General features: G+C 46.2%; 1 protein-coding gene and 1 long non-coding RNA gene across 4 annotated transcripts; one reads left to right on the top strand and one right to left on the bottom strand.

Annotated features, from left to right (window-relative positions):
- Positions 1-2,990: 2,990 nt before the first annotated feature.
- On the bottom strand, positions 2,991-90,049 carry ADAMTS9 (ADAM metallopeptidase with thrombospondin type 1 motif 9). 3 transcript variants are annotated; one of them, XM_050904954.1, is made up of 40 exons: positions 89,827-90,049; positions 89,307-89,695; positions 87,834-87,996; positions 74,276-74,562; positions 73,207-73,290; positions 72,983-73,104; positions 72,531-72,571; positions 72,305-72,410; positions 70,134-70,280; positions 69,122-69,263; positions 68,798-68,905; positions 63,957-64,102; positions 56,961-57,142; positions 56,723-56,859; positions 55,979-56,096; positions 55,621-55,716; positions 52,670-52,836; positions 52,432-52,561; positions 51,713-51,839; positions 49,830-50,040; positions 48,884-49,048; positions 47,556-47,720; positions 46,573-46,692; positions 44,625-44,729; positions 44,312-44,479; positions 43,832-44,116; positions 43,031-43,192; positions 42,256-42,432; positions 28,219-28,386; positions 22,869-23,042; positions 16,730-16,900; positions 15,036-15,230; positions 12,924-13,056; positions 12,584-12,678; positions 12,330-12,424; positions 12,102-12,235; positions 10,500-10,591; positions 8,411-8,515; positions 6,189-6,283; positions 2,991-5,855 (listed from the first exon to the last, which is right to left on the bottom strand). In XM_050904954.1, the coding sequence occupies exons 1-39, from the start codon at positions 89,918-89,920 to the stop codon at positions 6,194-6,196; spliced, it is 5,796 nt and encodes a 1,931-aa protein (XP_050760911.1). In that variant the 5' UTR covers positions 89,921-90,049; the 3' UTR covers positions 2,991-5,855; positions 6,189-6,193. The 3 variants fall into 3 exon arrangements, with proteins under 3 accessions (XP_050760911.1, XP_050760912.1, XP_050760913.1); XM_050904955.1 differs by having other exon boundaries at positions 68,798-68,902; XM_050904956.1 differs by lacking the exons at positions 2,991-5,855; positions 6,189-6,283; positions 8,411-8,515; positions 12,102-12,235 and having other exon boundaries at positions 10,539-10,591.
- LOC127021747 (uncharacterized) lies at positions 89,588-90,947 on the top strand. Its single transcript, XR_007767261.1, has 2 exons — positions 89,588-89,649; positions 90,713-90,947. It is a non-coding gene; the product is annotated as an uncharacterized LOC127021747 (long non-coding RNA).
- The last annotated feature ends 33,649 nt before the right edge of the window (positions 90,948-124,596 follow it).

The following is a 124,596-nucleotide window of genomic DNA, read 5'->3' as shown; positions in this document are numbered from 1 at the left end:
TCTTACACTCCCAGCAGAACTGAGGTTTTCCTGGTGGAAATGGATTGACATGCATGGCCTCAGCCCCTGCACTTCATATCCAGCCACTGCCTTGAAGGACCTGAATCAGCTTCACAAAGCAGAAATATATTTCTGCCTTTCCTCGGCTTAAAATGGTACCTACATCAGATCTCCCTGTACTTACAGTCAACAGATCATGTCTCCAAACACTTCAGAAGTAATATTTCTAACTAGAGAGAGGCAGAAGTAATTTCATGGAAAATTTCACAGGTTTGTTGTTTTTTTCTAACTGGAACAAACAAACCAACACCACCCCCCACCCCCCCAGAAATAAAGTATAAAAAGCATATGAGTTAGGTCAAAACACTATTATCTTCTCATTTTGATTTTTCAAAAACTGTGCCTTATGTTTGGTAATATAAAATAGCTGAAAAATTAAGCCAACTTTGAAGTGGTAACTCAGACTCTTCTGTGAAGGCCAAAAATAACTTCTTAGCATTCTTCATCTTGCTATTGCAAAGAGAGATCAGAAACTTGTCAACTAAATCTGCTTCCGGAAGGCTACAATTCCAATTGCCTGGATTACTCCAGCATAGGCAAAAATATTTGGAAAATACTGGAGTGAGACCAACAGGCATCACTTTTGGCCATCGGCTCCTTCCTCCTGCGCAATGCAAGCTGGAGAGCTGCCTCCAGGAATTTGTACTGCAAAGGGACTCATCCCCTCCCACTAAATGACCGACAGCTACTAAGGTTAGCGACATCTGGATGAACTCGAATGTATTTCTTAAAAAGACTTGATTTGAAGAGTCCTCGATTTGAAGAGTTCAAGCGATGGAAGAACTTACCATGTGGGCTGAGCTGCTTCACTCGTTAATGACTCCTGGGTTGGGTTGAATGTCTGTGCCTCTGCCTGGTAGATGGGAGAACTGTCTCACCTCAGTGCTGTTCCCCCAGCAGAAATGCTTTCTCTAAGTCAGCCCTCCATCGTCTGTTTGGGAAGAGGAGTCATGTTGGAAAGACCCACTAGACCAAGTCTGGAAGCGCCTCAGTGGAAAATTGTCTTTCAAGCCCAGACTGCCCTCCTTGGTCTTTTCTGCCTCTTCCCATTTTTCAATACGATTTTCAAAGCAGGGCTATGGAGGACAAGGTGGTTTTCTAGCAAATGTCCTGATTTCAGACTAGCTTCCTGAGGTGTGTGTTTCCAACAGCCTTCAACAAAATGCATTTTCTTTTACTATAGAGGAAAAAGAGCCCGTTATTGGGGCAGAAGAGAATGTTGAAGAGATGAAGCAATCAATCACCTCTGTCTCTGGAGCAATTAGTCCTGATAGGCTGTACGATGAGGCTGAAGAAGAGCGCTGTAATTTTCATAGAGTAACTGCACCTAAGCATCAAAAGTGTTAAAATGACCCTTTCATTATACGGGGCTGGAAGGTTAAATATGATTCAGGGGCTATGCACAGACCCCCTGTCAGCTTAATTCCACAGCAGCCCAGTGTCCTGGTTTTGGCTGGGATAGAGTTAATTTTCTTCTTAGTAGCTGATACAGTGCTACGTTTTGGATTTAGTGTGAGAATAATGTTGATAACACACTGATGTTTTAGTTGTTGCTAAGTAGCGCTTATCCTAAGCCAAGGACTTTTCAGCTTCCCATGCTCTGCCAGCAAGCAGGTGTGCAAGGAGCTGGGAGGGAGCAGAGCCGGGGCAGCTGACCCGAACTAGCCAAAGGGGTATTCCATACCATGGAACGTCATGCCCAGTATAGAAACAGGGGGGAGCTGGCGGGAGGGACGGATTGCTGCTCAGGCATCGGTCAGCGGGTGGTGAGCAATTGCATTGTGCATCGCTTGTCTTTTTTTGGGTGTTATTTCTTTTTTTTGTTACATTCCTTTTCATTACAATTATTATTATTATTACATTATTATTATTATTCTTAGTTAGTAGTGTTATTTTATTTTACTTTAGTTATTAAACTGCTCTTATCTCAACTCACGAGTTTTCCTTTTTTTTCCTCTTCCCCATCCCACTGGGAGGGGGGAGGGGGAAGCGGCTGCATGGTGCTTAGTTGCTGGCTGGGGTTAAACCACGACACCCAGGTTTGAAGTCTTTGTAATCATTTATTCAGGATAAATGATAGAAAAGAAAGACACCTTTAAGATATTGGTCATTTAAAGTAAGACTCAAGCTTTTGAAATACTGCATGTTCTGTTTTCTGCATCTGACAGTGTTTTAGACAGCACGAGAAAGGTATCCTCTCTCCTTTTGGATTGAAAACATAGAAGCTGAAAAAGACTGGAGCTGCCAGCACTAAGAGATCTGCTCCATTTTCTGAGAAAAAGCATGAGGAACATACAAGGGAGGACAGAAAAATGCAACTTCTTCAGTCTTACCTACAGCCTCTGGGGCAGAGGCGATGTAAGACTCTGGCTGCAGCTTGTGACTTGGTTGCCCTCCTGGGAGCTGGTCCCCACGTTTGCTTCCTTTTAACCCAAATTTCTTCTACCTGAATTTTCTTGTATATTTCTTGTTGATTTTTTTTGCAGATTTCTTTAAATAGCACTGCTAGCGGTGTGGACCAAGTCTAGCATCCCAGCTCATCCTTCAAAAACATCTGCAAAATGAGCTGTTTGGCTCCCTTATCGTCCCATGGCAAGGGATGTCCCTGGTGCGTGGACGGCAGTGCCAGCCGGTCACCAAGCACGTCCGAGTAGCGCACGGGGCACCTCTGAGATGTGCTCATGTATGTTTTGTACCTTGGGGCGCTCCTCTCCTGGACAGAAATTGGGGAGCATCAGTCTATCCGACCGGCAGGACACGAGTGGATGGCCGTGGCCATTCTCCAAGATGGACCCTGGTCCACAGACACCAACAGGGGCTTGGGGCAGGGCTCCATATAAACAACATTAGTACCCCCCCTCGTTCCTTTTGCATGAGACAATCAAACAAGGAACCCAAAGCTTGGAAATAAACACCAGCACAGAAAGGAGTGTTTACCATTCAATGTATTATTCCCTTGTGTACAAAGTATTTTGCCTCTATAATAGCACACAGGTATTGAAATAGGATGGCAAATGCAGAAAGACCATACAGACATGTCTTACGGGTCTTTTCATTTCCTTTTGAGTATAAGCAGAAAGAAAAGAAACACTGTACAGGAAAGTGCTTGCAAAAAAAACCCCAGTTTGTAGAAAAATAATAGCATTAATATAAAAAACCCAGAGTTGTTTCCTGAACAAGAAATGTCTAATGTCTCTGGTCCTCCAAGTCTGTTCCTATTAAATGAAGCCCATTAACGAACCACAGGATCAGTGCTCTATCATTTTTTTCCCTTATAGTTTATTTAATTGTTTTTTTAGGTTTCTCTTGCTCTGTTAATAGCTGCTATGAAACTATACGGTAGAAATGAATGTGTACAGGTCAAAATAATATTTCTTTTTATAAATAGCCATTCACTTCATTAGAGAAAATATAATAAGCCTGTACTTTCGAAGCACCACTGTTTCTTTCTAAAGTTCATAGTGCAATTTTCCCTTTTCCCCTACAGAAGTTATACATAAGCAATTATCATTAAAAAAATCACTATTCCATTACTACTCCTTTCCCCTTTCCCTTTTTCCTCTTTCTCTTTCCCTTTTCCCCTTTCCCTTTCCCTTTTTCCCTTTTCTTTCACCTTTGAAATGGTATTTTTGGCATTTTTCTCAGAAAGGTAGAATTTATTATTGTTATGCATAGACATACAACGTAGGTGAAAAATTAGCCTTTCTAAGGTATGATTGTATCTACTTATGCGCTATTAAGCCAAAAAAACCCCATTATGGGTAAGAGTCTCATTCTTTCCTCTAAGTCTGAATATTAATAAGAGCAGCAGAGGCACACACAGAGTAAGTGTGGAGCACCAGTTCTTTAGCTGCTGGACTGTAACACAGCCCTGCTCGTCTGCGAGATGTCTCCCAGCTGACGTGAAAGTGTCAATCTCCGACTGTCAGGCTGAAAGGTTTCACTCTGAAGGCTGAACACAGCCCGGCGCACACATGGGTTATGAATCCAGGGATCGGATTGTTTATCACTATTGATCCTACTGTTCTGTAACAGACTGATTACACATCCTTGGGGGAGCTCTGCAAAGGACTCGCACAAGATCCCGAGGTTGCGTTTGTTAACTATTTGCATCCAAAATTGAAAGAGTTATCTGAAGTAGCAGATAAGCCTCTTTGGTTTTCCAAACTGCTGGCAATTTTGTGCTGAAAAGCTTCCTTTCCTTGTACTTTGTGCTCCTGGCTGCCCCGACATATAAGGTGAAGGGGCAGCATCTTCCTATCACTAAGTAAAATTGTGGAGAAAGAGATAAGGGACATAGTCATAGACTACAAAAATAATCTGGTCACATCACCCCCGTTCAACGTGCTACGAAGCTCTGCGAAAACGTGGCATGCCACAAGCAGCGGGTTATGTACAGGCGGGAGCCATCGCACAGCCGCGTTTGGCGCCTATGGGAGATGTCTCCTTAATTTATATATAAAAAACAAAAGCCAACGCTAAAGGTCTGGTTGTACATGGGATGGCGGATAGGCAAGGAGCGCAGATGCCTTACCAGGAAGATCTGAAGCAACACAGAAGTAGGCGTAAAGCAGCTTGTTTTTGAAGGGGGGGGCAGAGTTATCTGTAAGTACAGAGTGATCTTGTTGAAACGAGGCAGAGCCGGCGCTGAAGCCTCCCTTTGCAGATGGTCTGTGAGTGAGTAGGAAGCCGGGGAAACGCTGCAGGTGCCTGCAATGGAGTCCCCCGTTCAAGAGGAAGGGGCGGCTTAGCTGGGCATGCTGTCCCCCATCCCCTGCCGCAGACCCTGCGGTCCTCACCGGCCCCGCGGGGAGATAACAAGGCAGGGATGCTTTTAGCTTCACGGTAGGATTTGGTGACAACGTCCGTAAGAAACTGCATCGCTTCTCAGCGCACAGCCCAGGGAAACATATGGCCTGATCAGCCTGTCTGGGATGAGTTAATACCCCGCTTCCAGATGGAGCCAGGAAGCACAGTGGCACATGCAATTAGGAGACAAAGATACGTTTTTTTAAAAAGCGAGTTCACTTCAGAGCCCTATGAAAAAGGGGCTCGAGCTGAAAATCCATCTGCAGGAATTTTCCTAAACCTGGGGTAGATCTTAATTTATTTGAATCGCCTGACAATTTTTCTGCTTTCTTCCCTTTTTCACTGATAAAGGCACCGGATTAACTGAAACTACAGAGCATTAATAAATATCATGTTAGCACCAAACCAGTGCTTTTAGCACTGGCCACAGAGGTCATGTGAAATTCAAAACATACCTAAAAGATAAAGATTGCTAATGCAACTAGCACTGTATTCATTGTCATGTTTTCCTTGAGTGCTGTCGGCCTAATCCCTAAAAATAAAATTTAAGCACATCTTGTCTATTTTCCTTACATAAAGACAGATTGAAATGCCAAAAATACCCCTATGCAGATTGTGTAGCACCGTAGAGGGCCAAAGCAGCCCATAACTGAAGGAAAATTACTGATTGAAAGTAAACAACTGAATACAGTGACAATAAAGTATCACTTGTCATAATGCTACATATAATGTAGAGTACGCAAAATGCAGTGGTTTGACTGCAGGATTTAACAATAAAAAATAAAAATAGTAAAAGCAGCCTTAATATAATGATTTTACGTACAAAAATATTAAATCAAAATAAATAATTCCAAACATAAATATTATACTGTACATTAAGAATATGCGATCTATATACACACATAAACAGATAAAAAAGTGGAAGGCAGAGGTATTGCATCGCTATCCTTCATCCGTCTCATCTCCGCTGGCTGCTCTCAGAGAACCTGGAAAATACAGGCAAGGTGCACATTAGAGTCAGATCATCATCTTCGCCTCTCAAACCTGTAACTACAGACATCAGCACAAGAGCGGAGCCAAAGCGGGTACCAGCGAGGTGGGAAGTGCATTTCCAGTTGACAGTGTTATTCCCATAAGGGTTACTGGGGGAAGCGAGGACTGGGAGCGCGGGATCCCATCGCTCCCCGGATGCTGCCTGGGGTGGGTGGCTGTCACCGATACACTCGATGCCCGAGTGCTTTTGCAAGCGTGGCCTGATCTGCTCCTTCAGGACGTTTTTGGGAAGATTTCCCTTCGCGCAGAAGCAGCTGGGAACTCACCATCGCTATAACACCTGAACATCGAGGCCTGTTCCAGATGATGGAGTACACTTCCCACAGTAACCGCCACATTTTCCTACTACTTTGGTACCATCCTGCAGGCAAAATCAGAAATAACATCTCATGTAAGGGCTCAGGAACTCCACGCTGTGGAAGGGCCAGATCCAGGTTACTCTAGCCAGGGTTTTTAATAGAAAATGTCTTGGAAGGAAAACAAATTATGCCTAAATCAATCTACGAAATCACTGTTATATTTAAATATATGCAAATGTAATTCTCTTTAGTGCTACCAGGTCAGATGGTGAACACAAATAAGAAAGGGTAGTTTTGATTTATTACATTGAAAGATGCCCAAGGAGAAGGCCATTTGGAGGGATATCTCAAGGGTACCTGCTTTCTCCAGTTCGCCCCACAGTGAATAACTGTAATGAGTGGAAAACTTGGCTCACGCAAGAGCAAAACCACATCTAGACAGTAACGGCTCCTCAGCTGCGCCTGAGCACGCGAAGGGCAGAGGAAGGATATTTGCAGGCAATACCAAGAAACATCCATTTGGAAGGGAAAGGCCTGGAGTGGCTCCAGAGACAAGACAAGAGGGAAAGCGATGGGGTGAGGCTATGCCACTTGCTAAGGTGCCGTCCCTCCTCAGCTCTGCATTTCCACAGCCAGAAGAGACAAAGGAAAATGTGGAGTGGTCCTGGGGTTGGCCCAGTCTCCAGGACAGCCCAGCAAGCATGGTGCAACTCTGGTCTTGAGTCAGGAGATTAATACCTCCATCTGGCCTTCCTTAGCCCACCTCCGCAGAGTCTTCCTCCTCTTGGTCATTACAATGGACAGACAGTCCTTGAGGGGAATTCAACCCTCAATTAGCAGAAAATTGGACTTAAGTGCAGAACAAGCTTGCACAAAGCATTTATTTTTAAACAAGCTCCATCCTGCCCTTGACACTATTGATCTGTGATTGCAGCAGGCTGCTATCATCTCTTCTCACTATGCTTTTCTTTCTTCTGCTCCTGCGGGCAATTACACCTTTGGCACAGCGCGTGACAGATGCCACCGAGTGATGGAGGTAAGAGTTGTCTCTTAGACCCCCTGTCCCTTAAAGTTTGTTTTAATTCTGCCAACCGTGATGGTGTCTGCTCTCTGCAACCCCAAAGTCGGCTGCCTGGGCTTCTCCTTTCTGAAGGGGAGAAGAATAGCAAAGCACCTGCCAGAACTAACGTAGGGGGTCTGTGCTGGTCCTCTTCTACCTGCACTGGAGGATGCTTTGCTGCAGCATGGTCGGACCAGTAGCATTTGATTCTCCTTTAAGAGCACCAGCACTGATGAGGCTCATGGGCTCAAGGGGCTCCGCAGGGAGCCAGGGAGACTGAAAGCAGTACAGGAGAGGATATTTTGCAAATTGCTTTTTGTTAAATGATTATGGTGACCTCCTTTGGAGAGTTTTAACAGGGGCAACTGGGATGACTCACATGAAGTAACAGCCAAAAACGCGATCCTGGGTTTCTCCAATTTCAGAACATGACACAGAAGCAACAGTGCGAAGGCACGCAGTGACGGAGGTGTTAACGGGCAGGCAAATTAAGCCGTACAAGTTCAAATTTGGCTGTGGAGTGATTTTGAAGGCCTGCCTGGCTTACCCAGAGGCCTCAGGTCAGCAGAGCCACAGGCGGTCGCAGGGGACGGTGCCCCGGGGTGCAGCGTGCTGTGGGGCAGCCTCAGCCCACCGGAGCTCGGGTGGCTCGAGTCTCTCCCAAGGAGATAAACCCAGACCAGACCAGTGGGAAGGTCCACATCCTCCCCACTTTATTAGCAACGTTTTGGGAACAATTCCTACTCAGGATGCTCGCCTGGCACCCAGACCCTCTCCGGCAGGTCAAGCCCTGCTCTGCAGCCCTGACCCTGCATGCCCCGGTCCTGCCTGCCGTGTGATGCACACTCTGTGCCGGACATCTCAGACAACTAATTAAGGATATGTCTGCCCCACAGCGCTCAGCGTTTTCAGCTTCATGGTTAAGCAGGCTCACTAATTAATTGCAATAACACAGATCAAGTTAAACCCGCTAGGGCCTCCCCCCCCCCCATACAATTACGGGCAACACTTTAATGTCAGATGTTAGGTTTTTGTTAGTCTCTACCTGGAAGATGTTGCCACGGAAGACAACGCAGCAATTAAAAACTTCTCGTGAGCGAGTATAACCATAATTAAAATTACAACTTACTGGGGATTTTTGAATTTCTGATACTGCGTAATTCCCTTGCGAGAGCCACTTTGCTGTTCCTGTTAAGGACAGGCCTGTCCCATAAAGGTCTATGCTGAAGCGACCCTAAAAAACAAGCAGATGAGACTGGTTATCCCGAAACGCTGTGTTTTGGCCTCCCGTGGCTTGCCACAGTGTCACTTTTCTAACAGGATCTTGCCAGCAGTGTTTTCAATTTTTTCCATCGCTCTGATAGCGATTAACACATATTGTACAAATCACAGCATGTCTCAGGTTAGGAATTTCCTTCTCGGTGGTGGCTGCAAGGAAGGAGGCGCTTTATCTTGGTTTTTCACTGCTTTTTCTCGGTTTCACACTGCTTTTTCACGGTTTGCCAGCTGAGGGCATTCTTGGCTTTTCCATGGCAAACTGCAGAGCCTGACGTGCTCCAGCAGCTGATGGGAAAGGTACCCCAGGGAGTGCTGCAGCCGCTCTCACTGCTCCCTCCTCAACTGGAGAGGGCACACTTGTCCTTATTTTCCTTATTTTCCACCGGGCTTTCCCCCCCCCCCCAGACTTCAGTAAAATCAAAACTCTTTCATTTGTTTATTTCTTAAAAACGTCCTTCACTTCATTCTACCCTGTCTCAAAATGCACAAAATGGATGGAAAATTAAGGGCTATACCTGCATCCAACGCACAACCCCCCAGCCTTCCCCTTACCCCCACGGCAGACCTCAGCCCTGCCTGTTTCTGGACCCAAGGAGGGATCCTTCGGACACATCCCCAGGCTGACCCGCAGCCCAGCGTGGCCCTGCGGTACCAGATGGCTGTTAGCTTTGCTCCTTGCACTTGCTGCCTTGGGAATGCCGATTTTCTGTGAGGAGCAAACTGTCTGGGTCAGGTGGATGGATATTAACATTCATGAGCCTTCCGAAGGTAAGAAGTCAATCCCTAAGCCACTGAGCTGTGCAGAAAAGTGTCAGCTCCGAAAGCAGGGAGGGAAGGAGATGGAGAGGTTTGCCCTCTGCTGTCTGTTGCTGCGACTCCCTGCTTAATGCCTTGTGCAAATGTGGTCCACCCAATACCTTGGACTATCCAAACATACCACTTGTCATCCCTCAGCTCCACAGAAACTAGGTGTGCTGGGGACACTGTAGCACAGTGTTAATTAGTCTCCTAAAGACTTTCAAGAAAGCGTATTTCTTCCAAGCGACTGGGCTAGATGTCCTACATCGCCTCCTGAAGCTAGTGAGGATGCAACTTAGCCTGCGCCCAGCTCTGTGCTTTTGTGGCCGGGCACCCCGCGGTGCTGGGACAGGCTGGATTTTCCCTGATGTGCAGGCACTGCCTTCGTTTTGTCACTGTTTTCCCAGCCCCAAAGCGGAGTGAGCGATGGTCCCACCGGGCTGCTGCGAAAATAAACAGCGGGGCATGGGGATGGTGGGACAGTGGCTGGTGGGTACCGTTGCAGTCTCTGACTGATGGAGTCTGTCGGTCCAGCAGCAGAAACCCGACCTGTTCCTGCCCTGCAAATGCCCTCTCCTCCTCGGGCATCTCCCCTCTGAACTGACTTGGCAGGAGTCCTGCTGTCTGTCTGCTGCCTTCTCCATCCAGAGGGGTTATCTCACCCATCTTCTTGCACCCCTGCAAACAGTGGTTTCAGCAGATACGAGACTGCGGAACGCAGAGGCAGGGTCCCAGGGCATCCCGATGGCCTGATTCACTGCTGCTCTCCCTGCCCAGCATTTCCACCAAGCCCTGCCACGGACTGATCCCCCTACCTTCAACTACACGTGCAAAGCCCAGCCCTTCTCCCACAGCTTATTTCTTCTTCCTTTTCTCCTTTACTGCTGACTGAGCACCCGCAGGGGACTGCGGGAGCCCTGGGGAATGTCCCTTCGCCAGTCCCCATGGTCTGACAATAAGCTGACATTTTCCCTTATGGAAAATGGAGAGTGCTTTCTGCACGGACAAAGGGAAAAGTTTCTGACTACCGAGATGAGAATGTGACACTCACTGGTGGTGGGCTGATGCGATCACCAGTAATTAAAAGAGGGCCTGAACAAAACAAATGGCAGCAATTCCTACGAAATGCTGTTGTCAAGTACCTGTGGGCATTTGGCTGCACTGTAGCAGTCCCCAGCAGTGGCATAAGGAACGGGTCGTCCATCATGTGTTCGTGCAAACTGTAAATCAGTCGCTGTGGAGAATAGTTGGTGAATAACATGGAAAGAAAGATGCAGGGAGAGAGACGAAATAAATGTAAACATGTTCTTCGCTAATGTTTAAACTCATTAAAGCCGGTTTCATACATTAATCTTGAGAGTCAAGACCTCATCTGATGGATTTTTAATATTAAATCCCCCATTCAGCCCACATGTGACTCCCTGGCATGTGAGCACTGAATTTAACAGGACGCTCACACACTCAACTTTTACAGCTTGGTTTAAGTACATTGGTGATTTAGGACCTAGGTATAAATAACAACAAACCTCGAACCCATGACTTGGGTTTTATTTCTCTATCAGAAAATTCCCCACTTTCAAGAAGGTCATGGGACCTCCTAAATCTCCCTTTTAAACAAAGGCAAACAACCTGGCTGCCCCAGCCCAGGGGTCGGGGTTTCAAAGGGAATTGGGCTATTTTGCTCTGGAGGGATCTGAAGTAACTGAGACTCATTTAGATGGGGACGTGAGATAGCTCCTGCCTGACAGAGGTAGGTGCCCAGCTCCTTTTGAAATTCAAAGGGAGCTGGTATCAAATTCCCCAAGGGTGGTTCCTTTGAGATCTTTACCTAGGAGCTTTTACAGACTATTAGTAGCTTTTTACAGATTGATAGACTGGGAGGTCTCATGGCTTGAAAATTAAGTGATAAAAACCCCCTATCAGATAAAGAGTCATTTTACAAGGAAGGATTTTGATTTGCTAAAAAATCTCCGCTATTTACTGAGTGAACCCCCAACAATAAGTTGTATTTTTAAAACATTTGTTGGAAACTGATAGCGTCCCTGGAGTCAAAGGGACTGAAACCATAACCCTACGGGATGCTGCAGGCTCTCCGGCGGCGGGATGGCTCCCGGCTCCCACGCAAACTGGTGGGAGTGACAGGGTACCACTTATATTGCACAGCTACAGTCCTGTCCTCTTCCCCTGCAAATCCATGGCCCCAGCTCCATCACTCTCAACACAAGTTATTTCCCCATGGTGTGACTCTGCTGAGAGCCGCCTCTGCCTCCCCACTGCACCGACGCTGGCACCGGCCCGGAGGGAGCAGCATCCCTACCCCAGCCGAGCCCCCTGCACTGCGATCTCCTGACACATCTGTGTGTAAAATGGGGGGCCAGCTCCTCCCTGGTTAAGCTTTCTGCCTGAGTCCAGTCTGAAAATAGGAGACCAAATGAAATAAAATCCTTCAAAAAATACACTGGCCTGCCGGGAGCACGCAAATATTCATTCTGTATAGCAGATGCACCAGCAACTGTCTTAATATTTTCCCGTATTACAGAGAAATAGTATGAGCATCTCTGATGTACTCGAGTTGCAGTCTCTAAGTGTAAAGCAGCAAACAGGTGACCAAGTTTAAAAGCAGCTTATAACAGGAGAGCTCAAGAATATTGCTCACTAGACTGCTACTGCTTGTTTGTAGTTACAGCTATATTTGTGTAAGATAAACATTTTTTTTTTAATGGCAAGGCCCTGTTTTTACTCACTTATTATTTGCATAGTGTTCAGGTCCAGCCTTACTTTGCTGAAGGTGGAAAACCCAGCTGCTGTGTAATCTTTCCTACACTGGCAGTCTTCTCGTCTGCTCCCGTTATATGGACATTCAGTCGGGTTATGCAATCTAAATCAAAAGAAAACCCTTTCTACTCATGACCGGAAAATATTGCCAAGGAAAACAAAAATATTGTGAAGCTCAGGATTAAGAGATTTCTTACCTGTATCCATACACTTCTGAAAAATTCTCTGCATCCCCATTTACAAGGGTCACATACTCCTTTGGGCTGTCAGTCTGCATCCCGGAGCAATACACCTGAGAGAGAGAAGTCAGAATTTTGTCATGTATCATGTGCAAAGGGATCGCTGAGAAAACCGAAGGTAGAAAATCCAAGAGTGGAAGTGAAGAGCACAGGCAGGGTCCTCTTGCACCTTCGGGAAACGCACTAACTATCAATCTGTTGCTGAAATGCACCTTTAATGTCTTTCCTTTGACTTGAAGGAAATATTCGCCATCTTCAGTGACACCTTTGAGATTTTTAACATCTTTGCAACTCCTTGGTAATTCACCTGAAACAAAACAGAAATACTTGTAGTCACTGAGCAACCGTACATCATAATTTCTTTTGTAACACTGTGACGCATCCAAAGCATCAGAACACCTTGTTTATTTTTAAGAGGTTTCCCTGAAGTGCCTTAGTGCTTAGCTGGATGGCTCCCAATGCTTGGAAATACTGCATCTCTCTAGGAGTTTGATGGGAAAAGATGCTGAAGCCACGAGAAAGGCAAAGGAAGGTGCAAATCTGCAGACTTACAGTCATGGATGTTGTGACATGTCCTCCTCTCTTCGGGTTTCAGATCCGCATGGCACAAGCTGCTGACCTGGTCATCGTTTGTCAAACACTGCACCGACCGGTGCATGACTCCAACTCCACAGGTGACGGAGCACTGCAGGACAGAAGACAGAGATTTGTATTTTATCTCAAGTGTTTCTGGGCTCCAGAAGAACAGAGACAGCCCGTTTCCCTCGTATCAAGAGACAGCAGCAAAGGCCCCAATCCTGCAAAGTGTTCAAACACAGGCTTAATTTTAATCAAACAAGTAATCCCTTTTATTATTAATCCCTTCATTATTATCATTGTCACTAATTATTTCAAGAAGACTACTGAACTTCGCTTAGCACTTAAACACTTTACAGGATGAGGCAGTATTGGTTAAAGTGAACCATTCGCTCACGTGAAATCGTTTATTTTGCACACTGGGAAGGTCATACGAGAGAGAAACGTTCACCAGAAGGCCTGAATAGTAGAAATCTTCTCCTGGTGGCTGGGAGACATTGCTTGGGACTGACAGGGGCCTCTGAGCAAACATGACATGGTTTGTTGTTTTCTATCCAAATTGCACCAAAAAACCCATGGCCTCCAAACCCTCTCTCCCCTCGCCCTCTGGAAAAATGGCTAAATCTGTGCAAACACTGGGTCATCCTCAAACAGCCCAAATCAAGGGCAGTCTTAAGGCTGAAATGGCACAAGTTACTGGAGCTACCAAGCAGCAGCTTGTCCGTGCTGGCTGCTGCTGAGCATGGGCGATGGGAGGTGGGAGCATCTTGCTCCCCCTCTGCAACCTGTTCTTTCAGTACTTGAGAAGTGAAAGTCAGCTCTTTCTACAGGTACCAGGTTAGGCTGCCAAGAAAATGATGCTGCTCATCAATTTAGAAATTATTAGTCTAAAGGAGCATACCATGAAGGAGACAGTCTTCAACAGCTCATGGTATTCGCAGCTTGGCGTTTACTCTTTATCAGGTCTAACTCCATAAAACTTAACTAAGGAGCTGAGCAAGACTCTCTTTGTCCATCAAAGGTGATGCTATTTTACATTAAATTCCTTTGAAAATCAGAGATGAGAAGGGTCGTGGCACTTGGTTGTCACTGGAACGTTCAGCAGCCCAAAGCAAGGAGAAAAGTCTTGCTGTCTGAAATGGATAATCTTCACAATGAAGTTGTATTAATGAGTTGGACATTTTGCACTGAAATTGTGGGGGAAAAGACCAATTAATTGAGGCTGAGCTCTTTGCTGTAACCCCTCTGCCCTGACTTGCAGGGAGGATCTGAAGATTCTTATGGGGCAGGAGGAACTTAGGTTTCAAATGGCTCTGCCATTTACTGTGACAGCTTCTACTACATTTTGCTTGACTTGACCCTCATTGCCTTGTAAAGGTTTGACAAATTCTTACGAATGCCTGAGCTGGGTTAATAAATCAAATTTATGGGAAAAACACCACATTTCAAAGAATGTCAGAAGCCCAAAGAAGTGAAATGTTATCACCTTAACTAAAATTTGATCTTGTAGTTCAGGCCCCAGAAGAGGCTCAACACAAATAACTTCAGCAGAAAGGCTAAGTTCTTTCCCCTGCCCTGTCCCAGCATTTGTAAGAAAGAGGGGAAAAAAAAAAAAAGAAAGAAAAATCCTTTTAAAGCTTAAATTACCAGTGTTTTGGCCTATTGGTGGTTTCCACGTCTTGCTCATACACATGGCCAAGTGGGATCAACCCCAGTTGCCAGCTATCCATCGATCCTTCTAGCACAAGTCTTTCAGACCCTTGTTTTCTGGCAATGACCCCACTTTCTGACTAAGCATTCAGCATGACCATCAACACAGCCACAAATTTTGGCTACATCCGAATTTTCATGGAGATCATGACTCTACTTGTAGTTGCTGGGACTTCCCGATACGATGGGGTTCAGTCTGGAGCATGGAGCTCTACACATACCGGGGCAGCCGCTGCACAAGGGCAGTCGTTGCATTAATTTATGCAGCTCTTAAACATTCCCTCGCCAAACCTTCAGACTGTGTCCCTCATGTACAGAAAAATAAGTTGGTTCCAATTCCAATTTTTTTGGTTAAAAAAAGAAGTTTGCCAAACTTACGCTTCCCCAGTTGCCGACGCGCCATGATGCTGAGACGGGGCACTCCCCGAGGTAGCAGGGCTGGATGTTGGGCGGCTGTGTGCCAGGACAGTTGACCGTGTTCTGGTACCCGTACTCATAGTGGTCCTTCCCGGTGTAAATCTCGCTGCAGGACACGAGGCGCTGCCTGTATCCCTTCCCGCACGTGACGGAGCACTGCGGGCAGAGGAAGCGCCTGTTAGCACCGCATGCTTCGGGAAGGTTGCCCAAAACGGGGAGGAAAAGCAGGCTTGCCAGCTTTTAACACGGCAAGCTGCTCTGAGGGATCACTAGTAACTATGTAAGCCAGCCATGAGTATTGTGAGTGGCTACAAGTGGGCTGGTGCCTGACACTGTCTTTGAGTGTCCAGTTCCTCCCTGTGCTGCCCCTACAGCTGCTCCAGAACCCCCTACTCCAGGTTGGCTCCTGGGCACATGTTATCTCTCCCCAAGGTCAAAGAAAGGAGCAGAAGATCCTCGGGAACTCAGAAATGCCTCTATTATTTGGGTTTTCTTTTTTTTCTTTTCTTTTTTTGCCATGGGATGCACAGAGAAAGAAAATGGTCAAGGTTGACCCTGAATTGCAGGTATTTGGCAGCAACTGGAAGAAAGGGAAGGTTTTCCTTGTAATTAGAGGACAAACAGTGCTTCTGCCCTCCTCACCAAAAGGCTGAGCAGGAGCTGGGGAGAGCTGAGCTCTGGCTCTGCGAGCCCTCGCCCACCTCTTTGTCTTCATGGGCCCGAGTGCTCCCGGGGGGTCACAGGCGGTGGGAGCGGGTAGAGGGTGTCTGGGCAAGGGGCAGCCAGGGCTCCAGCCTCACAGGCACCCTAATATTTCTCTTAGGAAACTACCCAGGAGACCAGGCTGCTCAGAGAAATTCTCATCTCTCCACGTTTCTCCCTCTTGCGCTATCTTGGGTGGCTTGTCTCTCCTCCCCCTCAGTCCCGGCATGTTTTCTCTTTTTTCTTTTCTTGTTCTTTCTTTTTAATCAGTGCTGTGTCAGCAGCTGCCTTGTCATTTCCCTCTACTGTTCCTCCAAGTGGAAAGTAATCCTTCACTTGCTGCAGAAGGAAACAGGCTGAGATTAGCCCGGGTCCTCCTGCATGCAGCGCCTGCTGCAAAGAAAACTCATCTATTTTCCTTGCTGAGCCTTTCCTTGAGGGCGAACCTGCTGCCTTCACTCACGCCAGGTCCTCGCTCCTGCCAAAGACAGCACTGAGGAAGGATGTGTCCCCATGGTCACATCCAGGCTCTCCTTTCCCCGAGGATGCTCACCCAGACCCTCGCATGGCTCAGGGGGCCCCTGAGCTCCCCGGGAGGGGATGGGAATAAAACCAAATAAATAAATAAATGAAATCAAATGGCACAAAACCAAAGAGGGTGCCTGCTGAATGCGATGTGCTCGGGAAGAAAATTGCCTCTAGATATTAGCTAGGACTCTGAGCATGCTGGCGTTTAGTCTTTAATATCCTGGTCTTCTCCCACAGCCCTGCTCCTTTCTCTCCAGCAGGGAAATTGCACACAGAAACAAACCAAAAAATAATAATTAAACCACGCAGCACTGCCCTGCCACTGTTGATTTGGGTTGCAATATCTCAGCGAGGCTGGCGGCGAGAGGAGGAGAGCGTGGCCCGGTGCCGAGCGGCGCAGTCCCTGTGCGGGGATGGGGACTCACCTCCGACCACTCCCCGGTGATCCAGACGTACTCGCAGGGCGGCAGCCTGCAGCTCTCGATTTCGGGGGGCCGTTTGCTGGCGTCGCAGTAGCCGCTGTTCTGCAGCTGCTTGTTCTCATCCACGCAGACCACCTTGCGGTACCGAGATGCCTCCCCACATGTCTTCATGCACTGTTTGTAAGAAACAACAGCTCATGCAACCCATGAGGGACTTCAGCAAATTAATCCGCATCTGCAAAGCGAGCGAGCCCTCCTCCCAGCAGCCCGAGTGAGCAGATGGCTCTGTGTCCCATGTTGGCATCTCTCATTGGTATCACTTGCGGGCAAATTTGAGACCAGGGCCCCGCTGTGCCGGGCACTGCAGGAGCATCCAGTGACAAATTGCTCCCATCCTCTGGTGGTACGAAGCCAAATCACAGATGTAAGGAGAGAGGAGAAACCAAGGCAGCAGGTATTGGGATGGGGCAGATGTGGGGTCCAGCTGTCATTGGACCAAGAGATGCAGGTGTGGGCACACCGGGTCAGGAGATGGGGCAAGGGGGAAAGAAAGGGGCCAACCCCCATCATTTCAACCCCTAGTAAATACAGCTGCTTGGAGAACAACAACCCAGCCATCCCCCTTCCAAAATACACACCGTCACACCCTTGGCTGTGGCTGGTGTGGGGGGAGCCCCTTCCCCGGTCCCTGCCAGCGGGCAAGCAGCAGCGCTCTGCCCTGGCACGGCACGGGGGCACATCTCTGCAACCGCTGCAGCAGAGGCAGCCCTATGGGTTTATTCTCTTTTAAACACTGCCCTGCCCGATATTAAGAGCAACCCATGCTAGCTGGGCACAACTGCTCCCTGGGGGCTTCTGGAGACTTTGAGGACTCGGTTCTTTCTCTGGTCATCTTGGAAAAACCAGTCCAGCTGTGAGGCTGCGCTCCTGGGAGTGGGTCTGGGCTCAGAGCGCATCTTACAAAAAACACACATAAAACAAAATAAATCAGCATAAGAGCAGTTTTCTGGATAAAACCCTATTTTCTTGAAGTTATCGCCTGTAATAGACTTCTAACACATTCAACTAACTGGATTAACAAGGAGAAAAATGCATGAAAATAATCATTTTATATAACGTGCAGGAAATGTCTTCCCCTAAGGAAAAGGATAAAACATTCAATCAGACCATCCCTATCTGTACAGAAACACCATTTGAAGTCACCTAGGCTCGGAGGACCATGCCAGGTTAATCTAGTTAGAGTGTCATCCTCTGCACATCATTTCCAGCCTCCCCAAAGCAGCTCCTGCTCTCCTGGCTAGGCTCACAATTAGCAAGGTCTTAGTGGGTTCACCTAATTGCGAAATGCAGGCACTGTCAGGCCCCCCTTTCTGTAATTAGCTGTCAGAACCAAGATTGCAAATCACGTGAGAACTTTGAAGAATCAGATCAATCCATGGCAGCAGCATCAAACTAGGAGAGCCGCAGCGAGTGCAACATCATGTTGGTCGTAAATATTTAGTAACTGAGCAAAGTGGAGGGGGACAGGGAAGGAGAGGCAGCCCCACAAAGCAGCATTTATTCCTAAGGAATAACTTAGGAGCTCTTAGGCAACAGTCAACATTGCAAAATCCACAGTCTGCCAAAAGACCCCAAGGGCTTCATGTGCTTTCAACCTTATTTACTCTCTTGCTTTAAGTCCCTGGAGTGGAAGCTCCTTCTAGGTCTGTGCGGAAACACAGCGATGCTACGGGGGCCGGAGGAATTTGCTGGAGTGTGATTTCCCCAGAGAGCAAACAAACTGTGCTATATTTGCCCTTCTCTGATATCTCCTCATTATATAAGTAAAATCTGAAAGGGGGTTATTGCATGTGAATAAGGCATCACTGGTGCTCCATCGTCACGTAGCTTCCCTGAGCGGCACCTTTCAGGGGCAGCGTGAATCCCAACCTTCCTGCTCCCTCCTAACGAGGGACTCTCCAGCACAGTGGGAGTGGGGCTACGGGATGCTCAAAGCTCCCCTTGTCTCTGGTTTGGTGTACGCCAGCCCAGCACGTGGTCACCAGCACAGCGTGAATCGTTCCAGCCCTCCGCCGCTCACGGCCAAAGGAGGCACCTTGCAAGAAGTGGGAAGAAACAAGGCTGATTTTTTCTCCTCCCCTTAATGTATATTTAAGCCTAAATTTGCAAAGTACATTGGCTCATGCTTAATTTTAGGAGGGTGAACAATCTCTATGCCATTAACGCATCTTGTGACATTGGCCGTGAAGAGCTAAGATATCAAAAGCCCATCCTCATTTAAAATCATTAGTTGCTGATGAGTGATTGACACTCTCAAGCACACGCCAGCCTGCTTTGGGTTTCTCTGCAAATAACGGTTGGATGGCCAAATAAACCTGAGCCAGCTCTGTGCATTTTGTCATCATCAGTAAATTGAAGTTTGATTATTTGTATTTTTAGGGATAGCTGGCAATTAAAATAATCCCACTGAGATATTAAATATGGCTCAAAGACAGTGAGACCATCATAAAATAAATCAAAGAGAAACACTGCAGAGGTTCCAATCAGCCGCCCCAAGGTTATAAATCATTATTCACGTAGAAAGCGGACAGGTCAGCTAGCATGAAAAGGCTATTTTTCCTTTTAATATGGTGATAGATTATGTATGAAATCTCATGTTCATGACTGATCTAAGTCTCACATAAAACAGTGGGGCCAACGTATAACAGCTATTGATAGCAAGAGCTGAAAAACAGGTCAGGCGTTTGACAATATTTGTCTCTTTTGCCTCATTTCCCAAATTCTCAACTATTTTCCTGGCAGTGCAAATTAAGGACCATTTCAAGCACTTCTGCAACTGTTTTAGAAGAGTAACAGTAATAATAATAATAGAAAAACAAACCCAAAGGCATTGCTTTGCGAAAGCATTCATTGTTTTCTTTTTCTTTTTTAAATCGAATTCTGACACAGAGATGAAACAAAACCCCACGCTACGAACACTTCAAACATGCCTTGGGTAACTCTGCAATCCAAATCAGGCAAGGATGGCACAATTTTCCCCCAAATAGCAAATGTCAAAGATTCAAGAATTGCATTGCAGCTTCTGGAGCTGTGCATTGTCCTTCCACAGAGGTTCATATTAAAAAAAACCCCTTCTCTCTCCCAATTTTCCCTTTTTCTTTGTGACCCTGGTCTGAGTTTTACTTTGACATTAGCAAGGCCCTTTCTATTGATTTTTTTTCTCCCTGGTGTGGGCACTAAGAACAGTTAATTAATGGTGATACACCAACAGAGCAATAAACGGTTTCCAATAAGTTCCCTATTCTTTTTCATCGGCAAGACCAACTTTTTTCTAAATAACAACAACAACAAAAAGGAACAATAAAAAAACCCCTCTCGACAGATTCCCTTTAAAGATAAGAAATCAAGAACAGGACAGCGCTGGGATGTTATTTTACATCCCACCTTTTATGTCAATTAGGGTTCATTGCTGTTCCCTGCTCAGAGAATACTAATGCAATCTGTGCCTCTTCGCTATAAATAACATGCAGCCAGTACTTATGGCTGGGGAGAAGGTGCTACTGTTTTTTTTCACCGGGTACATCAGAACAAAATAAGAAGTGCTCAGAAGAAGAACTGCTTGGAGTCAGCCATAGGGCGAGCTCATATTCGGCATCTCCTGCGTGTTTCTACTAATGGTTATTTACGGGTGAGAAAACTTCCAGCCCACCCCCCTAGCAAAGCTCCCCTGGGGAAAAAAAAACCTCCATAACACGTTAAAACTTTCCCCAGTGCAATGGGGAGCCCTGGAAAACTTAGGAAAACATCAGCATCCACCTCCCACCAAGGGCTTGGCAGGGTGGGGGCAGGCAGGGGCCTCTCGCCACTGGTTTGAAAAGTTGCAAAAGTAAGGGAAAGAGGGCAAAAGAATGGAGTAGGAGCCATGGCTTTTCAGGGCTAATTACACCGTTGGGTAAGGACTGCAACTGCATGCTGTTTAGTGACCTACTTTGCCGCCTGTAAATTTATTAGCTGAAGAAATTTAACAGGCTCTGTAAAAGCAAAAGTTCATTGCAAGGAATTTGCTGGAGCCCCCTCAGCCGTTCCTACGTTTCTTTTCCAGGCTGGGATGGTTTCTTTGGGTACCACTGCGTGGTCAGCTCGGCTTTGCCTCTTGCTGCATCCCATCACACCTCGGCTCCCCGGCAAGGTGGGAATGGGCACAGTCCCCTCTGGCCTCTTGTACTCGTGGCTGCATCACGTAGGATTATAAACCCAACTTCCCATCACTGCCGAGACCGAGGAAATGAAGACAAACTTGTTTGTTCCGTCCTCGTCAGGCCGAGGTACTATGGGCAGGGGGATATTAGATAATGTCACGCACCCGGCTGCCTGCAGTCTGGGGTGCTCCGCGCAGTAATGAGCCAAGAACGAGCTCGTGGGGAAGGAAAGATGAGAGGCAAGCAGATGCTACCTTAACCTTGAATTTTTTCTTGCTGCAGCGGACAAGTTGCGCAGCGTCTGCACGCGTGAGATGCTTTTTCTCTCATCAGTAAATTTGCTTTTCCTATCCTCCCCCTTTTTTTCTTTCTTGTTTTTTCTTTTTTTTTAGTGACAGAATAAAGGCAGGCTCTGGAAGTGCCTGCGAACACCAAGACTTTGAGCAGGAAGCCGACGGTGCCTCCCCATCTTTTGTTACCGGAGCAGGAGGCCCTGTTTTGCATTTACACCGTGGCCTCTTCACACTGTCTCGGCAGGGGAAGGGACCTTGACCAATTTTGTCCCCTTTCAAGACCTCCCTGGGCCATGCAGGAGCAATATAAAAGCAGCCTGACTGCCAATGAAAGCCGGGCCCCTGTTTGACTCATATTTCTTCTGCTCCCTAGAGTTGCGCACTGCAGGTGTCAGGGTGACCAGGATCAGGCTCTGATCATGCACCTCCAAAGCCAGTGAGACTTTTGCTGTTCAAAGGGTGCAGGATCGAGCCCTTGCTGCCCTGCCACTGGGGACAGCAATGGTTTTGCAGGGAGGCTGATGCACCTGGTGTGTGTGGGGGGGTCTTCTGCCCCTCTCTATCCCCTGCATCCCCATGGAGGGCCCATGATGGGCAATCCCCTTCTCCCTATGTGACGAGGACATCCTCTCCATAGGAGTGGTAGCCTCTTCTGCGGGCTGTGTGACACAGGAGCTAGCTTCCCAGAGCTGGCTGCTCCATCGCCTTTCCCATTTCTAAGGCTAGCAGTCCCTGCACCGCAGGGAAGAGCCTGGGACAGTGGGATAGGGATGGAGGAGAACTGGGGCAGGACTCTCACTCAGGGATGGCTAAAAATGGAACGAAACCAGAATGAAAATAATCATTTTGGTGCCTGGTCTGAACTCTCTCTGCCAAAACCTGTTGTACACTCGAAGCCTGCCACGGCATCCTGCGGGCACCCCACGGGAGGGCTCCTCCTGGACCCCTTCCTCCTGCCCAGAGTCCCCTTGTCCTCCTGCCCCCCACCAGCCTCGGGCCCACCCATTGCCCGCACCGCAGGTGAGTCGGAGTCGCTCCCTGAACCACCGGAGCAGCAGCTTCATCCCTTGCTCCAGCCTAAGGGGCTGATTTTGCTGGGGACCCATCCCGGTCACTCAGAAAAACAGTGTCTCCTGTGGGAGACCTTATCTCAGCGCTGCTCATGGCTTGGCAACAAGCATGGACCGGGAGCTCAGTGAAAGGAGAGAGCTGTCAGAAGGAGCCAGGGTAAAGCGGCAGGAAAGCGGGAATTACCAATGTTCCCCAGTTCCTCCAAACCCACAGGCACGGGGCTCACCGCCGGAGCAGCGCGGCAGGGCTCAGCCTCCGGGAACAGACCCAAATCCGCCCTACCCAAAACCTGCTCAATATTTGCATAGGTCCCAGCCAAACACAGGGCAGCATGAAGCAATAAATTAACCCTACGGAGGGATTTCTCAGCTCCCCCTTCCAGCCAGCACACACGAGCATTTCCTCTGCTTTTTTTTTTTTTTTTTTTGGCAAGCCCGGGTTGCAACCCCCAAACCCCAGCCCTCCGGCAGCGACCTCTGGCCTCGGCAGCCCCCCGTCTCCAGCATCATCCCGCACCGCACGCTTGAGAGCACAAGTGACGTGACCCCGGGGAAGGGCGAAGGAGGGGACCCCGCTTACCGCTTGCCATTCGCCGGCTGCCCAGCGGTGCGTGGGGCACTCGGGGAGGTGGCAGTCCCGCTGCGGAGGGGGCCGGCCGGCCGGGTCGCATTCTGCCTCCTCGGCTGCCTTTGGGGTGCCGCTGTGGCAGTGCACGGCGCGGCGCTGGACTCCCCGGCCGCAGGACACCGAGCACTGGAGGAAGGGACAAAAGGTGAGTGGCGGTCACGGTAAGTTCCCGGGGTTCGCCCTCTGCTCTGGGCTCAACGGCAGCGATAGCAATGCTCTAACGCCAGCGTTCAAACTTCCAGGTGAGGCTTTTCATCGCATGAGGGGAAATTTTTGCAAGGGCAGAGCAGACAGGCTGAAATCCCTGCTCCGCTGAAGCCACCGGGAATTTTCGCCGTTGGCTTCAGCGGGGTCAGGATTTCCCAGCCAGGATTTTTATTGCAAAACCCTCTGGAAATAGCGGCACTGCTAAAGCATCACAACACGCCAGAGGCGGCGAGGGTCTGCATATTACTTCTCAGGCACTTGGCTCAAAAAAGTAATAGTTCAAAATATATCAAATGCCACAAGTGTCACTGGAGCGGACTTTAATGAAAAGCAAGCTTGAATTATACAGAAGAACGTCTGGAGCAATAGAGAGGGGATTTCTTTCAGCATGCACCTAAACACGCACATAAGCCAGGACATACTGTTAGTTTGTGAAAATACATGTCTTTTTTAAATTAACTGCATTTCACATTTCCTTTATCATACAGCGGGCACATTTCCCCCACACCTAGGCATTGCAAGAAAAGCCTGAATTTCTCTGTTTCTCAGACATCTTCAAATTATTACCTACACTACAATGCTTTTAGCAGCTTGTTTTTTCTTTGCACAACATTTCTTACTGTTGTGACTGCACACTGTAATATGTTTAGCAGTGCTTAATGTCCCTCTGGTATGGATTCTTCCTTGCTAGATCTTAAAGTATACGATACAGATTTGGAATAAAGAGAATTTGCATTTATAGAAGAAAGCATGTAAAAATCAAAGATATGCATTTAAAACACAGCTATTACGACTAGTCATTTGCTGAATTAACAATTAATATAAGCAACCTTATTAATACACCAGGAACTAAGAAAACAAGTTTACAGCCTGTTATTGCAATACCCATAAAAGCGAGCCTTCTTAAGGCAGGGAATTAAGTGGTGCCTAACGGGGAAGCAATTCTCTCTTCTGCAGAGTATTCCTCCGTAATGCTCCGTTTGCTTTACTATCCAAATGCCCCATAAAGCCAAGAGGACCAAAGAAAAGCTGACTGTGAATATTCCCCTGGCTTCAGATATTTGCAGGAGGGTGGGAGTTTTTTTGGGTAACTTTCAAGAGTAGCAGTGAGATTTCTGTCACTGGTGATGCAAACGCTTCCCATATGCTGCGCTGCCTCCCTGTGATTAATGGCGCTGTTTGTCCTATGCATTCCATAGGGGACAGTTAAACTGAACAACGGCCACAAACTTGGAGAAACGTATATATCAGGATGCATACCATGCTCTGAAACGCCTTTTGGTTTGCATTTATCACCCACCTAAAAAGCACGTGCCCGGGTATGTTACGATAAGGGACTGCAAGTCACGCCGTGGCTCTTTCCTGGGGGGGCTGTGCCATGTGTGACACCCGGGCAGAGTGAGTTTGGGGAGAGGGAGGTTGGTCCCTGGCTGTGCAGGGCACCGGGCAAAGCCGTAGACTCATTTCACTGCGTGCCTGGGTGAAAATTTGCCCCTGCGTAAGCCCACGAGGATAAATGCTGCACCCCGACCGAATCAGTGGGAGGACTTGCAGTAGGGGAGCGAGCCCCCCCTAGGATCCCAGGCCAGGGCTGCCGTGTCCCGGACCATCCCTTGGAAGAGATTTGAACCCCCGTCCTGCAAGTGAGCAAGCAAGCAAAGAGCTTTTCCTTGGGCTAATTGCAAGAGTGTACGTAGGGGAGGCTTTTCTTAGCTAAACAGGCTTCCTAAGCGCACTTGGTGGCCAGACACCCAGGGCAGCCACAGCACAGGAGAAAGGAATACCAGCGCAGCCCCGGCCTGAGAAGGTGAAGCTGCAGGTGAGCCCAGCCCTGGGGCCGCAGGAGGGCTGCGGTGGGGCTGACCCAGCCACCCCAGGGTGTTGCTGCGGCCAGAGCACGGAGTCCTGCTGAGGAGGGGGCAACGGCTGCACCCGGCTTGGGCAAAAGTTGGTGAGTTGGGGCCACAGGATTTTTCCCAGCGGATCGAGGCATCTCCTTCTGCGGGATGCTTCGTCCTGCTGCCTGTGCTGCAGCATCAGTATTGCTGTGGCGCTGGCTGGATTTATGGCTGGCTTCAAAATAACACCACTATGCTCTATTATAGAAGCAAGAAAAGGTGGGTTTTAACACCATTTTCATCCTGGCTATTTTAATCCAGAATACTGGTCAGCCAACCTGTGTCTGCCTTGGGGAAATACAGCCGGCTGACACTGCCATAAGACATTCAGTTTGGGGGCAGCCAACTTTTGCTGTACTTATATATTTGCCTATGGGATGCCACGAGCCAGGCAGCCTGTTTGTCCTTTCAATGGAGTCTATACATTTTCCCAGGACTGCTCCTTTCTCCACTGAGAAAGCAAATCACCAAACTGCCGAGTGCCAGCTCGGCTATGGAGAAGCTCTACCTATGTTTTTAGACAGGGCTGGATTTCAGCCTGTAGCTGAAATATGTAAATATCAGACAGCAGAATAAATACTGATATTTTTGCTAAGTGAAAGGTAAATGGCCATAATTGATACCACTTAGGAGATGCAAACACATTAAATCTGACGTTTCCGTGCAGACACAAGCACATTTAAAACTTGGAGAAAAACCCTTTTTTCTTCCCTTCTGATTATTACAGATATATTAAAAATGCTTTGCTGCAGGAAAGTGGATTCATAACAATCTAGAAAAGAATTACCCAGCCTCTGAATACAAAACATCCAGAGAGAAAAAAACCTGGAAGCGGAGCACCAGCTTAGCCAGCTGGCGACTGGGATTCATTTTTAACCATTCCTGTATTTTTTAATCCTGATTTTTTGAATCATTCCTTTTCCCAAAAGGAAAAGAAAAAAAAAAAAACCCTAAAGGCACATGCAACAGGTCCTGTGCATATACGGCGACAAGGAGGATGCACTTTTATGGGAAAACCTCCTCTTATTTCTCACTTATTGCTGGTTTACCCAGGACTTTTGCTGGTTTACCCAGGACAAAAGGCGGCCAGCTCACAGCAGCTCAGCTTTGGGACTATCTTTCAGAGGCAATTAGACCTTCAGAAAGCTTTTTTTGATAGTGTCTAAGTGCAAACTGATCATGGCTCCTATTTTCAACAGTGGCACCGGTGATGGGGAAGGTGACACGGAGTTTCCGTGCCCATTTAGATCCTGATCTACTGGGTATTCAGAATGCCAAACCCCTGCCTGTTTCATAGTCTTAATCAGAAGTTCAGCACCTAAATCCACCTCGGCTCTAAGGCATTAAATCTTTTGCAAAGCCGTGCAAGCCCTGCGCACCCCTCGCAGGGACGGCCACGGCCAGCGCTCCAAACTTCTGACAGCCCCAACTCTTCATCTGTCGCAGGCAAAGAAACGCTGCCAGGACAAGTGAGGATCAGGATGCAAGGAAGCCATGTCAGAGCGTTTCAGGTGGATTTAAAAAGCCCAGTTCGATATTGCAGAATGAGTGTTTCTACCCCTTTATTTTTTCCCCAAGCAAGATGCCGGCTGGCTGAGCACATACAGCATCAGGGACCTGGGCTGAGGAGCTACCCCTGGAAATGCTCTGCCTATTCTTAGCCTTATCATTAGCATACAAATATTCCTTAATTGCCTAGTCACAAGAGATTACCTCAGGCCATAAATCACCTCATCCTCCTGTTAACTTGGGTTTCTTTCTCCACTTGCATAAAATTAACTCCGATCATGCGGTGGAATGTTGGGAATTTTAAAACACTTTTATCAATTAACATTAGTGTATTTTAACGCAATCGACAGACCATTACATTATTATGTTTACAATTATTAGCTGTAAAAAATGGCTTTCGGGAGCAGTCACTTTAAATAAGATGCAAATTGGATATGACAAGACTATCTAATGGCCTCGGGTTTCTTTTCAGTCTAGCTTCCCGTATAAAATTGAGGTTTCGGTCCTGCAGGTAATAAAGGTAATAATATTGACTTAATTTCCAATATGGGAGCAGTACTGTGCATTTCACAGGGCTACGCGGGGCTACCTGGGTGCTCCCAGGCATACCTTGGGTAAAGGACCCAAACCTAAGTAACTGAACATCCATGGTGAATGCACACGTAGCCCTTTACACACATAATGGCAAATACTCCTATCCTATGAATACAAAGGTAAGCATTAAAAAAAAAATACAAGTCTGAAAACAATCATAAAACATCAATGGGTTTATTGTCTTTTTTAATAGTCGACATTAAACAACAGCATGCTGTCCTAGTCCTAACATTTGCATGTGTGCCTGCAGCAATGTTAATGGTTTATCTTTCAGGGAACTTGCATACAGTGAAAACTGGTGTTTTGTACCTTAATTTGGAAGACAGACCACAAGAGAACATGATGTTTTACAAGTTAACAGTTCATTTAGTCTGGGATTTTCAATAATTCTGCTGATTAGCACACTAATGAGGTAGAGGGAAAAGTGAGGTTCAGAGACAAAAATGTGATGCAGCAGATTCAAGGTGATGACAAAGACATTATTTTCAGGAAAACAAGGATTCAATGTATGCTTTCAGCAAACAAGATACTTAATAACTCCAAACACTTTCATATTTCCAGCAGCCTCTGCTCTATGCATCAGTGTCTGACTTTAACAAAGAAAAATCAAGTGATGAGCTTGTTAAGAAACAAAAGGTAGTGAAAAGCATTTTTAATGAACAGCTCTGATTATTCTTTAGGCTTTCCCAGGAAGCTGATAATAAAATTACTTTCAGATTTCTCAACACTAAGGAAGATTTTGCTTGGGATGTGACATATTTAAATAATAATGATATTAAAAACATGAATAAATAGTGGATTCTCTTTAATATTATATACTAATGCCTTTTCTAGCAGAAACTTAAAATATACAGTAAGGAATTTGCTTTCAGATAGACACTAAAAGCAAGTTGCCATGTTTTCAGCTGGTACAAATCAGTGCTGCTCCACTACTGTCCATGAAGCTACACTGTTTTACACCATCTGAGGATCTGGCCCAAAACTTTTACCCTTGAAAAATTCAAGAGGACAGAAGTGATAGGAAAACCACCTTCTAACCAATTTGATGGAAGAACAATATCAAAGGATGCAAAAGAGTATACAACATGTCTCACCTGTCCCCAGTCTCCTGCTTTCCACTTCGGACATCTGCCCCCTCTGCATTTCTTTTGCACGTTAGGCTTAGCAAGGTGCTTGCAGTAGTCTTCTTCTACATGCCTCCCTTCCTTGGACAAACAGTACACATTGCGATGCTTTTGGCCCCTTCCACAGGAGACAGAACACTGTAAATACAAAGTAACAACAGATCAGCTTTCACGCAGGGCCATCTACACGGTTATACATGGGCCATGGCTACCCAGGGCATTTTCTTTTAACTGGAGCAAAAAACACACCCCCAGGTCCCCAGCAGCCTACACAAAGCTTGGGGGGGATATGGAAGGGCAGAATTTAACTGCTGGAAATGCTTCCATTTGCACTTAATATTGCATGATATTCTTGGTCAAAGCCCCCCAGAATGCCAACATCGAAATAGAGAAAGCAGCTGACATTCAGCAGGGATAACAGGCGGGATTCCTGGCATCACTCCACTGGTCTCAAAGGAGCAGAGTCATCTTACAGGGATCAAGGCAGGAGCCCTCAGTATCTATTTAGAAGAACTTGAAAGGAACCATTTCCATTTGCCTTGGTACAAAGAGAGGTCAAATGTTGGTAAATCAGGAGAGTAAAGCTCCATCTACACCTTCACAGAGGGAAATAACTGCATAAAGAACAAGGCAGAAGAGAAGAATGCACTTTCCATGTCCTTGGTATTAAAGCTCATGTTTGTTTTACCAGTGTAGACTGATTACTTTTTTTTTTTTTTTTTACTAAACAGACTGAAACCAGGACATGCTCATCCTTAAGATTTATGCATTCTGAAAACAACTCAGAAGGTGGCAAGAAGGCAGAGCCCGAAGAATCAAAGCAAAAAGCAAATCAGCAGGTATGTTAGCTGTAAGCTTTGTAGTGAAGCAACTAATTTCAACCTCCCTCTGCAGGTTCACTGAGCTTTTTCAAATGTGACCACTTCTGGCATGCAAACCCCAAGCAACTTCACTTTGATTTCAGATTAGTCTCCTCCAAAAGATTTAGGAATCAAAGGGGTCTGGAATCACGACAAGAATTTAATATGACAGTTTCATGTAGAACAAGCCTCTTACTCAGCATGATGCACCCAAGAGACTCAGCTTCAATTTCTTCATTACATGTTATGCAAGTCATTATGTGCTACGTCACAAGCATCCTGGTTTAATCCTTGAGCACAAACACACTGGTTCAACCATCTCTCAATATAAAATGTTCTGCTTTCTTTTCAGAATGCAGCAAACATGCAGAGATGAGGCTTCCTCCTTCGTTTTGGAGCCACTCCATCAGTATATTTCCTAAGAAATAAATTACAGCCCAAGCTCTTCCCAGTCTACGAATACATTTGAAACCTAAAAACCTACAATTTATATAGGTAGCAGCTCTGGAAGACCCATTAGAATAGAAATTGGCATATGCATTGACAGCTGTGATTATTTTAAATTACAGCACTACTTCCAACTCATTCAGCCCCTATTGTGTTAAGAGGTACACAAAGAACCAGCAAGAGAGCAGTAACTTGCTCCGAACTTGAAAAGTTCAGACCAACGTGGAGAGAAATGGATGTAACTCCTAAGATCAGATGTTGCTGCTTAAAAGCTTGCATAAGCGATGTTCTGAAAAAGGCTGTTTTCCTGCTGCAAGACCGTTACAGACTGACGAAAGGTACCTGACGTCCCTTGCGATCGATAGGGTTTAAGGGCCATTAATGATGCTCCTCCGCGAGAGGCGGGGAAGCCAGCCGAGGCAGCGGCAGGGATGGCCGCCTCTGAGTTTTCCTGAGCCCAGCTCCAATTGCAAGGTAGGCCAAAAACCCCGTCGAGCAACATTCAACCTTGCACGGAGAAACAGAGGAAATGCTGCCCCTTGTTCTAAAATAAGACTTTCACGAGTTACCCAGATTCATAAACTTCACTTTTTTCTTTAGTGTCAACAGAAAAAAGATTGAGTTAATGTTATCCTATTTTTATAAGCCTTCAAATTTCATCAGAAGTTCATTTTTTCCTTCTCTCTACATCTCTCCCCAGGCAATCAACGTCAGCAGCAAGAAGGAAATGTCAAATCCTGCCAAACCCAGTTGTAAACTTCTAATACTTTCATCCATTTGCTATCTTTGAACTAAATACCAACACTGATACTTTAGCAAAAATTCAAGTGCCCCTCAGTAAGCGCTCTCCATGCAGGTTAACGCCACTTCACTGTGACAAGCTGAAGAGTAAATTCACAGACTTGATCAGGACTCTCTCTTGCCCCACATCCCGAGCCGGTACAGCCTAGCGCATCTTTTCTCTAATTTAAAAAATACATTGGATCCACTACTTATTCTAAAGGAAGAACAACCACATTGTGCAACAACGCAAGCACGTTTCTGGGGACCTGAAGTTGGTTGATAAATCTTTGATCTCACAAATAATACGGTGCTAGTCATTTCCAAAACTATTATCCCCCTTCTACAAATTGCTTAACTTTGGCATGGAGCCTGATTATGACATTTATCTCGCCATCCCATGATCAAACGATAGAACTGCATGCATACCTTGGTGCACTCAGAGGTTGAGGCATAATTTGCCTAATTTTGTTAATACTTAAATGTAATTTCCAAGATGCTGGAATTAATAATTTCTATATCTGTCTTTAATATAAATCAAAGTTAGGCAGCTGTGCATTTTTAGATCTAAACCACCCATTTGCTTTCATGCACATGTGAGTTATGATCTCATTTGCACGGACAGAAGAGAGAGGTTGAATAATCTAACGTAACCAAGTATCAGAGACTGAAAATTTCCTTTGCAAAGAGTCTACTTCATAACTGCCTTCTAATTCGTCTCAGGTATTTCCAACTTTTATTTGGCACGTAGATTTTAAGCATATGTGAGCCACATGCAGAAAATAATTTAATAGTGGGCTTCATCTCAACGCCATGTGACTTAGGGAAGCAATACACCTAGCTACTGCCATCAGCCTCATCATTTATTTCGGACCCTGGAGAAACTTTGCATTTCATTAGTAGGACTCTTCATTGCTGCAAACGCTGCCGCCCGCTTACAGTATCTATCAATAACAGTGCCATAGCGAGGTAAGCTTTGACATTGCCTTCTTTAAAACATTTGAATAGCACAGATGAAACCATTCCTTTCATATTTCTCTTTCTTTTTCTTGATTTCTTTCCTTTCTTTCCTATCCCCCACCCTCCATAGAAAATACTTCCAAGTACTGGGGATGGACAGGTGGCTCTCTGTGGAATAGCAGCCTCATCCAAGGCTCTTTGCAGTCAACAGAAAGACTTCTACTGGTTTTAATTGCCTCTGGATCCAGCCCTGAAGGTGTAGCCAAGGTATTGTATTGACTTTTTTCACTAACCAGCTTCCTAGAGTCGAGGATCACGTGCACTTGGGCATGCCCATAGTCAACCCGCCTCTGCTTCCACTCAAGTGCGGGAAAACATTGCTCTGAAAGGCTGTTTCCAGCCTGCGATTGAGGCATGGCAGCAAACAGCACCCGTGGGTGAACCCGGGAGGATAGCCAGGCATGGAAGATGGTGCGAAAACAACACATTGTGTTGTTTCTTAAAAAAACCCAAGATGATTGTGGCACATAAAATAATAGAGAAATACTATTTCAAAAAATCAGCTATAGCCATTACACTAAAGACTCTAGTAAACCTTCCTCTTGTTATTATCTTTACTATCTCCTAAAACCACCACAGTCACACCTGGTACATTACATCGAGAATAAGAACAAAAGGACTTTCCTAAGAGCATTAGGATCAAAGCATTTGAGCACAGATCTAAGGGTTTTATGTTTATTGCATGATTAGTTTTGTTAACATGCCAAGAACCAGGGATTGGCATGCTGCTGATTTCTTCAAATAAATATACTGCCTAGTTTAAATAAATGCAAGAAAAACGTTTAAATAAATACGACAAAAATATTTCCATATCAACTGTTTCCAGAAAGGTCAGAACACGATGCTAAATCTCTCCTGCAATGCATCACTCTGCTCCAGTGCAGCGGCAAGCTTGTGTTTGTGTTTCCACAAAAATTTGTTTTCTGTTTCAGAGTTCAGGAATGACGAAGATCATTCTGTTTTACCAAGTACATACAAATTGCTTTAAACTAACCCTTGCTGCATTTCTTATTCTGATATTTTGGAAGATGAGGGTACATCTTGTTCTTTAAGACCTCTCTAAAATAGAAAGGCTGCTACTTGATTCACTGGGCTGGTAGCATGAAAAAAAACAGAATATGTACCCCAAAAGCTCTTAAACATTTGTACAAAATTTCTGGCTGGTTGGGCCCAGGTTCTGACCCTCCTGTGGGAGACCATGACCCGCTCGTCTGCACTGGGACCTTGTGCCGCTGCTAGGCTGAGGGCTGGGAGTGAGGTCGGTCTGGCACCAAAAGGACTCAACAGCCCTGGGCACAAATGAGCAAATCTTGGTGAAAAGAAAGAGGCAGTACAGAGCAGTCAAGAAGAAAGGGAGCTGCTCTGCTTCTCGTTAACTTTGTGCATTGAAGGGGCAGCTCAACACGGGGCAGAAAAGCAAACCACCAGCAAGAACCTGGGGACATTCTCCCCCAAAAGTGAAAAGTTTCCGAAAATGCTGTCAGACCGCTTTTCCAGGCCCCCCGTGCATCAGCCGACGATTTGGGAGGTATTTGAGATAATGAATGCAAGCTGCGGTGATCACCAAATGAATTCCCAAAGATAGGTATGCTCCGATAGCTCACCAAGGGCAGGGCTGGGAAGAATTAGACTAAGAACGGTTTTATCAGATTCTGCCAGGAGCAACTTTTTGGAGGAAATTAAAATCAATCCTTGGAGGTTTAGATTTCCACACGTTAAGGATTATATGGAAAGTAAGCGCTCGTAAGTAAGCCTTCGTTCATCCTTTCCAACAATCTGAGCTGAAACATGTGCTGGATGAAATAAAGCAGAAAAATGACAGAGCCCTACAATGCTTTACACCCCCTTTCCGTGAGGGGCTGCGCTCCTGGATGTCAGCAGACTTCTCCAACTACAAGCAGAGTCCAACCATGCACCCTCATAGTTACATTTCAGCATCCTATTAGCTTACATCAGCTCTTACTATAACTTACACTGCTGCTATCAGATGCTGAAATCACAGCCGTGTGACTTCTGTACCTCTGAAGCCTCTTGAGCACAAAGAACGTCAGAAGACACACCACCAAGGAAAGCCTGGATTGTTCCTCACCAGCTGAACCTTTACTAGAAGTCTTAAAATGCTTGACCCTTTGTGTGCTATCCAGCAACAGAGGCTCTGTGGCATCCAAACTAACTTAATTAGCTTCACAACAGCAAGGTACTTCAGCAGGTAACTCCCTTGGCTTCAGTGAGACAAGCAACAGGCTTAAAATAAGGGTGCAGCTCCATGCTATGGTTTCTCCAGTGGCTGCAGCACTTTAGGAGACATTTAGGAAATATTTGTTGCTGCTTTGAAACCCTGTTCCTTCCACCAATCTGTTTTAGCGCGGTCTCACGCCCGGCTGCATTGGCACGGTGAGAAGTCCGTGCCCATGGGGTGGGAACGTGGCGTGCAGGGCAGGATTCACCCAGCTGGGCTTTCCTTTCCTGCAAAACTGTAGGAGGGAGCCATACCTTAACACACACAGCTGCTGAGAGTGCGTGGTCCTGGTAATTGTAGCTAGTACAAGGCCAGAAAATATATCTGATTTTCGTACGTTTAAGAGGGAAGAGCGGTCTCTACATTCAAAGGAGAGCAGCTGGACCAGAAACCTGAGCAAAAAACACTGAAGCATTGCACTGCAGTTTGAAAGAGGCTTTAGAAATGCTTAATCCATGCTGACTCCCCAGCGAAATGGGAGGATTGAAAGAGAGACATGAATATTAGGGATTTTGGAGCGTGCAGTCCAAGTATGTTTGTAAGCATTGTCTAGAACCCTTTAGAAATGTCCCAAGGAGCCCTCCCAGAGCCGGAGGGCAGCCCTTGGTGTGCACAAGAGCAGGCTTTACCCCAGTGTCCCCGAGGAGCACTCCTTGCCCCGGGCACGGGCGAGAGGGAACATCCATGCTGCCTTGCCCTGGCTCTGCAGTGCACGTAGGGTCTCCATCCTCCAGCTGCCCTGCTCTCAGCTCGGCAGCAGAGGCACCGAGTTTCCCAAGTGATTATTTGCAAAAGGGAGAAATAAAACAATCCACTAAACCTTCACCTTCCCGCTGCCGAACCAAGCTGCAGAGACTGGCGAGTGACCTCAGATGATGTCTCACAACAGGTTAAAAAAAGGAAAAAAAAAAAAGGAAAATTTCTCAAAGAAAAGGGTCCAACTTGATGTGTTGCTGCAGCAGAGGGAAGAAGCTGGTGTGCCTGGAGCCCGCTCCTCCAGCAGCACAGATTGCCCAGAGGAAAGGATGCTCTTGGGCTCTTTAACTCCTGCAAGATTTAAGGCCCTGAGCGCTGAAGTCAATACAATAATTTCCCTGAGCTGGGAAACCTCACGAGATATGTGGGAGAAAAGCAGGTAACTGCAGCAGGAGGAAAAGCCATGCATGTCCTCTTCTACGGCATACCACCTAGTAAGCAGCACCTTTTCCCCCCCTTTCACCCGCCCTGTTGTTACATCCCGTACAAAGACTTCACCAGGTACAGAAATCAGCAGGGCTGTGAACACACAAAGCTGCCTTAAAAGCTGCGTCCCTGGCCTGCTCCACGCTATTTAACTTGAACAACAAACAAGCAAAAAACCCCAAATAGCCACCGCAGGTCTCTCCAGGGAGGGAAGCGTTAGATGGCATTTCCTCAAATTAGGAGGAGATCTGTGAGCTACCCAAGGATGTTGGTATAATGGGATGTGGAAGGCACTGATGAAGCCTATTTTCCATGCTGTGGCACTTTTAAGAGAGTAGCAATTGAAGCAGCAAGCAGCCTAGGCTAACTGACACTTCATATTTTTTATGAACAGTTATATTATAATGCCATTTAGAAGTTCATTCAAGAATAGGATTTCTCCATGTCGGATGGAGTGAAACACGAAGTAAAGAGCTCTCCAAGGAATGTCAGCCCTATTTCACAGGTGTGCATCACACTGGGGGTTTGTAGGAGCACTGGGCTGCTTCTTGCTCCCTGGTTTTATAAAGAAAAATCTTGGCTTAATGCACTAGGGATCAAATACTGTCAGCCTGCATACGGTCTTGGGCATCAGACAGATTTTCATCCATGCTGCTGGCTCACTCGCCTCCCCTGTGAGCTAGTAAAAATTAAAACATGAATAGAGCATTAAGTGCCTTTGGAACAAGACTGACTACATCATTTTTCCTTAATGACTGCACAAATCACTCACCAGGAAAGTTAGAAACACAGTACATGTCTTTGTGCTTAGTGTCACTCATCATCATACGTCCTTGTTTCTAAATGCTACAATCCCTAGGATCTGAGCAACAGCAATTATTGTAGTTTGGGGTATACAGTGTGAATCTGGAATATGGGCAAAAATGCACGCATACTTCTGAATGCCCAGCTCAGGGATCTGCTTGAAGATGCTGAACTTCGCAGCTCATCCTTGAAAGCCTGTTACTGCTGTAACGTGTCCCCTGCAGTCTAATGCATATTTCAACTACTGCACTCAAAGCCAGTGCTTTGGGAGACAAATGTTCCCAGCAATTGCCCTCTTATTTATTGCTCTGTTTCTCCTGTGTGTGTGAGCGTGCGCGTATGTGCTTGTATAGGAGGTCTACAGACTTTACAAAGTCAGGAGCCATGGATGGGCCACCCATGATGCAAAGACTGAAGCCAGTCATCGCTGAACAGCAGTCCCATCACTTCTTGTTCAAGTGCAGGCCAGCTGTGCACAGCCTAGAAAACGACCATCTCATTGAGAAAATGTGTAAGAGGGGAGGTGTAAAAAGGCAACCATGGAGGCACACCAAATGCAGCCAAACGGCCACTGTGCTTCTCTGGGAGGAGAAAGGCAAGTATTTTACAGTAAGTTCGGACAGAAGCGTGGGTTGGACTATGCATGGTAAGAAACATCAGTGAATACTAATGGAGTTACCTGCTCTGAGTGGGAAGGTGCACTGAGGGACTTGGGAAAAGATGCATCACCTGGGGGCTGGGGGGAAGAGAAGAGTTTCAAGATACAAGAAAATAACCTTCCTGAGTCTAACCACTGGTCCAGCTCATGTCTGTCCCGGCAGTGGCAATAGGAGAGGCTACTGAAGGCAAGCAGACGAGACTGGCCATTCTCTGCAGCTCATTACCCTGGTACTTCTTGTCACAAGACATTTGGTCACTGGATTAGGGAGGTTAGACGGGACACTGCTGCCCAGTGCTTTTACTTCTCCATCAGACTAAAAGACCCTAGATTTAACCACCAGGTCAGATCGCAACAGGTACAAAGACTAATGGGTGCCTGCAAGGGAGGAGTGTGGATGGCAACAGCTGAGCATGAAGTTGCAGGAAATCAGTCCCGCGAGGAGTCGACCCAGCAAAGCACTTAAGTGCAGGCTCAGTGTTAAGCACACAGTGCCGCAGGGTGGTCCCTCACCTGCAGCGTAGCAGACGGGCTTCGATGGTTGTTTTCTTGCTCATGGAGCATCAACACTAGCAAATAGGAGAGAGCAGAACCAATAGCAAAAGTGTATCTATATAGTGCTCCTTAGTTCAGGAGAAACAGAAGTAGCAATGAAAGGTGGTGATGATAGGCAAACAACAAAAATGGAAAGGAAAACAAAAATTGGAGATTTCAGAGTAGCAAGAGAGGAATAAAGTGATGTTCCTCTACCAGGCAGCTGGGTACCACTGGCTTCACCCACCTGTAACTGGCTTGGAGCCACCAGCTGTGGCTCTGAGCCTCAGCACAGATAGCGGGCACTGAGCTGAGGAAAGAGCTGCAGGAGCATCCATCACTGCTGCCCCAGAGGAGCAACAGCCTGAAACTCTTCAAACAAAAACACCAACTGCATTTACCCTCTGGGACGAGCTCTGAGAAGAGCACGAGGCAGCGAATAGGTGGATTCCCAGCTATGACCCCAAGATGTGCAGTTTTGGAGGGTGGCTGAAGCTGGGCACTGGTGGTGGGATGCTCTGGATGGGTGTCACACAGCAGGGAGTACAGGAAAGGCCTGAAACGGTTCTGGTTTGCTTTTTTAAACAAAAGCAAAGAGGGCTGCACTGTCAAAGGCCTTTTTCTGACTGGGGAACCAAAGCAGACAACTTCTTGCCTTTCATCAGCACACCAAACTGGCAGTCCCTGGAGTCAGTCGGTCTGAGCGATCCTAGAGGGGAGGCAGCCGGGAACCCAAGAGGGACAGCAGCCTTGGTGGGCCAGCCTAAGCGTACAGTAAACAGCTCTGAGACGGAGCCAGCTTCAGACAGATGGCTGGGGATGTCCATAGGCTACCAAGTTCTCATTTTGGTCTGGATCAGCTTTATTAAATCTTCATTAAGGCACCTATTTCTACCTGTTTTTCTAAAGGCATGCAAGCCACCCAGTGCATCCCTCTCCCTGGGTTATGGGTGCTGGACCATACATGCAGCCTTCCTCTGCTGTGGCAATATTTGTCCTTCCCCCATGGGCTCTCGGGTAGGATTGTTTTTATTAGTTTTCTGATAACACCTGTCACTACAGAGAAATACAGACTTGCTGTCGCAGTCTCAGAGCCTGAACCATCATCATATGAAGGAAGGACAGAAAAAAGCAACGTGAATCACTGAGTGACTGAAGAGTTCAGCGTGCCTATCACTTCATTTTCAAGGATGGCTTTGTTATTGCAAAACATGTGTAAAGAATCATACAGCAGCTCAGTAATGCTGCTGTCACAGCAAATTCATTTTCTGCAGGAGAGAGGAAGAGAACAGCAGTTATATACACTTGCAACCAAATCTGCCCCTGGTTATCACTTCTGCCTTAGCAAGAGCTGACATCCTGCCTGCTAAGAATTTTATCAGAACAACGACATGGAGAATATTGCTGTTGAACAGCCTATATTCAGCCAGCTTCATGGGGAAGGCATTTTGTAAACAACGTGTTGGGGCTTTGACAGAATTAAATACAAATAACCTGAACTTTCCGCTGACACCAATTTTAAGATTAAAACTCCTGAGCGCCAGCTCCCTGACATGGATGTTGGCCAGGCAGTCCTCCCGCTTCCCACCGAATCCAGAGCCCCTTCGCTGCTACCTACGTCCCTGCGTGCAGCCGAAGAGCCCTGCAAAGCCGTCAATGCCACCAGCTTCCAGCTAAGGGGATACAGCAATGTTGTCCTAACCCAAACCTGAATCCGCATCGACAATAAGAGTTTGGAGCTTAGCCAGCTAATATTCTAATTATTTTAAGCTAAGCTTCCATTCTTCATTGTTAGATCAAAAAGCCCTCAAAGACTAAGATACCAGCATTTCTGCCTATTTGATAAAGAGCTGGGAAGCACACACCGCCGTTTTGCAGGCACTAAGAGCTACACAACCATTGCATTAGCAGCTAGAACTTTTGAAACCCAAGAGCGATAAGTACTTGACAAAGCAGCTTACTTTTAAAATTATAATACTTTTTAGAAAAAAACCAAACCAAAAAACAAATCCAAAACCCGCCCACCCATTTTCCACAGGTCAAAGTCAAATGATTACTGTTCCAGTGCAGTGAAGCTCAAATGACTCGCCCAACTGAACCAGGACAGGGTGCTGTGAGATATAATAGTTTTGCCTTATCTGTGCCTATTTCCTAACTTGGAGAGAATGAGAAGCCTACAACAAGTTACTTCAGCATTATTCATAAATTGTATCAGGATACAGTTGGATATTACGGTAAACCCAAAATTTCAGAGATTATTACAAGGAGCAGATCTGCTCCAAGAGAAGTGGGTTCAGCCTCGGGTTTTAAGTGAAGCGATGGGTAATACTCTGCGAACATCTCCCTCGTTCTGGAGAACATGGCGAGATTTCCTCTCGGCATTCGAGAGCGTGTATGGAGATCTGCATTCATACCATAAGGCATTCAGAGGAGAAAACACACTCTCTGTATCCTGGTGACAGTCTCTGCATGTTTTCTAAAGCATTATTTTAATAAAAAGGTCAGGTCTATCACATGGCGTACAATTCTGCAGTGTTTAAATATATGTTCTTAAATAAGCAAGGAAATAAAAGTGTCACCTTCTCTTAAATCCCCTTTGAACATACATTATAATGACAAGGCATCTCACCAGTCTCCTGTTATAAAATTATTGTTTATGTACAGAATCTGTTTATTCATTTAATTATCTCTTTAAAACCTGGATTTAACCAGCCAGATAAAATCACTTGTTTACTGTATAAAATCCCAGTGGAATTTCACCTGAGGACTGTGGGTTGGACTCTTCAGACTCTCTCTGCTTTAATTTGTATGTATTTTATAGTACTAATTTCACTGCAACTTGAGTAAAGCTAAGCCAATCAGATGCTTGCAAGAAATTAGTTATCCAAACGTCAAAATTCATACGCTTTTAACTGTGTTTGTTTAATTATTGAGAATGACAGTTTCTGTTGGGGAACAAAGGAAGTAAAAGAAAAGCGAGTCAAAAGATGGAACATTGCAGTACCATTTCAGAAAACTTAGTAAAAGTTACTAAAACTAAGTATATGATCTTAATTTAGCAAAAGACTCAAGAAATCATTATACAAATTCATTTATGATTACATTCTACTTGTCTTTAATTTTCACTGTTCAACATTAACATTAAACAATGTAAATGTATGCAATATTTATATAAAATTAAATAACAATATTGGAAAAATAAATACACTTTTACATAAATACATAAATCCATACTGCTGAAAAGTTTCAGCTAATACTATACTCTTGTTTCAAAAGTGACAAAAAAATACGGTAGTGACACTCCATCCCAACAGATGAAGTATGTACAGCTACAGAATGATGTTTGCAACCGATGACAGAGCTAAAGCAAATCCAGGTGATACCACACTAAAGGAAAAAAATTTGGAGTTACTACCTACAGTAGTAGCACGAGGTAGACATACACGTGGAGTATTTTGCAGGAGGGACACGAAGCCCTGTTGACCCCATAGATACAATTCAGTCTTCAAACAGCTCTGGGGTCCCCCACGTCAGAGCCAAAGGACACCTCGGTAATAAGACTGAAAAATCAAGTCACTTTGTGGCAACGACTGGGGCTCAGCTCTGCAGCCCCTTCACCTGCGGGAGGCCAGGGGGCTGCGAGCCCCGCAGGCAGCCGGGAGGAGATGCTGCGGGCAGGATAGGATGCCCCTGCCCTCTGCCTGTTTGCCCGACATCCCACCCGCTCCCAGGAGACCGAGCAAGGACAACCCATCAAGGTTAATATGACTTAGTAGAGTCAAGGGAATTTTTCCTGGGTGAAAAAAAAAAAAAACAAAACCAAAAAACAAACCCAAACCAAAATACAGGACTGCACCCTGCATTTCCAACACAGAGGAGCAGACGCAGCCCTGGAACCTGCTCCTGAACAGCTGTGAAGAGGCTGAATGCTGAGCGACACCAAAATGCAACACAACTCTGTCCACACCTTTGGTTCTTGCAAATGGTCCAGCACAGGTAACAAAGGTTGGCAGCAACTCCGAGCCGGTAATTCTGCGGGGAAGCCACCGCACGCGTTGCTAGCTCTGCTTAGCTCACCTCGCTCATTTTTAGCACCGACTATATCAGTGTACAAGTGATACGTTAGCACCTCAAATGAAATATTTCATATCACTGTCCCTTGTACTGGTGAAGCACCGTATAAACACCAGTTCAGCAGTTTTATGGCTATTGCATAACTCACTGAGGTATGATAAAAATATTGAGGAGCGTTACTGAAGGCATCCGTGTTACTGAAAGCACCCGTAGAAACGAGAGTGCTGTTACGTTTTAGCAAGACGACTTTTCAAACCATGACAATTAAGGAAGTCCAATACATTACAAACAGGCCTCTTTTTTTCTTTTCCTATAAAGTGCTTTTGAGTCAGATTAAATTTTTTTTTTTTTTTAAATCTTCTTCAAATGCTTTTATAACAAAATACACAATAAAGGTCGACATTTGTTTGAAGGCCACTCCAAAACCGGCAGGTCGTGGTTTCCAGCGCACCAGAAGCACCCCAGGCCAGCACTCGCCTTGGCGCTCCGGGGCTCCGCGCCGAGCAGAAGGTGCTGCTCTGGGCAGGGAGAATTTCAAAGCTGTGGGACCTAAAATAGCATCCCAGCCCTGTAGTTCAGGGCGACTCTGCCCTCACAAGAGCATCTCTGTAGCAGACTCCTCCAGTGGCAAAGAAGCAACGTAAGACACCTCTGCTCCAAACGCTATTTTGGTATTAGAAAACTCCCAGGGTTTTAAGCCTTCCACCACCTTGCTGATCCCTTGCTGACTTAATGGCATCTAGAGCAGCAGCTGGAGATCAGGCCAGACAATAACTCTCCAGAACCAGAGAGATGCACGAGAACAGCTTATAGGTGCCTTTGCACAGTACATCACACTATTACATATACACAGGAACAGAAATAGAGCGCAGGTGTGAATGCACACGTGTTTCTATATAGCTGCGTGTGGGGGCAGGTAGGGACACGCACACACATCTATACAGCCCTGTACGTGCTTGGGAGTTGATGCAATTTAGTACACATTTTCCCCTGTCATCCTGCTTTTGGCAGAGGACACGCGACTGGTAAACCAGTAGGTGTGCAGTGCAGTATTACCATTAAATATCAGAACAATTTAACTTCAATGGAAATGTACTGCTTAAATGCCAGGTTTAAATCCATATGCAAAGAACTCAGAACCAAGACTCATAATGCACAGCGCTCACACAGTGTAATAACACAGACAAAGGTGGCTACTTAGCAGAAAGTGCCTTTTAAATTAAAGGACTCGAGCTCCCCTAACGTAAGCCCTTCCTGAACAGATGTTATTCTGAATATATTGTCAAGAATCCTCTTTAAGTGCAGTTTTAAGACACGAAGCATTAGCACCTTGGTTTGAAGCAAATTAAATCTGTTGTTACGGGATATCCACAAAACGGTTCACAAAGAGAAAGAGTTTATGGTCGTACCGAGCTCCAAGGACCAGCGCTCCAGGCAGCATCTCTAGGACAGTCCTGCACATTGCACTGCTCTCTGTCCGGTGGCTTGTCAAGGATTTCACAGCTCAGATCCGTAAACCTTTCTCCATTAGGGCGCTGGCACACCACCAGCCGTGTTCTTGTCCCTGCCCCGCATGGCTTCGTGCACTGCAAGTCAGCAGAGGACAGAGCAATCACTGTCTGGGCAGCAAAAATACTGCCGACCGCTCGCTCGAAGCACTAGCACCTCTTGAGACCCACAGTTGTTTCTGTTCCCAACCAACCCACTCCGGCCAAATCCCCCCCAAACGCTGCATGAGCCTCAGATGGGGCATCAGCTGCTTCAGCTTCTCTCTTCCCAAAGCTGTTCATGCTGCTCCGCAATGATACTGCCAGACCCAATGTGATACTGGAGGTTAACGTCTCTAATTGTTCATCTCAGATGAATTTTCAGAAGGGAGCAGTGTTTTTATTAAAGAAAAAAGGCCTTCAGTTAAACTAGACTTCTCTTAAAAAGAAAAAAAAAAAAAATCTCGATTTTTGTAGAATTTGCTTTTGCCTGGAAAGAAAATTTTCCCATGACAAATGGAAAGGAAAACACCACCAAGCAGTTGCTAGGGTTCACTCATTTATCAGAGGCTGCCTTTCATGCTCCAATCTTTCTAATAAATGTCACCGCAATATCCCCCTCTTTTCCCATTTTTCAGCCACCCGCTAATGAAAGCCTTCCCCTGCGCAGGGAGCCCAGGATCAATGGTACACTCACCTCTCCCCAGTTGCCATAAGCCCACTGAGGACAGGGGCCAGATTCGCACGATCTCTGCTCCATGGGTTTGCTTTTCTCATCGCAGTTATTTGCGGTGTATCCGTTTTCATCCTGGCACACCACGACCCGCCGCTGGAACCCCCCCGCACACGTGCTAGAGCACTGAAAGACACAGTTGCCCACAGCTTCGTTGAGTCCAGGAATAATTTTGCATTCCCAGCTCCTTCCCAGTGCCTTGCACCGTGGGAACGCACCGCTAGAAATTTAATACAGCTAACAGGCATTATTAACTTCAAACCCCAGCTATTACTAACAGCAGTGCAATGATTTAGGTGCTGACTAAGCAAAGAAAATAAACATGAGCCTAGTTTTAAGCAGGTGAGTAATCCCCACTGCCTTTAATGCAGTGTTTGACATCCCATTTGTGCTTAATTCCCTTTAGGGATCTCCATGACAAAGCACTGCAAACTGATTGGGGTGAGAGGAGCTGGCATTAAGGCTCTGCTGTGCTTTGGCAACAGCTCTGCGCAGCTGTAAACGTCCGGAGAGATGGCCAAGAAGCAGAGGCTGGCCTTTGCCTCAGGGAAAACGATGCCACCAGCTTTTTGCCTAGAGAGCCTTGGAGGTAGGAGGTGTGAGAGGCTGAGAAGTGATGCCTGCGCCCTACTGCAACACTTGCTCCTGCGAGCAGAGAGCAGAACGCGGGGAGAAGGGTCCCTCTTTTCCCTGCATGATGATGTTAAGAAAAGCCTGGATTAGCCCAGGAAAAAAAAACAGTAATAAGAAAACCAGGGCACTTACAGCACCCCAGGGGCCAATCCTCCACTGATTGCCTCCCGGTATATGTGCACGGTTTCGGTTCGGGCTGCCTCCAGGGTGCAGTTTCAGGCGATGATCCGGATAGAGGAAAGGGTGGATGGGCCTGCCGTAGTCATGGCTGTTTGGATGACAAGGAGACATGGAGCAGTCTTGCTCGGTGGCAGGGAGGTCGTCTGGATCACACTCACTCCTATCCACCAGCTGGTCACTGTAATTGATGCAGATCACTTGTCGCGTTGCCTTACCTTGACCACAAGTCACCGAACACTGCATTACAGTGGGAAAAGGAGACACAGTCACATTTCCAGCTTTGAACATCAGACAGACAGCTATTGCTAATAATGAACAGCAGAAAACCTTAATCTCCTCACTTATAAAAGGGCAAGCGTGACAAGCTAATGAAACACGTTTCCAGGAATGAGGTCTATAAGGGTCTCCTGCAAGAGACAGCGTGATGCTTACAGAGCTCCACTCCAAGGCCTTCCACTGCCCGCACGGCATCACGGTGCACATTTCCGTGGCTGACGGCTTTGGGAGGTGGGAACAAGCTGACTCGTCGGCCACCGAGCCCTGGTCATCCCGACAGCTGACATATCTCATCCGGGTACCCTTCCCACACGTTGCGGAGCACTAGGGAAGAGCAACAAGCACTCCACTAGAAAGTTTCCTGATATATATTATAAGGGCTTTGGAATGAAAAGTTGGTCAAATGCAGTTAAAAATATCACATTGTCTACTGTAAAATAATCCTGAAAGTATTACAACACACGCTTACCGGTGTCCAGGATCCAAATCTCCACTGCGTCCTGTGAATGCCTGATATGGATCTCTTGGCTTCGGGACTATTTGGATGGGGAGGACATGCTGCTATTTCACAGTCCTGTACATGAAATACATGAGGGAAAAGAGGGAAATAGAATTTGCAGACGTTTCAGTTAAATCACCTCCTCTTCAATGTAATTATGAGCAACACACAACGTCTTGAAAATCTGTGACCTGCATGCTTGTGTGTTGGCAGGCTTTCTCCTTGCATCCTCTTGGTGAAGCAGCAAAACTTGGTATCAATACCCCGAGGGCTTCAAGTGCAGAACTCTTAGTGGACTTTTGGCTTATTAGGAACTCTACAATAGGAATCCCCGTAACCATATGCCATGTCCATGCATTAAAACCAGATGTTCTTGAGGCAAAAGATGAAAGTTCATTAGAAGAGTTCTGGTATGAACACATATCTGCAAAGCAGCAACTTTATCTCCCTTCAAAGCTCCCTTCCTTCAGCGCGAGACCTGCAGCCCACTTAATAAAGGTTACGCTGCTGAGCTGATTGCAGCCCTTGGATTCCCTGCAGCCACCAGACCACCTATATCCACGTGCTGATCTTCACCACACACTACGTATGCAAGGTTTTGGGGACAGACATGTCATTCTGCTCAGCCTTGGTACAGTGCCTAACAGGAGGGTTCTGGTCCTGTCTGGACCTCTGGGAGGTCTGGTGACAGAAATGATGAATGGCCATGACTTTACTCCATGAGCCTACGAATAGTCATTGCCAAAAAGGAAATTAATACTCATCGTCACTGCGAGGGAGAGAGCGACTCTTGACAAATGGCATAAATTATTTCCGCATTGCTATGATTTTACTTACACTGGAGATGTGCATGCCAAATGATTGCTGATGACAAGTGGGTTTGTTACCCCTAGACTATAGTGCAATTGATCTCCATACATGGGAAAAACAGCCCTTTCCTAAACGTTGTGGCCTTAGTTAAACTCTGTGAAGTCATGCAGAACTGAAGCCGGGCAGGGCATCTGCACTACAACTCTCCTAGATGACAGATAGATGGAAATGTTCTGTTTTATTCAACTCCTTCAGAGACCCTCGACACATCCTCTGCTTGAAATGGGAATTTACACGTTTGCTTCCAAGTACCAGCGAACACAGCACAGAAAGCCTCTTCAGCAAATTTGCAAAGGGTGTGCAACATTTCTCAACTTATCTGGCCAGGGGGGATGCGTCTGGAATTGTAGCTGGCTTATACACTATATTGTCACATGCAGCAGACAAGAAGCGACGGCCCCTAGCCGTTGTTTGTACCACACAGCAACGGTCCGGCAGCCAAGTGAGCCCAGGCTGCAGCCAGGCATCCCAGACCCCATGCAAGCCAAAGGAGATGTCTGCTGTGTGGAGAGCCCAGCCTCTGAGGCTAGTAAATACTGTCCCATCTTATCTTTCTGGTCTCTGGTTGTTTTCCCATACTCATCTATTGCCGCTTCTTTAGCTCACGAGCTGAGACCAGCTTTAGCTCACAAGCTCTTAGAAACCAGCTTTAGCTCTGAATCTGGACAGCCCCTTGCACATCCCGTCCTACGACTAGAGCTCCACGGATATAAACCATATGCAAAGGTAATCTTTACCCCACGAAGTCTTGATGCCCTCATAACAAGTTGTCCATTGCCTTTTTGGTAATCTGGTGCTTCAGGAGTGTAAGGTTAACCACATGGAGAGGGTTGGGATGGGAACTCCCTGAATACAGCTTCTCTGTCCCACTTCTACCAAAACAGGGTGCTTCACCTTTCCAACAGCCATATAGCAGACCAAGATACTGCTCTGCGTGGGCTGGCATTCAGAGCAAGCCTTTGCTGCAGCAAGACATCCCCTGAAGCTACAGCCTGGATGCCTCCGTACGCACGCTGACAAAAGATGGAGACAGGACAGCAGGATTTACCTGGGTATCTGTTGGCCTGGTTGCAGCATTACACTCATTATCATCCACCACTGACACGTAGGTGCCCACGACACACTTCACCGCTCTCATCTGGTAGCCTTGGCCACAAGTCATCGTGCACTGGGAGAGGACAGATGGGAGAAAGAAGTGCTGGGTCTGAGTAGCTGCTTCGGTTAGAAAGTATTAATCAGCCCAGCCTGTGTTTAGGCACGTAGCATGAGCAGCAAAAATAAAACCCAGCTTCCCTTCTGGTTTCTCTCTACTTCATGCATTTCAGCTTTAAATTAGGTCAAAGTTTTAACTCACTGTGCCCACTAGAGCCTCGCACGCTTCACTTGCTTCCTTGGGAATGAAGGCGCGAGCATTTAAATGATTTACTTTGCTGCACACAGTAAATCATAGTCTGGTAGAACCTGCATCGTATCCTTCTTTACAACTGGTTGTTCAGCCCCACAGTAGCACAAGCAGCTAATGAATAATTTTGCTGATGGGAAATAAGTCTGACTGGGACAACTGGTCTAGGTTTGTTGCTGGTTTTTTAAGTCACGAGCTAACAGCTTTGTAGAAAAGAAGATGCCAGAACACTCTGGGAGAAATGAGCAACTTGTATTTTAGCAGAAAAAAACCCTCACCAACCCAGAAACTGGAAAACATTAAAAGCAGCAAAAGCTATTCAATGGGAGTAGCTTTTCTGTGAAAATTAGGCCATGTATTTACGTGCCTAAATATGGATTTAGGAGCGTAACCTTGGAAACCCCCCCTTTTTTTTTTTTTTTTTGAAAATCACGGCCGATTTAGTATGACACAGATTAAATTTAGCACAAAGGGCAGGTGCTATTATTGCTGCCCATCCACTGAACCCAAGCGAACAGAGGGCTGATCAAATCAATTAACACAGTTATGCCACTGAATTTGGATGAAAGGGTAGCGCCCAGCCTCGGCCACCAGCACCCAGGTCCCACCGCCCGGGAGCCCCACGGTACCTGGCCCCACGGCCCCACTTGCCACGAAGCACACTCTTGCTGCTGGCACGTCTGCACCGACTCCGGCTTCGTTTCGGGATCACAAAACCTGTCGTTTAATTGATCTTCTCCAAATTGGCACCAGGTCTGGCGGTGTTTGTGCCCTTTTCCACAGGTGACCAAGCACTGCGAGGAGTAAAGCGCAAGCTCAGGCGGTGCTGGGGATGCGCTGCCAGCTCAGCGCCTGCTCAGGCGCTGAAAAATAAACCTGGAGACCTGCTGCAACCACCGCTTAAAAACTGGTGCCGAGAGGAGGCTCTTTAGCTAATGATCACGTGCGCTGGAAAACACGCGAGTGTCTTGCAACGAGATGGGATTGCTCTCAGGAGCTGGTCCGGAGCAGAGGCTGGAGCATGGAGAGCACAGCCGGGCTGGGACCCTTCAGCACGGGCAAAGCAAGAGACCACGAAGGCTCTTGACTTCCAGCAGCTGTGAGATGTAGGGCAAAGCCACAGCACTGCCCGACTGGGCTTCAGCTGCGCACAACAGGGTGCCAAAGGCTTGCAAAAAACTTGCTCGGCTCGGAGTGTGCGCAATAAGGGTATCCGCTCCTGCGGGCTGCGAGCGCCTCGTCCGCTGCCGCAGCATGGCTTGGGCTGCCAGCAGCTCGACCCAGAAGACAGCTATTTTGCAGAGAACAATCCCTGTTCCCACTTAATTGCTTCCATCACTTCCTAAAAGAACGTGATTCACAGAAACAAGAGCTATTTGGCCACAGAGGTGACAAGCAGCCTTTGAAGACTGTTCTCCAGCATCCCCGGTCCTGCTGCAGGGAAAAGCCTATCAAGATACGGTTTTGTTGCATTGCAAAGGACACCAGCAGCAGTGGAAGAGGTAATGGTAATAAACAGCAGGGAGAGGGCTGAGCAAGATATTAGTAGGGTGAAATCCTGCCCTCCAGCTACAGCCAGAGCTGTCAGGGCTTGTGAGGACAATCTCAAGGGAAAACCGAGGGCAGAAGGTATTTTTCTTCCCAAAGGTGCAGAGGAACTGTGGAAAAACTGGGGAGAAATTACTGCAGGATTGTAGAGGAATTAACCCCCGTGGCTTTGCAGGGAGGGAAATGGCCACTTGACCAGTGGTGACAAGGCCAGTGACTTTGCTGCCTATCTCAAGCCTCCCTGTGCACAGGCTCAGGGAGACCTTCTGCAGGAGGCACGGTGCCACCACGCCCCGGGGCACAAATAAAACATGAGGGGTGAGCAGGGACAGAGATATCTCTTTGCAGGCACCAGCCCCTCAGCGTGGAGGACCAGCAGGGTGAGCCCACCCTGGTCACCAGCACCTACCTCGGACCAGTCGCCAGTTTTCCACTGGGGGCACAAGAAGTCGCTGCATCGCTGCACCGTCAGCTTCTCCTGCTGACTGCACTTGCTGTCATCCAGGACGTCGTTGTAGGTGTTCACGCACATGGCCCGCCGCCGCCGCGTGCCCCCGCCGCAGCTCTTGGAGCACTGGGAAGGAGAGACACTGAGTAAATGCTTTCTGCCACTCTGTTACGGGTCGAGAGCCCATTTATTGCCTCTCCCTCTTTGCAGTCAGGACTGTGAAGAGACTGCAGAAAACCTCCGGAAGAACAATTTGTACTGTAAGTAACAGGCTGTTACTTTATATATTCCTTTAAAAAGTCAATCTTGCTAAGCTTAATAAAATCTCGTGGCAATGAGTTTCACAAATTCATTTTGGGTTATAACCTCATTATTACTTTTACAAGTGTTGCCTTTCAGTTCTCCCAAATGGCTGTTGCTCGTTCTCATTTTAGGAGAGATTAATTCCCTCTAACCAGCCAGTCCCCCTTCACCGTGCCCTCCCTGGAAAGCCCCAGGCTCGTCATTCTCTTGGTGCCAGGCCTGCGTTCAGGAATCTTCTTGTTCATGGGAAAGCTAAAAAGTGTAAAGGAAACAAATTTCGAAGTCCTCTGCTGATGGTAACATGTCCTCCCCAACTCCTGGCAGCAGTGCTGGCTTTGATGGGAGAAGACAGCCAGCAGGGCTTAGCATAATGAAGACAGACCTTGGGATGCTTAAAAGCATAAGTCAATTGCAGTAGAAAATAAGGAGTACCAGGCTGATTTGCACTACAGTGTCCTCCAGAAAAAGCAATGGAAGCAGAATTGCTGCGGCCAACTTTTATATATATGCTGTTTGCAAACTAAACAGCCTGACATATCCCTGTGCAAGGAGGAGACAGCGTTTGCCATACCACCGAGCACCCATACCACCGAGCACCCCTTACCTCGGTCCAGGCTGAGTACCGCCACCCTCCCACGTTACAGTCTCCAGTGCACTTCTCCCTCGTGCTCGGCTTGGGCTGGCTGTTGCAGAAGCGGTCGTCGACCTTCTCTATCTTCCCCTCCAGCCTGCTGTACTTGGAGCAGTAGATCTCCAGGGTGCGGTACCCCAGCCCGCACTGGGCCGTGCACTCGCTCTTCCTTGCGATGTGCCACCTGAGCCGAGGAGAGCAAACATCAGCTGTGGGGCTCTGGGCCTCTGCAGGTAATGTTCTCAAGGGTGTTTGACATAAATAAGGATTATAAGCTCTTGAACTGGAAGTTTGGGCTCTTTGTAATACTTCCCAATGCTTTATGGCTTCCAAAAATCTGAGGCGATTAATCCTGGCATTGCTCCTTGCAGGGAAGGAACTGTCACCAGGTCCCTTACAGGCAGCAAAGCCACACTGCAACCCCGCGGGACCACGCAAGGTGGCGGGGGGAGTCCGTGGCCAAGCAAGCAGCAGTGCTTTGAAGGCTTTCCACCCCAAGTTCCCCTGCAGGAGTGTCACCTTGGCCTCCAAAAACTAAAAGCTGAAAAATATAGCATCAGAAAATGATCTGCACAGGCTTGAAAGGCACTCCGCACAGCAGGATGCCTGCAAAACAGTTTCAGCTCTGCAAAGCGCGAGTGAATGACTTGCTCCAAGACACAAGAGCCCCAGAGGTGTCAGCGGGGATTAGAGGTGTTCCCACCCTGCTGCCTCCTTCCTGGGATGGGCAGCAAGGGCTGGTGCTGGTGCCCCTCAGGGACCCGCCTGGGGATACACCCCTGCTTCACATCAGCCCCAGCCCCAGCTCTGGCAAGAGGTGCTGGACACGAGGCTTGATCCAGGGGGATGTTGGAGACCCTGGAGTCAACAGGAGCCGATTGCCCGCCACACCTCGCAGGGGTGGCTCCCGGGGAAGGAGGCAGTGACGTCCCTTGGGGGTCCTGGAGACCCCTGGGCTGTTGCAAGCGCCTGCGTGGGGAGCGCAGAGCCTCGCTGCTAAGCGAGAGAGCAAACTTCAGCACAGCTAGGAGAAGAATAAGATCAAGGGGATTTGAAGTCAATAGCTCCTGAATGGTGGGAGCCCTCACATCCCTGCCTGCTTTTCAAACTCCTGCATTTGCCCTTCTCAAGTTTCCAACCTGTTGCAATGGCAACAGCTGTTACCGCGACAACCCGACCTACAGCCCCTATACAGCCCCTATACAGCCCCCCGCTTTAACACAGCCAGAGAAACCCCTCGGGAGACGCAGCCATCTGAATTGCTTCACCAGCAGCCGTTTAATGCCACCATATTTAAGCTCCAGAAAGGAAAACAGATTGCTTTTTAAAGGAAAATGGGTTGTGATGATTTAGGCCATGCTCCATCAATTCCAGCTTGCCAGGAGTTGTCTGGGGACAGCCCCAAACCCACTCTACACTTAAGCCTATTCTTCGCTTTAAGCAAATGATGATAAATCCAAGTCTTAGTTACTCTTTTGCTTTGAGCATATGTTTTTCCCTCTTTGCAGGCTGTTTGTAGGATGGTGCTGAGCATTTCTGATCCAGGCAGATGCGAATTTCAGGCACTGTATTGCACAGGGACATTTTTCAACATTAGGTGAATTTTTTTTTTTTTTATAGTTAGCACTAATTTAATCCAACAAGAGAAACGTGAAAATGTAAAAAAGTGCTTCTCAAAACACAGCTGGTGGACGTCAATCCCTCTTGGTTGACAAAAAGGCAACTGCTAATCCTTTTCTTTTTTTAAATCTCATACAGGCTGGTGAGGAAAAGGAATTATGGTGACAGGTGAAAGGAAAGAGGAGTAAACAATAAATATACGATGTAATGTATATACACAGCTGAGTAGAGTGTACCTTAATTCACATTCTGTGCTACAAGGCTCAGTGATGGGGTCAGGCTGGGGAATTCGATCACATCGCTGGTCCGACACCGTGAGCTGATCCGACTCTCTCGTACACACAGGTTTCCTTTTTCGTTCTCCTACACAGAAAAAAAGGGCACATTGTTTGAGTCATACAGGAAAGCGATCAAATCGGTTATTTCTCTTACTCCTTTTATAGTAGCATTTAAGAGACGTTTAATTATGTTTTTCAATCTCTTTCAGAAACAGGGAGGGGGTTAAGACTCTCTAAGAAGAGCAGAAGGGGTTTAACACAGACGAGAGGGACACAGGCAGAGCTGCAGCATGCCTGCGAGGATGGGCTCTGCTTGTTTCGCAGGATCAGCACTGGCAGGTGGCAATGACTGGATGTCAGACCCAAAACCAGACACCGATGCCTTTTACAGCCTTAGGAAATGCCACAGAATCTCTTCTGCGCTTGAGGTTCCTCACCTGCAAACCAGGTTGCAAGGCTTACATGGCTCAGGGTGGCTGTAAAGGTGCCCTGATCTGAAACCGAGAAGCAGCAGAGCAGTGCTACACCTTGTACGATGTGATCTACTACTAGAGCCCAGGGAAACAATCATGCCCATAATGTGAGAATCTCAAAGAAATCAAACAGAGAGAGATTTGACAGCACTGCCCAGATCCCAGATGAATCCAGGACAAAACTAAGCCTTCCCAAGCACCCACCTTGGCAGAGCTTACTGCAGGGCTGCCACGGGCCGTACGCATTCCAGTAAAACTGCTGAGGTTTGTCCTCAATGGGGATATTAAATGTGTAACGAACGTCAGGATTGTACAAATTGCCCACTGATAAAACCTGAGAGGAAAAAAGATGAAGCGGAGTAAACTAACAGACGTCACTGCCCACTGTTTTCAGTCCAATAATGCTGGGCAGACTTTTCCACACGCACAACATATACTTCACCTGAAGCGTTATTTCTTGCTCAATCCGATCTGTAGAATTAATCCTTTCAATAGCATTATCCGATCCGCTGTATTCGATCACAGCATTCCCAACTTTGATTTCCCTTTTAAACATACTGACGACAAAGTCTCCATTTAATATAAAGTCTCCTTGACTGTTAGATAAGGCTGCATAGGTGCAAAAAACAAGAACTAAAGACGCAGAATTAACTCATACGTACATAATAACGTGGGTCATGCGCTCTCAGTGCTCCTTTTCATTGGGGTGGGAGGAAAAGCCCACTGGCACTCTCAAACAGAAAGGATGTAAAGAGAGCAGCAGAGCTCTTACAGACATTGTGCCTTCTCCTTTCTCCACCGGAGAGACTCATTAAAACGAAGGCTGAATGCCTGAAGTTGTTGCTAAATAGTTCACCCATAACCCAGGGCAGAGAGATACCCAAAAGGCATGCCGGGCCGGCTGCTGTACACAGCACACACAGTCTGTATCCCCTCGTATACCGCAGAAATAATCCTGCCCAAATCTTTTTGTTAGCCGTGCGGATAGGGTGGCTTCCCTGTTGTTTCCAGGTGTGTTCTTAGGCTAAATGTATGCACCCTAATTGCCCAAACGTCATTTTCTAGTAGATAATTACAGGGAGTTTGGTCAGTATCTCCCCCACTCTCTCCCTCTCCCTCCTCCCCTCGTACTTTTTATTATTCCAAATCTTAAGGTATGTGAAAGCACTGAAGGCTTAAAGCCTAAATGCTTTATAAAAGGAACAGTTTCCTGAAAACAGCAGTCTGCTGCACAACTTCACACTAATGCGATTATGTAGCTAATTTCCTAAGTTAGTTTCCCCACCATTTCACCCATCACAGCTACATTACTACAAAGCCTCTGTACTGAAAAATCTAAACTTAACACCAAAACACCAAAGGGAAGGTTTTTACATTGAATGAGGAGAGATAATGAAGCAAAACACTGCTTGGTAGCAGACATAGATGGAGAAAAACTCACAAAGCAGACGCTATACTCAACCAAATTCCACACTTTGGAGGCTTTAATGTCATCAGGCAGTAGTAAAACTCATTAAAGGATTCCTTCCCATTTACTGTATCTCCTACAACAGTAGGTACACGTCTTTGACTTGATGACAACATCAAATTCCTCCTAAATTGTTAAGCAACTACAAGGTTCACAGTACCGAGGGCCCAAGATTTCACACTCGGTGAGCTGCAAAATAAGTGGACGCATGCACGCTTCTCATTTGCTTCTAGTCAGGCCTAATGTGAATAGATGCTTTCCCAGCAATATTAAAGCAACATTAAAGAAGATTTGACTTCATTGCTTCCCAAGAAGATTAAAGACCCTCCAAGAAGAGCTGAGAAGTTCTTTGGGGCTCCTTCTGGGGTGAACCAGTTTGAATAGGCACAACACGGGGAGGATTGTTTTTCTAGAAAAGTGGAATAATGAAACGTACCTCCCTCCCCCAGGACGGAAAACTATCACACCTCAGTAAGGTTTTCTTGGTACTGATGTGCATTCATGCTGCACTATCTCATTTCATTGCTGCGAATGTGCAGAAACGATGCGACGCGGCTGTAAGTGAACGGCTGCGTGCGTGCAGGGACAGACAGCCTTGCATGACCCCAGTCTGGGAATGAGGACAGGGAGGACCCGCTCAGCTTTTTGCCTGAATGAAGGGTCCAGCCACATGGATGGCGTTTCAGAGCGACAGCCAAAGCTGTCAGCACCATTTCCCTTTGGCGCACGATAGTCTCCTCTACTCGTTTCTCAAATGAATTCCTTTACCTTCAACAGGCTAGAAACCACCAGCCTTGTCCCATTTTTAACATACCCAGTTACAGCGAGGACTTGGGCTAAGCCCCATATTTTGCAAAAACGCTCAACAACTCAGGGATTTTGCGAGATAAAACGAGATGAAGTGCCCTGCTCAGAGATGTAAATACGGGACCCCACGCTACCGGAGCGCAGCTGGCAGTGCCAGCACAGGGCGTGCAAAAGAGGAGGAACAGAGCCGGGAGAGCAGCCATCTCCCTGGGACTGCAAGGGGCCACAGCCTGAGTCCCTGCTCCATCAGCGGCTCGAACAGACTCTGGAGGGACCCAAACAGGACTTAATGGTAAAACCAGCCTTCAACTGGCAGGTGTAACATCAGTCATAATGTGCGTTTGTGTTATCTCCGCTATAGAACCCAAACAGAACTCTCTATGGGGTGAATTACTGATCAGCATGGTGGAAAAGAGACACATGGCCATGCTAAAAGCATACGTGCCTGCAGCAGGCTGGTCTAACGCAGCACCACAAGCATTTTCATCTGCCTCTAGAGACATACCCGCAGATAAGAGAAAACAGTGACTATGAATGTCCAACAGCCAAAGGCCAAGTTATTGTTAGGTTTAAATCAAACCAACATCTTTGGTGCAGGGTATTTCTTCACAGTTACATATCACTGTCAGGCAGGGACAAGAAGGGCTCAGTCTAAGTGAAATCAGAATTATTATTCTCAGAGGAATAGAAAATATTTTCTCTTTGGATTTGTTTGTACACACGTCTTTCAGGGTACGGCATATTTACTCTCCCACCAAGGCACAGTGACAGCAGAGATGTGTTAAGTTGCAACGAGGAGACTCCAGCAGAACTCAGAAGCCTGTTTGGTTCCCAGCTTTGTGCCTCAGCTCCCACCCACAGCCCAGGCTCGGCAGGTAAGAATACTTCTTATCATCTGTGAACCTCCCAAACTTTGCATCAAGGATGGCATGAACAAAAAGAAGGAACAAGATAAGGCGGAATGTTTGGTAGACATATGACATAAATTCTCAATAAGAAAACATCTCCCTTAAATGAATTCTTCATCCTCCCTAGCAGAGAGCAGCCAGTAGATATATCACCACAATCAGACAATAAAGCAGATTTCTGGACTGAAACAAGGACTGCAACTAACTCACCCAGGTAGTTGTCATCCTCTGGTTTCCCTGAGTAACTGTGCTGACGCACATCAATATTAGTTGCACCAGCTGGGATGCGGACCACAACATTATAGCCTAGAAAAGATTTAACCAAGTCAAGGCTATTACACAGACATTTCATTTGCTTTTTACGGGGGGAAGGGAAATGAGCAAAATTACCTCACATTACACAAGCCGATACTTTTCATTTAGGGATAACATAAATAGTTATAAAATGGAATATGCTATAGCTAGAAGGATTTTGCATTTTACATCAGTGTTTTTGTAGATTAAGTGTGGTAATGGCTTTTATAGACCCGCATTTTTCACTCTAAAGTTTTTAGCAACAGATTCTTACCATAATGCACCGTGTTAAATGTGCCTGCAACAGTTTTGCATGAAGAATTATCCCCACCACAAACACCACATTTATCTCTTCTTGCTTTTGAATTCAGCACATGATCGCATCCAGCTTGCTTTAAGAGAAAAATTGGAAAAACTAGATAGAGCAAATACAGACTAGAACAGCATTTACAAACCTCCCAATTAAGGCACACAAAAGCTGTGCATGCAAAAGGCTGCCATGAGACAAATTGTTTTGCTTCCCCACATTTTTCTGCTGATTTACAGTGTGGCCATCCCACACCATTTTCAAACAAAAGGCTTTTTTTACACAGCAAGAATCAGAACTGCCGTTTGTATCAGGCGATGCTTTCGCTAGAGAAAACTTCTTGCATCAATTGTTCCCATAGAGGAAAGTGTGAAAAAGAATTATGAATGGAAATGTAAAGCGCTCTGGGGTCTGACTGGGAAGAACCAGGGCAGAGCACAGAAGAAAGCATCATTTGGATTCAGGCTTGGATCTCCACAGCCCTCAGTAACTTAGGGCAGACGTACAGACATCCTCCATGCACAGCTCTTCTGCAAATCTGGAGGTTGGCACAAGCTTCAGACCAGCCGGGGCTCGCGGAGCCTGCGGATGCTGCCGGCAGCCCCCGAGCAAAGAGAGCACGCCAACAACTAGGTGAAGCAAGGTGCAGAAGTGCCATCCTGCCATGCAAAACTGCAGTCACGCTCGCTAAAGAGAAGGGAAAATACTTACCCGGCAAAGGCCCTGCACGCAGATGTCATTCGTGTCGGGGCCGCAGGGCGTCCCGTCGATGACGCGATCTCGCAGTTGGTAATACGCTGTGTTTCCTGCCACTCGGCAGAACAACTTGCACCGATCCTTCATCAGGACTGGAGACGGGAGGGAGGAAAACCAGAAGCACGTTATCCGAATGCCATCACCCCGACGCGGTGATGCAGGAGGCAGGACCTGCATCCCCCCTGCCACTTACTGCCGCTGTATTTGGGAACCCAGCGCACGTTCGTGGGCAGCCCGTTGATGTTAAAGTGCTTCCCATCGAAGTCGGCGCACTGCTCGTCCCGGAAATCCTTCTTCAGCTTCGAGCATGGTTCCGTGTTGCAGGATTTAAACTTCATGCGACGACCCACGCAGTATTTCCCACCGTTTTTAGGCCTGCAGAAACAAGAAAGAGAAGCCGGCTGGGATCGGGCTGGAAACGAGATGCAATTGCAGTTCTGCAACCTGTTCAGCACAGTTGGTATTTGCAACACCATTTTGATGGCTCTGTCTACATCTATGCATGTCTTTAATTAATATCCCAGGCTGATTATGCAGGCGTCTAATAAAAAAAGACCACATATGCGATGCTAAAAAGGGATGAAAAAGGGAATATTTGCTCTCTGATGAATGCAGCGGTAGTGAGAGAAGCCAGAAAGGAAGAGCAACATCTTCCTCCCACCTGAGGATTTAGTTTCACACTGAGGGATCCCATACAGGACCATCCCTCCACAACCCCATCAGTCCTATGGATTCGGTGACTGAGAGTTTGCATCTGATCTAATGGGTTGCAAATAACTAAATGTCACAGCAGAAAGGAGAAAGAGCTTCCCTGCAGAGGCTGAAAGGCCAGGCAGCATTAGTCCTTCAGGATTTCTAGCCCAAAATGGTAGAAATGGTAATGCTAGACACTTTTAAACAACTTTATCTCCATGTATTCCAGAAAGCACCAAAGATGGCCAATAAATACTTTACCCCCATTTTATAGTAGGATGACTCTGGTATAAACTGGGGAGAGTGATATCATCCAAGTCACATAAAAGCCAGCGGATAAGCCTAGGAGAAACTGTCATTTTGAATTTCCTGACTCCTAGATTCAGGGCTGTAGTCAAAAAACTATTTTTGTCCTCGTATGTAGACGGAGCCTTTGCCAGATAACAGCTCACTTCGGGGACCAAAAAAGCCTCTCCCGCTCCGGCCGCTGTCAGCAGCGGTGCAGGAGCGAGCTGCACATGGATGGCATCAGAGCAGCCCAGCAGAAGGAACTTTTCTGGTGAGGACCCATTTTTAGCTATGGTAATGCTGCGAGGAAAGTACCCTTGGATACAAGCTATCCTATTTACTGTCTGTTCAAAGGACATTTCTTCTAGGAACTTGGGTAAGATATCATATGCCCACCTATGTGCAGCCTTCTATGTATATAATGAATTGTAATAATAAAATAAAAAAGGATGCACCATGCTTTAAATGTTCCAAAAAATCCCCACTGTCTCTGCTGCTCTCTCCTGAAACTTCAGATGAAATTGGGAGGGCATGGTGCAGGCTTCTACAGGCTACCACCATTAATATGCATAATAAAAACTGCAGTATCACCCAAGCAGCTTTGCTTTTCCCTGATGTTACAGAAGGAAAGATACTGCAATCTGGATGAAATGTTGCCAGGGTCAACTTGGGCAAAGCTGTAATTATCCAAAAAGGAAAAATTATACCAACTAAGACATGCACTCAAGGGAGATGAAGTTAACAGGCATCTCAGCCATCAGCATGGGAAAGCCTCCACCAGCTGAGGTTAGCCCCAGCCCCAGCCTCTCCTTTTAACAGACCGTTTCAGAGCAGTCAGTGGTGGGCAAGAGCACCCTCAGTGGCCAGAGCCACCGTGTCCTGACCACGTTGTGCTGGGGCACGTGTACAGAGGCAGAGAGTGGCCCTCCAAGCTCAGGACAACGTCTGTGCCCAGCTCCAGCCTCTGCTGCAAAATAACTGCTAAAACTACATCTTCTACCCAACCCCTGAACAAAACAAGCGCCTGCGCTAGCAAGAAGTGCAGATCAGAAAAGCAACTCGCCGGGTGCTGAAGCCCTGGCACCCACACCTCCTGCCTTTCAGGGCTTTTCTTCAGGATCGGCTCTGCCTCGCCCTGCGACCAGATGCCCATCGGTGCCCCAGGGATGCTGGCAGAGCACGTCTTCCTTTTGAGCCTCCTCGGGAAGGAAGCTGGTTTGCACACTTGGAGACCCTCCAAAACACAAACCAACGAGTGATAAACGGGAACCAGCCCTGCCCTTAGCATGGAGCTGCCTATCGTAAGCTCTCCACATTGCACGCAGCAGCGTCTCCTCACATAACAGAGACAGAAACCCCCTACACATGTACGAGGGTCTCTACACACAGCGAGTCAACACGGTCATACAGCTGAACACAATTTTTTTAGCATCTCTGCATATCAACCACCTAGGAAGCCCAGCAGTGCCTTTTCTCCCACAAATAACAGTTCTTCACTCTTATGTTTGAAAATTATTTATGACTCAAGTAGCAGAGTCCCTGTGGAATAAATGGGGAGACAGAGGCACAGAGCAGCTCGCGCTTGCGAAAAGATTACCTGCAAAGCGGGGAAGGGCAGGCAGACTTCCCACCACCCCATCAGCACCACTCTAGGGATGCTCACAGGTTTGGCAGAAGGAGTTGCCTCCTCCAGCAGCCGCAGGTGAGATGCAGAACACCACCAGCTACACACATGGGATTTTTCCTGCCAGCATCCTCTCCTTGCTGAGACACGCGCTGCCGTGGTGCAGACCCCCCAAGTCCTATCCTAAACGCGAGGGGTATGATTTGTCTTTAGGCACAGCCCAGAGCAATAGCTGGTAATATCAGCTCTACCTGCTCCGAGGGCAGCTCTCACATGCCATCTGGAAACTAAATGTGTGTCACTTGCAAAGGTTTCTGGTGCTTGCAATTAAGCGAGTACCAGTGAGAAAAAGCCCAAGCAACCGCACAGCGCCCAGTGCAGATTCCTCTTTACAGACTGATTTTACACCAGTTTCTAGCGGAGCAAGTCTAAACTCAGTTTCTGCCGATTTAGACTCTTCTCCTTGGTATGACAAGCAACTTGCAATAATTTAACTGATTACACTTGGGACCGCTCCAGAGCTAACCCAGCGCAGCAGCCCCTGCGGACACATCCCGGACTCCTCCTGCTTCGCAGGCACAACGGTGATTGCTGCGGGTTTCCCACCGCCGGAGCCCGTCCCGTGGACTATTCCCACGCAGGCACATTATCTACCTCCAGCTACAAAGGGACATCTCGACCATCTCGCTACACAGCACATGGGGAAACTTCTTAGCTGTGGCAGCAGCGCACTCCAGACCTCGGTGAGTCTGAATCATTCATGAGGGAGTTAACAGGATTCATCATTTTCACTTCGAAAGCATTTATACCACAGCAGGACTGTTACAGTTTGACGAAGGCTCTAAATTAAGCAAACCTCTAACAGGGCATTTCTTTAAAAAAATTGCCATTACAACATTTTTATGGTAACCACATTGCTTCCAATACACATCAATTTCATTAAAATGAGACTTTTAAATATTAAGTTAGTTAAGAAGAACATGCAGGAGCCTTTTTTTTTTAAAGAGTATGCCTAACAACATCCAAAGATCCCAAGCTACTGTATAGTTTCCTTTTCTCTAGACATGACCTGTGAGATTGAGATAACATTGAACACATGGACACACCACAAACTGAAGGACGCTAAAACCTGCCATAGCATTGCAAACTGTCAGCTTCCTAACTGTGGCAGTAAATCTCCCCGCAGCCAGTGTTTGGGGCTGAAGTACACTCACACTTCTGATATTTCAAAGCAGCCCCAAACCACCCTGACAGTTTTAGGGTGTTTTTAAACCAACATCGCTTTTCACAGAGTCTGAGTAAGCAGAAAGAGCTGACCCTGAAAAATAAGTCAGCCTCATATAACATTGATTTTCAGCGTTACAAAGAAATATGGGCTACTTCCCACTACGTAATATTTTTATAGATAATCATCAACAATGTACCACAGAGATGGAGGGAAAGCAGTACATGCATAGAAACCTCCTTGTTCTGCCTCAATTTCCCTTCTCTCTGAATCATCTATTTGATCAACTAACAGCCGGTGTGGACCCACTTTCAATCTAGCTTCGTTCCCCTTACAAGCTCCTGCAGACATCCCGGCTTCGCTGCATTCCTCCCAGCACACCAGAAACTCTCAGGACACAGCAGACAGGCCTGGGGAACAGTGACGTCTTATTCCCACTCCCACCCCAATAGGTCTTAAATACGCAATGCTTAATGCATCATCTGCAATTACTAACCTTCAACATTTTCACTTGCAGACCTTGAGGCAGCACCCAACTCTCAGCAGTCCTGGAGCACCAGGTACAGGCACCTCGCCAAGAAGCGCTGTTTTGGGGGTGCTTTGCACGTGCTCAGCCCCACGGGCAGCAGCTCTGCTTGGGGGCACTCAGGCTGCCACAACGAAAGGCCTCTGGCGCATTAACTGTGGGGCACGTGTGTTCATCTGCACATCTGCCTATGTGCCTGTGCTCATGCAGTGACTGCAGAAAAACCTGTGAAGCTCTAGTGTGCACAGATCAGTTTGAGATCTTCTTTGCAGCATCCCGGGAAGCCCTGGGACCAGGAATCGGTACGTGTACTGCCAGTGGCCAGCACAGTTATCTATAGATGTGTTTACATGTCAACTCAAACAGCTTTCAGCACAGGTGGATACTTTTGTGATGGACTAAAATGCAGACGTGATACAACGCGCTTCCAGAGATAACGCTCTCCCATCCAGAAAGCCGTTTCTGAAAACAGCGCTCCTGGTATTGACATCTTATGAAATATGCCTTTTCCCCATAATTCTGCAGCTATGCCTTGCTTTGAAAACCAGGGCTTGCACCACAGAGCTTCTACGTGACGCACCGCAGCCGTGGGCTTTGTCTGTACCAGCCAGCCTCAAATTCCCAAGGGGGCAATCTTGGTGGGAAGGGTCTGGCCTGGTTAGCTAATACATTCCTTCAGTGTATGTCAAAACACAGTCTGCTGCCGTTTCAGAGGCTTACAGCTCTTCCTACAGCCCTCCAAGATACTCGTCCACATAGGTGTCAGAGCACGTTACAAACAGAGGCAGGAGCTGCAGCCTTATTTTTTGTACCATGGCAGGGGGGGTCATTTCCGATGTCAGACTTAACACAATATTTTATTGGTATGCAAGATCCCACCCCAGATCCATGTGCACAGAAAAAGCTTTAAAAAGCTAAACCATCTTTGAATATAAAACACTTACTGAAAACTATTTCAGACCTTACTCAAGGTATCTGGGGTGGTTTTGCTGCCTTCTACGACAGAGGAGAAACTCTGTATATTTTTGAAGTACTTTGAAAAGCAGGAGAGGCAGAAGAGTACCCAGCGGTGTCTCGTCCACTTGCCTTGTCTCAGCAGCCCCACGATAATGGGGACGCAGATGGTGGGAGCCCACGCTATGATGTCAAATTACAGGGATAAAACAACAGAGTCAGTGTAAAGCTCTGTGGACGGTGCTAGGACAGACGACTCCTCGCGGAGACTTCACGAGGGGTTGGAGGAGAGGCCAGTGCCAGCTACATGGCTTTCGAAAGGGGCCTGGAAAATAACCACTATTAATGATAAGCGCAGGGGATTTCACAGGCAGCTTGGTGCCGAGCGTATTTAGGTGCTTTTGCAAATCCCAGCCAAAGCAATACGACTCACGAAATACCAAGATACAAAACACAAGCTATAAGAGAAGATGGAATTTAAAATCCTTTGACAAGCCTTTAGGATAAAGGAGATTTTCTATCACAAAAAGCTATCAGTCCAAACAGATGCCTCTCCAGAAGATGGGAATACTTCTCACTGACAGCATCCAAAGGTTTGTCAGCATAGCTATTTTTGCGTGTGGAAAGATATTTTATTTTTGTGTCTCCATGGCTACTGGAAGACCATACAGTGTGTGCTGACTCAGCACAGCGAGACGAGAACTCCTTTGCGCTTGTGTTTCTCAGCATCATTTTAATCAACATGCTGGTGTCCGACTCCCTTAGCCTCAACCCCTCTCTTCTCTTTCGACACTTGCCCAGCCGTGCTGAGCCAGCCTCTCCTGTCACTTCACCACTGGTGTTGCAGGTACAAGCTCTCCCTTCTCCCATTAGCAGTGATGAAACTGCAACTGGCACATCACTAACGGCAATTTCCTTGGCAATAAGCCGTCCAACACCAATGATGAGAAAGTGGAACGAGCCTGCTCAACCTTTTTAAGACCTCTTGGTCCAACCAGCTCTGCAGACCCCTCTCCTCTCTGTGTCTCAGTCCCAAATGAGAGCCCAGAAAGCATCCTGCCCACCCCTTCTTGCTCTCATGGGCTGAAAGGCGGCAGTTAAACAGAAACCAGCACAGTTCACAATTTATGTAAACAGGCTGTTTTCATACCAGTTGCTCAACCTATTACTAATATTTCACCAGCCACACATTTGTCTCCTTGAAGCCCACGGCAAAATTCCCTGCCATTTCAAAGGGTGCAGGATTTTGCATTCCAGGCTGACGGCAAACATTTTTGAGTGCCACTTTTTAATGGGGCACAGATTTCTGCTGAGGTTTGGCTAGTCTGCACCAGCTGACATGTAACTGTATAAAGGATCAGCTGCAAAACCAGCCAAAAGCTGCAAAACCAGCCAAAGCAGGAGTAAAATGGTAGGAAACTGTATAAAGGATCTGGCCTGTAGGAACAGTTGCAAAAGCAGCCAAAGCAGGGGTAAAATGGTGAAAAATGGATAAAACCACAGCTCCTTCCCTTCTCCCTCCTTTCTGATCCACAGCTTTGGAGGAAGAAAAACACCTTTGGAAGTTGGACCCCAGCTGTGCCTTCCCAGGAAAACAGGAGGCAACAAACCCATGCAGATATTAGCTTTTGCCTTCTCTCTCTGTTGAAGGGATCCCTTTTTAGTGTACTTTACCCACAAACCAAACCTGTGACCGGCTCCTCCTGGGTTCCCATGCTGCCTCATCCGTGCCAGGCAAAGCCACCCGTCCCCAGGGCACAGCCACTCATCCCCAGGGCACATGTGGGCTGGGAACAGCTGAAGGGGATTTCAGCCCATTTGGGCAACCCAGCTGCTTTTCCCCATTTCACCCACCGGTGCTTCCCCTCCGTGCACTTACTCGGGCCTGTTGCACTCTCGTATTGCCGTCTTTATGCCGCCGCCGCAGGTTCTCGAGCAGGTCCCGAAAGGGCTCCACGTCCCCCACGCTCCGTCTATCACTGGTGCCTCTCGCTCTTTGGGCACGCACATCCCAAATCGGCAGTGCTGCGTGCGAAGGAGAGAGATGGGAAAGGTGGGTTTGCATTGCTTTCGCATTACGAGCCGACCACCAGTGACCAGCCCGAGCTCTGACACCCATGCTTATTTATTTCTCAACCACTCCTTGCAAAATGCAGCAAAGATTTTGCAATCAAATAAAATTGAACTTCTTTACTTTTTATCTGTCACACCTCATATTTTTTTCTCTCTGCACCCTTAAATGGAGAAGCGAAGGCAAGGTGCTGAGTCCACAGGAGTGATTTATGGGAAGAAGACTGAGGACAACAGCAACCACCAAATATTCCCTGTTTACTGGTGCCGAACAGCACGGCAATGTTCGCAGCACTGACTTTCCAAAAAGCTGCTTATTTGATTTCCTGGAGAGCAGCAGGAACCGCACCGTGTTGGGGAGGAGACATGCAATGGGGAAAAACACCAGGGAAAACTCAAACCTCCCCACAGCTGTAGAAAGCGGGAAAGGAAACTTCCAAATCCAAAGGGCAAATAAAATAGAAAAATGAATTCCTCAATCCACAGTATTTTTTTTCACTCAGCCATAACACGGGGCTTGCCAAGGTCTGGCCTACACTTTTGTTTTCCAGCTATAACTCGTTTTCTTTTGTTTGGAAAACTGGCCTAAATTATCTTGGCAAGCCCCCACCCCCCATTTTTACAGTATAAACTGTGTCCCTTTGGGGTATGTTTGCTAGTTCGACCACACAGACTTCTGGAGAGGTGAGATCTAGGGGAGAGCCGCCTTCTGGCCCCACCAGAGTGGATGGAAAAGTGTCCCCAAGACCCGTGAGAGCAGGGCTTCCCTCCCACTGAACACTGCTCACTAAAGCAGATTTAAACCCAGAGACATGCTCATCTGCTGGTGGATGCCTAAATCTTTGCAATTATAGGAAGCCCAAACATTGCTGATTGCTCACAGATTAGAAGAGGTTACAGACTTAAAGAAGAAAACATGTAGTGCATCATTAAAATATTCTCTTGCAATATTTCTCTGCACCAGATGCTGTTCAAGCAGGGAAACACCTGATGATCTTTATGGGAATGGGGTTGAATTTACTGATATACCACATTTTTCCAGCCCTTTCACTAATAGTGGAACAAGGCTGTGTCAAAACACACCATGAGCTCATCTCCCTTTTTTAGCCATCCTTATGAACCACCTTAGGGAAAGCTATCTAGGAAACCAGAGCAAAATCAAGCTGTCATGGGGATTGTGCATCCAGCCCATAGGACACTGGCTCTGCAGCACGTTTAACACCTTTTGCCCACGATGGCTGGCTTGTCGCATTGTTTTGCTGATGAAGAAAGCTGATCTCAGGTGCATTTGCCTATGGGCATGGTTTGCAGGACGGCTGAACAACTCGTAGCTTGGGCCCTAAATGTGACGTTTGCTCAGAGATGAGCATGGTCTCTACGCTGCAATGTGCCCTAGATTTGCTTTCATCTGAAGATTTGATTCCCCAGATAGAAACTGGCTGAAAAATATCTGCTATAGGAAAGGACAGGAATAAAATAAGCTGAAATGCCTGTTTCTTTGCTGCAGGACAAACCCTTACGATGCACAACTCTTCCTGGCATTTAGAGGGTTGAAAAACTGCAGGATGGGGACCCCTACGCCAGACCTGTACAGGGACAAAGATGTCCGACAGCTATCATCAATGTACAAAAATACATGACGCCAATCCAACAGTGCTGTCCCAGTGGAGAACTTCTCGCAGCAATGTTGATGCTCACAGCTAAATATATAACCACAGTCATGCTTGGCACCACTGACCCAGAGAAGACGACTGAATAGCTAACTAGTGAATGTACAGAGCTAACAGACCGTGACATGACCTATATGTCTCCCATCTGATGGTTGAGAATTAACCAGGAAATCACCTACATCCCTTGATTTTATTAAAAATTGGGGGTTTGGAGTTGATGGTAAATTGAAGGAGGAAAAAAAGAGCAGCTGTTTTAAATAAACAGCAAGATTATCTTATGGAAACGCAATGGTGTTTCTTGGAACCACACTGTGAATAGTCTGGCTGTGCAACCTTTGTGCCTTTTGTATTTTAAAAATAATTTCTGTGTTGAGTTACAACAGAAAAACTAAAAAGACTGCCAGGGTTCTCTTTCCTATGAGCTTACAGATCAGAGAATGAAGAGAATAAAAGAGTTTTTGTCTGGAGCAAATTCAAAATAACTTAGACACACAGTTGAGCAGGAGAGCAATGGCAGGGACGGGAGACACAACAGACTTTCCTTTCCTTTGTCTTGCCACTGGAGTCCCAGATAATTCACCAAATCCAGCTCCCATCCTTGGGCTGACTTTGGCTGAATAGATTAGCAGGGGGCAGACAAGTGCTGTGAAGCTTCATGCATGCATAACATATACGCTACCTGCTGCCATACGGCAGGAGACAGAAATGATTACTATTCGTCTACTCTTCTTTTACCATTCTTTAAACAACCCTGAAAACCACAAGAGATAGAGGTCCAAGTTTACGACCCTTTTTATTTTCTTTCAGTAATTTATTTCCACCCAACAATGCACTGGTGCTGTGAAACACTGTAAACCATCACGACTGGTGCTCACCCAGCAAAGGCCAAACTCTGGGCTGGGCTTATTACTTGATTTAGCGGTATCAGATTCAGTGTCCTCACATGCAAAATATGCATAAGCTAATACTCCCATGTTGTTTTAATGTCCTTGATTTAAGAACAAATTTAGAGCCCAGTTAAATCTACATCCCAGTAGTTCTAGCTAGATTTTTTTTTAGCTATTCAGGCTCCCTCATCTCCAAGGATATCTCCATAAAAAATGGCATGGTATTTTCTCCATCTGCCAACCCATATATCACGGGCTTTAAACATGCAGACTTGAGGCAAGGCATTAGCCAACAAGCAGCAGTTTGATGGGGCTCCTGGCCACAGCAGAGTGCCAAAATAGTGATTTATTCCAATGAAAAGTACTCCAAACTCGCACCTCAGCATTTTACAAGCCCAGGTAAACACTGAGGAGGAGAGAGTTTATGATGATACAAACCTTAAGCTTGAATTAGACCAACACACAGATACAAGAATTACTCCGTAAAGCCTTTTTGTGAGAATACATTCAAATGCCTGAACACGAGCGGACTGCATTAGCTTTTCTTAAGAGCCCATCTGCTCTCAGCTGAGAAGTTCAGGTCACACTTGTCTAATTTGTCTAAACTTGTCAAATTGTCTAAATTTGTGGACTGAAATGTTTTTGCTTACAGGGTCTTTATTAAGAGCCATGCAGCTGGACACTGCCTCTTGCATGACATGGGGTAACTCCGAGGAGGTGCTAATCTGCTCAATTGCAGTTGTTTGCACATCACTCTGGTCATATCCAAGGGTAACTGCAGGTTTGTTGGAACAAAATTGCAGCCCAGATTTTTGGAATTTCAAGAAAATAGTTATTTCTGAGCTTCCAGCAGTGAGCAGACCCCAAGCTCACCAACGGAGAAGTTGAAGACACAAGGCCTCAAGTCACAGGGACTCCACAGATGCCTAAGCTTTATCCTGAGTCTCAAAACAGGGGGGATTTTACATAAAAACATTCAATATTGGTGCACCACTGGCTCCAAGGAGTAGCACAGGAATAGGATTTCCAACCACATCTCTAATGCACATTCTCAACAATAAAAACAAACGTGTTGACTGCAGTTTTCCCTGAGAAAGGAAGGCAAATTGATACATTATGCCCATTGTCTTGAAGGAAATCAGTCAAGCATCGTTGAACAATTGACTTTTCAGACACATGCAACAAAAGATTAATTACCAAGGAGATCCACAGCCTGTATGGAAAATTATATCTAAAATAGCATCCAGATATTTTTATTAAAATACATTTGAAAGACTATGAATTAAAATGTTGACTCTTTCTAAAGAAAACTTTAACTGTTGATCATTAATAGCCAGAAAAGCAAATTTTTAAGCTATACCTTGTAGAATAACATCACACTTTTTTTACTAGACCCAGATGGAGAATATTTTTGTTCAGATACAAATGATGAAAACGAATATTTTTGTTCAGATACAAATGATGAAAACTAGTTACCATTTTTCTTCAAAAGCTTCAGTATCTCAATAAAAGAAAAAGAAAAATCCTCTCAACTATTTTTCTCCAGATCTGGACAACTAAAAACTAAATACTTATTCTAGAAACTACAATGTTAGCTGGAAACTAACACTGCACATGGCAATCGAAAGTTTCTATGAATTACTGCCAAAAATGTTCCATACAGAAAATGTCAACCAGTTCTGTATTTTACTCTGAAGTTGTCAAGATGAGAAGCCAGTTGGCAAGTTTATGTTACACAAAATTACCAATTGCTCACATCACATAGGAAATTTCTAATAACAGCCTGGGGAACCTTTGCAAAAGTTTTGCTCAAGAGTTCACTCAAGGGCGTTAACTTAAAAAAGATAAGCACTCCAGAAGGAATACCTGCTTTAAACAACATTATGCCAAGCAGTTGATTTTAATGACATTATCTGGGGTAGAGTTGACTCATGCACACTAAGCTTAAAACACACAGAGATGCTTTGGGCTTCCACCTTTGCGGTCAGAAGCTGTGCCCCCTGGCCATTGGGACAGGATGATTTTGACTGATATGCTTAGCCTGAGCCCTAGGAAACATAGCTACGAGGCACGAACCACCAGGTATTACAGACCTTTCCAGGCTCACATTCTGTCCCATCAGCCCAAGGCGTGTGTTGGGTACGACATCCCTTGTGTGCGCCATCGATGTTAATACACCAAAGCCGCCGACACTGCATCTGCTTAAGTTATTGAAAAGATCAAAATATTAAATAAATACGTGCCACATGCCTTACTAGATAGATGATCCTTTGCGAAATTATCCCCCTAGGGCTTATCATTAACTCACAAGCTTGACAGTAATTTGATGGCTTGTGAGCCTCCCATTCATCCAACCCCAGGAGGCCTTATTTTGCTCTGGCAACACCAGGAAAACCAAGGTGTGGAATTTCACTTACCATATACGGGCACACTTGAGATCCAGGTCCAAAAATTAACTCACATTGTTTGTTGACGTCATAAATCAGCCCTGGGAGCTGCTGAGGCAACGTGTAAGTTCTTGATGAAGGTTCATCAAGCAAACACTCCCCATAACCAGTGCTACAACACAAATCAGAAAAATGGTGTTAAACAGGAGGCGATGAGACTAGAACCCATTGGTGTTTACCTGAATTAGCCTTAGGGCAGATGCACACCACATTTGCCATAGTTAACAAGCACTACAACAGCTACTACAGACTCAAGCACAGGAGCACAAGAGGGTGCATTACCCATTCACCACCACCCCCGTGCTGTGCTAACGACCATCCACCACAGTGCAGTCAGCTACCCTGGCAAAAGCATTTCTGAGTGTGCACGACCTGCATTTAGCTGCTGAGCAAGCGCTGGTACATATTTAGAAAGAAAATCGTTGATTAGCAGAAGAACTGCCTGAGGGACCGAGCTCCTGGATTTGCCAGAACACCATCGTGGCTCTCGTTCTGTTCCCCATCACAACACATGGGAAGGCATCACAGCAAAATGGGCGATCACTGTGCATCAAACTGACCCGCGGGCTCCTGGAGCAGTGTTCCCACCATGGACTAGTGCCAGGGCTTTATCTTGACCTGTGGAGCAGAAAGGCAGATTCAATCTGCCTCCTAAAACACGGCTCCATATCTGGGCCACAGGGCGTGGAAAACTCACTCTTCAGGTTCGAGGAGAACACACATTCCTTAAAAGCAATATCCATGGGGAAAGACTTTTTCTTCCCCATACAGAGGCCGGTCCTTGCCAGCTTATCATGAGGCTGAACTGGCAGGGACTGGATGCCAGGGGTCTATTCCTGCTCTACGTAAAGGATGTGTGCACACACAAATCCCTCTGATTTCCTCCAAAGGCTGCACACTAGGACTTCAGATTAACTGATGAACCCCATGGGACACATGCACATGTAAAAATAGCCTAAAACATGCATATGCAAGGCCTTACTCCAGAAATTCAGTGATGTATTTCCTACTGCATTTTGACCACATCCAGGGATTGGTGTAGAAGTTCAGCGTTGGCGCCATGACATGCTGTTGATTTTTACCTCCGTCTTCTTTGCACTTATGATTGTCATCGTGTGGCATGTTAAATCTAAGAGAAAAACCGCAGTGAAAAGTACAGTCAGTTAAGTGGCAAATGTCAAGTATTTAGCATAGCAAGAGCAACAGTGTGAACTAAATGTAAGCAAACCCAAGAATTTTTCCTAGATATGCTACTGACAGATATTACAGAATAAAAGTATGAATATGCACATATTCATAAGTGTCAACAAGCATTGCTCAATGCTCAATCGCTCAAATGGGCTTCCTAGCACTTGTCTGCAAAAAGCTACGCAATACCCCGGTAAGCTCTCCACACCGCGACTGCATATATTTAGCCAGACAAGTCCTTGAGGGAGCCTGGAGTAAGATGCAATTTCAACTGCAGTTTCCTTTTCAGCTGACAGTTGCAGTCCTGCAGGCGGGCTGGAGTTTGGCCCCACCTTCCTAAAAATGGCAAGTTCTCTGGAATTGAGCCAAAGAGCCAAGAGTTGATCTGGGAGAATAAGTTTCTGAAGCAGATGAATGACTTGAGCCCACTGACCACCGCTGCCTGAAGTCCCTCGCGTACATAGGCAGCACCCTATGGTGGCTGCAAAATGTTTTCTAATGCAGTTTAATACCTTGGGCTATGCTGATCCCTCAATGCTGTTGCCTAAATAGGGTTGCACCGGGGATAGACTTGGCTCCTATACTTTACATGGCAGGTTTACAAAATGCCGTCAAGCATCAATATCAGCAGAAACCCATGCGAAGTTTGCCACATATGACAAATTGAAGAATGCGGCAAATACGCTAACAGAGACAGAATGGCTTAAAGCGCTTTGCTGTTTGAAGTGGAGAAGGGGAAATGACCTGGCGTGATCCTGCGTTCGAAGGCTGGGGAGTTTATATCCCATTAAGATTACCTCCAATGAACCACCTTTTCACTCTGCTCCCTGTAAAAGAGCAAAGAGGCATTTTCTGCTCGGGAGCGCCGCTAATGCCTCCGGCAGCTCTGGGGGCAGCATTATCGAAGGAATTAGGCACAGGTTAGGTGTGGGGAACACCAAACCTTCGGGGACTTTCTGTCAGGAAATCTCATTTAAACAAATACTACTGTGGTTAAAAATAGATCATCTCAGCCAGCTCTTCGTGAAGAAAAAGGGAGTTTAAAACAATGAGAGATCTGTTCCCAAGTACTCATCCCTCCCATATCTACAGACCGCCACTGCAAACCTGGCATGAGGTGGTTTGGGACTGAACCAGCTGCCTAAGAGTTGTAGCTGGGGGGTAAAGGACTACGTGATCTGAGATGATTTTTCTCACCACCACTCTCAAAAAAAGTCAAAATCAGTTAAAAGAAATTTCCACTGGAGAAGGTTCATCTTGAATGACAGCATCCCTTCTGCGGATGTGCAGCAGCATGAGATTTTCCCTCGTGACATAGTTCAGGAGGTGGGTCAGGCTCACTTACAGATCCCGATCGCCTGCCAGACGCCCTGGGTAAATTCCTCCCTTCACACACAGTTGCTGCGCTGCCTTCAGTAGCACCACGCATGGCGGTGGGACGAGCTGTGGCAGGCTGAGGACCTGCTCTTGGAGGAGACTTCAGTCCCAAAGGCCAGGTGAGACGTGCCCATGCCCCTCGCCCTGGTCCTTCCCAAGGCACCCAGCACCTCCCAGCTGCAGCCAAAATCCTGGCTAGTCCCAGTTGCCTGGCCAGGACATCATTCATGGCTGCTGGGGCAGATTCTGCTGACATCCGCATGTAGATGTGAGAAGATGCAATAATAAGGGACATTTTATTAGCTCTCCTCCCTTGCTTAGTGCTGCTTGGGGTACCCTGTCACTCATCCTCCCCAAAATGTGGGTCTGCTGGTTTTGCTGGTCTCAGATAGGCTCTGGAGCACCCCACCACCTCCCAGAGTCACACCACAGCTTAATCCTCCTCAGTGGTGCATCTTCTACCCAAGTATATTTATCTCCTCTCACATAATTAGGCTCAGCAGGTACGAAGTCCTAGCCTGGCTGGCAAGCCCTAGCTAACATAAATCTTGGGCTATTTAAATGTAAATGTATTTACATAAAACATACACATGGCCAAGTTCATGTGCTATTGTGAAAGCAGTGCTCAGTCCGTTATCTTCACTAATTGAACAGCTCCTGTATGGGTCACAGACTGTGCCCAGCTCTGCCAGACCTAGGAGAGAACAAAGAGGTTTACAATAGAAAAAGAAACGTCACCCACGGTTCAGCACAGGCAACTAACATTGTCACTACAAAAAAAGTTATTAAAAGACAAAGAAAAGGTTTTCCTTACCCAGGGTATCACATTTGTCGTGCGCTCTACAAATATCCTGTCTGAAAGCAGAGCAGACCTGACACATTAATTTTCAATGCAGCAGTGAGTTAAGGTACAAGCACAATAATAACAACATTCAAAAGCAATTCTGGGTCCTTCAATGGACCTTCTCATGCTGGTTTGCCACATTGTCCAGTCAGAGTCTGAACCAACTCCCTACCACAGTCAAGAGTTTCTCATCTTATGTTGAACCCATGGGCAGACCTTGGACAGTCCTGAACCTCTCAAAGTCATCTAGCGCTATGGTGGACACATTATCCCAACTCTGCTCACAGTTACACCGCTCCCACAATTGCAAATGTCGTTACACCCACATCAAAAACCGAACATTTCCCACAGCTGGATGTATTACATGCTCACAGCCTCTGACACATGACTGGCTACAGTTTTCATGAGAATATTCACTATACCTGGTAACAAGCACGGCTGTGTCATGTTGAAGGTGACTTCCTTCAGGGTGGTTCTGGGATTGCTGCCATTGGCAAAAGTTTTTTAATGTTGTCTGGGCATTGTAAGATATTGCAGGACCATCCTAATAAGCAACAGACAGAAAGCACGTATTTTAATTATTCATCGCAATGCTCACTACAAATGCCACTGTCAAACAGAAGGTGAAGAAAATCACTTCCATTACCTGTTCATTATGTATCACGACCAATTTCACAATAACAATATTAATTAAATTTCCAATGCTTGGGTCTTTGTAGATAGAAGCCACCTGTTTCAAAAAGAAATATTCAGAATTATTGCTAACATTCAAAGAAACAAACAATTAAGACAACACACGCATGTTTTCCATTTTGCAACTGTTTTTCTCCTGAGCTGCTCTTCTGCCCCACTCAGTGCTCTGATGCTACTTGGGAGAGACCTCCTGCCAGAAGCGCAATTTTAGAATGAAACAAACCTGCTGGTATCGCAGAAACCCAACATTTCCTTTTGCTTTAGCACACATTTCACCAAATTACAGGATCATTCTGCTCTGAGATACAATGACCACCAACCAAGACTGTCAAAAGCAACTTATTCTCTCAAGCGCCTCATTTTGACGTGGACAGTTTTAGACCACTTGTTCACTGTACTTCTACCCCTGAATAGGATGAAAATCCCTCCAGTGACACAACTATGCTGGATACTCACTTCCAGCCACTCTGCATCTACAGAGCTGCCTCTTTGGGGACTGCACTACTGCATCCTAGTACCAGCAGCTACTAAAATGCTTGTCTTCAGCCTGGAAAGCCCACCCTAGCCCTATGCTAAGGATCAAGGTGACCACAGGCTCCTTCTCCTTGCAACAGCAAGGGAAGTCAGGCAATTGCATAACCTACTAGCATCAGTCCCTTGGAAGGCACAGTCCCCGAAGCACCTTTTTAATTCAGCTGCTCTTTCACATGGGCTTAAATAAAAAGAAGAGTACAGCATGTGGACTAAAGGGCCAGTGATATTTCTTGTGCTGCCTGGGGTTCAGAAGGCTGGAAGGGAGAGGTGTGGGAAGGGTTAGGCAACATGATGAGTCTGGGAAGGAAGAAGACCCCAACCAGTGTTCCCCAGCCAAGTTTTACCAAGCTTTACTCTAATCCAAGCATTATCTCCGTGCTTGGCTGAGGCAACCTGATGGTATTGCATATGAACGCGGCAGAAAGGGTGCTCTGTGACCACTAGAAAATGATCCGTGGGTGATCTACTCCCCCTAGTTGAATACTCACTATTGACATTAACGTTAAGACATAGTGCTGTAGATTAGCTCCATGGTAGGCGACCATCCTGCTGTCAGCCACCACCATCACTTCAACAAACCGAGGGTAGGAGAGAAATCGCTTTGTTCGTTTGTGGCTCTTCTTTTCACTGATGTTCCCTGTCTTGTTGCTATCTGCAGAAAACGAATTCACTTCCAGGCCATGTTTCAACACCTCCACGTCAGATAATATGCTGCTTTCTGCCCACTGTCTTCTCCAGTGTTTCCGCTTGTTCTTTTTGTGACTGTGTTCATGATCTATGATTAAAAATCAGACAAAAACATAAAGTGCATTCTGGAGAAAATGAAGTTAATACCACATGCATGTTATGTCAAAATACCTATTTACTTCAGTGAAGAGTTAGCAGGCTTGTTCCAAACAGCTAACCAAAACAGAAGCACTCTGTGGAAGCCCACCATGTAATCCAACATCTAAGGCCTTTCTTAATTTTTAAAGTAATCTTACGGAAGCCGATGGCACTTAAAGGCAGACGTTCACGTAAAGGCTTTCCGGCAGCAGAGCCGTCTCCTTGCCCGCGCAGGAGGGATGCAGCCTGGGCTGCAGTTCACTTTAACGGGACGTGAGCCCCGTGATGGTAATTAGCCACCGCAGCAGCAGCGTGAGGATTCTGGGCACGTCCAAGGTGGCCAGGAAACCACAGGAAACAAAGGTCCAAATCCTGTATTTCTAACTCAGGCATAAAGGACGGCAGGATTTGGCCTTCATAGCGAAGCAATTATATATGATTTATTTCTGTCTCTAACAATAACACGGCTGGGCTTCAATTCCCCCCCTCCCTTTATTATTCTGTGCTACGGGAATGGTAAAGGTCATCTAATAGCACAGCTGCCACTGGCTAAAGAATAGAATTCAGGAAGTTTCACGTATACTGCTTTTGATATTCAATTAGGCCAAACATAAAAGCAGCCTGAAAATATACTCCACGCTGATACAAAGACGACAAAGTGAAGAGGGAGACAGGCAAATAAAACATATGGAACGTGTACAATTAAGATTTACCATCTGATTAGTATGTAATTATAGCATTATTTAAATGTAAGAGCAAAATCAGTCTTATTTGATGCCACTTAATTTTTAATCAGTTCATCATAGGAAGTAGCTAATTGAATGGGATTCATTCATGAGAGACTGTTCGCTTCTGCATTTAATATAAAGCCAGATCTGAACTACTTATCTAAGACTCCAGGCTACAACCCTCACGCTCTTTGTAGCTTTAGTTTAATTTCATCATGGTGGTGAAAAATATCACATTTCCTTATCTGACCCACTGAGTAGGTTAGAGGAAGCATAATATTAGGGAACAAAGGAATATTCAATGCTCAAACAAGATTGAAATGATAGGAAACTACTTAGCTATTTTTCCTGTGTAGTTTCCTTTTAGGATATTTTGTAATAATTTCCAAAAAAAGAAATATAAAATACATTCTCTAATATCAAGGCAGGCAAAGGGGGTCGGCCAGCTTCTACCTATCTGAAAAATACTATCCTTTTGCCCTATGTGTAAATAGGCAATAGAGTATTTAAGAATAAGTCCTACGAATTCCCCTTTCTTGATATAGTCCAGACCACCTTAATACAGCAGAGAGTCCGCAGTTATTTGAGTAAGAATTTGAGAAAGCCAATGGCATTTGTGGTTATAATTGGATTGCCCTAGTTCCTCTGCACTAATCAATGCCCTTGTGTTGGCAAGGTTGTGCTCTCACGCTGGCACGGCTTCATGGGCAACCGTGACATTATCCCGACTCGTTCAGTGCCAATCAGCGCGGGAAGCCAACTATGCATACAAATAACTTAAAGGTGAGAAGACCAGACAGAGGAGAAAGTGCTAACCTCAGCCCTTCAGCCAGTTCCCCTCCTCTCTGCACCCTCAGCCAGTCACTTAAATTTCCCTTTTAAATAACTAACTTCCAAAAGAAGCAGGTGCTCAAGAAAAAATGCATTAAGCATAGGGAGATGCTCAACAGGGCTCGAGCAAGGCTGAAGGCAAGGCTGCGGTGTGAAGGCAGAGCTCTGCACCATCTGCCACCATGGCTCCGCAGAGCCCCAGATGGGACCACGGGGCTCAGGTGTCTTCTCCTCCAGCCAGCCTGGCAGAAGGAGGTTAGATAGCAAAAGAAGATGGAAATGCAAAGGATTCTTTGAAGAGACACCTGTTATACAGGAGGTGTTTGAAAGAAATTAATTGATATTCACCAGGCTTGCACTGAAATCCTGCAGCTAGTGTTGTCACACGCTCAAAAAAAACCCAAACCCCACCCAAAAACTAGAGATGTCCACATGAAATGCCAGGTCTGGTTCTAAGAGACCCACCATGCAGGAGAACCAGAGCCCAACACAGCCAGGTATGCCCAGCACAGAGGCAAAACTACCTTTCTTTCTGTTGCAGACATCTGGCACGGTGTCATAGAACCATAGAATCGTTTGGGTTGGAAAAGACCCTTAAGATCATCGAGTCCAATCGTTAACCTAACGCTGCCAAGTATCAGCACTGTATCAGTGTGCTTCCCCCATCCAGCACATAAATCAAGGCAGCCACGTCATCCCTTCAAAAACCAACATATTATTTTCCAGGTATGAAGTCACTCCAACACTTACAGCACGCTATTTGGACAAGTCACGTATAGTATGTTTGCCAGCCTAGTTACTGTAAAACCAAGCACAAGCGAGTGGGGATGCATTGCATGTAAAGCCACTCCTGGACTTTGATAGTAGCGAACTGTTATCTTCGCCCATCTTTCTTGTGTATAACTACATTCAGAGATGGTGCACATTCACCTGTAAAAAATTAAACACTAATGGCAGTGCACTGCTCTCAACCCATCCGTAAAACCCCCACCAGCGTTAATAGGAGTTGCAGACAGGCACTGCCAGTACTCCATGTGCCTGATGCTGTTGATAGCTCGCTCCGTTACGATGGCCACAACAGAAATGCTCGTATTGAATGGGGCAGCATACTGCCGTTTAATCAAGCAGAAGTGAAAATCTCTCACATTACACGAGAAAACTGCAATTTTACAGCGACAGCTTCCTACTGCCACACACAACACCAAAAAAGGGTGTGATATTTTTCCACCTGGTTTTGCTTTTTTTTCCCCCTACTGTGTTAATATATTAACAGAAATCAGGAAGGAAAATGGTTTGCTTGGCAAGCTCTCAATCTCTGCAAATGACCTGAAAAACATCTGCCTACACATGGCAGGAACTGGATGGGTTTAAGCAACAAAACATTTTCTTTAATTTGCAGAAAAACCAAACCCCAATGAGTAGACAAACACTTTAAAACCACGCAAACTACAGATCAATAATTCAAGTATTAGGCGAGCCTATGCACTGATTCAACAGTTCATGTTCGTTTAAGAGGTGGCTAAAATGCTGCTGGAATAATGTCCATTTTACTGCTTGCTTTACTAAGACAGTCTATGGTGTTTGCACTGTCTTTAGACAGACCTGGAGGTGTATGTTCATTTTTTTTTTCCCCACTTGGTTTCTTCTTTGTTATGTGGGACTTAAAAAGGAGACCCAGTCCTGTGATAGGGATATTCCTTCCTGATGGCATCTTCCCACCCGTGCCATTTATTTTTGCTTGTGTAAGAAGCCTCAGCCTAGAGCCCACTGAGCTGATTAATGGATGATTCCTGCTGATTAATGGACTTTGGATCTATCCCAAGGGAGAGGGCTGGGGAGACTCAGGCCCTACGTGAGTACTTCGCCTGCATGAAAGGGTGACAGGGCAGAGCCAGGGACTGCTTTTGAAATAGCAGCTATTGTTATGCTAAAACCAAAAATTAAAAGAAAGAGCAATCACTTATCCCAACAGTTCTAATCCTTTCCATTTCTACATTAACTTGTCCTTGGAATAGAAAGCAATTTGCACAATTAAATAAGACATGTGACAATGCAAGCAATTCCAGTTCAGCTCCAAGTTCATGAGAGCTGCACATAGCAGGGAGAAAGGAAAAAAAAAAAAAAAAAAAAAAAAGATGTAAAAGAGAGAGAGCAAGAGAGGCAAAAGAAAAAAATCTATTTCTCAAGCTAATAACATTAACAACCCCTCCCTGCTAGAAAAGGAGCACGGTCCTTTCAAACCAACTTACTATCATACCTTTTCTGAACGTGTGACCTAGGATTTTTAACACAAAGTTTGCTGCTCAGCGGTTGGCCCACAACACTCCCAAGACCTGCGCTGATCCAGCTGCGCAGATGATAAAACTATCGTTTGGAAGTTAATTATTTATTGCACGCCTCCATAAAAGCAGATCAAAATTCAGCTGAGCTCCCTCCAGGCAGTCAGTCGGTGTGTGACCTGCCTCCCTCGACTTCAACAGGAGCCACAGCAGCGAACCCTGCCCAAACGGTTCGGTACAAGCTCCGGCTACAGTTGGCTGGCCTGAATTTGCTGCCTGTAGCTGGTACAACAGCAGCCACTGAAGTGACTGCCATCACTTGGAAAAGAGAGGCAAGAGGCAAAATGGATTTTCTTCACGCAGAGGTCAGACTGGCTGAAATCAAACCACATTTTTAGGCTCTTCTTACCAGGAAAATGGGATGGAAACCGGCTCATCTTTAGGACCCAAACAGGTCCTAAGCTGGACCAAAGGATTTTTCTAGCCCTGAGTCTGTTTTAACTCTATACCTGTATGTTTTATATCTTTATCTATCTTTCAATATATCTACAGATACATCTCAGATGAATTTGCATGAGGCCAAATTCTCACCTCTGTTACTGTGGGTGTGCTGTTGTGGCCAGCATAACCCAGAGCTGAACACCCCTTGGCTGCCAGCAGCTTCTTGCCCTGCTCGGACAACGGCCAGGGATGGTAACGTAACGGGGGAGCAGCGACTGCCTTGCTCTGTAGCACACTGAGATGACCAGTCCTATGAGCAGGACTAATCCTGCCTTCCCTCTGGATAGCTCCTTGACCGTGCAATTGGAGCTGCTGCTACAGCTAGAAAGGGAAAATAGGCTTTATTGATAGAGGCGAGATCAATGACCTACACTGGAAGGGAAATGAAGGATCCGGACCAGCCAGGACCCAAAGAGAAAGATATTCTGCATTAAGGGTGAAAATGAAAGTTTGCTCAATTTTTCTAATCTGCAAACCAGAAAGTGTTCAAATGCAAATTAACCTGAACCCACTTAACAGAGAGATCAACTGGAGTTTCAACCTTCATCGGCAAGAGCTGGACAAAACTGCACAGATCAAACTTTCACAGTAGAAACTATTGAAAATGCAGTAAAATATCAGACCCTTCACAAGTGCCACTATTAGAGCAATACAAAGGAGGGAGACTTTAATTTTCCCCGTGTTGTTCATACTTCCCTTTGAATTAGGAAACAGTCTGGGCTCAGAAGAGTTCCCTCCCAAACTGTTCCAGGAGAATCAAAATATTGGGCTTCTACAAAAAAGTTTTCTTTGCGATGAAGAGAAACATTTGCATGAACGGATCATAATCCCTCATGATCCAGGCACACCTGCTTGTTAATTTTCTTGCCTTCCTCCACTTTGAATTTTGCACACACGCTTTACTAAGTAGCTTCCTAGATGCCCGACTGGAGCAATGTTCAGATCCTCAGAAAGGTCCATGTCCAGGAGCACCTGCAGCTGAAGTCAGCTGAAGCGCAGAGCCTGGGAGTTGTGTTTGTAATGTGTGAAAATACTCTAAGGCCAGCAAGCAATGCTATAGAGCCATGAGCAGTATAGACCAGCATGAAGCATTACTGATACTAAAATCTGCAGTCCCACCTCCATTCACCCACTGTGGCCTGTGCACCGGAGAAGCAGGGTGGTGGCTTTGGCTATGGAGACTCCATCCTTAGAGGTGCCAAAGCGCAAGGTGATGCTGAACCCACCTATGTCTTTTGGGGTGATCCTGCCTTTCTTCCTGCTGCTTGAACCAGAACACTTGAGAACCACAGACTTGCAGTTAGCACCAATCGACTTCCCTTAGGAAGAAAATATTCTCTAGTTTCATACCACGCAAACACCAAAGACCACACATACACTAGACATTTCCTTTCCCGATGATGTATGTGAGAATGCATTCCAGCTTTAAAGTATTTTTTTCTGCCTAGGGTAAAAAGTTGTACGTGAAAGCTATCAATTTTGCACAGTAGACAGAAACTAGATTAATGAACAAAACAATAAATTGCCTCTTTAAGAAAGCAGATAGTAACATATGAGCTGAGCATGTGTAGAAAATGATTCAAGATCATCTTACAGACAAAATAACTAAATAACTGCACCTCACAACCGCAAGGCACAAAAGCACCATTGAATTGGTACAAAATTGGTTTAAGGTATGGCTGACAGAAAGTTACAGTGCTGAAAAATCACTGATACCAGTTCCATAATCCACCGGTTCAGGAAAAAAAATAAACTAGCCCTGTAGAATGACTAAAAAAACCCATGGCAAAAAAACCCTTGAAAAACCACCCTGACACTGCAAAGGGCTGGGCAGTTTGCTAAAGTACATCCCAGTGTTTCACCCATGAGTAGACACACATCTGAGCCAGGTTGTGGGTCAAACCGGTATGAATATACCACAGGCACACTGACATACACCGGTGACATTTCAGCACGTCAGGAAAACAGCCAGAGCTGCTGCCTTCTGTGCTGCCTGGGCTAACTGAACCTATCTGCCTGCAGAGCTCCAGAGCCTGCACTTGCTGAACCTGACTTCTGCCTCGCAAGCCACCTGAGCACCCAAACTCCTGTGCTTGTTTGCTTGCTCTTAATGCAACTTTCAACACCTAACAGTCGCGAGTATGCCAACGCATTATCTGCACTCGTGTCTAGTGATACCTGTGAGGTACCATGCCAACCAGAACAACATGGAGATCACCACAACTTTGTACTGACACTCAGTAAAAGATGAGAAAAAACATCCCATTAGAAAGAAAAAAAACTTTGCCTAGCAATTGGCCACGGGGATGCTGGTAATGACAATACAGGCACGTGGGAAGAGAAGCCACAGAATAGTCAGCCTGTTTATTTTCAGTAGTATATGCCACGGGGTACAGATGGAAAGTACCAAAGTGATATCTCCCTGCTTCTCCCACCTGCCCTTCTTCAGCGGATGTCCACACAGATGATGTAAAAGTAGATGCCAAATTGCAAGTACATCCATTTTGATTCCAAGAGAATAATTTAACTCTGTTCACTTACCATGTCTAAGTTGCAAAACAATAACCAATGAATAATAATTTGTTTAGTCACAATCTTGGTCTTCCACCATTAGGGTGCCAGGCAGATGCTTGATACATTTTCAATGCCAAGAGTAACAACAACAAAACGCGTGCACCTTGCTTGTAACTCACATTGAGAAATTTTCAAACAAAACCACAGTTATGGGATCTGTATCATTGGCTGCGATCAAATTTTTTAACTGAAGTCAGTCTAATACCTTATTTCACTTGCCAACACCACAGCAAGATAGCACAAACATTACAGCCTGCTCCCTTTCCCAACTCAGTATGGGAAAAGCTTGTGTTTGACATCCCAGGTCCATTTGACCAAGTACTGGTTGGCTGTTACTGCACTATTACCTCAATAGGAAGCCAGAAATAGAATTAATTACATTAGCATATGGGACTTGTGACGTAACTCTCTCATTTGCTGTTTTTGGGAGGGAAGGAAACCTGAAATAATTACTATCCAACTATAAATTACAATTCACTTCCTTAAGATGAGAAACTTTTCTGAGGGAAAGAACGAAGTCAATGTTTTACCCTGAGGCCAAAAGCAAAGCTGACAGCTTAAACAGACTTTTGAAAGAGCTCAAGGATTGCTCAACCTGGAAGCAAAGGCTTCGGGGAAACCTCCCTGCAGATCTTCTGCAACCTCACAGTTACGTGAGACCCAGCAGTACAGAATTTGCCTGAAGACCTGCCTGGAAACCAGACACTTAGAATGTGAACTTCTGTTGGATGAAGGAGTTGAAAACCAAAATAAGGTCACAGTTGGAAGCAAGACAAACAGTTCAAAAGAAATAGCAAAAATACAAAAGGGCTCTAGACCAACAGCTTGACTGCAAAGGATCTGGGATTTCACCATGGACCACTCACAAGAGTGCAAACATTGAGTCCTGTGGAAAAGGCATTCAAAGTTTCTGCCTCAAAACTGCTATAAAATAAGAATGGAACACACATAAATGGCCTGTAGAATCAGTATGAAATTCTCCACCTCTGGCCTGTTTGGCCCCGTTCCCCACCACTGCCAATTCTAACACTGGGTATACACCTCGAACCACAGCTCAGCCAGGAGCAAGAGCTCATCACCTACCTGAGACCACGTTACGTGGAAAGGGACAAAGTCAGGCTTTAGCCATGGTGCCAGACCCCCAACATATCTTCCCCTCAGGTCACCTCCCTGGTCACGACACTGATAACACATTAACAAACCCACACCCTGGCAACCTCAGCCTGGCCACCCCTTTCCAAGCACGTGGGAACACGGTGGCAGGACCATCTCCTGCTTCTGCTGTGGGTTCACCAATGACTTCCCATGCAGCTGGGTGGCATTGGGAGAGAGATGACAACCATCTGTAAGGGCTGAGCAGGCTGGTGCTAATTATCACACAGAAACAAGATTGCAGTCATCAAGCTGGCAGCACCAGGCATTTGCTTGCTCAAGACACAGGGCAGCACTCCTCTGCTCTGGTGGCTCCCCAGTGTCACATTCAGTTGGAAGCATTGTTAAAGTTACTATGAAAGGGTAATCTATTACAAATTACTCATTAATGCAACTGAAAAATCAGTGACATATTACTGATTATGCCTGTGTCACGCTAGCTTGGCGGCAAGACTTGGTTCATGCTGCTGATTTGCCTCGTGCTTTTTATAGCAACCTTCTCAACACAACTTACACACACAGAGCTTCTTTTCTCCTCCTCACCCAGATGAGTACATGGGCCTTGCCTTTTCGGAGCTGCTGTGCCTGGCCACACACATGCTGCCTCCCGAGTAGTCAAACGGCTTTAACGCCTTGCAACTAAACACCCTGTTGCAAATCTGAGACCTTTTCGCGGCCGTTTCTGGCAGGTACTGGGACATGCTAAGCCTCCAGGCTGTGCCCAGCAGCTATCTGTGCTGGTAATGCTTGGTGGTTTTTGGAAAGCAACCTCAGCAGCTGAGTCACCGGGCTTTCCCACCTCCGCCGGCAGCGGATGCAGGCACAGCCAGCTTTGCACAGGTAAGATCTGCTCTGTCCTGCATTCATCTGAGCCTGCTTCCAAAATCTCACCTCCTCAGCGCAAATTGCTGAAGGCTTCTTTGCTGGCTACAGCCCCTTGGCTCTCCTCCAGAAACAGAAAAAGCTCTAATCATCTTCCTACTAGTTTGGCACCATCAGAGTGTTATTGCTGCTTCTGCATGAGGGGTTTTGCCCGCGGTGGATATTCCCGTTTTAAGCGCTCTCATTAAGGAGCCAGGACTTTGTGCAAGATCCTCACACGCAGCTCCAGAGCCCACATTTAACACACCAACCTCAGGACGGGCATGGCTCACCAGCAACAAGTCACGGGAACAGCTAGCCCTCACTATATATTCAGTCCTTGATTTATTCATCTCAGCCACAGATGGGTCTTGAATACAAAAGAATTATGAAAAATGAGGCAAGAATAGGGAGGTATTTAACTAACGAAGCTGGGAAGGAAATGGAAAGCACAGATCAGGCGAGCAGAAAAATGAACGCAGTGAGAACAAAGAAGGAGCTGCCCAAAAGAGTTCATTCAGGAGTCCTGCACCAGGGTCACAGTAAAAGCCGCAAGGAATTTGCAAAGTTTGAAGCAATGAAATAGCTGAGCACGCAGCAGAAGCGGGGAGATGAGAAAGCTCAACTCTTGCATTTATACTCATGGACACAGAGCGATTGTGGCTTGGTGCCGCCAGGCAGGTGGAGGCCACGTCTGTCTCAGAATAAGGGGTGGCCAACAGGCAGAATGATTGGGTAAGATTCAGTGAAAGGCTAAAGCTATCACAAAACCCAACAAAAACTGGAAGAGAAGAGCTCCAGAGTAGCCAACTACCAAAATATACGTATAAACATATCAATGACAAAAAACATGGGAAACGTGAGAGAAAGGAGAGGCAGCAGAAAGGGACACAAGACGCAGAGCAAGACGTGGCCCAAAGTGGTTTATTTAGGTGACAACCAGGGCAGTGTCCTGTTGGCATCTGGAGCTGGACATCTCTCTGCAAGACCAAACCTTCAGGGTTTCACATGGAAACCAGTGGGTAGGGCCTGCCGGTCTGCTGCTGGTGGGAGGTCAGACTGGACGAGGGGGTCGGAGAGCTGCTGCCGGCCTCCCGAAGCCAGCCGGCACGGCGGACGCAGCTCCCTGCAGCACCGCAGGATGCAGCTCCATGCCTTTTATCATTGGAGTCAGACTGTTCCTCCACGGGGCGCAGGAAAGCTCCGCTCTCCAGCTTCGCAATGAGCCACTTCCTTTTTTTCTTTTTTTAGGATCAGAATTTCTTTTCTCTTCCTCCTCCACCTCAAAAAGGCGGATATTTAATAATTTGGATCGGAAGAGCTTGCTATCGTGAAGCGATGGGTGGTAGCGGCACTGCACCTAGTGACATCATGCTGTCAGCCTGGCCAAGTCTTCATCCCGTCAGGGCTATTCAGTAAAACACAACTAATTATTCTGCCAGATCCTCGACCAGATGACAAATTGATTCATGGTACTAACTAAAAGAAGGGAAGGAGGAGAAATTGCACCATTTCCTATGACTGAAACTACATTAACCCATTACCCCAAGGAAAACTTTGTCAAAAGTTTTTATTGCGGCGGTTGAGCTATACGCCAGACGGCTGAAGTGCATTGCCAGGAGACCCCGGTGTTGTGCTATGAAAGTTCATATGCAGAGCACACTTTGCATTTGATATCCATCAGCGTTCAGAGGAGAAAGATCTTTTTTCAGAACATCTGCAGAGTATCTCAATATGTCAGAGGACCTAAAGGTGTTATCACAAACTGCTAATTAAAACTTAACAAAATCAAATACCTGTTTTTCTAAGCTGACCTGAGGACGCTGAAAACTAAAAGTAACACCAGGGAGACCGCTGGAAATGAAAGCTTTTACTCAATCTGTCAGTCAGCTCACAAGGGAAACTTTTCCTGGATACTGCAAGAAGTCTATAATTACATCATCATGGCAAGGGCACACCAGCACGTTGCTTATTAATCATTTCCAGGAAGAAGACCATCAGAAAGCCATTCTTAATAGCACCACTGCCCGGCAACACGGGCTCCCTTGCTCACTGCAGGGTGGGTACTTAAGATTTCCCTCGCATGAATTTCCTCTTCGAGCAAATTTCAATCCCTGCCAGAAGCCTGCAATGCAAACACACCTTTTCACACGTTCTTCTGACAAAAGACTGGATTCACACAACACCCTACAGCTATAACAAACTCCCAAACTCTCATGAAACCATTCTTCTCTGGTAGGAGTGACAGATGCACCCTGTCCAAAACAGTGAGCGCTACTAGATTTTGCGTTTTCCCCTCTGCTCCAAAGACATGTGAGATGCCTTCTCTCCACCAGACGTAACCCCAGGGGGAACACCAAGGTTCAGCGTTGCCCAAGCTGCCCTGCACTTGCTCCTTAAATGAAGTGACCAAGACTTGCGCACCATAGACGTATGACCAAACCATCATTCCCTTTCAAAAACTCAGACAACAGTGAAAGGGAGAGGGAGAGATGGAAGGGAAGAGGACAGGAGGACAAGTAAGACTGTTACGCCTGTCTGGAACCCTTAAGCTTGTATTTGAGAGGCGAGACCTCCTCCCTCCACTACACAAAGCAACTGAGAAGAGCAAGGAAACAAAGACAAGCAAGAGGCAAAGCATGTTGGAAAAGAGAAGAAAGAGATATACACCGTGTCGGTAATATCACGGATGGAGTATTGTTCTTGTGAATTACGATCCAGAATAGTACCCTAAAGGGAAGCTATGATACAGTGGGGTGAAATACAGCAGACTGTTATAACGGCACAGAGTAAAGTCCACAAGCGAAAGTCAGAGCCCTCCCAGCTACCTTTGATTCAATGAGTCCCGTGATCTGCTGCTCCGTTCCTCCAAGGGCTACTGATGCAATGTGCCAGATTCCGTGTTTCTTTCCAACTGTTCTGAGTCTCCTGCATCTGATCTCAAAGAAGGGAGCAGAAACAGCTGGAAGAGAGAAACCAGAATGGCATAGTCCAGCAGCAACCCTTGGAAGAACAAACACCGACAGCCTTGTGAGAGGTACCACTGTCCCCCAGCACATATGTTTGCATGTGGACATGTATCCACACATCTTCTAGAAGGAACGCACGTTGCTAGTGCATCAGCTCTGGCTGGTCACAGAGCACCAGAGCATCTTCTGACTTAGCGTGATCAGTGCAAGCTGAACAGACCGACAGCTCAACAGCACGGCTGTGATCCACAGTCATGGGTGCCAAACGAGTCACGCGTGCTAAATGCAGTCTAAGTTTGGCACCATGCTTCTCTTCCAGTGGTATCTTTACTCCCTGAGCAACTCCACCTACTTTGCAGCACATGAACGGCTTGCAGCCCATGCAAGGGAAGCCAGTCAAGGTCTACTCTGTTTAGGCTTTAAAGCTCCTGTAGATCTAGCTGCAGGCCAAAGGAGGAGGACAAAACAGCAGGTGAAACAGGAGACCGAAGGAATAAGCTTCTTCAGAGAGAACTTAGGTATTTGCTGCCAAAGGAGAGGATTAGTTGTGAAAATCAGGAAGTCAACGAAGCAGAGAGCAGCAGGAGGCCACTGCAGATAATAGGGACAGTAGGAGCAAGGCTATTGCTCACCAAGGCACGTGAAGGGGAGATAAAAAGGCTTGTGCTCTTTCATATGTGCAAAGACTAGAAAGAGGGAGCAAGGAGGTCAGGGAGATGGTGCTGGTGGAGGAAGGGCCATGAGGGGAAAAAAGCCTTTGAAAATGAACCATGGAAAAGTGATTAATAAGGGAAGAACTGTCAGGGTTGGTGTTAGGACCTTCTCATTTCCACTAGAAAGAAATAAGACATTGCAACTCACAACCAGATTTGGGGAAGGAAGAGCAGGAGCACAGCAAGACCAAGACAGAAGGATGTCCTTTAAAGGACAGAAACAGAATTTCAGACAGAAAGCAAATCAGAGTAGGATGGTTAGGAATTACACGTAGGAGAGGACAGAAAGCAAGTTTAAAGGCTCAAGGGATATTTCAGGCAAGACAGCCCAAAGGATCTCTTGCCAGCCTTACAGCAGGGATGAAATAGAAACCGTAACGTTTTCCCCGACCGCAACTTCCTTATAACCGATTACTAGAAAGCACAGGCGCACCACGTCTCTCCAGGACAGCAGTACCAATGTGAGCCTGGTCCTAGCGCACACGGTACCATTTCTAGAGGGGTCCCTCAACTCTCCATCCCTTCTGCCCCACACAAACCTACTGGCTTTTTACTGCAAAGTAGTTCCCCTTCGTAAGCGCCAAGTCATCAAGGGCAGTAACAAGACAAGTACCTGGAGTATCACAAGTCTGCCTGTCCCCTGAAGAGTTGGTTGGAGGTGTCCGGTGTCGGTAGACTAGATGAGGTTTATTGTGCTCTTCTTCATACTCCTGTTCTTCGAGCGATAGCAGCGGCTCTACGAAATAGTCCCCATCGTCAGACTTGAACGTGCCTAGCTGAGAGGGACCAGAGAGGAACAGGCAGTCAGCTTCGGGCGATGCCAAACCACGGAGCAGGACTACCCAACAACATGAGTGTTTAATGAGGGAGGTGCGCGAGCGCCCGATTCTGCAGCGACCCCTGCGAAGGCACAGGCTGGAGCTCCAGCTCCCGTCACACCACCTGCACCCACACCGGGCTGCGCTGCTCCCTGCAGCCATCCCGCTGGAACTTATGGAAAGCAAATTACTAATCCGTAGGCAGATACCATGAGAGGGGCATGTCAGCCAGACCTCGTCCCTATGCCAGCGATATTTGCCAAGCCACCCCTGTCCGAGGGGAGATAGTGCCGCAGTGTACTGGAGGGCTCAGTGCAAGCCCATCACATTGTGCTGGTTTTCATACAGCAGCTCTCCCTGAGACAGGCTTTAAACCCACGTGCAAGGACCAGAGGGAGGTGTCTGGCCAGTGAAATCCCTGCTTATGAGAAGACACCAACGCTCCTAGTTGCACGTGACTATGAACGTAGGGATTTGGCGGGTAAATATAAGATATCCAATACAAAAAACATCCTGCAGCCATCCTAGAGTGGGATGCACGACCAGTAACTGGGAGAGAGGCCTGCCCAGCCACACACACGTGCACTAGCCTGGGTGAACACACTCACCCAGGGGAGCTCCCAGACCAGACGGAGGCCAGTAGAGACCTCCCGAGGAACATCTGGGACGGGCACCCCAGGGTGCTGGAAGGCACCAGGGCAGCGGGAAAGGTCAGCCCTGCTGGGAGCATCTGCTCATCCCTTTGCCAATATCCCCCTGCACAGAAGGGCACCAGGATGGCAGGAGGGGCTGCCAGGAAGCCTGCCTTCATCTCTCCTCGGGCCATGCCCCTGCCCCGGGGTGCAGGACAGCTCTGAGGTCACCGCTGCTGGGGAACCCCCAGTCATCCCTTTGCAGCCCTCGTCGGCACCCCGGGGGCAGGAAGGTGTGCATGCCCGGGGTCTGCGCCCGCTGACCTCCCCCCCGGGGTGCCGCTGGGTGGCACTTTTTCCCCCCAAAACCCGCGGAGCAGGAGGGGTTCACCCCGGTGCCGGAACCCGACGGAATAACAAAAGCGGGGTGTGAGAAAACCCCCGACCGGGGCGAGCCCCAGCCGGGGGGGGGGTCGGGGGGGGAAGGGGCCGTCCCCATCCCTCTGCCCACCCTCCCTCGCCCTGCTCCTCCTCCTCCTCCTCCTCCTCCTCCTCCTCCGCGCTTCCGCCCCGGCGCGCCGCCGCTGGGCGCCCGGCGGGGCCGGGGCCGGGGCCGGAGCCGGGAGCGGGTCTCACCATCCCGGAGCAGAGGCTGATGACGGCGGTGTGCCGCGGGCGGGCGTTGACGTGCCCCCGGTAGAAGCAGTGCTTCACGTCGGCGTCGGCCGCCTCGGCGTAGAGGCGGCGCTGGTCGGCGGCGGGCTCTCCCAGGAGGCTGACGGTGAAGAGCGGGGCGATGAAGGCCGAGCTGGCCGTCAGGTTGAAGAGGAACTGCTGCCCGAAGGCGGAGAGCCTGTAGTGCGCCTTGGGGGAGGCGGCGGCGGCGGCCGTCCAGGCGTCGGGGGCAGCGCTGGTGCTCCGCCGCCGCCGCCTGAAGTGGACATCGGTGGGGAAGGGCTCGCCAAACTCATTCACCCGGGTAGGAGTCACGATCTCGTACTCGCTGAGCTTCTCCAGCAGCTTGGCTGCAAGGGAAGACAAGCATATACCCCTGAGCGGGGAGGCCGAGCCCCCCCACCCCCCGGGGGGGCGGCAGCCCAGCACCCCCCCCGCCTCCCCCCCCACCCCTTCCCCCCCCCACCGAGCACCCCCTTACCTTGCCTGGGGTGCAGCTTCTGCCTCCTCGCTCCTATCCTCAAGCCGTCGATGAAGAGCGTGGTGAGTGCCAGCGCCAGCGGCGCCAGCTGCATGGTGCTGCGCGCTGTCCTCAGAGGAGAGCAGCCTTCCCCCGCTTTCCTCGGGCTCTTCTTTTCCTCCTTCTTCTTCCTCCCTTTTTCTTTTTCTTTTTTTTGTTTCGCCCCCTTTCTCCCCCCTCCCCGCCCCCCGGTGCGCTGCCGGGGGAAGGCGCTGGAGCCGGGCGGCGTTAGGGGCGGGCGGGCCGGCGGGGCGCGGGGCGCCGGGGGCCGCGCATGATGCGCGGGGGCGGACGGGCCGGGACCGACGGGCCGGGACGGGGGAAGCCGGCCGCCCGCCCGCCTGCCTGCCTGCTCTCCCTCGCTTTCCGCCTCTCCCCCCGTCGGGCTGGTGGACGGGGCGCTCCCGGGAGCCAATTTAAGGGGGCGGGCTCCATAGATCAAGCAGGAGAAAAGATCCCGCCCTGCAGGAGCAGGGACAGCCCTTCCTCCTCTCCCCCCCCCCCCCCCTTCCAACATGTCACTTTCTTTCATTCCCGAGGAACGCCGGAATCACAGGTTTTCGCCAAGAAAAGCCCTCGCTATGGTTGGACGGGACGGGGCGGGGGGGGGGGGGGGGGGGGGGAGGCCCGAGCCGCGGCCCCGCACCCCCGGCCCGGGCGGCCGCCGCCGCTCCCCGCCGGCTCCGTGCAAGTGGTTTTGAAAACGCGAAGTGGCGCGGGCAGAGCGTCCCCGGCTGCTGCCTGATCTGCCAGGTCCTGGGGGGGAAGAGCCACTTTGTCACTCACCGGCAGGAGAGCCGAGTTTTCTTACATAATTGATGTTTTTCCTTCTCTTTTCTTTTTAAAGACAGCTCGAAGAAGCATACCAACAACCGAAGAATCCCCCATGTGACGGTTTTTATGGCAGTTGTTTTCTTCGGCATTTCTCAGATACGAGGCACTTAAAGCAACTTTTGTTTAGGCTTATTCTTATGTTGTGCAGTTTTCAGGCACCCTGAGGGAAAAGAAAGATGATTTCCTTATCTGAGTTTATTTTGTTTTGTATTACAATTTGGAACTTTTCTATAAAAATTTCAGACATCCTTTAGAGCTAAACGTAATTAAGCATTGTCTTCTACCCTTCCTCAAACCAAAATCTTGGGGTTTTGTTGTTGTTGTTGGTTGGGTTTTTTGTTTGTTTGTTTTTTTTTTCAAAATGGGGAAAGAGGCAATGAAATTTAAAGCCTATAGGCAAAGCAAAAGAAAATAGATGGTTGGAAGTTCAGATTTGCACTTCCATAGAAAATTTCAAAGTGGTGTACTTTCTTCACTCAACTTTGGGACAAAGAACAGAAATATCGGTATTTGCTGCAGAAAGGGAAAGCTTTAAAAAAAAATCAATTCAGAATCCACTTCTGGGCAAAACAGCACCTCCTGGCTCTTCTAAACTAACTGGTGAAGCCCTACAAACCTCAACCATTAGCAGTAAATTATTAATTTTGTACAATGGATATGAAAGTCAAAGTAAGCAAAGCATCACCTGCAAAGCCATGCATCTTTAACTCTGCGGCTGGCTGGCCAGGGCTGCTAGGCAGGCCCTCGGCAGCAGCTTTGCAAAGCAGAGCACGGTGCAGGAATCTCCACGTTGGTGGAGACCCAAGTCAGCACACCTTTAGGCCAAGGCGTAATGGCACATAACCTCCCAGCGTGGCATTGTGCCCACGCTTATAAACCATATTTAATTTAAGTCTTGGATGCTTACAATAAGATAACTCACCCATATCGGCTTCGGGGGCTTGGCAAAGCTGGGATGCTTCCAGACTTGAGTTGCCTTGTGTGCACTCAGCTCCGACAACGGTGTTGGGGTCTTCTCACTGCGTCCAGCCTTAAGGCTGGTGGGAGCACAGCCCCGGCTGCCTGATGGTTCCCCAGTTCTGGGGAGCAGAGGTGTCTCCCCGCTTCCACTGTGGGTGTGTAGGAGCAGTGGCATGCCCATTCTGGAAGGTGTCATCTACTGCCAGGAGCAGCTCTTTCCAATAACCAAACGTGGTTGTATCTCCATGCACTCACCTGTTCATGAGCGAACCTGGACCAGATTTGCTTTTAATGCTGCAAAGGGCCTGCATGGTAACATCTTCCTGTCCTTGCAGCTAATTGCTTGCTCATGCACGCACATTAAGAAAGAAATCCTCAGAAGAGGAGCAAGACCAAACTATCCTAAAATAACTTCAATCTGCAAAGCCTGCTGGGGCTGCCACACAAACCCCTCGCTTGCATGGCCTTTCCTGGCTTGGCATGAAAGAGCATGGCATCCCCACCCATCCCACACTGAATTGTGTCCTGATTGAGTCGGAAAAGCCACCGAGGTCCTTGGGCTGCTGGATGAACAAAAAGGGGAATCTCGTAACATCATCACATAGCAGCCCAGGCTTCCCTCCAGGCATGTTTTCTCGCTCCGATTCTTTTCTTCAGGCTTTCTCTGTCTCATCATCAAATAAATGACTTAACTCACAGCAGGAGTAATATCTGCTCCCTGAGCTGCAGTGCTGCTCCACCGGGCTAGTGGGAGCACCCTGTACATTACTGAACCTCTGACAGCCTTCTAGTGCCTTTCCACAACTTCCATGTGTGCTCCAAAACTTTCCGACTTCACAGCGAGAGGGATACAGGGTGCTTGAGCTTGGGATACGGCCCCAGAAGTTGTGGCAGGGGAGGGGGAGGCCATATCCCACGCTCAGGTGGATGCGGACACGTATCCCGGAGTGCCAGGGCGAGCCGGCGCTGCCAGTTGGGCGTGCTGAGCGATATCAAGCTGCCGGTCAGCAAAGGGGGAGTGAAGAAAAGTGAACCAAGTTGCCTGAGGAAGGAGAGAGTGAAAATCTGAGCATAGCATTGGAACTGAGTCAGAAGGGAGGGGAGGAGGCTTACGTGGAGCTAGTCCTGCCAGTGTCCTGGGGGAGAGGGGTGCAGCCTTGGCTCACCTCCTCGTCCTCGGATCAGGATGGTATTGGGAAACAGGTCTGCTGCTGTTTTATCTGGGTTGCATAGTGCCCCAGGGCAGCTGCCGTCCCCGTTTCACAAGCGTCCCGCATCCCACCGCTCCCAGCCTCGTCATCCCCTTGTGCTGGGCCCGGTGCTGGCAGGAGCTGCTGTGCTCCTCTTCAGCTCACTGACACAGGAAAACCTATCAAAGCTTTGGTTTTTTTCCTTAGTTTTCTACACGGTAACTAGTTAATTTGGCTCTGGGGTGGGGTTCAAAGGAGCTCAGGAGCCAGCACGGGGTGAGAAGTGGCAGCACATACCGGTGACTTGGGTGGGTAGGACCCTTTTCTTTTTGGCACTGAGCTGAATGGAGTGAGGCCATCTTGTAGAGGAGCATCCTCACAGGCTTGCTCACTGATCTGAAACCTTGGCACATACAGACATGAGGGTAGGCAAGAAACAAAACCCCTCCATCTTTCAGAAGAGGGGAGCTGACCCATGGAGGGACTAATTAGGTCTCAATTATGGGGCAGAGTTGGGAGTGGACTGAAGTGCTCCCAGGACCAAATCCCGGCTTTGCAATGGCACTAAATACGTTCTAGGAGCATGGCATTACCTACTTACAATGCCATTTCCATTGATATACAGAAAAGCTGTATGTTGTGCTGCATTTTGAATCTTTACAGCTGGAGATTAGGAAGTACAGAAGGAAAGTTGTAGCGTAAGTAAATAGATTATGTGGAGTTTAGAGAAAGTAAGCTACAATCTTAAATTCAAATAACTTTCCTATTAGGAAGGATCTATTAATACTTACGGTATGGTAACTGCGCAGACTCCAAGTCCTCACCCAGTCAACAGTAACCCCTAAGAGCCCATACCTACCCATGGAAAAATCCCCTTAAAACATTGGGAATTTTGCCTACATAAATACTGCAAAAGTTGAGCTGCAAATGCCTCTTCCATAAAGTACAAAATGAGAACTTGATCACATCAGCAAAACTTCAGTGGGAAATTTAAGGCAGTGCATGCTGCTGCAAGAATACACTCAAGGAACCCAGATTTCCTGAGGTTTTTGCACTGCTTTTCACCCTTGTTACCATTTCCTTTTCCCCATAGGTGAGGGCAATCCCCAGTCACTAATCTTTGTTCTTTGCCGCTCAGCCTCTCTGGGTAAGCGTCACCTTCCTTTATCTGCTGCATCCACTCGCTTGCCCAACGATTATCCCAGAAGCCAGACTGTTTCCCTTTGATGGTTGCTCTTCAATGCCACAAGATAACCGAAGACAGCAAACATTTTCTCCTCGTGTCTAATCTGTGTGGTCAGAAAGTGAAAGATTTCATTCCCTTCAAACAGCCAACTGCTTGCTGGCTGGATTTCAGCCTCTTGCTCATCTGCCGATGCTGGTAACAAGGATAGCACTCTGTGCTGCCTTTCAGTTTAGGAAGCTGTTCTGCTCACAAAGAGGCTTCTCTTTAAAGGACATTTTCAGCAATTGTGTCAAGGCTGGATTTTTAAGTTGTTTTAAGCCTTTCACGTTTGTTTGGAGGGGCTGAGACTTGCAAGTTCTTGGTGTATAGTTCATTCTCAAACTTGTTATCTGTGCCAAGCCAATTCTTTTTGATCCTGGTTAAAAGGATTTAAATATACGGTTTAACTCATCTATGGTAGCCATTTAAGCTCCTGCTTCCTCCGTGGGGCTCTCTGTTCTTACCCCGAGCCATGCCCTGCGTAGCGTGCTGCTGCCGTCGAGGTCTGAATCGCTTGGTTGGTTGGGGGTTTGCTCCTCCGAGCCGTAGAGGGCTGGGAAGTGGTACCTGCCATTCACAGCAATACCAGCACAGCACTTCCATCACTGCTGTCACAGCTTGCCCTCTGCGGGCCCATATCCTGGTCCCCAATGTAGGGCCAGTGGCAGAGGAAGATGGGAAATGATGCGCCAGGATGCTACAGAGCAGAATTAAACTCTCGGTCCCGTCCTGGTCCCCTGAATACTGAGATGTGCACACTGAAGTGACTAATCCAAGGTCACCCAGGCAAATAAGACCCAAATGTCCTTCAGCTTGGTCCTGGATCAAACTGTGCAACTCAAATGTCTTACCACCCAGTGCATTGCAACTGGAGCTGTCCCCCGTGGGAGGCAGCCCTCTGCACAGAGGTGCAAGCTGGGTGCAGTGGAAATTCAAGTATAACTCTGTCCTTGCAGACATCATCCCTGCTCCTTGCCTGGGTGGGGAACCACCATTTGGGAACAGAAGGTGAAAGAGGAAAAGCAAACAAGTCTCTCATATTGCTCTGCTCACATGCAAGGAAACTGGCTCTCAGTTTGCCTTCGAAACAACTTTGACCCTGGAAAACAGATACATGAGTAGGAACGAGGGACTGGGTGGGAGGAACAGCAAAGCCCACGTAGACGCTGCAAATGTGTGGGATTTTCGGCTTCAGGTCAGCACGGATGGACATAATGATCCCTTGAGGCTTTCCACTTAAAACTGCTGGTTCCAGCTCGCCCCTCCCCTGCTCCCAGCATTGCCACAGACTGTTTGCACACTGCTCCTTTTGCTTACACCTCTTATCTGCCTTGTGGAAAATGCATGCTCAGAGTAGCCCAACTTCTGGGTCTCACTGCAGCCTAGCAGTTCCTTTGGCCTGACAAGCATTTATAGATCCCATCCCCTACCCTTTTTACTACAGGTAGCGGTCTGGGGCAGGTCCTAAAGTAGCTGAGAAACAATTCTGGATCTTCCCATTTTCGTACAAATTAAGCCATCAAGCTAAACATTATATTGGTTTATCTTTTGTGTTTGACACGCTATAAATCAAACGGGACCTGAATACGCTCCTTTTGACTTGTGATGTTATGTACATGTGCATCTATGTTGCGTTCCAGGTGCCTTTGCCAAAACGTCAACAGTAATACTAGGAGGACTAAACAGAGCAGATGTTCTGTAATCCCACACCAAAAGGCAACCTGGGAATGTTGGAAGTTCTGCAGGTACAAAAAGCTTTACCCCTCGAGCCATGCACTTTTATTCATATAAACTAATTATCATAACAGCTCTGTGAGGTATCACCATCACCTTATGAAGAGGAGACTGAGATGGTTGATTTGGCAAAGGACATGGAGTCGTGGAGCTCTGACCCTGTGATCGGTTGTACCCCCCCACTCAAGCCTGCATGCAGCGTAAGCGTACAATGTAATATTTCAGTGCAGGGATCATTAAACTGTAGAACTCTATTTTAGGAGGGTTGTTTTTGTTCTTTCCCCAAATAGTAGATTGTCTCCAGAGATAAGACAAACATCCATTAGAGTAGGAAAAAAGCTAAGCAGCTTTACAGATACCAAGTTCTTTTTCCCCTAAACTCTTCGATTTCCCTAGGGGTGTCACAAGGTAGCCAGCTAAAAGCAAAGACATCTCCCTGGGGGAAGTCTTTGTGATGTTGTATTTCTATAGTGGTAGGAAGTCTGTACTGGTTATAAAACCATCAAAAAAATTGCCAATGGCTAAAAAATGGGAATGTTGTAGGCCTAATCCAGCTCCTGTCAAAATTCATCAACAAAACTTCCACTGACTTGGAGAAGTGCAGAATTGGGGCCTCTGTGTCATTTCCAGGAGCTATTTTACAGCATCACATCATGCTCATTAATATCCACCTGACAAGCACGTATAACACCCAGTATTTCATTACCAAGATGCAACAGCTTGAAAAAACATTTCTCTCTAACTTTGAAAAATGGCTCTGTTCCCTAAGGTGCAGCCCCGAGAACCAGAGCGTTTTAAAATGCTGCCCAGGTAGCTGAGGGTTGCCAGCACAGACTGGCACAGGGAAGGAGAAGATAATCGAGTGGTAGCTCCATCAGTTGGTACAACTGCTGGCATCACATCATTACTACAGCCAGAACGTGCACCAGACCAGAGCAGCGATGTGGGATTGCTCCCCCGATGCTAAAGGCATAAGAGACGCTGCTTAAGTGTGACGCTGCAGATACAATTTCCAGCAAGTCTCCAACTTGCTGAGTCCAGGATGTGCTGAGGAAGGAGCTCTTCTCCACTCTTGCACCTAGTTTCCTCATTTCCTCTGAAAGCAGCATTGATAAGGAACAGACTAGGGATGCTTAGCCAGTGGAGAGTCAGCGTATAAACGTGACAAAAATCTAAAAAGGGATTTGATCTCTCCCCAGCTATGTTGTGTTTGCCCTGGATGAGCGAGCAGTGAGCAAGTTCTCTTTTCAGTTGTATGCTCTGCAACAACCTGCCTGTTTCTTACAATGATGGCTATCACCCCGCCTGAGCAGTTGGGCACAGCTAACACAGGATTCCTCACTCCGGTTTGTGCCTGGATCTTTGCTTTGCTGCCAGGTGCCTGCAGCCTTGGCTTTGTTACTTAACTTCACTGTCAAGCTCTGCTTTTGCAACCAAAATAGGGCGCTTAACAGTAAGAATTCAGTGTTTCTTAAATGATGGTGTTTAGGTGAGATGTTAAGGAGCAGGCTCAGAAGTAGTGGGATGCAACCAAGGGAGAGAAAACTCTGGATGATCTGCAAAGCTGAAACAGAGTTGTCCTCTCCTTCCCAGCTGCTTCCATCAGCCATCTCTGCTCCATGCCTTCCTGCCTTCTCACTCACTAAATACCTTTTTTGATGGCAAAGGCTGTGTAGGAGCAACCCTGGAATCCATACGTTCCCCTCGCAGGTGCGGGGAGAGCTACACAAATGATGTGAATTGGCTGCAGCCTTTGTGACCACATTCATGTCATGCCACTCAGGCTGCCCCGCCATAGAGAGAATTAATGGAGTGTAAATCCCTGTTTGGAAGCACACAGCGTCTCCAGCTTCTCCCTGTAACTCCTTCACTCCCTTCACAAACCACATGAGGAAGGGATCTCCCCAAAGAACCACAGCTGGACATTTTGGGTCATGATGGAAAGAAGTGGAGTATTCACACAGCCAGAGCTGCCTGGCTGACGGGTTCAGAGCTAGCTGTGATACTTCCAAGGGAATCTGTAGTCCTGAGACTAAGGCCTGCTAGCAACAATCCTCTTTTAAAGTTATTGTATGGCTTGGCTACAAAGATAAGGCACCAGATGGCTTGGGAAGAATTTTTAGGAGACAGTTGTGCTGGTATGCCTGGAAGGATCTTGAGAGTTTACATTTACAATAGACTATTTCTTTGGAGGCGAATGTTTGTCAGGATCATCAGTTTTAATTACTTAAAATGTAGGCTGTTTCTAAATGCAGTGTTAAGAGGAGGGCTTCTTCTGTCTTTGTTTTTTTCCTGAAGAGAGGACAGCCAGCAGGAATCCCTTCCTTTAACTTTTTAGGTAGCAGATTGACTCATGGAGACTAACATTATGCGGTTTGCATCCCAAATACTATCCTGCAGCACTTTCTTTCACTGATGAGTTATTCATTGCACAAGCAGGTATTTCTTTTTATCTGTTTTCAGTCAATGAAGCAAGCCGCTAATTTTGTCAACTCTAAGCAGACAAAAACATGGATCAGTCCTCAAAATTCCCAAGACTTTTAAACCAAGCCTTACTTTGTCTTTTGGTTGCAAGGAAGGATGAACTAGGACTAGATCCATAAGGATGCTGGTAGGAATAAGCAGTATGGCTGGAAGAGTTAGCTAGCAACCTGCCAGTAATCTAGACGTTGCTTTCATACACCCAACTTACTTCTAAAACAAAGTGTGATCTGTTTGCAATAAGGATTATAGCACTATTACTGGAGATATGGCAACTCTGCTAAGGAGGTGCTTTCCTGTCCTACGATGCACGTATGTTGGGATATACATGTCATATTTTTCAGGCCTCTCTACTTTCTGTACGCACTAGAATATGAATAACATTACCGAATGTTGGTGATGGGAATCAGGCTCACGTTTGTGAGCCAGCTGTTTCCACGTTTTCTCCCCATGTTTTATCACCTTAATTCTTAAATATCCCTAACATTTCCATCCAGAATCTTTAAAGGGAGGAAGCACGACTTGGAAATGACTGTAACATGAATGGATTTGTTGACTTAACTGACATTGTTTTGACATGACAGGGCCTACTGAGGGACCAAGACCCCTTTGTGCTAACTGCAGAACAAACACAGGACTGAAAATGGAGCTGGTATCGGAGTTCCCCTGCCTTATCACACTCAGTTAATGCGTTACTCCACGCTAGCCGGCCAGCTAAGAGTAGCATTTGTTACGGGGAGAGGGAAAACTCGTACATAGCAGCAGCATTGTTTCTCTATACTGTTTTCATAGCAGGTTCCTGCCCACAGCTCTTTGTAACTCAAAGCCCATATTCAAAACAGAGAATTGTCCAAATCTGAGCCATTTAATCTACCAACAAAGTGGACATTTGTGTTCATGCAACACCAGGACAGGGAGATGCTGGCCCATGGCCGAGAGCCCTAGACCTGTCACAGCTTGTGAGCCATGCTGGCATCTCCCAGCACCCACAGGTCAACCAAACACCCCACGAGCCAAAAGGGCACCCCCCCAGAACAGATCTGTAGTACTAGGCTCACTAAAACAAACGCACGCTTATCCTGTTTGATTCTGTGAATTAATTAACCCCTCTGAACAGTGAGAATGTAACTTTGTAGGCCTGGTTATGTATATATAAAACCATCTGGTTTAGAGCAGCAATATCTAATTGACTGCATGAAATTTTTTTGAACACCACTATAAATAGAAGATAGGCCTCTGGGCCAGGAGTTGGCAGTTTTCAAGATCTGACATGCTTCTACTAAGAGCATCAGGAGGGATCCTGTGTTACCACCTCTCTGCTGCTTTGGCAGCGTCGTAACAGCTCTGACCAAGTACCGTCTCCATGGCCCTTCCCTCTTGTAGCTATCCCCGAGCCGCTCTCCTGCAACCCAGTGCACAGCACAAGGAACAAAAAAGGAGCTTCTGCATTGCTTAAACACATAAGAGCTACTGCCCTGTTAGGGCCATTTCATGCCACCTCCAGGGCATGCCAATGGTGACCATTCAGTGGTGACCATTCAGTGGTGACAGGGTAAGAACAAGGTAAGCTTACAGCAGTGCTGTACCTGAGCACCAGTCTGTCTTCTGGGGATCTGCTGTTGGGTGACCCGCGCCAGAGGTGATCTCCTTGTGCCCCTCTGCTGAGCTGCTCCAGGAGGAGAGGGAGCAGAGTCCTGCCTGGGGAGATAAAAACATCATCGTAACTCTCGCCCTTTTGCAAATGGTGTTGAAAAGCTCAACCTTGCACTGCCCTGCGGTCTGACATTGGTACCAAACACGATAGTTTAGCCTCCACTGAGCACCCAGAACAGACGTGGCTGTGAAAATCCCAGATTAACAAATTCCAATTAAAAAAACCCCACCATGGTCTCGATGGCATGCATGTGCAGCTGGACAAGGGTTGCCAATGGCTGTGAGCTTTTAGCAAAAAGGGCTGTGAGATTTCTCAGTGCATGGAGCTATAATTACAGCTGTCGAGGACAGAAGTCCCTTTCGCTTTTCTGCCCCATTCCCCAAGACTTTTCTCATGCCCCAGCCCTCTCCTTGTGTCCTTCCTTCAGGCCATGTGTCATCTGTCCAGGTCACCAAGGAATCGGGTTCCTGTGCCTAGAAACCAGCTCTTGTCTTATTGGCAGATTTTTTTCCTTCTGCATCCATTGAAATTATAAAAATAAGACAATGCCTGAGTAGCTTTTAAATCTAATTATACTTGTGTTTACTTGGCAGAATCTTAGATATTTTGCAACCACTGTATTTGACCCAGCAAAGAGCTTCCAGGAGAAGACATGAGCGTGTGATACAGTGACACAGATGTCTGCTGTCAGTTAGTCTGAAACGCGGTACAAGCGTGCACTTCTCTATCCGAGCCCTTCGGCAAAAGTGCCTGTAACTCGTTTCTCGATTTCAGGAAATAGGTGCAAATGCAGCCAGCCTCACCCTGCAGTTGGAGGTGCCTGGAGTACCCTGCAAGCGTGGGTGCAGCAGTGTCTGGCCCTCATGCCGCAGCCATGAGCCCCCCGGCCCTGGGCAGCGTATGAATAGCACGGCAGTTGGAAAAATTCACACAGAAGATTTTGCAAGCACATTTGCTGGTTGAAACTTTGTCCTAGAGACTGGAGTCCCCTGCAACTGTGAGAAAGGAGGCTCCTTGTCATTTGTAGCTGAGGTCAGTGGAGGGCCAGAGCAAGGAAGTTTGTATTGCAGCAATTTGTACCTTATCTTGTTTATAGATGTAAACAGAAGGTTTACGCTTCCGTTACTGAACTCTCCTAACACCAAAAATGTTCAGCGCATAGAGGAGGAGAGGGATAGGCAGTGTGTGTGCACACTTATTTCTTGAGCATATTTTGAGAAGTACAGTTAAAGAGTCTGGTGTTTCTGAAGTGTTTGGAAATTAGGACTCCCTTGCAGTGATTAAAAACCCAATCTCTCTGCAGACTGCAGGGGTCATTCCAGGATCTCCGTAGGGTCTGGATGTAAGTCTTAAGTCTCATGGACTTGGGTCAACACCATTGAAGCCAAGAGTCCTTTCATGAGCTTCAGGTCACTCCCAATTGCTTCTGAAGTCATTGCCCAGGCTTTTCTCATTTTAGTCACAGTACCAGAGTTTTGTATCATTTGAAAAGCTCCAAGGCAAGGGACATATGGAGCCTACAAAAGCATAGTTATTGTGCTAGCTAGCTCCAGTCCCATGCCAAGCAAATTATTCATGCACACTCTGTGGATAGGAGGCACAAGCTTTCATGTGGTTAGATGGATAAAGGGAGGAGAATTTGGGCCACTGACTCAGCCTGTCAGCAATGTTTCCCCCTAAATACAGCCATGGAGCTGCAAAGCAGATTTCTCACAGCACTGACGGTGGGGCAGTACTCTTTGGAAAATGTGACCCCTTATTTACATGCCACTTGGAAACCAGTATCATATGAGGGAGCCAAACTCTTCCAGAAGTCTGGCCTTTTGATTATAACTTTTCATGAAAGTAAGCAATTGAACAAAAGCAGCTTAGAGATAGCATTTCAAACGAGAATCAGACGGCTTGCCTGGAACAGGAGCAATAGCAAACTGCCCAGCCTGTTAGAGACATGACCATGCCATACGATGCTGCGCTCCTGCATCCAAAAGGAAACCTGACATTCAACAGGTGTTCTGCTTTTTGGGTACTCTCATGGAGGGAGAAAGAGTTTGAGGAGACACGCTACAAAAAGGTCCTTTAAAGCACCTACTTTTCCATTTCAGCTCCATGACCAAAGGGCTTTTTTTTTTTTTTTTGCTCTCAGCGGATTTTATTCAATTACCACTGCAGTGGCCACTGCAGAGTGCGGGGTACATTCCTGCTTCAGTCGTCTTTGTGTCCACTTGGCAGCAATCCTGAACACCCAGAAAAGCAGACAGTTGCTATTTTCCTCCATTTTCACTTTCCCCTTAGAAATATTTATTTGGCCTTGCCACACTGAAAAAAAAAAAAAAATTCTTATGATCCTTCCATAAAGGAATTAAATTTACTCTATTATTTTAGTTAATGGAAATAGAAAAGCCAATCAGCTGACTGTAATTGTACAATAAAGCCAAGAGTAGTTCATTTCAACCCTTGTTCCATAATACTTATATAATTCAGACCTGGAGACAAAAGCACTAAGGTCATGGATTAACAGTGGCTTAAAGTTGAAAATAGCCTGAGGAAGTAAGGATGACAAAGTAATTACTAGTGGGCAAATCATATGTTAATGGGTATGGGAATTATTTAGTGTATGACATTTAATCAATGTAAATGGAAGAAATATAAAAGCAAATTCAACTTTTAAGGTCGCCATGAATATATATATCTATAACTAGTCTCTATAATTGAAATAGATCTACAAAAAATTAAATTTGAAATGACAATATATTAAAATAAATTATTTTGTAATAATTAAAACAGTTGTTGAAATACAGAGATAGTTCTCATGAATAGTGCTTTGTAAGTTTGCATTTTTCAGTGATGTAAAAAACTAAAACCTGTGCCATTCAACTGAGGCACCAAGCAATTGAAAAACACTGTGCAGAAACTCATCCCTAAACGCCTACCATAAACTGCACTTTTCCAGATAAAAGATTACAGTTCAGAGGTAAATAATTTTGGCAATTCACTTTGCCATACCACGTGAGGTAAATCACATCAAAGCCTTCACGTGCATACGCAAACAAATCAGCAAAAGTCCATAATAAAGGCTCTGGTGGGGTCCGTACTCACCAGTGCTGGCAGTTCACAAGGCACCTAGCAATGTTTCATTAGGATCACCTACTGCAAGAATTACAGCTGGTACAATAATAATTGCTGTGCCAAAGATAATTGCAGAGATTGCGAGAGTGCAAAACACAGGAAAACCAGAAAAGGAATTCTGTGACAAGAATGCCATGCGATTTTTCCCACAACAAATAAGGGAAGAAAATTAGATTTCTAAACAGAGTGTGAACACTTATTTGCCAGGGTAACAGCTACTGCCTGCACAGAAACTATCCCTCAGAGCCCGCGGGATGTTCAGAACAAGGAGCAGCTGAACACATCCAAGGAGAACAGCGGCAATTAATTTTTTAGTGCTTCTGTGCTAAGAGAAATTACACCTGCACACATTATCGTTGGGTGAAAAAAACCATACATCAGTAAAAATGCATATGAACTAGCTCTGTTATTGATGAGACCACCTCTAGCCTTATTGCCCAGGACACCTCTTTGAAGGCGAGTGCCCTGTCTCAGTGATTGGGACTTACTGGGAGAAGTTCATCTTGGCCTAAATTCATAGCTCAGTCAGAGCAGAGAGTTTACAGAGACCTTTTGGGTCTTTGTAACACTGTGTTAGTAATAGCAGAAATAAAATCACTGTCTTGGGATAATGCACCTTCTTTTATACAAACGTGTCGTCTCAAAGTCTTAAATAGGCAATAAAACAATATTTAGTCTTTTAAGTCTACTTTGTTTAGGTTCATAATGTACCAACCTACCACATACATTCCCCATATTCAGAACACCTAGAAACCTCTATTTATTAGTAACTCATCCCAAAGTAAATGTACCATTTGAGTCAAAGATAATCTGTTCTGAAGAAGGCTGCTAGCCAGGCCCTGTGGATACAGGAGGGTAAGGTGCTCTTGATTATTTAACAAAACAAAAAAAGAAAAGAAAAGGAAAAAAAAAAAGGTGTTCTCCATTTCACAAGTGAATTTTTGCACACCCTTATTCAAAGCCATGTTTTCTTCATTCACATATAGGTTGTGACCTCAAGAAAATATCCACTGAGGCCTTTCTTACTCCCAGCCTTTGGATGCCAACATGAGGAAGATGATGAGGATCGCATCCTGTGCCCATACACACAACGCAGTATCTTAGGCTGTTTCACAGTGTTTTACCTGTCCTTCAGTTGCCCCATGCAGAAGCAAAATGATTGTTACATATATGTAGTACAACTTAAAGACTGCTTAACAGGCTGGTTCTGATTCTCTGTGTCTTATGAGCCACGTAATCCTATTTAGTGTTTTAGCTGTTTCATACATGAATTGGTGGCTCTCTGCTGTTCCTTGTCCAGTGATGGTAGATAATAATGCCTTTGGCATGCAGCGCTAAGCTAAGGCAAGCATTGAAAATGTTAACTCAAAGGCAGGATAATGTCCTATTTGGTTGAAGTAAAAAGTAAATAAATACAGGATTTACTGCAATTTAAGGCTTAAGATGAGATCAGATGCCTGTCATCTCCAAACACCTCTCAATCAGCAAAAAATAATCCTTCACAAAATAGATTGTTGTTTTTTGCTGCAAGTTTTTCTGCAGAAAATGGAGCCATATATTATTCCTCTGTAGAGTGGAGGAAGGTGAAGTATAAACTCAGCTGAAAACTTATCCAGGGCTTCTGGCAAGTGCGGGCCAGAAGCGTGTGATTTGTGCTGCTTACCAGATCTCTGCATTTCATGAATCCCAGATGATGTGCAGGGGGATCTCTTTAAAAGGATGCAGGAAGTTAGAACTGTCATCAGCTAATGAAGAGGGCAGGGAAATGAAAACGGAGCAAAAGGGAGAATGGGCTCAGAGCTCTGCCCCTGCCACGCACGAGGGAGGACTTGCTCATGTTCCTGGGAATTACTGCGTTAGAGCCACCTGCCTACAGGGTTAACTTTCTTCCCCTCTTCATTTCGAATGAGGGGAGTCAACCCGACCTTTACTTTCAGATCTGAGAGAAGCCTTGAAAATAAGAACAGTGAAGCTGTCCAAATGCAAACACTGGCTACAGTAGACCTATTTATAAATAGTTTAGAACACCACCATGAATTGCAGAAGGAGGGGAATTTCTCTCCCGCCCCCCCGCCCAAGTTTGCTGCCTCAGTGAACACAGTGGCATGCTTGAATTTGCTTTCTTACATACCAGGAGGCCTGTAGCAGAAAATGAGGTTAAATCCACAAATGCAGGACCCAAATCAGTCAAGTGGCACCAGCTCTGGTTTTGCTGCAGTGCGTGAAGGGGCCGTTCTGCAAAGCAAGTCCCTGGTCCCGAAATAGTCCTTCAGGCTTTTGTTAGTGGTCCTCCCTCGCAGGAACAGCCCCTAGACAGGGCTGCCGAGCGGAAAAATCCCGAACCAGGTCAAGTGGCTCGGAGGTCATCTACCTCTGAGGAGAGAGGGGCTGGGGACAGCCTCCCAGGCTGCCTTCATCCTTCTCTTCCAGCTCTCTCCAACCTAAAAAGATTTTCTTTTATAGGGTTCATAAATAACAAATAAACAGACAAACCACTCAACTGCAACAGTAAGTAACATTAAAAATTCAGAAAGTGAGAAACTAACCCAAAATAGCCAGCACCTAAGCCTTCACGGATTCTCGTAACAATTCAGTTTTCTCATAGCCCCCACTTTGCTACACAACTCTCAGTTATATCTACTATTCGCTGGGCTGTTGCTTTCAGTTTTGAACCTTAGCCCTCAAGGAGTTGTCTGAGCAGATGGTTAACCTTTGTTTTAAAGGACGTCATAAGTAAAAACAAACTCCAGCCTTGCAAAGCTTCTCTGTTTGTATTTTTTCCCCCAATTACTTGGAAAAGTAATCCAATAGATTAAATTTCCCTTTCTGAGAAGTGTTATCTAATGGCAAACCAGTGGTGATGTCACCGTGCAGATGATACAGTCAAAGTGCAGCTACTTGGCCAGCAGACGTGGCTCAGATGCTTGAAAAAACATTGCAGAACAAGCATTTCATCCCTTTTCTGTCTGCCTCACACACAAACACTGAGGATCAAGGCAGCTTTCTGGGGCCTGACAAAGTTAGAGCAGATCACAGAGAGAGTCGGCTGGTCGTATTCTGTATTATTGCAGAATAATAACTAGCTACCTGTAATTATTGACATGTCTTGGTTTCTCCTACCTGCAGACGTCACAGGCTCTCTCTTACCCCTGTTTGCATCACATCGCAGATGCCACTGGAGCATACAAGGACTGGGAATAGAAGTCAATTAAAGGTGAGAGGCACAGAGGAAAAATGCACATCTTTGGCACATCTCTATAAGCAAAGGTTAACCCATTTTCCCCTCTTTTGCAGGTCGCTCTGAAAGTGGGGTGAATTTTACCAACCCAGACATTTCCAGCTACTTTTATCTTCTGTTTCCCATCTCATTTCTCCTGAAGCCTCTCTAACAAACTTCATAGGTGATTTCTGGAGTCAGAGTGGTATCTTTTTTGTATTTCATAGTCCTCAGTAGAATTGTTTTCCATGAACTCATTTGGTTACTCCTGAACTCAGGAAGCTCACAGAGAGCCAGCTGTAGAAAGGACTGAAAATGAGATTTATTATTTTTTTGCTATGGGTAATAGTCACAGACAGGCTCCTCTCTCCAACCAGCTGCCTGAAACATCCTGCTCCATTTCATAGGAAATGATCTTGTATATGGGTTAGCTTGAAGGGTCATTGAGCAAGTTCCTGGCTACATCAATGGCAGACTTGCTCTTCTAGGATAGCTGTGGCTGAGTTACTTTAATTTCTCGCAGGTCCACTTTTGAATTCAAGGAGAATAAGAAAAAAATAAAGACGAGAGGTGGGCCCACTGTGTTGGCCAGGCATGGCAGCCCCCACCTTGGACAACCTGCTGGTGAAGAGGCAGAGTCCCCAGAAGTTCAAGCATGTCTCAGGGCCTCTGCAAATCAGCTCCAATAGGACCTGGTAACACCGGGAGTGACATGGGAAGGAGCCCTGAAAGTGCTTGTGCCTGCACCAAAGTCCCTGACATTACTGGCAAAGCACCCATTGAATTTATTGGCTTTAGATTAAGCTGATTAGAGAAACAGCTGGAAAGGTGAGTGTCTTTTTAATTAAATGGACAATAATTTATGAATTGCATTGGATGCCTCACGGTAAAAAATAAACTGTTTATTAATAATGGTTTTAAGGCTCAGTTCCTGTTTTAAGCAAAATAAATTTAAGTAAGCAGTCCCAGCTGAGCTTCTGGTGGGTGGGAGTTTACTGGAAAAATTAAACAAGTTAAAAAAGAAAAAAGCTACTCAGAATTTACTAGTGTTCATTTGCCATCTTTAAGTTTTAGGAGGAAAGCAGTACAACCTAGCATTTGCACTTCAAATGTTTTCATGAGCCACTAGCAACAGGCATAATTCTCCTCTGGAGGAGAACTGGGAATCTCGGAAGCGCTCTCATTTCTTATTTTCTTGATACTGTAAATATATTTTCTATACACACATATGCATACACACACTATGTATTTTTTTTTTTTATATATATATATACACACACACACACACACTTATATATACTTACAGATATACTTATTCCTGATGCAAAGCAGTTTGGGAGTTTCCCTCAACAAAGCATTTGGCAGCTGAAATGTGCCCAATTCAAGCTGGCAAACTTTCCAGAACACACCACACGAGATGGAACGGGCAGCAATTAAACACCATTTTTGTTGCTGAAGAAGGATCAGTTCCCTGTGATACTTCAAATTCCTTCTGTAACCATGGGTAGATGATTTAGTGCCAGACATTCAGAGGGATTTAGGTTTGCAAAGATGCAGATAGAAAACTTACAGGAATTTCTTTAATGCCTGGTGCCAAGGGGAGCTGGACATCTGGGGAGAATTTTGAGAATTGCTCTGTGTGCCTCTTTCTCTCCTGACTTGCTTTAACAGATATAGTTTTCCCTGCCTCAGCTCTTCCTGATGTCAGGCAGAAACTCATCATTTTATCAGCATTTATCAGAGGACCATCATGATCCAAATGTTAGCGTCCCAGGCAGACTTGTGGGATCATGGAGACATTGCACCACGTCATATGAATCTGTCATGTTTGCATTTTCACCTTATACAAGCCTCTGTCCCACACCAGAGATGTTGTCAGGTTGTCATCTTATCTAACGCAAGAAAGCTTGCTGTGCCCTCTGCCCTCAGGTTCCTTTTCCCTTCTGTGCTCAAGAATTATTAGTAAAGAAAGTACTGGAAAAGTACCTCCCAGGACAGTGGCACAATATTTAATGGAAAAACCATCTTAAATATATATTTAAGTATATTTAAAACAAAAAAATAAAAGCTGACAAGCATCTCTGATGGTGAAGTTAGGAAAGTGTTTAACAAGAAGCCAATCTGTAAGCAACAGAACCTGCAAAGCCTTGTTTCCTTTGGCTCCCTGGCTCAGGGTTGGGCCAGCCTCTGGGTAGCAACACACAAAATCAAATCAGAACATCTCCTATAGCGGGAATACTTTTCCTATGAGTAGTTTGTGGGATCTGGAGATTTAATTGAGCTTACAGGGCAACTTTTGTTCCTGATTGAGGGGCATGAATTTAATCTCTCCTTTCCTCAGTTGCTTATCTTGCTATTGCTGACATATCTAGCTGTCTGTCAAATTTGGATGAAACTTAGCAATGTATTCAGATGTAGAGTCTGACTTACAGCGTGATGGCAGAAATCTCTTCAGGAAACTAGGCTTAAAAAAAAAAACCCCAACAAAACTATATAATTGTAGTTTGACTTGTCTACTTCAGCTGTGTCAACTCTACTGATGACTCATGGGAAGTTACTGAAGCAAGTTCACGAACCATCACTGATGCACAGCATGGGAACCCTGCTGATTGTAATTACTAGGAGGATTGGTTGGAGCATTAAATGACAGCCGTTTATTGGACTAATAAACACAGCGCTTAGTGTTCCTGTAGGAAACGCCAGCAACTTTTGGTACAAGACAAGTGACCATGGAAGATCTTTCCTTGTGGATGGAGTACATGCAAAGAAGCAGCTGTATTTGTTCCATCAGAGTCATAACATATTTCTGAGTAACATTTCCAAATGAAGGACCATCAACAAACCTAGGCATAGTCCATTTTCTCCCCAGGATACATCCTGCTGGGTTTTCTTACAGGCCATTAATATGTTATCTGCTGAGCCATAAGACAACAAGCAAAGCCAGAGAAATGCAGTCTAGTGAAATTTGACATGAGTAGAGGATGCATCAGTTTGCTACTTGAATAAATAAATGTTTAAATATTTAAACAAAAATTTTGGTTTAAAAGGAAAAGCTCCATGCTAGGGAGAGGACAGATGAAAGCTGACATTTTCTGGACCAACAACAGATATAACTACTGATCCAAAAAAACTTGAATACAGAAAGCGCTGCCAGGTTCCATTTGGATGGATAATGAATGGCTGGAGTAGTTAAGTGAAAAGAGATGTTATGTGATGCTAATACATAAAGCTCCAAAAGGATGTAATTGGACTGCTTTGAACAAGTGAAGAAAGAAGAAATTCCCACCTTGGCTCTCCACAGCAGAGATGGCCGTCTTGGCAAAGCTGAGGAGGAGAAATGGCTAGGCTTTGCTCCGAATTAGTGTCAGCAGTCTCCTGATGGCTCTCCATCTTACTTTGGAAAGCCATGAGACAGGGGAGAGCAGTAGCCTGAGTAGGAGTAATTTGGTGAAGTTGTCTAGGCACCGTTATTCCCCTGCACCCCTGGGGACAGATTTCAGAGGTTTATATGGCAATGGCAAGGGGAGCCCCTATTCACCACGTACAGTGGGGAGTCTTTGTCCAACAAACAGCCCCAGGTGTCCCCTCTGACGGTGAGCGTCAAACAGGACCATTCCGCTTTCTAGACTTCAGTAGGAAAGCTTCATCTGCTGGCAGAAAACTTAAAACTAGGATATAATTCTGCTCTGAACATTAGTAACCAAATGACCAAAATATGCATTATTTCAAATCCTCTCACAGGGAGGGTGATGCCCGGAGCTCCAGGAACTCAGTGTCTTTCCTTCCTTCATATACTCACCAGGAGAACATCTCACCTACCTCAGTCTTACAGTGTTTTTATCTCCCACACCCCTTTTACTCCAGCTGTTTACCAAACTCCAGCCACTTTATTAGGCAGAACTGGAAGAATAAGCAATTGTGATAATATCTTGAGGGAGTGTAATCAGTGACTGCAAATACCAAATAAAAGTTATTCAGCTATTGTTCATTCAGCACCATGCTCGAGAGAAAATGAAGTTCTGACCTTCAGCTATTTCGTAACCTAAGAACTACTGCTAATAATAAGACAAACATTTTCTTGCATACTTGTGGGAGACATCTGCTGAAATCAAAGGAAAGATTCCCACTACTTTAGGGCTTCAGAGCAACCATAATTTTAAGAAGTCCTTGCAGGTGTCCAGTCCACCACCATTAAAAGCTGTGCTCCCATTTCATGGAGTTGCACATGCAGTGCTTGCCAAAAATCAGCCATCTTTGGCTCAAGCAGAAGATACGCGTGCTCAGTGAAGCAGGCCAGAGGGGGCTCAGGCACTACGTGATAAGAGCCTTCCCCCTCCCTTTGGAGAGGTCTGTACACACAAGTTCACTTTCTGGGATTGATTCTACACCATTACCAGCAAGAGCCCTGGCCCACATCCCTAGCTTCACATTGAACACCTTGATGCCTGACTACAGACCTGAGTTTGCAGAAGCATTTGTAGCCATGTCCTATCTTCACAAATCCAAACATCAAAATCTTCAAGTTTGTAGGACATCTTCAAACTGAGCAGATTTTACAATCTGCAGTTTCAGAATCTCTCACAGCTGGTACCTCCATAGGTTAGGCTGGAATATTAACTCAGTAACTGTACTACACAAATTCTGAAAGCTGCTTAAAACTAGCTATCTTCTAAAACCAAGCACTTCTCAGAAGGTCCTTGTTCCTTTGCAACAGTATGTGCTTCCTTAAATAGCATAGGGCTCAAAATCCCGGTGTATTTTAAAATTATATAAAATGTTTCACATGTCAGATTAGAAGTTACACAGAAAACTTCATATGGACCATCTGTGTTTGACCACTCAGTTTAATATTAATTTCTGGAGTTCTAGGTCACAAAATTCTATTCATTTCAAAAGCTGGCCAAAACATCCCTTGGATTTTATCCTGTTGGCTTGGATCTTGTATATCTTGTACAACTTCCTGGCTGTGTAGATGACATGTTGCAGCAGTAAGCACAGAACACTTAGAGGAATAAAACTGAGCAGTCTTTGGACACTGGGACAGTTTTCAAAGGGCATTGCAAATACACTCAATCCATCATTTGTTTTGCATTACTCTAAACCACATATATTCCCTGGGAAATATAAGTAAATTTTGGTGGAGAGAGGGAATGGAAGAGGGCAAGGGAGGGAAAGCAAGCAAATGTAAATACTTGAAGTGGAAATTAATATTGAAGAAATAGTTATTTGTGCTAAACAACTATTCCCAGGCTGAATATTAAACATTTTCTATTTAAATATAAACCAAGCTATCTGTGTAACGTAAGCATAGTTGAGAAATGGGAGTTTATTTCAAGTAAATATATATTTTTCAATTAAAATAATCACTCAAGCTAGTGAAATACCTCAAGCAATTTTACAAAGATTTAATCAAGGCTCTGCACAACTGCTGGGATTTTGTGTAGAAATCAAGCCTTTGGTACACATTGGAGCATCAGAGGATAGAGACTGTCCTAGTGCCCAAGGCTGCTCCTAGAAACTGTCTTGAGCCAGTTTCTAAAGTCCTGCACATGCTTTCTCCTCCAGCATCCACTTCTTGCACAGCAGAGACAAATATGAGAAACAGAGCTTTGCTGACTTAAGCCTGTCCTCGTGCTGCGAACTCCATCGCATACTGCCCGTGACTCTATCTCATTGATGCTGGGCAAGGAAACGGGAGCATTCAGTTCACCTCTCTGCTCCTCTCTTGGCCTGGGAGAGCTCCCCACTTCCTTTTCTCTTCCCCTTCCCCAATTCACATACCCTATAGTTTATTTTGGGTAGTTGTCTTCTTCCTTTAGTCCTTTCCCTATTGGGAAAGCTTTTAAGGTTTTGTCTGGCCCTAAAATGAAATCAAGTAGAAAGAGTAGGCAGTACCCAGCTTAGGGAAATAACCTAAACAAGAGGAGAAGCATGGCTGTTCCTCCTCTTGTCCTCCCTGTTTCTAGAAGTCTCGGTCCCAAGGTTGTGTCTGAGCCATCATTCAAAAGCCATTCATGAGCTGCTACCCATGGATTTGTGTAGTTCCTTTTGATCCCATTCATGCTTTGGCTTCCTCAGCTTCCAGCAGCAAGGAGCTCCATGACCAAATTGTGCTTTTTCTGGACAACAGTGCAATAATAAACCAAACAATGCCAGGGACAGAAGGCTTTCCTCCCTGCTCCCCTCAGTTCACCCACAGCTGCAGACATTCATGCAAGAGCCCCAAATCTGACCCCTGCAAGCACAGACACCCCGAGCTGAGCATGTGCACAGAAGATACGTCAAGACCCTTGATCCAACCAGCCGCTTTACGTTAGTTCTCTTCACAGCTCCCTCCTCTCTTATTGCAAACATAAATCAGAGAATCGAGTGGGAAGGTTGCCCAGTTCATGCCTTTGCTCTGCAGTGGAGCACATTACTGCTGAGACCTTCCCAGCAGATGTTTTACCTGCTTTCAGATGCTGCTAGTGACGGCAGCTCATGTCCTCCAGAGGCAAACCATTTCCATTCTCAAATACCATTGCAGTTACAAAGCTTACCCCAATGCCAACTCTGAGTCTCCCTCACCGCACTTTAAGCCCAACCCTTCCTGCAGTGTTTCTTGTAATGATTTCTGGTTCCCTTCCCTGCTTCTGGAACAGAAAAGGACAAAAGGAGAACATGCAACCTGAAAAATGCTTGGGCAGGGGAGAAACTCTCCCTGGTGGGCTTTCAGAGCAGGCTGGTTGTCTTTTCACCTCTGGTTATTTTCAAGCCTCACTGTGCCTCTCCATACCCACAATTTCCTCACATCTCTGTTAGTCCTTCAGGGTGGATGGGAAGCAGAGATAAGCTCCCTCAGTTCCTTTGAGGTAGCGATCAGGGGCTGGAGGGTATTTCTTAAAGTGGTTGCTAGTGGAAGTCCAAGGTTTCACTCCTTGGTTCTTCTCTAACATATGACATACATTCACAGCTCACTAGTACTGCAAAACATCCCATCCCAATGATGTATAGCATCAAATTTTTGCAAGACAAAACAGCAACAGTGGGTGCAAATCAAGCGCTAGCAAGAAAAGCCTTGCTAGAACAAAATAATTTCCAGACTGGAGAGCTCAGAGAACGTTATCTTCAGAGAAGTGGGTTTCTGAGTTGCTTTGATCAAACAAGTTTCAAAGGTGATTACAGCCCTATAAGTGTTTCCCTAAGCAGTATCCTGTGGGATGGGGAAGGCCAGAATTCAGGCAGAAGCTTTCTCCTGTACAAAAGCCTTGCCACCGACATTGTCAAGGGATCTGTTGCACTCCATTGTGTCCATAATCTTCAAATTAAAGCTCCCTAAATCCACAATAGTCTAATAAACCACAAGCCTGTAACAGCCCCTTCAATTTTCCACGTTAATAATCCATGGATTAAGAGTCCCTCTGCTGCTACAATAGACAGAACTGATCTTCTCTACTGTGTCAATGACCCATGAATTATAGGGCTGTGTCTCAGATGGTTAGATAATACTTCACTCAAGTCCCCGCGATAGATTTTTCTAACAGGGCAAATTCAGGACTCTGTTTTGGAGTAAAAGCACATTGTGGCATTCTCATTTTTGGGACTGCTCTTCCTATTCCTCTTGGCAGTATCCCCACACGAAAGCACAGCCCCCTTTTTATCATATCAATCCATTTGTTTTGCAATAAATGGCCTAGTCGCCTTTCATTTACAGCTGTACATTTAATATGTCATATGAAAGTTTAATAAGAGGCACAGTTTCATAACTGTTAATCAACTGATGCAAAATCCTTCAATTTTCTTGTAATAGGGTCTTATAATAACCTGGAATATTTTATACTGATTTGTGGATAGCACTTCTTAGCACACTTGTATCACTTCATAACCCTTTATTATATCATTTACTATGAAGTACATGCAGCATCTACCACAGTCAAATCAGAGGGCAAAAGGAAGCAGAGTGGAGTCACTTCAGAAGAACTGCCCAAACCGATCATGTATAAAATACTCATTGACTTTTCTGATTGGGAGCAAGCAAGCTTCTCTAACAGCTGCATGATTTCACCTTTGCAAATACCACTGCAGCCAGCAGCCTGGATTTTGCATACAGATGGAAGTGCCCTGCCAGCCACTGGCATGGAAAGAAATGTGATGGGTAGGAGCAGACAGATTGTCTCTATGGCATTTTCACTGGGGACCACGGTCCCGATGGCATGTTGTCTGCTGGAACAGAATGCCAATGCAATTTTTTTTTTTCCTTTCCTTTTTAAAGCAGAAACCTTCATATTGAACTCAAAGCCACACAAATCATTGCACTTTGTAGCAGGGTTGTTAAAGCCAAGGAATGCCTGTTAGGTTAGCCAGCCATGTCTCCATCAAAGCCTAGCTGTTCCATACCATATCTTTTACAGTGTTTGGTCCAGATTCCTATTACTTGGGACATTTAAAACTATACTGTCAGCTCAACTAGACATGGGAAGAGGCTCTGTACCGCAAGTAATCAGCTACTTCCATCTCTGCTGCCGCATCTTAAAGGGTATTGAACAAGAGTTTCAGTTTTATTTTGCCCTTCACAGGGCAATAAATCATCTAGTTAAAAGTTAGAGCAGTAATACTTTGGGGCAGGTAAAGCTCTGGCCATGACTTGGGGCCAGGGTGGTTCCCAGTAAAGAAGGATCCATTACTTGCTGAAGAAATGTATTTGCTGATTCTCTGGTTTTCCAGACAGTCAGTGAAGGTCAGTTTTGTAAATCACTCCTAGTAGCTATAAGAGTCTATTAAATAAAATAGTCCCAAATAAAGACTTGTTAACATCGATTCTGGAGCTTAACTCCACTGTTAAATCTTTCAGCATCAGAAAGAAGATCAGTGCAGCATCTATAGGCAATTAAAATTATGGTCAAAGTAATAGTGGCAGCAACCACTGCGATGGCTGATAGAAGGTGAAGATAAATCTCTTCTGATGCAATGAAAAGAGGGTGATAGGAGGGTGGAACGGTAATAGATGATGCATTTTTATTGTTTGTATACCAATTGTGAAAACAAGTGTCAAGCCACAGTGAAGTAAGTTTTGTGCTGCTGGCTACCATGTGTGATGTGTTCCTGCAGCAAAAACCTCGATGCCACAAATAATTGAATTCACCTTATCTGGCTGCCTGGTTTACAACTATCGGAATCTCACCTCTTATTTCACCCTGGTGGAGATTTTCATGACTTACTTTATCATCCTTTAGAAGATGATAAAACAAGGCTCTGAATTGCCTACATGTATCTTGGGCTGCAGCTCAGATTTGTGAGACCAGATGTACTGCACTAAATGGCAAAAAAAAAAAAAAAAAAAAAAAAGAAACCTGAACCATTTGCCTCATGGAGAGGCACTAAAATTCTGTCATCGGTTCATTTCCCTTTGCAAACAGGTGTAAGAACAATAACTGTATTGTCATTAGCCAGCATATAGAATAAATAAAAGGAACAAGTCCATGCTAGCTGACCCATATGTGATAAAAGGTGCTGCTTTATCTCCTGCGACTGCCGGGACCTGTGCAATGAGTCTCCCCTGATTTTGACACAGTCGGCATTGTCTTCTGAACCCATCTCACCCTTTAAGTTGACCTTGCAGTATTTTTCTTGGTTATCACGCTGAGCACAATGTTTATCTTGTTATACTATTTATACAGAGCAGACTATTTTTCCATAAGGGAAATATCAAGTGTCAAACATCTGAAAGTCCAGGGGGCTGTATACTTGGGCCAGGCTCCCTGCTCCAGAGATGGGGCAACCCTGCTATACCCCAGTGGAAACACCATGCCAGCACTGAGCTCCTGGTGCCCAGCACAATGTCCCTTGGATCTTCCCAGGATACAAAGGGTAGTGGCATCTAATACATTCACCTATTCAGCCCACATTAGAAGAGTAATGGCCACTGTGAGACCTACAGTAGCTTTTCAGGTAGGGCAATGCATTTATTCCCATTTTACAATAAAGCACTAAGCCCAGAGAAGTAAGGACAAGGCAACACATGCAATTACCACACAAATAGTAGAGCCTGTCGCTCCTCTCATGTGGAAACAGTCCAGTTCCCAGGGTGGATGGGGCCAGGAGAAGCACCACTAGCGTGCTCCCCAGCCAGGCGTGGGTCCATTGGAGATGAGGGCAGGAGGGGCACCTAAAGGACAGCTCAGGATAACCCCAAGCCCATTGCACTGAAAGGCGCTGCACACGCTTTGGGTTACGTGAGCTTGCACACCCCTTTGTCCCCCCTGCCTCCAACATATTCCTATGTGCTCTCAATATACACACAGCTTGTTAGCAGCTCCGCAGGGTTCCCAGGAGCAGTGAATGAACAGAAACCGGGATTGTACGATCATAACAACCAGCTCAGTTTCTCCTGCCTTCTAAGCTCCCCTCCTTAAGCACAGGAGGAGTGGCTCCTGAGGAAAGGCCATGCATTTTTTATTTCCCTGACCAGAGGGTGATTTTGCCCGGTCAAAGCTATATACATTGTTCCTCGTTACTAAGGCAACAGGTACCTTACAAATGCTGATAATACATAAACTAATACAACTCTGCAGTTTGCTCTTTCTTTCCCGTGCAGCTTAATAACCCGTGTGGATGCTGCTAGCTGCCTCTCTCCCGCTGGGCTAAATGAGCACTTCAGGAAGTATTATCTCCCTTCCAGCGCGGACTCTGTGGTGCCCGCACAAAGACGAGGCACTGAACTGGGGAGCTGGGCCACTATCAAAAGGCAGAGGGGTTTCAGAAAGCTCCAGGGAGGAGTGGGAACGGCTGTGGGAGCACCACACAAATCTGCTGCAGCACTGCTGCCTTCCTAAAAGCAGCAAAGGATCCTTAATGCTCGCCGTCCAGAGGGAACACGTCACTTCTACAGTGCCATAAAAAAAACCATCCTGGAGCACAAACTCTTTAGTTCCAAGTTGTGCCCCCGTCATCAGCATCAAGAGCTAACTGGATTAAGGGCTGTTTGTTAAACTCTGCCTCGCTCCCCCTCTCATATACCAGCCTCTTTGATGCACATGCCCAGTTATTAAGTGAACACGCCAGGTCCCCACTGCTCTTGTGGTGAGAGCAGGGTTAAAATGCTTCACTGGTCTCCTTAATCCCTCTCACATGATTTAGTCAACACCAGTGGGGGAGAAGGACCCACCGGTTTTGCCTCCGTGGCTCCCCCCTCTTCAGAAGTCAGGGAGAAGAGATGAATTCAGTATTGCACTTGGGTTGGATGCTGTGCGAGCTGTTGAAAAGTCGCAGAAACTGTGAACACCGAGTGCACCCAACAGGTACTGGGGGCTGCATCTGCAGAGCTCATGGGCTTGAGAGCTGCCTCTGCCCTAGCCTTGAAGCTTGCTTTTTTCACTGCTCCGCACCATTTAAATCTTGAAACAGAAAAGGCAAATAGAAATTCAAAATAAGGATTTCTGCTCCTGTCCAGAGCTGCTGTAGCATTAGTTCGGTGATGGGGAGATGATCACTGTGCAGTAGCAGAAGGAAAAGCCACCAGGAAAGAGGAGCAATTGCACACTGCTGTGCTGGATGCACTCCTCCTCAGTGGACCTGATATACCCATGATCTATCTGCAGAATTTCATTTTCAAGAGTAACTGTTCTATTAGAGAAACTGAATAAGCGGCCTTATTTCTGGGGACCAGAGATAGTCTGAGATGCAATAGGCTAATAGGAGCTCAGAAGAAAAAAAAGACAACCCACAAATCAAAACAGCTCAAAACCTAATGACTGATCTTCACTTTTTTTTCCTTTTCCTGTTTTGGGGGGTTGTTTTGTTTTTTGGAAAAAGAATTATAGGGGCATATATTTCAACTATTTTATGCTTGCTACCAGTCAGCCCCTTTGTCCTGATGATCTAACAATAACACAAATAACTTAAATAATGTATGTTTAACTTCCTTCCAAAAGCAAAACACAGGATGGGTAGTGCACTCTCTCTCAAAGAGCTTTACAAGCACAAAATGAAGACAGTTTTACAGACCCCATTCTTGTGCTGGATGACTTGCTGCTGCTGCTGCAAGACAAGCGTCTTATTGAAATCCCAGCAGAAAAGTAAACATTTGAAATAAAGCTAAACAAGAGTTTAGTTGTTGAGGAAAAGACAGTCATCTGTCAGCATTTGGCAAACAAGCTCTTCTTAAGAGTTGCCTTCCGCAGCACTGGACTGGGACTCCAGCACTTGGATTTGCACGTTGTAGTCTGAATCCCTTCTATCTAATGAGAGGGCTCCCCGCTGTATCAAATTTGCAGCACTGTTGGCTGCTGGAAGCATTAGTCATTTGCCAAATAGATCTTACGAAAACAAACCTGGGTTCCAAGTCTCAGGAACACCAAAATATGCTACTGGAGGAGACTTCCCCAAGAGAAAACACTGTGAGCTCACCACCTCCCATTGAAAGCCATTGGCAAGTGGTGCCTGTCCTCTAGTTGTGAATTCACTGCCTTCCCATTTTATCTCCCCAGACCTTGCCTGCACTATCCTCTAACCCAAGCCAACCTTTCAGGGGACACATGGAGACATATGGAACAAACGGGTGGGCTGCCAGGCTCAGAGAGTAGTGGTCAGTGACTTGACACTCAACTGGTGGCTGATCATCAGTGGAGCTCCTCACAGTTTGATACTGGGGCTCATTGCGTTTAGCCACATTAACCTAGCCAACGGGATGGAGCGCACCTTCAGCGTGTTCACATAAGATACTAAATTGGTGGGAATGGTTGATGTGCAAGAGGGCAGGGCTCTGTTAAGCTACATCTTGACTGGCAGGTGAAGTCAACTGACAGAAGCCTCATGAAATTTAACAAAGTCCAATGTAAACTCCTGCACCTGAAGCAATAATTCCCACGTGTGCTGCAGGTTATCTAAATAGAAAGCAGCTTTGCTGAGAAGGAGGTGGGGACTAGGTGGACAGGAATTGAGTGTGAGCCAGCAGTACACCAAAGAAGGTCAACCACCTACTGCGCTGAACTCACAAGAACTTAGCCAGCAGGTCAGGGGAAGCAATTATTACCCTGTATTCCCATAGGGAGGCTACCTCTGAAGTACTGCAGTCAAGAAAGACATGAATATGCTGTAGCCAAGGCAGACAAGGGCTGGAGCACAGGACAGACTGAGAATGGCATTTGTTCAGCCTGGAAAAAGAGGAGCTGAGGATAGGTGCATCTAATTGCTTTCTCCTGCTGCCTCATGGGTGGCTATGATGAATACAAAGGCAGATGGTCCTGCTTTGTGCAGGGACTGGTCTAGATGACCTGCAATTTTTCTTTCCAACCTCAATTGTTCCATGATTCTACAAAAATCATTTGCAGAACACGACATTTGAAGTAATTGACTCCTGGAAAATATGTAAAGCTCGGTTTCACCATAAACTCAAAGAAAAAAGAAAAATAAAAAGGGCTGCTTCCTATCTACCAAGTCCTTCCCTTGCCTCTGGATGACTTGCCAACCCAAACACCTGTTTCATATGGGTAGAATGCAACAAATAGCTGACCCATATCTGTAATTAATCTTGAGGGTGTTTTGATTTTTCAGAGGATTAATGCACCAAATGTCCTTAGAAACCAAAAAGCCAAAACAATCCAACCCTTCTTGAAATCAAGCAAAACCTAAAGCAGATGGGTAGACAACAGTTGCAAAACAAACAAATATTCCATGGTTGAGCTCAACTTCAAATAAGTTCAGCACTGAAAACCTGAGTAAGCAAAGATAGTGTGTTACCTTTGGCAACCTACATGGCTTCAGCTTTGCAGTATCATTTCTGATCTATGCAGTCTGCTAATCAAAAATGACTATTCAGATTCTAATCAAAATAAACCTCCAAATTACTTCAGATGTAAACCGTGGTTGAGACTGAAACGTCAAGTATTTGAAAAAGTTCTTTGTCTGTATACCCTAGTTCAGTCAACCTCGTGCCAACAGATTATGCTTCAATCTTTGGTTACATGGAGCATGTGAAAACTAATGGGAGAGAAGTGGCCTACCAGCCCCATTTCCCACTCTGCTTTATCAGAATGACACCATTTGACCTCAGCAAGAGCAAGACACAATCCAACATGCCCAGGAAACAGCAGCAGGACATTCTTATAATCACATTTTTTCTTTACGAAGCATTTCTCATAAACAACAGAAAAGTCTTAGAGCAGCCGAAACTTGGAATATACAGTGCCTTACTGTCTCTTAGCATGAACCTCCCTCCTCCTCAAGATATACTTTTGACTCACTTGTTCTAAATTTCTTAGTTTAGAAATCCTTTATCAAGAAATAATTCTTTTCTTCCCCTTCAGGTTTTCAGGTGTTACCCAGTTTCTCTGGCAGACGAACAAGAGTGACAGCATATCTTATTAATAGGACAGAAGTGCTCTGGGAAATCCATTGCTGGAATATATGGAAAAGGAGGGGGAAAGGGAGGGAGAAAGAGAACATGAGCACTTTATACCCTGGATGAGACTGGGATCATTGTACAGACCCTTTACACCGCGATCCCTGGAGATGTTGACAGGCACAGATGATTTTGCCTGGAACGGAGGATGTGGGAGGGAAGGATTAGTTACGGCCCACGTTAGTGCATCTGACCTGCTTTAGATTGAAAAACCTCTTCTATGGTTGCTACTGGGGCGGGTCCAGGGGACATCCCGGTTGCTAGATATTCAATTTATCCTTTTTCTCATGCTTTTCAATATCTACCAGCAACATAACATCTGGCCCACACAGATGTATGAGAAGGCAAGTTTCTCTTCACGGTGCCCCAGCCAATGTGAGGCCATCTATAGCATTTCTCAAACATGTATCTTGTTGCAATTTTTTTTGGTATTTTGGTACCAGCCTCTGGCAGACACAGCTTAAGTTTCAGCTTATTAATCAAACTCCTCCACACCCCATCAACACTGATCTTGGCACACAGCTACTTTTGTCTCAGGGACTCCTTGGACTCTGTGTCCTGGGCCTACAAAAGTTCCCCTTGTCCCCCAAACCTCGGGAGACAGACAGGGTTATGGTCCTGGTGAGGGGTGCTGAGAGTACATCCTCTGAGGAGGAACAGGCACTGAGAGCTCTGAACTGGTAGTATTACTACACTAGAAAGTACGTTAATACTAGGACAAAGCCTAAACCATGCAACATGAATAACACTGAAAATGTAAGGACAAGAGATGTCTTAAATGAGTAGGATTTTTTTTTCCTGGTTCATGGCCATGTCTGCAATGGAAAATGAGAAGCATGGGGAGAAAGTACAGCTTTCCTTTCTCTCTATAGAAGTCAGGATGGCTTTCCACAACAAAATATTTCTGACAGTTTCACTATCCCTCCCAGGTCTCTCAAGTTGACTGAAAACTCAGTTTGGAAGAGGAACTGGACGTATGCTGGCCACAACAACGTGTATTTTACTCCTAAAGCTGGGTCAGAGTGCCCAAGGCCAGAGAAGAGAGTGCCGTTTGTCCATCCCAACCACCCCTGTTTGTTTCCCTGGTTGTATTTGCTGCTGCAAGACACTGCTAGACCATTGCCTCTAATCAGATATGTTGTACACATCCACGTGAACAACAGTTCCTTTAATCTTCAAAATAGTTTTATGTCTTTGATTATGAGTTTATCAGTAGCACATAATCAGGCTGCAGACACACACAGTTTAGTCTTAACCCATTTTGATTGCAGGTACACAGCCAGCAAGTGTCCTTTGTGCTGTATCCAAGTATTTATTGAGATAAGCTGCCTTAGCTTTTCCAGGAGACAATCTTTCTTGGCAGGTGTAACAGGGTGAGTTTCTCAAGATATCAAAAGCCATCACAGGTAATAAATTACCTACACTGTGACTTTTCTGTCAAAATGAACTTTCAGATACTCCATATCCCATGTTGATCCTAATAGCAGCGTGTTAAACATACAGCATCTTTGCACGTGGTTTGACTCTCTGGCCATGTCTAAGCAAAGGGGTGTCAGGAAAAAAACTACCCCACAACGCACTGGTAAAGTTTAGAATTAGGGATAGGAAAGGATGTTTTTCTCTTTTCACTCACACCAAGTTGGAAACAGAAAGGCAGAGACACTAGCTTGGAAACTTTGCCCCACAGGCAGATACAGCCCATAAATGAACAGAAATGTAATATCTACAAAGAGAGAGTTGAGAAGTACTGCAGAAGTAACTAATTACTTTGCATCAGTATTTGGTAGCTGATTTGGTTTCTGACCCATATGGAAGTGCTGAGAGGGCAGCCCAGAACACCTGCTGCCATTTAGGCAAAAAGCATCAAAACAAGGGCAAAAAAAGCAGTTGGCTATTTTGTGTTTGCAAGCCTACAGATAATACTATGAAATCTGATTGATTTTAATAGCAATCTGCTCAGCTCTTCATTCGTTAGAACGAGATGAAATTCTGTTTGAGGTGCATGTGGTGAAGTTGCGTTATCCAAGTGTGTGGGGGAAGAGGGACTTGCTAAGCAAGCTCCTCCGGCCATGCCCTGCAGGCTGCTCCCCTTCCTGCTCCCTCCACTTCATCACTGCTTTCTCCAGCTTTCTCCTGCTAGTCCAGACTCGTGAGCTCTTTGCGTTTCTTTCCTGTAGGCAGCATCAAACCAAATACAAGGATACTGTCAGAAAATGGACTTTCCAAAAATATTCAGAATCAGAAAAACAGGTCAGATTTTTTTTTTTTGAAAGAGTAAAAATCCCTTCCATAGCAGCCAAGAGAGGACCAGCTTTTTCAGAAGAGTTCAACATGCTGTTTAACATATCCAAATGTCTCAAAAAACCCTGGCCCCCATTACAGCATTGAACACCTGGAACTGGCCACACTTGGTTTTGGATCCCTGCTCTTAAAAGCAACAATAGCTTGTTCTGTTGTGGGTGATTCAGTTTTGGAAGCAGAAGCCTTAATTTATATGAACTCCATGCTAATGGAGAATTACTTCCAGTTTGTTACAGATTTCAGCACTGAAATTAGGTGGGTTTATTGCCAAATTCGGGCCCAATGTGATTCCAATCGAACGGGTTTTTGAAGAGCTCCAGTCCTTTTTATAGTAGTGCAGCATGGCTTGCAAACCAGCTTTTACATGTTTGGGGTTACCCAGCACTACAAATTGTTGTTTTATCAGATGCAGCTGACTGAAAAATGAAAAAACACTCCTTCTTTCCTCCCACTCTAAGAGCATTTAAAATGTGGCGTTTCCGGGAACCTGGCTGGGTGGAGGGGATTGGCAGAGTGGATTGTACTGCATAAAATACGGAGGGACAGATGTTCAGCTGATCGCTTTAACAGATACAACGGTGACACGAGGATGACAGCTCTATTAGATTTCAGGAGGTGATGTGTCACTTGTGCGGTAGGCTACTCCACATCTTCATAAAAAGAACTTTTTATGGGGTGAGACAAGAGAGATTCAGATAAAAGTGACGTAAGAATGCTAGTCAGCCATAATCATGAACTTGATTAAAGATATGCTGGAAATCACATTAAATAGGAGCTCAAATCTGCAGATCAGCTCTGTGGCATTCCCTGTTGACAGCAGAGCCTTTCTGCTTGCAGGCTACTGCTCCCTGGTACATCCTTTCACCAGGCACTTGCACCTAGATGTACTCTTTTCCGAGGTAGAGGACTACCCATTGCCCAGAGCTTTGCTACACGATGGACATTTAGAGAAGATCCAGACTTGAACTAGTAATATCACAATAGCATGGTATTGCTACTGACAAAACCCAAGCTGGAAATCCATATGATCCACGAGGCAGGAGCAGCCTCATCTCCAATGATGTCTGCTCCTCCATACTGTTAGTTTTAGGTACCCCAGTCTTTGCTCTTTGCCTGTGACCTTCTTCCACTTCAGCTTGTATTTCCTTTTTAAATGTCTTTTTCAGCTCTTGAATCCCAGGTGTTTCTCTTTCTTCAGCTGACACTCAGGCTGTGCATCAGGCAACCATCATGACTTGGCAAAGGTTTACTGGGTCAGTGGAGGAAGACCCTCGGATCCAGATTTTTGCTATTAGAGTTGTCAGTCATACAAGTCCTTAGAGACTGCAAGAGCATGAAAATTAAATCTACAGATTGAATTATCCTGCTTCCCCCCTGCCTTAAGTGCACATGTGGTCTTGTCATCTTGTCATTTTTATCATTGTTAGTGACAGTCGTCAACAAAATAGCGGACAAAACTGTCAAATTTCTTATTCCTGCTGCAAGGAATAAGGAATTCCTGAATACCAAATATGAACTCCCCAAATTGCAACGACTTATTCTGCTTCGTCTGTCACATTGTTATACAGAATGTTTATGTAGCATTTTTAATCAAAGCAGTTTTGGCTTTTTTTGGTTGTTTTTTGTTGTTGT

Source organism: Gymnogyps californianus, chromosome 13 (assembly GCF_018139145.2).
Source record: "Gymnogyps californianus isolate 813 chromosome 13, ASM1813914v2, whole genome shotgun sequence".
NCBI lineage: Eukaryota > Metazoa > Chordata > Aves > Accipitriformes > Cathartidae > Gymnogyps > Gymnogyps californianus.
The sequence above is the reverse complement of the archived record's forward strand: the minus strand, read 5'-3'. Positions and strand labels throughout refer to the sequence as shown.

What these genes read in the sequence shown, in the direction of transcription:
- ADAMTS9 (XM_050904954.1), bottom strand. Translation starts at nt 89,920, where the DNA reads ATGCAGCTGGCGCCGCTGGCGCTGGCACTCACCACGCTCTTCATCGAC. An exon ending in GCAGACTTGTGATACTCCAG is followed by an intron (nt 74,563 to 87,833) that starts GTACTTGTCTTG and finishes TTTTAATCATAG; the next exon opens with ATCATGAACACAGTCACAAA. An exon ending in CTCAAGTGTGCCCGTATATG is followed by an intron (nt 68,906 to 69,121) that starts GTAAGTGAAATT and finishes CAATAACTTAAG; the next exon opens with CAGATGCAGTGTCGGCGGCT.